General features: G+C 47.7%; 1 protein-coding gene across 1 annotated transcript; it reads right to left on the reverse strand.

The window, feature by feature from the left end:
• Window positions 1–8,150: 8,150 nt before the first annotated feature.
• Window positions 8,151–66,243, reverse strand: LMCD1 (LIM and cysteine rich domains 1). The gene is made up of 6 exons (XM_068559252.1): window positions 66,099–66,243; window positions 37,672–37,760; window positions 30,431–30,686; window positions 23,743–24,072; window positions 10,593–10,808; window positions 8,151–8,851 (listed from the first exon to the last, which is right to left on the reverse strand). The coding sequence occupies exons 1-6, from the start codon at window positions 66,138–66,140 to the stop codon at window positions 8,693–8,695; spliced, it is 1,092 nt and encodes a 363-aa protein (XP_068415353.1). The 5' UTR covers window positions 66,141–66,243; the 3' UTR covers window positions 8,151–8,692.
• Between the last annotated feature and the right edge of the window lie 77,401 nt (window positions 66,244–143,644).

Below are 143,644 nucleotides of genomic sequence, written 5' to 3' on the forward strand. Positions count from 1 at the left end.
CTACAGACTCACAGAGGACAGCACTTGACATTCACAACTCTGTGTGTGCGTGTATGTAGAGCAGGATGCTGAACTGTCTCTCTCAGCGGGTAGGTTGGTCACATTTGGGCATTCGCCAGAAGGTCTCAGAGATTAGAAATAAGAAAAGGAAGTTTGCTGATGAACTTAAAATAAAAATACAAAATTAAAAACAACAGCAGAAAAAGAAAACCACTGTTTCCAAGAGTAGAGGAGATTCCAATTAAGCCATCTTCTTCCAAGGTCCGCTGTTGGGTAATACAAGCCACAGCGATGATGGAAGCCAGTACTTACTGAGCACTTACTGTGTGCCAGGGGCTGTTCTAGGTCTTTTAACATGCATATGCCCACTTAACCCTCAGAACAGCCCTGTAAAGGAAATGATATTACTATCCCCATTTTATAAAGGAGAAACTTGGGAACAAAGTGAAATGACTTATCTAAGTGACACAGTGGAGTTGGGTTTAGACTTGAGGTACCTAGCTCCCAAGCCCGTGCCGTCAGTGGCTGTGCTTGCCCTGCCAGACGTGTAGGATCTATTTGGTGAGCAAGGGAGAAAGACCAGGCCTCCTACTGACCTATCTGCGAGGAGGCTGGGGAGACTTTGGGACGGAACGCAAGCTGGGATTCTGCTGGGCTGCAGGCGTGTCTGAGTAGATGATGGTCTGTTATTGGTTGCTCTCCTCTGATGGATTTTGATGCCATTAGTGCAGAAGCCATGTCTCCTTTTTCCACTATTGTATTTCCCAGGCCTAGCACAGTGCCTGGGGCATAGTAGGCCCTGGGTAAAAGCATGGTGAATGAGTGAATCAAAGAATGAACCAGTGAATGAGTTGCCTGTTGTTCGGAAGACAAACGTAGAGTCTGACATAAGTACAGTCTGGTCAAGGGCCACATCAGGCACACAGTTGGTTGAGACTCTGAACATCTGGAGGAATCAGCAAGGGCTTCCTGGAAGAGGGAGCGTTCCTGCTGAGGCTTGAAGTGGAGGCGGCTGAAGGGTGGCTTTTTGGGTGGGAGCAAGCGCTGAAAGCTCAGTGTTTACAAGCTCTGGCCCAAGATGTCACAGACACGTCCCCTGCAGAGAGGACCACACAGGCAACATACTGAACAAACACCTTCCTCCTTGGCCTGGGGCTCCGGCTGGAGCATATTCTTCTGTCCAGCTTTGGCACAGATGGTCTCTTTGCACTGGCCAAAGATGCCCGCCCACCCGCTGGCTCCTGCTCCCTCTCCCCTTATCAGCTGAAGATGAACTCCACAGAGCTCTCCTGTCAAACAACGCACAAACCATTCCCTTGTAGGGCAAAGGCTTGCAATTCCTTGCAACAATATTTCATAATTTATATATTTGATTAAAACCCGGAACCTGTGCCAGCAGCCTGCATAATCTAGCATATTGGGATCATTAGCTGCTTGTGTCACTCTTCTATTTTAAAACTTTCCATATTTGAACTCATGGAAGTACATCCTTCACATTTATTAAACTTTTCCCATAAAGACCGTTTAGTAAGTCTCCATCATCTTTCATGTAATTAAAAAAAAAAGGTCCCAATAAAATCCTTTAGGGATTACCATTTTATGCAGACCTTTAAAAACATTTGGTCTTTTCTTGCCAGTAATTAAAAAAACATCAAGACAAATGAGAGTTTTAGTAGCGTGATAATTAGTTCAAGATGAGTGTTGTGACTTGGCTTCTACCCTTGCTGTTCGCTGTGCTCCCCCCGGGAGCCTGCATTCCCCAGTCCCGGGATGGTCTTATCCTTAGATTCCTTGGCTTGGTTCTCTTCCAGCTTCTCGAATTGCTCCTTCTCTGTGCTTTGCTCCTGTAGTTTTATCCGTCCTGCCTCTCTTTGCCCAGAAGGATTTCCTTTGCCACCTGCAGTTCTAACAGGGACTCTCTTTTCTACAAGGGGCCTGATTTACGTGATTTGGGGGTGGCTGTCTTGTCTTTTCCTTTTTTAATTAGTAAGTTAATTTTTGGCTGCGCTGGGTCTTCATTGCTGCGTGCGGGCTTTTCTCTAGTTGCGGCGCGTGGGCTTTTCCTCGCGGTGGCTTCTCTTGTTGCGGAGCACGGGCTCTAGATGTGCGGGCTTCAATAGTTGTGGCACACGGGCTCAGTAGTTGTGGCTCGCGGGCTCTAGAGTTCAGTCTCAGTAGTTGTGGTGCACGGGCTTAGCTGCTCCGCGGCATGTGGGATCTTCCCGGACCAGGGCTTGAACCCGTGTCCTCTGCAATGGCAGGTGGATTCTTAACCACAGCACCACCAGGGAAGCCCCAAGGGGTGGCTGTCTTTTCAAATCCCTTCTCCTCCCCTCAGGGGTTGGCTGGTTGGCACGTGATCAAGGCACTGCCGATCAGGGTACCCCAGCTGTCTGGGTACAATCATTGGTCATGTGATAGGCACATTACCCATGTTGGGCCAATCAAAGTCATTCCCAGAAAGCCCCAGAAAGAGACACTCCCCTTTCATTGGGCTCACTGGCTCCAAGGGTGAATGTGACCTGTACTGGGTTCTGGGGGCTGCCATCTGCTACCATCTGGGCTGGTCTGCCTGAGGACGAAGCTGACGTGGAGGAAAACGGAGACGAGAGATGGAGAAAGGAAGCAGATTCTCAACGAGAACGTAGATTCTAGAATGTGGATTCCCTCCAGATTTTTCTTTTCATTGTTGTTGTTTAAACTGGTTTGCATTGGACTTCCTTCCCTTGCAACAAGAGAGGCCTGGATAATATTTCTTCTGTCTGAAAGTCCAAATCCTTTCTGCTGTTTAAGAACCAAAGTTGTGGGACTTCCCTGGCGGTCCAGTGGTTGAGACTTCACCTTCCAATGCAGGAGGTGTAGGTTCGGGGAGTTAAGATACCACATGCCTCGTGGCCAAAAAACCGAAACGTAAAACAGAAGCAACATTGTAACAAATTCAATAACGACTTTAAAAATGGTTCACATCAAAAAAATCTTTAAAAAAAAAAAAAAAAAAAAAAGAACCAAAGTTGTCCCAAACTCAGACCAAAGAAGCACTGTATGCGTTTTGCACTAGATACGTGCAGATTCTATTATCATAGAACCGAGGGAGTCGGTCCAGGAGATCATTTTGCTTCAAACTAGTAGCATCTGAATGAACACAGATCATGGTTGAGAAGAGGGAGCAAACACACTTCTTCCTTCAACAGCACCATCTCCAGGCTCAGCTCGTCAAAGGCACGGGTGGTCTGCACACATGCCATGGCAGCCTCTCAGCTTCCATGGAACTGTCTCATATTTGAAGCCAAACTCTTGGAGCCAAAGTCTGAAAACCCAGTGAGTCAAACACTCATGTCACTATCGCCTGTGTCCCCCCCAGACAGACTTGTTTAAACGTCCAAATGAACCAGGGGGTGTAATGGCTTCAGAAATGTTTAATTCACTCAAGCTAAAATGTGAAACATCTTGGGTATTAGTCCCATTGTTTCTGAAGAGAAACTATATGGTGAAGAAATGTATTACACAAGTAATAAATGTATAACCCAGCATAAAGAAGAAGGAAATTGTCTCATGTAACAAGAAAGCCAGAACTAAGTTCACTGGCTTGATGATATAACCAAGGATCTAGACTCTGTTTAAGTCTCAGCTCCATCACTCTTAGCTTATTAGCTTGGTTCACTTGTCTCTTCGAGGTTCTAAGATGTTCCAACCTGACAGCACCCAGCTTACGAAGACGAGACTCCTTGAGAAATGGCTGAATCCAAAACTGGGGCCGGAGAAGTATCAGATGAGCTGAGAGCTCCTTGTGGTGCCAGAATGTAAAATTATGTTCAAAGGATGGTGGGGACCTGTTAAAAGGACATAATAGCCAGCTTGTAAAAGCTTTCGTTGGCCAAATTTGGGACAGTTTGAACATCAAAATAAATAATGATAATAATAGATTATAAACAATTTAATAAAATAGAAATCCATGACTCCAAACTGATATAAAATATGAGTAAATACGTAAATAGGGAGAAAACAGCTTTTCCTTATAGTAGAATGCTAACTAATAAACATGGAAGGAATGATTGAATTAGAAAAAAATCAACATTTGGCAACTGTCATAGTAATAATTCAGTCAAGAAACCTCAATGGATACTGACAAGCTATGGGTGGAATTTTGATGAGGAACAGGATATTAACATAGTCTCAAAGTACCTTCCCACAAAATGCTCATTAAACACAAAGGGAAAAGGAGTAACTTGACAATGGAAAAATTTAGTATAATCAAGTGTTGAAAATTAATAGCAACACTAATGGAACAAATAAAAATCTTGTATTATCTGGTAGGAGGCAATGAAAAGAAAACAGCATCACTTCCATGGCCTTCCTGCCAAAAAAGCATAACCTGAATCTAATTATAAGAGGACATCAAACAAAGCCAGTTTGATGGACATTCTACTCATTATGTGGCTTTTAATCTTTTAAGATGTTGAGATCATAACTGACAAGGAAAGAACTAGGAACACTTCCCAACTGAAGAAAACTAAAGAGACAAGTTAACTAAACGCAGTGCATAATCCTGGACTGGATCTTTTTTTTTTAATAAAAGACATTATTGGGACAACTGGTGAAATTGTTATAAAAGACCTTATCGGGACAACTGGTGACGGGGGTCTGAAGATTATATTGGTAGAATGTTAATCCCTAATTTTGGTGGTTGCTTCATGGTTAGGTAGGAGAATGTCCTTGTTTGTAGGAATTACACACTGAAATATTGATGGGGTGATGGGGCATAGTGTCAGCAACACCCTCAAATGGTTCAAGAAGACAAGTCCTTTGGTTCTCTTCTTGTGGCTTTTTTTCTAAGTTTGAAATAATATCAAAAGAAAAAGAAAGTAGGGCTCTTCCCTCCAGAGCAGCTCTTTTCATCAAGGAAGAGAATATTTCTAAGCAGCTCCCCAAAGGTGAAGCCCCGTTGGCCAGACTTGAGTCACATGCTGTTCCTCCAGCTGCAGAAGAGGCTGGGAAGGTGAGTTTGTATCACGGGAAGTGGGCTCTCCCCACAGAGAAGAAGGAAATGGGGCGGAGAATGGCCGCACATAGGCAGCCAACGGTGTGTGTCTGCCTCATTCTGAAGTTTTCATAGTTGATTTAGGCCCTTTTGGAACCCAGTGCCGTTAGCAACAGTGAATCATTGAAGGGCCCTCGGCTGTTCATTCTTTGATTTTGTTGCTAGGCATTATTCTAAGGATTGGAGACTAAAGAAGAGGAGAGTATTTTCTCAAGAAGTGCGTGGGGGAGCCTTTCTCAAACTAATATTTATAGCACAGTAGAATCAGTGCAATTATCGCCGTAAGCCTGGGGTATTTTGAGAGCACAGATGAAGGGCAAGGGCACCTATCATACCCTTGTAGGGAGGGTGAGGCTGGAGAATGGGAGTGATGAGAATGGCAGCTGTGCTTCCTGCTGACATGGGGGATAAACCATGCAGGAATTAACGCTCTTACATTGTAGAGCATATGTCTTTCCAATTTTGGTGCAGCGTCCCACTCAGTGATGGCAGCCCCATGGAAGAGGCAGTAATAGGGCACTGTGTGGGGACCTCCAGGCAAAGAGAACAGCCAGAGCAGCGGGCAGAGGTGGGGAAGGCTGGGTCACATAGAGGAACCTGCGTGCTATGCATTTGGCTTCTGAAAAGGGAGCAGTAAGCAAGGTGGGTTGGGGCTGGGAAAATTAAGAAACTTGATTGCAAAGCTAAGAAGCTTTGACTTTCTCCCATGTGTGCACAGGAGCCCCTGTTCTGTAGAGGGGAGTGCATGGCGAGGATGTGTTTCCGAAGGGTCCAGCTGAGTAGTGTGTGGACAGGGTGAGATCATGGCAGGGAGCCTCACCAGGAGATCGTTGTCAGTCTGGGCAGAAAATGTTCAAGGTGAAATACAACGTTGGGGATGGAAGGAAGAGGTGATGGGAGAGAGGACTGCACTGAGTGACCATCAGAGGGGAAGAGGGGTGTCAGAGAGGATTCGGTGTTCCAAGTGCAACGTTGGTGTCATTAGTAGACACCAGGAAGGCAGGAGAACGTTCTGGGTGGCATCCACTGGGGTCTGTGGGGGACATTACTCCTGTCCACAGCGGTGTGGACAGAGGCACCAGGACAAAATCGATCAGGCATCACGCTGGGGTTTCAACAGAGGAGAGATCATGTATCCCGTAATCTCTCTGTCCCGGCATTACCAACCCCTGCTGAAAACTCTCGGAAGGCTCCCCGTTGCTCGTAGGACAGAAACCGGTCTTTTCTGTTGCCCACAAAGCTGGTGACCCTCTCGTGCCTCAGCATCCATCCTCCCTCTGTGGACCTGCCACACCCATCTTCTTTCCGTCCCGTTCATGGTCACCACTGTATCTCCAACAGCAATAAGTAGATATTGAATAAACTGGTGCTGCTTCAGCCACAGGGCCTTTGCACATGCCATCCATGCATCCATCTTTAACCATCTTCCTTTCCCTCTTTGGCTACTCGGAGTCTACTGCCCTTTAGATGTCAGTTCAAGTGTCACTTTCCCAGGAGTACCTTTCCTGACATCCCTGATTAGGTCCAGTCTTTTGCATTCGCTTTATAGAGACCCGATTCCCCACCCCCACCCCCCACCTTTATACCATCCATAGAAGCAGTAATTTTATGTCAACTTGTGGGAATATTTGCCCGAGGCCCATCTCCCGCACAGACTGTAAAGTCCAGGGGCACAGTTCTTTCTGTGAGCACTGTACCCCCCTGTACTCAGCATGCGAATTGGAATTCTCTAGTGCTCAGTGAATATTTGTGGAATGAATGAATGAGGGAATGAACAAGTGCATATTCCATTGGCGCTTCAGGGAGGGCTGCTGAGAAGCAGGTTATGTTTCAGAAGCTCCTTCTAGGACAGGTAGAATTTCTGTAGAAGGAATTGGTCTTCAAGGACCCAGCACAGACCAGGGCGGTGGTGGTGGGGGAGAGGGTCTTGATCAAAAGGAGTTTCTGAATGTTTAAGTGAAATAGGGAAATCGAAATCTAGAGAAAGAAAGGGTTTTAAGACCAGAAGGACAGTTAAGCCAAGTGTTGGAAGCACTCACACGTCAGGGTGAGGACTTGGTTGTTAAGTTGAGGGGCAACAGGGATCCTGGAAGGATGGGTCCGAAAGCTCCTCTTTGAGCAGGTGGACGTGGCAGAGAAACACGGGGGCTGGAGAGATGAGCTGGAAGCAGAAAACCACCTGCGAAGGATAGGGCAATAGCTTTCGTCCAACTTGCAAAGCACATGAATGGAGGTATTGTAGACGAGGTAATGCGAGCAAAATTTGGGTGGTGAAATTAAAGAAACTGGGCAATAGATGGGCAGTTTAAGAAAGAGACGCCAGGACTTCCCTGGCAGTCCAGCAGTTAAGACTCCGCGCTTCCAACGCAGAGGGCGCGGGTTCGATCCCTGGTCGGGGAACTCATGGCGTGACTAAAAAAAAAAAAAAAAAAAGGAAAGAGAGGCCGTGGTGATGAGACTGTGAGCTCCTAAGCCTCAGGTCTTTTTCACCCTTATCTCCCCAGTAGAAAAAGAAAGGTCTTTTTTTCTGAAATTGTGCGGAGGAAACGAATTTGGAGACCGTAAATGCACAGAGAGGCCATAAAAGAGAGACAGTCTCACCCAGAGAGCTATTCCGTTCGGCTCATTCAGTGTTCTGTTGGCAACGTTTAAAAAAGGGAGCGATTTCTCATAAAATCCACATTTCTTCAGGTTGGCCTGCACTGGTCACCGTGTCCCATGTGGCACCCGTTGGTTGCGCTTAGGTGGCCCTGTTTGGCTGCTCTGAGTCCCCTGCCTGGTCTTACACCCAGAGGGGCTCACTCATCACCTGCCGGGGCTTGGAGAACACCTGAGCTGCTGCTCCCCAGTTTTCAAGAGGCTGCTTTTAGGTGTCCCGTGAAACACGACACACTCGTTTCCATCAGTGCTCTCGGGGTACCCAGAACTGGGGGGATGGGAGTTCTGCCCCGAGGACCTTCAGTCCCCAAAGGAGTCTGATGAGACACAGTTGATGAAGAGGCACACCGGCATTTCCAGTGCCTTCCGCTAGCACCAGCACTCAGGATCCTGGGGCAAAACAGATGCCGTGAAATGACTGCCAGGTGTAAATAATGAGATCAGGGCACGTGCGAACTTCGTAAAACTTTTATTGATATATTTATCATGCCAACATTTTTTTATTTAAAATTCAAATTCCATTTGAAAGGGAGGCAACAAACGAGCGTTGGGATCCCAGGCGGCTCCTGGAGGAGCCCCCAGGTTCACGAGAAAGCACGCATATCCTCCAGCTATGTGATTTGATCACTCAGAGTTGCATTCTGGGAAACTCCTCCTAGAGAGCCCGGGCAGGATGTGTTTCGTGGGTAGCTGGGAAACAACAACAGCAACAAAAACAAAATAACCGCATCCTAAGACTTCTCAGAACGTCTCCGGCTTTGAAACTATTGACCCTCAAGGATCCCTCCCCACCCGATCTAGAATATGTGTGTGTGTGTATATATATATATATATATATATATATATGTGTATATATATATATATATATCCACTGAAAAAAGATCACTGTTTTTGTCGCTTGTTGGCTGTCTCGCCAGACCCGTAGGATGGCCTTGGCACACTTGGCTCTACTTCTCGGTGGGATCCTGTGGATTCCAGCCGTGGGTGGACAGCCCTTCAGGAGCGTTTGGACTTGCTGCACGTTGGGCACAGGAGCTGACCCTTGGTGATGATGTACGCCCGGCCACCCAGCTGCTGCTCGCAGCCCTCACAGACGAAGTGCTTTCGGTGCCAGGCCAGGTCTTCCACGCGCTGGAAGTCCTCTGAGAATATTATCTGGGGAGGGGAGCAGAAGAATCGTACAGCTCAGGTTTTGTCCCTAGTAGACAGGGCATGGGAGACAAGCCGTAAGATGGTGGTCCCTCGTCCCCCATTCTTGTTTTGACCTTTCAGTGCCTCAGTGGAGAAATCTGACATAAATCTAAGACAGTAAGTACAGTATTTGGCGAAGGTCATGGCTGCATCTTAGCTTCTGGGTTCAAAAAAAAAAAAAAAATCCTCCGCTATTGACAGATTTTACGTATCTGGCATCTATGATGCTGTCTGGGCCAAATCCGAAGCCCGGTTGTGCTCTGAGACGGAATTACATACCCCAGTGAAGATAGCCTAATGGTAGCTGAGCGACCAATGGCCAGTCTTGAAGAGCAAGAACACCCAGAGTCACTTGGGCTTGGAATAAAGTAACACTTTGGAACATCTATACAATATGGTGAGGAACCAGAGAGCAGAACAGCATACTGGTTAAATGTGCTTTCTGATTTTGGGGTCAAACAGGGACCAGGTGTGTGTTTTCACTTAAATACCAGCTGTATGACTTTGGGCAAATTACTCAACCTCCCTGTGCCTCAGTTTCCACATCTGTAGGATGGGGATATAAATACTGCCCGTCCCATGGGGTTTTATGAGTGCTAAATGTGTTGCTACAGATGGAGTACTCGGAATGGTAACAAAGTCAATGCTGTGTGATTATCACTGACCTCTCTGAGCTGCACTTTTCTCAAATGTCAAGTGGAGATAAGAATTCTCTCTCCCTGAAAGACTGTTGTGACATGTAAACGGTACATCACATACAACGTCTGTAGCACATTAGGATGAGGTGGTGTTACCGTGAGCATACTGTCGTCCTCACAGAAATGAGGTGGGTGGGACCAGGCCTGCTGACAGCCCTTTTCCTTCTGTAACATCCTTGCTCACACAGTTATGAGGTAGGAGGATTACAGGCTCTTAACTTCACACGGAGACCAACACGTGAAAGGTGGGAGGAGGCAGATACTGGCTTAAAGTGAGGAAGACATTTCTAACCCTCGTATGTGCCAATGATGATGGTAGTGAGTTTCTCGTCACCAAAGGCATGCAAGCAGTAGTTATTATTGTCATAGCCATTATTGTCACTATTCATATGCCTTAGAGTTTCTCTAGTCTAAACCCATGTTGGAGAGCTGAACCCCTTTCACAGCATCTCTGTCGGATTGTGTTATGTTTATGTGACATGATTTTATTGTATCATCTTGTATTACATTATCCTAAGACTCACAACAGCTTCCACTTGTTAGTTACTCGGGCCCCGTGCCAAGCATTTTCAGGCATGATCTCATTTATCCTCACAGCAATTCCATGGGATGGGCACTGTTACCCTCCCATTTGGTAAGTTATAAAACTGAGGCACAGGAGTTAGGGACCCACATGCCTCACAGATGCAGAGCCAGGTTTGAATGTGGGCCATCTACCTCCTGGCGGCACCCCATAATGTTCTTCTGAGCCCTTACTTAGTGCCAAGCCTTGTGCCAAGGATGAGACTTGACAGGTCCTCTGTGTCTGACCCATCCCAACAGGCCCGGGGGTGGGAACTAATTTCTGCCCCCACTTTGCAGGTGGGAAAACAGAGGCTGAGAGTGTGAAAGGGGATCTGAGCCTCAGTTTTCCTATCTGTGGATCACATCATCACGAAGCCACACTCCCCTGGGCCTCTGGGTCCCCTCCTGCAGTCTGGGGGTGCCCCCCCGCCACTGGTCCTCACCTCGTCGCAGCCGGAGCACCGGGGCCGCAGGCTCTCGCAGTAATGACGGCCACACCAGGGTGCCCCGTCCTTCCAGAAGTAGATGAGGTCCACCAGCGGCTCGGAGCACTTGGTGCACACGAAGCAGGCAGGATGCCACTGCTTGCTGTAGCCTGCCCTGTCCGAGTAGACCACAGGGCTGTCGGCGGGGGCCACCCCCTTGCAGAGCTCACAGACCTGGAAGGGTGGGGGAGGACCCCCAGGACACAAGGTAGTCAGGAGTGCATCGTGACGTGGGTTCGAGTTTCGACTCCAGTCTCTTTACTTCCTGGGTGACCTTGGGCAAGTGACTATACCTCTCTGTTCCTCAGTTTTCTCATCTGCAAAGTGGGATGATAATAATACTGCCTACCTAGTAGGTAGTTGTGAGGACTCAATAAAGTATCGGTTTGGCCATGAAGTTCATTTGGCTTTTTCTGTAAGATCTTATGGAAAAGCCTGAATGAACTTTTTGGCCAACCCAATATTTGTTTACCACAGTCCTTCTCACACTTTTTGTTCTCAAGACCCTTTAGACTCTTAAAAATTTTTGAGAACCCCAAAGAGTTTTTGTTCATGTGGGTAATAGCTATTGATATTTACCATACAAGAAATTAGAACTGAGGAAAAAAATTAAGTAACTATTAATTCATTAAAAAATAGTAAACCAACAGCATGTTAACATAAATATTTGTAATTAAAAATAACTATATTTTCCAAAACAGAAAAATTGAGTCAGAGTGTGGCATTGTTTACATTTTTGCAAATCTCTAAGGGCTGGCTCAGTAGAGGATTTCTCAATTCTTATAACTGTTTTAGCTTTTCATCATTTGCATTATGTGGTTTTCTTTGAAATATATGAAAAAAATCTGACCTTACACTGATTAGAAATTGAAAAAGGGAGGCAGGCATTTTAAATAGCCTTTCTAGATAACTGCGGCATATTTTTCTTTGCTATTACATCAAAATTAGACAAGTGTTAGTTTCTCAAAAGTTAGTTAACGTGGAGTCTGGAACCATATCAACCAACCTTTCATCCCGGTTACATTAAAACCCACTGGTCCACCTTGCACTTTGAATGGATCTTTTACCTATGTAGGATTAATTTTTAATAAACTTAAAATTTTAGAACAGTTTTCGACTTACAGAAAAATTGTGGAGATAGTACAGAGAATTCTCGTATACCCCGCACCCGCTTTCCTCTGTTCTTAGCATCTTACATTAATATGGTGTACTTGTCACAATCAATTAACCAGTATTGATATGTTATTATTAACTAAAGTCCAAACTTTATCCAGGTGTGCTTAGATTCTACCTACTGTCCTTTTCCTCTTGCAGGATTGGATCCAGGATCCCACATTACAGTTAGCGATCACGTCTCCTTAGGCTCCTCTGGGCTGTGACAGTTTCTCAGACTTTCCTTGTTTTTAATAACCTTGGAGGAGTACCAGTCAGATATCTGGTAGACTGTCCCTCAGTTGGGATTTGCCTGATGTTATTATCATGACTGCATTGGGAGGAAGACCACAGAGCTAAACGGCCGTTCTCATCACGTCCTGTCCAGACGACATCCTCGATCTGTAAAATCTTTCCAGTCATTTTGGAGTTCTCACCTGCTCCTCAGAACTCTGATGATGAGGATGATGCTGGCTGTCATCTCCCTGGGGCAGTTGTGTGTCCACCTCAGGTGTTTTCCCTCCTGACTGACACCCTTACGGAAACCCGAGAGAGTTACTTTCCCTTCTAGACTTATCTCCCTTTTAAGGAGACCTATATTTCCCCCCAGACATGGCCAAACCCAGGTTCACAGAGATGCAGTGATTGCTGAGTAGCAATAGCTGACAAGAGGCGAAGCTGGGATTTGAACACAGGCCAAGCCTGACCCCAAAGCCAAGGTTCTCTCTGCTCCACCGTGCGGCCTTTCCATCAGAGTCAGCAAACTACGGCCAACCCCGGCCTCTGCCTGTTCTTGTAGGACCCATCAGTGTCGAATGGGTTTTACATTTGAACTCTAATTTAGTGAAATGTTTTCTCCCAAAAAAGAATTCCATTTTTCTCATAGTAGACCGGGGTTTTGGACTGAATGGTGCCCCTCCCCCAGTTAACATGTTGAAGCCCTGACCCCCAGTGCGACTGTATTTGGAGATGGGGCTTTTAAGGAGTTAACTGAGTTTAAATGAGGTCATTAGGGTGGGGCCCTAATCAAATAGGACTGGTGTCCTTATAAGAAGAGAGACCAGAGATGGATGGCTGTCTCTTTCTCTCTCTGGGTGTACACAGAGGGGAGGCCATGTGAGGATACAGTGAGAAGGTAGCCCTCTGCAAGCTAGAAAGAGGGGTCTCCCCAGAACCCAACCCTGCCAGCACCTTGATCTTGGACTTCCAGTCTCCAGAACTGGGAAAAAAAATACATTTCTGTTGTTTAAGCCACCTGGCCTGTGATATTCTGTTATGGCAGCCTGAGCTAGCTAATACGGCCTGTATTACAAAAACCTGTCTTAATTATACTACTGTATTTTGAATTTCAAAAAAAAAATTGTGGATATTTATTTTCTCTCTTGTTGCATAAAGTACCTACGTGATATCATCAACTCCAGCTCTTGGTCCACAACACCTGAGAGATAGATCACCTGGCCCTCTACAGAAGATGTTTGCTGATCCCTGGCTTGAGATGAACACTCTGTCTTACTAAGCACAAATTATGTGCCGGCCCAAATAGAGACATTTATTGTTTTGCTATGTAAAGATGAATAGGCATATATTCAGAGCCTAAACACTTAGAATTCTTCACATACTTTAACTGCATACTTAATATACTCTTGTACATGAAGAGGAAATAGAAATTAAAATGGTGGCAATCGGGGAAAGAAAACCAAATGACCAAATGTGTCCGCGTACTGAGTGTGGTCCCTAAGCACAGTCGTGGTTGAGCTCATGTCAGGTGAGGAACGTGTCTGGTTACTGCTCCCGGCTGCCTGACGACGATGTTCCTTAGCACGTGCTGGGTTTTTGGGTTCAGTTATGCCCACAGGAATGACGGGTGTGAGTCCTTCACCAAAGTGAAACCCTGTCCCTCTGCATGTGACTGAGCCCCAGCTCACCTGGAACTCATCAGAGGGTCTGAACCAAAAATAGGCGATGGGGACTTCCCTGGTGGTCCAGTGGTTAGGACTCCACGCTTTCATACCAGGGGGCACGGGTTCGATCCCTGGTGGGGGAACTGAGATACCGCAAGCCTCACAGTGTGGCAAAAAATTAAAAACAAACAAACAGAACAAACCCAAAATAGGTGATGGATCCGCATTCATTGACTGTCACATCTCCAGCAGTGTAAACTGTCTGGTGAGGGCTGTTTGAGAAGCAAGTGAATTTTCTGTCTGTTGGTCTTTCTAAATTTCATCGAATGAAATTTCCAGCCCCTTTCCTCCCACACAGAAGGGGCTTACTGTCCATCCACCACACCTGGTCGAGTATCACCAGGATACATCCGTGGGGCGCCTGAGTCCAAGTTTCCAGATGTGCCTAACACAGAAGCGGGGAAAGGGAGGGATATAAATGCACCTGGGTGTGTCTGGTGGGTACCAGCAGGCGCCCGCGACCCACAGAAGGAAACAGAGGGATGTGAGGTCAGGAAGCCGTTTGGGGGTGATCACGGGTGACTCTGAACTGTGGGTTGGGACTTCACTTTGGAGGTAATGGGAAGCCATTGCTGGCTCTGGAGGCCGGGAGTGCTGGGGTGTGGTTTGTACTGTGGGGAGACAACTCTGGGAGCGCTGTCTGAAAGGGCTTTGTCAGGAGCCTCTCTGGGGAGCGTCTCTTCCCTCGCTGTCCCCCAGCATCCCTGGCTGTGCACCCTGTTACCATCAGTAGCCAGTCCTTTTTTAAGCAAACAGTGTCATTGACATGTTATGAAAACATGCTGTCAGAGTAATGAGTCCTGTCAACATGCATCAGGAACCAATTTCTTCTTCTGGCCTCTGAGCTGTTTTCCATGCCCCCTTCCCTGTGGTCTCAAAGGACAAGAGATCTGACAGTGTCTTGGCTCTGTCAGCTGGTGGCCCCTCAGCCACTAGGGGCAGCCTGACAACCAAGAGTCAGACTGCCCAGCCTGCCTGGGTCCTGTGATCCTGGTCCTGCCTTTCTCTGCACAAACTTATTCTCCTACCATCCTTGGAAGGGAGGTTTACAGTTTCTAAGTTGCAGTGGATGGTTGAGAGGGGGGCTAGCTGTGTGACCTTGGGCAGGTTACTCAACCTCTCTGCACCTTAGTTTTTTCACCTGTCAAATAATACTCGGAACATCATAGGTCTGTTGCATGGATTAAATGAGATAATAGAGTTAATGAACTTTACACGGGTTCAGTAATAATTAGGGAAAATCTCCTGTTATCCCTATGAAGCCCTCCTTATAGAAAGTTGAGGAGCTAAATCCATTTCCTAAGATGACAAAGACGTCGAAGGCAGGATCTGCTTCTGGTTTGTAGGCCTGGGTTCCTTTCAGTAGCACCGTGAGCACGTAGATTGGCAGGAGGTCATTCCTCCCACCCATGAGCTCTGTGTTTTTTCCATCTCTGTTCTTTCCCTCTGTGCAAGGCCAGAGAATCAAGTCATGTGAGTTTCATCTTCTCACTACCCCAGACTCAGCTACAATCAGTGCCCGCCTTGGTGGGCCTGCTCCTCTCCCTCTCCCATCCCACCCCCTCCAAGACAGCGTTCTCAGCCTCGAGTCTGCCCCAGCATCCCTAGAGGGCTGCTCAAACAGAGTGCTGCACCTCCCCACCCCGACTGTCTCATCAGTAGGTCTGGGAGGGGGCAGGGGAATCTTCAGACTCCCAGGGGATGCTGGTATGGTCAGGGGACCGCACTTTGAGACCCACTGTCATAGAGTGTTTGAACATGACCTTATATAAAAACTCAGCAAAAATGACATCACCAATTAGGTTCCGTTACAGCAAAAGCCAATTTGAATTCCTGGGATGCTTAAATTCTAGACTATTTTGAAGAAAGCCCAATGTGGTCATTCCCAGGCGACTTCCCCTCTGGAGGAGCCACTTTTGGTCGGGTGGAAGTCCTTTGGAACTAGGCTAAAAGGCACAGAGAAGACCATTGATCATTAGCACGTCAGTGGGTTCTCATTCAGACTCCCAACTGTGTAAAACTAGAGCCTTCTCATGGGAATCTGTCCAGCCTTTGCCACGTAACCTAGTTTGCAGACTCTGGTCCCTCCGGGGGAAGGAGCTGTAGCACAAACCTTTCATAGGTAGAACACATGTGATGTTTCTTCTGGTGCCACTGAAGTTTTGTCTTGCCCTGTTCAGATGGTGAGAGATTCTTCATCACAAGCGTCTAAATGAAACAGTTTGTATATTCTGTACTTTGGGCCTTTGTAAACACTTGCACTGAGAAAGCTGAGGAGCTTTCTAGATTCAGCTGCCTCCAAAGCTCAGACCCTGCAGGGCTGGGGTTCCCTCCGCCGTGATGTGTGGAAATGATGCCGGCAACTTCCTGGACCCTCCTCCAAGCAATACCCACATTCGCTTTCTTTGCATATGGTCCCGCCTTAGTAACTCGCTTCTGTAGAACAGAATGTGGTGGAAGGGACGCTGTAGATCCCTGAGGTAGGTCATAAAGGCAACACAGCTTCCACCGGCTCTTTCTTGGGAGTCCTGAGGCCCGCATCCTAGGGCAGCCACACGGAGAAAACACAGAGATAGAGGGAGAGGCCGGGGCCCCTGCTGGTCCAGCCCTAGCCGCATCTGTCTTCCGAGCATCAAGGCCAGATGTCAAGGACAGCGACAAGCTCTCCCGCTGAGCCCTGCCCAGATTGCTGATCTGTGAGAAAACAGACGTCTTGGAACAGGTGTTCCAATCCGCTGCATCTCAGGGTGGTTTGCTGTGCGGCCCCAGGTAACAGGAGCGGCACACGTGGACACGCAGAGTTATTCAGGCTTCTGAAATGGAAGTCACCAAGACACAGAGTGTTTCGGGAAGCAGCAGATTCAGGACAGTGGCCCCGGGTTCCACGGCCAAAGAGCTGTGTCTCCAGGGATGAGCCACACTGGCCTTCAGGGACGGATCTGCAGATATTGAGAGCCCTGTAAACCAGCCATAATCCATCTGCCGCGGTTGCCAGCAGCTCTGTGCCAATCATGCGGTTCTTTTCTGGAAGGCCCTTATCCAAAGGCCTCCCCAGTCTAAACCCAGATTGCCTTGTGAAAAGCTCACCATTACAATACAGTAAATATTGACTGAAGGGCCTTGAATTCAGGCACTGTGTTCTTTCCAACACAAATTCTCAACAATTTATTTACAAACAGCATCTCTCCATTTCCTCTTATGGCGATTATTCACCATCTTTGCTCTGCAGCCTCGTGTATCGGGAGTGTTTTGGGTTTTTTTTCCCTCTTTTCTGGCCCAGTGTCATGGCTGGCGTCTTTAGCCTCTTGCGTTCTCTTGCCCCACACGGGCATCTTCCCGAGGTTCCTTACGATGCAGAATAGGTGGGTGGCCGCAGGCGCTGCGGTTAGGGTCCTGGCCTTTGCACGAGGTCCCGCCGTAGCTTCATCTGGGGGAATCGCTGAGCCTCAGTTTCCGCATCTGTGACACAAGGTGGGCCCTGATCGTGGCAAGTGCTTTGCACGTGGGGTCAGTGCTGTGGGCCCACCCGTGCTTTGTCTCCCGCATCTTCTAGGGGCAGGTCCTTGAGGAGGGGGCTCTCTCCCAGGCGAGGCAGGATGTCAGGCGTTTCTAACCGCATCTCCCTCACTGGTTATCTGGTGAAGGGGGAGGATGGGGCCAGGAAGGCTTCCCAAATGCGACACTTGGGAGAGAGAACGTCAGCCTGGGGTGTTCTCGAATCCGGCTTTGACCGGTGTATCCCCACAACGGGAAGCTGCTGAGGAGGGACAAGGCTTACGTGTGGTCATCTCTGTTGCAGAGGCCTCGCAAGGTGTCTGGGCCACACGGGGGCCCTGGAAGCGGGAGCTTCCGTCCTTTGGAGTCTGTGCGGGGTTTGAGGTGAGGCAGGCCTGAGTTCCAGTTCTGGCTTCACGGCTCACCGGCTAGACGACTAGAGAGGGGGATGATACACCTTGCCGGGTAGTTCTTGGGATTGAATAAAACAACCGTGCGAAGCGTCTGGCGTGCTGCCTGGCACAGTGTAGGTCGTCAGCGAATGGCAGACGACACTGTCCTCGGAATCAGCATCATCACCAAGTAACCTCCAGCAGGATGAGAAAACTGAACAAAGCCCTGGTCATTCATGAACAGTGAAAACCATTTTTTACGGCTCTTCGAGTTCCAGGGTCAGCAAAGTACATCCCTGGGGCCAGATCCAGCCTGCTGCCTGCTTTTGCAAATAAAGTTTTATTGGGACACAGCCCTGGTCATCTGTTGAGATATTGTCTTTGGCTGCGTCAGTGCCACAAGGACAGAGGCCAGTGGTTATGACTGAGACCTCGTGGCTCGTAAAGCCTAAAATAGTCACAGTCTGCCCTTTATAGGAAAAGTTTGCCAACCCCTGTTTTAGTCAATGGACTATTACGCAGCCCACTTTGGGGGAAAAAAAAAAAAAAAAGATAGCTGTGAAGCCTCATGTGGCAACACGGCAAAGTATTTATAGTATGAAAAGTGGGATAAAAGGAATTTTCTGTGGAAAATAAAATCCCCTTTAATGTCATTAAAATATCTCCCCTGTAAACAAGGTGGCAGGCAGATGCTGAGGAGGCTGGTAACCATGGCGATTTGGGGGCGGCTGCCTTTGATCCTCTGGCCTCCAGCTCAGGCAGGGCTCTCAGGCCTGGGGGTGCACGGTGGTTTCAAATTCGCAGAGAGGGGCTGGCAGGAAAGCCAGCCTGCCAGCCCACAAGCCAAACATCTGCTCGGACCAAGCTTTGGAAGTCCCTTGCCCACAAGTATGTCCCTTGTCGGGGCTGGAGTCGGGCTGAGCCGCCAGCGGCTGTTAAGTTTCCATCTGAGAGGCCCACCTCGTGGGAGGGAGGGGACCCACGCCTCCGGTGCCTCCTTTGTGCATTCTTGTGGGGAAAGGGGGCAGGGGGGTTACACTGTAATTTGGGACCAAATTAACACATCTTTACGACTTCCAGCAATGTCTTCACTTCTTTCAGTCTCTTCTCCTTTTAATCACTTTCTCTGGGGCCACGGCTTGGCCCATGAGGCAGGAGCTGGGGTCTCCCGGCAGGGATGAAAACTACGAAAGGGCGGAGAAGACATTAAATGCTATGTCCTGGCTCTCTTTCGTCTTTCTTCGGTTACAAGTTTGGGGTGTAGGGAAGGGCGGAAATTCCTGGGCAGGATGACCATGCCCAGGAAATCTGTATATTTAATTTCGGAGAAAATATCCAGTAAACGTTCTAAACGCAGGGAAATGGTCTGGTAGAGCTGTTTACCATCTGAGCATTGAGGTCCAGTGTCCGTAGGATCCATCCAGGTGGGAGAGGTCGGGAGCCGGGGCCTGGAAAGCAGATATGGGGCCCCGCCGTGCTGCTGTGGAACGGTCTGGGCTGCTGGGGTGGGCAGCTCCACGGCCACGGAACGCTTGGAAGCCCCCAAGCCCCCCGAGAACCCATGGTGGGTGGGACTGGGGTGGGGCAGGCACGTCCTTCCCTTGTTCTTGGCTCGCAGACAAGAGACCCTCAAGTTCTTCACCAGGCTGGGCTGGGAGTAACTCTGCACACTGCCACCCACCCCAGCAAACATAAATGCACGTGCCCTTGCTTTGTCCCCACCCTGCTGGGACCCCGCAGGGCTGGTGACGCGGAAGGACCTGGGCTGGAACCTCACCGGCAAACCGGTTAACCTCTCTGTGTGCCTCAGGCTCCACATCTGTGAAATGGGCATAACAACCCCAAGCTGTCTTGCTGGTCGTTCGGAGGATTCAAAAGAGATGAACGAGCCTGCTGTGCGATTCCCCACCACCCTCGCCGCTCCACGCACACACAGAGGGGCAAGTCAGGGAAAGAGAAGGCTAAACGCTGGGGTTTTTTACTTGGCCTCACTGATTTAAAGGGCCTGCTTTGGGAGTGACAGCGGATGGTTAGTATCTGGGATTTTTGTGCCGTGGCGTTTCCTCATGAAGAGGGATGACTCTCATGGCATTTGCCGTGCCACTGCCTCTCCTGAGCTCAGGGTCAGGGTGACACTTTCAGGGGCCTGCCCTGAGGTCGGCATGGGCGGCCGAAGCTTTTGGGGTTCATTCCCAGACGTGCCACGGCTGATTTCAGGTTGCCCGTCCTGTCACGGGGCCCGTGGGAAGGCCTGGCGGAGGGCCTTACTCAGATCCGAGTAAGTGAAGAGCCCCGGCCATGAGGGTGGGTCGGCTCAGAGGGCGCTGCTCCCGTCACCCACCGCCCTCCGGCTTCACCCAGCGCTCAGCCCGTGGGTGGGGATTCCACACAGGCGACTTGGAAAAGCCTTTTGGCGATAATGCCCCTCTGGTCTGGACAGTCTGGTGGAGGGGCCTGGGGTTGGGGGCAGGACTTGGCAGCCAAGGTCTCCGAGGAAGGGCACGGCCGTAACAGGCCGCCCAGCAGCAGGTCAGAGCCGTGCGAGCTCCTGGGAGAACCGCCGTGGGGTGTAGGCTACCGGCAGCTCAGAGAAAGCAGGGCTCGTGGCCTCCGGCTGCCAAGTGTAGAGCGTAGTGCGCTCTAGGATGGGGCCTCCGGGGCGGGTATAGAGCGGTGGGCTATGTGCTGTGCCTGTGTTTCCACCACTCCCCGTGGAAAGTTCAAGGAATTCAAGAGTGCTGTGCAGTGTCCTCAAAGCTGGACACCCTAAGCCACGGGGCCGCATAAATCTAGAAAATGCCCCTGTTAGCATCTCTTGGACCCTCCCTGTATACCAGATCGGCAGTATCATTTTGGCTGAGCTTAAATGTAAGGTCATTTTTAACCCTCTTTAGCAGTGGTTCTCAAAGTGTGGCCCCCAGCGTTGGCATCAACCTGGAGACTCGTTAGAAATTCAGATTCTCAGCCTCCGCCTCTGCACCAGCAAGTCTGAGGTGGGACCCAGGCCTCTGGATTTTAGCCAGCTTCCAGGTGACTTTAGTTTGAGAACCACTGCCGTAGCCCCCTAAAGGCTCTGAGAAGTCCGGCCCTAAAGAAACCCATTTCGTTTTGTTTAGCCCGATGTCCCCTTTACATGGCCACATGGCCCGTTTATAGCTTCATGGCCATGAGCTTTCTAGGAGTAAGCCTTGGGGAACAGGAAAGATGGGTTTGGGGGCTGACAGAGTTGGTTCGCATCCCATAGCCTCCCTTGGGCGGTTGGGAGCTTTACATCAGATACTCTCCTGCTTGGCGCTGTGCTCGGTCCAGAGGAAGCCCGCTGAACGGTGGCCGCTAACAACAGTAATGACGTCACCGTTAGGATGATAAAGTGTGATATGTTACCATCGTAGCTCCAGTGTGATACATTGCACATGTCCTTCTTTTTGCCGCCTTTTCTTTCACAAATCACTGTTTGATTTGGGGTGTCCGTCCTATGCTCCCTCCCCGTACCTGGGTCCTCAAGTTGAATGCCCTGACTGCTTCTAGCAAAGCTCGTGGCCCTCGTCAGGGGAGCAGAAGTCAGGCTTCGTGCCTGACGCTTGTCTGTGGTAACTGTCCTACCTGCCCTTTTATGAGAACAAGAGGAGCCCAGCACACAGGACAGCCAGCACCCATGTCCCCTTGATGTGCCGCCCCCTGGGGTAGAGCAGAGCGGTTCAGGCAGCGAGCCCACAGCCAGGCCCAATGGCAGGGCTGCCGGGGACAAGCCATCTATGGCCTGGCAGGCTACTTGGCTACCTTAATAGAATTTGCTCCCCGGCTTCAAGGAGATAAACAGAGAGTTAAATACAGATGACAAGCAGGGTTTTATAACTCAGCATCACGCGGTAGACAGAGTATGATGATCCCGCTTCTGCCCTTAGAAACGATGGGGCCTCGGACAAGCCACCATTCTTCTCTGAATCTCTGACTGCTCACCTATAAAATGGGGCTGGTGAAATCCACCTACCAGGTAACAGTTCGAATTAATCCAAGACCTGGAAGTAGTGAGCATAGCACGTGGCACACAGCAGGTGCTTAAGGCGTGTGACCTTGAAATCTCACCGTCCTCTCAGGCAGAACGGCCACACAAGTGGTCCCCATCTTTCGAGGATCAATTTAGTTCGAACATGGGACTTCCCTGGTGGTCCAGTGGTTGAGAATCCGTCTTGCAATGCAGGGGACGCCGGTTCGATCCCTGGTTGGGGAACGAAGATCCCACATGCTGTGGGGTAACAGCCCGTGCGCCACAACTACTGAGCCTGCGCACCACAACTAGAAAGCCTGCGTGCCGCAACGACAGCGCCCACGCGCCACAACTAGAGAGAAGCCTGCACGCCACAACGAAGGATCCTGCGTGCTGCAGCTGAGACCGGACGCAGACAGAAACAACAAAAAAATTCAGTTTGAACATTCATTCATTCATTCCCTTGTTCAGTCATTCATGGATTGCATATTTATCAAGCACCTACTCTCTATATTATATTGATGGCTCCTGCTGCAGATACAGGGGTGGACAAGACAGGACCTCAGCATTTAGAGGGGGTGACGGACGTGAGTCTACTAATGACATAATTAGTCATCTAATTAAGATTGGGGTTAGGGTCAGCAAGGAAAAGTCTGTCTTCCCAGCCAGCCCAACCCACCAATATCGGCTTCCTTCGGATTCCCTGTTTACTGCCTGGTCTTGTTTAAATGCTTCCAAAGCGTCAGAGCCATTTCCTAAAGTTGACTGTTGCCAAGGCCCTGGGATCTCAGGCCGCCTCTGCCCCACTTCCACGCTGTCCAAACCCGTGGGCTGAGTCCAGGATAAAATACGTTCTCAGATCAGCATTTCTCTCTCGGGAATGGCAACTGGGAAATGTCACAGACTTAAAGACGTTGCGTTCCAGCTTGGAATTAACGCAGTACTAACGTGTTAAAGACCGATGGCTGCTGGAGGGTGGATAGAAGGCAGGGCTGGGGAGGAGGCTAGTTTATGAAACGTGGTAACTGGATCTAATGTTTTCAAAAGTTCCTGGCATGTGAATTCTTCCTGAGAAATGGGTCTTTTCGAGACCATCACCAATCTGTGCTAGTGAAAATCAATTTCATTCTTTTGTCTTTTTGTCTTTTTGTTCTTTTCATTGGATGGCAATCCCAAATGAACGTGCCCACGGGGCGGGGGTGGGAGAGGCAGGACGCAGGTTTTGGATAACAAGTGTGAGTCACTACAGAGAAGAAAGACCCGGCCCCTTCTGGACGTACTGACAGCATCGTTTGGGCTGGCATTTCCCTGGGGTGTTTGGCTCACGTGGGTGACGGCTAGCCTGTTCCCAGCAAGGCAGGTGATTTGCTTGAGGACCCTATATATTGGGACTTTTATCTCCAAATGTCACATAGAGGCATGAAGCCTCTTGGCTGATAGGGGTTGGGGGCCCATGAAAGTTAGCAGACAGCCCCACGTGGCCCCAATCTCAAGCCTGCCACCTCTCCCTACGGCCCTTGGAGTAAAGTCCTAAATCTATAGCATCCCAATACGGGGACAGCGTCCTCTGCTTGTTTGATTTCCTGGGGCTCGGCGGACAGTACGGGCCAGTCAATGCTTGAGTGATGGGCGGACGGAGGGCATGACTCTTCAGGAAGCGTGCCCCTGCTGACCTCGCCAGCCTTGGGCCCCCCTGCCCCCTGGGACCACACTTCGGCCACCTGGGACTTCATTCAGTCCTCTGACTGTGCCGTGCTCTCTGAGACTTTCACCTTTTTTTGCACATGATCACCTCTTTAAGGCAACACAGGTCTTCCCCGAAGAGCCTCAAGGCCTGGGGCACTCTTAATTATTCTTCCAAGGCCAGCGTGGGCCTCACCTCCTCCCCCAAGTCTACCCTCACCCCCAAGCAAGGATAGATGCCCTTTCTCTGCACTGTGACGGTTTGCTTGTCTGTGACCTCTCCTGGACCATGACCACGGATGAAGGCAGGAATGAGGGAACAGAGCCTGGAACTGGGGCCCTGACCCTGCAGCCCGGGCCTGGGCGGTTTCAGCCAGACCCGATGGATGGATGGATGGATGGATGGATGGATGGATGGATGGATGGGAGAGACTTACGTATTCCTTGGACGGGTCGCTGAGGCTGCCGTTGGTAGTCGGGGCGGCCGTCTCTGCGCCCTCGGGCTTCTCCTGCTGCTTCCCCTCCTCCTTGGGCAAGCCGCCCTGCCCGGGGAGGGCCACTTCGCCCACACCCAGGGCCTCGCTCTTGTACTGCTTCACAAACTCTTCCATCACTTTCAGCTCGTTCTCCAAAAGTCCGCGGCAGCGAGAGGGGTCCTGGTCGTAGATGGGCAGCTGGCGCGAGAGCTGGCGCCGGCGGTAGTAGGCACCCTCGGTGCCCGTCACTGGCTGCTTCTCCTTGGGGATGAGCTCCATGTACTGCAGGCCCTGGGGAAGAGGAGACCCAGCACCATGATTCCCAAGCACCAGGCAGAGATTTGAGCCGTGGCAAGACCTGGGCTTCTTCACGTCTCTGCAGAACCCAAGGATTATTCTCAAGGAAGAAACGGGGTGAATTTGGGGAACACTGGAAAGAGGCCTAAATAAGCTTCCACTCTCCCCTGAGTCACATTCACGATGAGAATCAGGTAATTTCAGTAGACGTTCCTTTTAGATTTGCTGGCTTTGCAACAGGGATTTTGTTTCCTTGAAAACTGAATATTTTTACCTCATTTACCTCATGGCAATGCTTCTCATTTAAAAAAAAAAAAGTCGATCTAGTTTAAAATTGCTTTTCTTGGCAAAGTATAATTAAATCACTATAGGCAGAAGGTATTTCATAGTTTATTAATTTAAATATATGTAAAGGCACCTTCTAATAGTAGAATCGACAGGGTCTCAGGTCAGTAACATTTCCACACCAACAGGGCTGGCAGAGATGGTAGACCATCTGAATATTAATAGGTCCATGGATAACTGTCCAATGGCCTTTTGTTGGTTTGCTTGCTTGCTTTTTTTTAAATGAGCAGAAATCTTACACTTGGGTGGGTCCCAGGGACGGGGAGATTAGGGGAAGATAAAGGTCAAGGCCACACAGCATGAGAAAGTGTGAAAGGCCAGTTGTTTTTCCTCGACACCTGTTCTCCACCTGTGTGCCTGACCCTGACCCTGATGCGTACCTGACTCGCCCACCAGATGGCCTGATTCCCATGCCCCCATGGTTGCTGCCATATTTACCCTCTTAGAATCTGCCTGCCCCATATCTCGTCCTTGGGGCCGGACTCACACTGGAGTTGTGTTAACCAGCATGGAAGATGCGATTCATAATGGACAGTCCCAGCTGCAGCCTGATTGTAGGGAGCGGGGGATGAGGACCTGGGGTGGGGCGTGCTGGTCCAGAGACTGGTTTGCTGAATGTCATAATGAATGAATTCCAGATAAAAGCCTTTTTAGAACAGGGAGAGGCAGGTGTGGGAATGCAGTGGAGGGGTGGCTGTGAGCGCCCCACCCTCGGCGGCTCAGCCCGAGATCCCGGGGGACCCGGCTGAGACCTCCCGGCCCTGTGGGCTCACGCACACCCTCTTCGTCCCTGTTCCTCTGCACAGCCCCTCACACTCTCAGGGCACTTTCTAGACACAGGAGATGGCCTGGGTGGTGCACAGCATCCCGGGGTGCCGGGAAATTTGGGTTTCTAGCTCCAGCCCCGCTGCTGCTACTCTCTGTGTAAGATCAAGGAAGCACCCAGCCTCTCTGGGCCTCCCGTTTCCTCATCTGCAAAGTTCAGGGTAGAAAGCATGACCGCTAGGGTCTGGGCCATTGTGAGAAGTCACTGGCGACCTCACTCCATCCTCCTCACAAGTAAGAGGAGAGCAGTGTCACTCAGCCGAGTCCGCAGCCCTGAAAAGGGGCCAGAGAATCCCAGGCCCTTCACCCAACACTCAGGAGAACCAGAAGCCCCGGGGAGTCCCCCAGCTGACGACACGTGTGGCAGGGGCTGATTCCTGCTGTGTCTTGGGAAGACCGTGGCTTTTCTCTTGATCAGTGTGAAACTGCAGGTGCCCTCCAACGAGAACAGGCCAGACGGGTAGATCTGAAGACCCTTGTCTCAAACTTTGGGGTGCATAGGACTCACTTGGCGACCTTGTGGGAAAGCTTCCCAGGCCCGCTCTGATTTAGGAGCCTGCAGGGGCCTGGAAGTGAGTGCTTGTATAGGTCCTCCTGGGGGAGTCTGAAGTAGGACATCCGAGGGCAGTGGGTGGGGGAAGGGATGGGACCAACAGAACAGGAAGCCGCAGCCCAACAGCCAGCAGGCTGGGGTGGGGCACAGGGCCCTGGGGAGATGGATGAGGGTACGGTAGGGCACAGGACCCTGGGACGTGGGTGAGGGGCCGCAAGGCACAGGGCCCTGGGGAGATGCAGCAGGGGCGGGGCAGGGGAAATACCCCCGCCAGCCCTTCCTGTTTCTTGCCTGGGGCCTGCCCGGCTCCTAGAATCTCAGGAAGGATTTTGGAGAAGTGGAAACAGGAGCTTTGCTCATGCTGCCAGAATGGGCCTCCAGACCTGGCCAATATCTCACTTACTCCGAGTGCTGAAGCAGCCCCAGTCGCACAGAGGATTCGGCTGAGGGGAGAGCAGCCTCTTCTAGGAAGGCTGCCTTCTTCCCCCAGTGGCGTGGTATGAGGAAGGGTCGGGACAGCTAACTCCTACGTGCTGCTTACTGCGTTCCAGGCCTTCTAAGCGCCTGACCTATGTTAACCCATTTAATTCTCACAACACCCCTAGGAGGAAGGTACTAATATTATCCCTTGGGAAACTGAGGCACAGAGAAGTTAAGTAACCTCCCAAAGGTCACACAGCTAGTATGCGGCAGAGACAGCTTTGAACTCAGCAGCCTGGGTCTCAACTCCTTCTATACCCACTGTCTACAAGTTGGGTGATTTGCAAAGAGAAAAAAAATGTCCCCCAATCTCTGGGGGAGTTTCCTTTTGTCATCATTTCAGGTGGAAAGCATTGCCTGGTGCCAGGATGCTGTAGTCCCTGGATCCGTGTGTGGCTCTGGTCTTCTAGGGCCTGCATCCCTCCCTGCTCGACTTTATAAGTCAGCCCTGTGGTCGAGGTTGCGCCTGCACTCACAGTGTCCTCAAAGCCCCAGCTGGGTACCGGCTCTCTGCCTTTGCATTGGCAAGGCCCCAGCATCCGGCTACCACGGGCATGTGTTCTGTGATGGCTGGCCTTGCCTGGCTGGCCTGAGACCCCTCCCACACTCGCTAGCCACACACTGATGGCAGACATTGCTAATCAACCCTGATGAGGGTCTCAGAACCCACGTCAAGGCAGCCCTCAGACAATCACTGTCAGTTGGCATGGACTCGGGAAGGGAAGATGGGGAGAGAGGCTGGGTCAGAGTCAGCTGCCGGTGCTGCTCAGAGCCTGTAAGAGAATCTCTCAGGTGTTTCTCCATGAAGCTGACTAAGGTCATGTTCCCAAAACCTTTAGCAAGATGCCTTTTCTAGGATCAGTTGGAAAGATTGGTTTAGGTTTTAAGTTTTTCGTGAGAAACTTTCTGAATCATTTGGTGCTTTGCTGTCTGGCACAGCCATACTGGCTGAAGAGGTTCCTGGAACCAGGCTTTTTCAGGAGAGAAATCAAAAGAGCAGAGAGAAAAGTGGAGGAGAAAGATGCTCTTTTCCCAGGGCTGGGCAGTGGGACACACAGACTCTGGAGTCAGAAAACCCAGGCCTGATTCTGCGCTTTCTGATTCTTCTCCAGCTGTCAGACAAAGACAGCAAATGGGCTTCACGTTCCATGTTAATCCTGGTCAATCATGGCAGCCTGGAGTGCTGTGTTGAGTAGGATTCTGAGGCCCAATGAGGGCTCAGTGGGAGACAGTGCTCTGACTGCCATGGGTACGGGAGCAGAGGATGGGGTATGAGTGAATGCCAGCCCTGCATGCGCACCTCAGCAGCTTCTGTTTGCTCTCCTGTAAAATGGGGGCAGGAATGCACCCAGCGCACAGGGAGTGGTGAGGTGTTGATATCTTTCATATACAAATACTCCATGGATGCTGGTTCCCTTCATCTTCTCTGTCTTGCCTCCCCCCACATTCCCGGCTAGCTTTCAAAGACCCATTCACCTCTCTGAGCCTCAGTTTCTTCTTCGGTAGATGAGGGTGATAATAGTACAGCCCTAACAGTGTTGGAAAATCAGGTGCGATTGTGCATGTGTAGCTCTTAGCGTAGTGCCTGGCTCATAGTAAGTACTCAATACATACTAGCAATTAGGTTTATTGTGACTTTAGTCTTTGAAGGCTTAAGCATTTCTCTGGCTTTTGTTCTGGTTGGGAAGGGTGACAGAGAGAAAGATGCAGTCCCATTTCCAAAATATAATCAGCCCCGATCACTTGGTAATTAAAAAAAAAAACTCGGAAGGGTGAGTGGGAAGAGAGTCGTCCAGTCTCAGAAATGCGATTTGCTCGGGCAGGCCAGACGCAGGGCAGACAGAGGGGCCTTTATCCCATGCGGTTTTATGAGCCGGCATTAATCACGGCCCGACGATGCCTTGCTCTGATTAGTCTGGGGCTGAAGCGTTTGGGGTTTTCACCAGTCAGTTCCTGACGCCCACAGCTGGCTCTTTTATGAGCTGCTTGCTTCAGTTTCCACTGACATCTTGGAGACCCACTGATGGCTCACCCAGGCCCGGGTGCTGGAGGGCAGGCCCGCGTTCGGAACCACCTGGCACTGCTGCTATTCCGTGGCCCCCGACCTGCCCCTGGCTACCCACTGGGGCTGTCGAAGTCCAGTTCAGCATTCTGTGTTTCCTCACACGTAAACTAACCCTCACCTCACAGGGTGGCCGAGTTCATGCAGGCTGAAGTGTTCTTTTAAAATATGCGTCTCGAAAAGCAAAGCTTTAAAAAAAAAAAAAAGAAAAGAAAAGAAAAAAAACTTTGCCTCTCTTCACTTTATCTAGAAGGGATTTTTTCCCCCCCTCTTAAGCTCCAGCTTAGCACTGTGCTGCTCGAACCTTCTATGGTGAAGGATCAAGGTTTGTTTGGTGTTTTTTCCACGGATTGCAGGATGATTTGCGGGCTCAGTGCATGTGATGAGAATGTAGCTCAGGCCACATGAGGTTTCCACGTGAGGCTGACCACGCAGGAGCTCTGCCAGCCATCACGCACTTGGATGTCAAGTGCCACAGAATTTTCCCAACATTTATTCTCAATTTCCGTGCTTCCGATTGTGGACCAGTCACAAGGATTCTGTGGGGCAGTGCCAGCCCACAGACCACACGTGGGGTGTCCCTGGCTGGGAGGCGACGTGGCACAATTACGCCTCAAGCCGGCTGCGTGCCCTGCGCAGCGTAAGGCGAGGGACGAGACGGTACACGGGACAGGCACGCGCGTGCTCTCGTGGGCCTTGCTTCACTCCAGTGTAGGGGAGAGGTGATGACGAAGCACAGACACGCGTGAGCCAATGACAGCTCGAAATAAGAGCTTCTAAAGAAACCATGGAGAACTGGGAGAGAGAAGAAATGTAGTAGGGAGGTGGGTGGCATCTTCCACAGATCGGGTAGTGAGAGACGGCCTGTCTGAGATATGACTGGCAAAAGGAGCCAGCCATGCAGAGAGCCGGGAAAGGATGTTTCAAGGAGAGGGAACAGCATGTGCAAAGGCCCCGAGGAGGGCAAAAGCCTAGAGAGCCCAGGCCTGCCGTAGAGTGGTCCAGGGCAGGAAGGTGGAAGGTTCATTGCCATGCAGGGTACTCTGTGAGGGGGCGTAGCAGGAGCTGTGGGGGGAGCCTGCAGGGACAGGGACACACGGGTCTCGAAAGGCTCTCCTTTTCTCCCAGGAGAGATGGCATTCAACGTCAGGCTTGCATCTCTAACACTGTAGGGTTTTTTTAATCTCACTAACCTGTAGAAATCAGCTGGGTCCTTGCTACTCCAGGTGTGCTCTGGGAGCCGGCAGCACCGGCATGACCTGGGAGCTTGGCGGGACTGCAGATTCTCAGAATGGCCCTGAGCCTACTCGATGTGTTTCTGCGAGCTCTCCAGATGGTTTATACGCTTGTGGAAATTTGAGGGGCACTGGTCCGCTGCTCTGGGTCTTGAAGGGGGCCCACATGGGGTATTACCTGGGGCTTCGTTTAAATACTCGTGTCTGATAATTCTGATCCTGCAGTCTGGAGCGTCCGATTTAATGGTCTGGGGTGAGGCCTGTGCATGGGGACTTTTCTTGGGTCCTTTTAATGGGCAGCCACGGGGTGACCTTGTGCAAGTCACCTGCTCTCTCTGGGCCTTGTCCTTCTCTGGGTGCCTCTTCCCTAGGGTTGTGTAAAGCCAATTTACTTCTCTCTCCTAAGCGCAGGAATTATGGAGAAGAGAGAAGTGTTCCTGTGCTCTCCCCAAGACTTGCAAAGGGCACATCCCAGGCCACTTTGAGGGAAAATGAAGAACTTATGGATGAACATGAGCACTCTGAGAGTTCTGAACAATAAACCATCGTCTGTTCAGAAGTGGGGAACCTAAAGGGAACCATGAGCAACCCTGTACTAGAGCTGGAAGGGCCCCTTAAAATTCACATGAACACCTCTACCCATTTCATGGATGAGGAAAACTGAGGCCCAGACAGTTTTCACTTCAAGATCACAGAGTGAGGCAGGGGCAGGTTCGAAACCATAGCTATTTTCCTACCATTTTTGCAACCTTGCCCTCTTCTTACCTTGTCTTTGACATCCAGGAACCTATGGCATGGCTCCTATTTACAAGGGTAGGGAAACAACCACTTGGTTGCAGGAAGCTCTCTTACCAGTTTCTGGGTGACTCCAGGGGGAGCCCACTCATAGGTGATGGTGTCAAAGGTGGGATCTTTCCCGGTGGCAATGGGGTTGGTCATGATCATTCGGTTCCTCTTGTAAATCCGGATGCCGTCCCCGCCTTTCACTCGGGCCGTGAGGGTGGAATACTTGGAGTCCATCAGCAAGCGGCCAATTTTCCGATCATCTTCCAGGTCCGAGCTCAGGCAGTGGTCCTCTTGACTGCATTTGCATGACTTGCACATTTTCCTGGGGGGTGGGATGGGGACAAGTGAGATCAACCTCCAGAAAAGAGAGGCAGAATCTCCCGCTGGCAGCACCTACACTTTGGAAAGCAAGCTCAAAGTTTAACTTTAGTAACTTGAAAAGGTTAGCAGCAGACAAATGGTAACCGGAGACCAAAAGGCCTTTGAGATCAGAAACTCACGTCTTCCTATCAGTATGTCTATCTGTGGGGAATGTGGGTATGACTTTCGTGGGTAAAAAGAGCAGCACATTCTTCCTCTTGGTCATTGGGGTGGCAAAGGCTGGTTCATCACTGGAGATGTTCTACAGCAGGAGTCTTCACAGCCTGTGGGCTACACCCGGCCCACAACTTGCTTCTGTAAATAAAGTTTTATTGGAACACAGCAATGCCCATTCATTTACATATTGTCTTTGGGCGGCATTTGGGCAGCAACAGCAGATAAGTAATTGCAGCAGAGATCACGTGGCCCACCGAGCCTAAAATATCTACTATCTGGCCCTTTATTAAAAAAGGTCTACTGATCCCTGATCTAAAAAACTGATGAAATTGTCTCCCAAGATTCATGAGCCTCAGAGCTTCAGCAACTTGTAAACTCTTTAGCACTCATCCTGAAGTTAAAATACAGCTGGAAATTTTCTTCAAGAAACTGGTGGACAGGACCTGGGGGGAAGGGAATGAGTTTAGGAAACCCCTCGGGCTGGAGAGATTGATGTCCCTTGCCAAGGCTTTGTCCTGGGGCTGGGAAAAGAAAAAGCATCCTGGGGAAGCTTCACAGTGACTTGAAGGCTGACACTTCCCTCTGACAATTAAAAACAAAAGCAGTTGGCTGCTTTGTGTCCTGCTGTTAAGGTTTAGATATCCAGAGGGTTCCCTAGTGTGAGAGGAAAACTGCTCCCCTCCCTTCCTGGCCGTGTCCCCTTAGGCGTGCTGCGTCTCAGATGCTGGAACACACGTGATTTAGAGCTTGTTAGGTCAAGTGAGCTACATCGAGACCTACCGCGGGATGGGGCAGGCCTAAGCCAGAGACATGTCAGGGCAGTTTCATGAGCGCTTCACAGCCAGGCCTGCCTGGAGGAACCCTTCTTTTCTCTTCTAAACTCAGGAGATTGATGCATTTAGTCATTTAGCACAAATTTTGACTGTGGGGCTACCAGACGCATGCCTTGATGGTCTACATCAGTGGTTCCCAACCAAGGTCAGAACTGTCCCCAGGGGACATTTGACAATGTCTGGAGACACTTTTTTTAAAGAAAATTTTTATTGGAGCATAGTTGATTTACAATGTTGTGTTAGTTTCTGCTGTAAAGCAAAGTGAATCAGTTATACATATACATATTCCACTCTTTTTTTTTTTTTTTTTGATTCTTTTTCCATATAGGCCGTTACAGAGTATTGAGTAGAGTTCCCTGTGCTATACAGCAGGTTCTTATTAGTTATCTATTTTATATATAGTAGTGTGTATATTATATATAGTAGTGTGTATATGTCAATCACAGTCTCCCAATTTATCCCTCCACCCCCTATACCCTGGTAACCATAAGATTGTTTTCTACATCCATGACTCTACTTCTGTTTTGTAAGTATGTTCATTTGTACCCTTTTTTTAGATTCCACGTATAAGCAATATCATATAATATTTGTCTTCCTGTGTCTGACTTACTTCACTCAGTATGACAATCTCTAGGTCCATCCATGTTGCTGCAAATGGCATTATTTTGTTCTTTTTTAAGGCTGAGTATGGAGACACTTTTGATAGTCCCAGTGGGGTGCTATGACGTCTATAGCGTAGAGGCCAAGGGTGCTGCTAAACATCCTACAGTACGCAGGACAGCTCCCTCCACAGCAAAGAACTATCCAGTCCCAAATGTCAGTAGTGCTGAGGTTGAGAAATCCTAGTCTAATATGAAGAGAAGGAGGCCCCATCACAACCTTCAAGGAGACTGCAGTTGGGGTGGGAGAGGGAGAGAAGATCAGGTGGAAACCATAACACAAGGTAGACTCAGGTTGGGCCACGTGGGAGTCACATATGCTCTGGGGGGGTTCTGCTGCCTGGACCAGTTCCCCCAGGAGGTCAGGATGTGGCCCAGGGAAAGGGCTCAGCGGTGATGGAGGTCAGCAGGCTACAGAAGGTTAAACACATTTCTTCAGTGCAAGGCTGCTTCTTGTTTTTAACGCACGGGTGTGCAGTGTGACATTAAGGGGCAGAGAAGGCAGCATTTCCAGCGTTATTTGAGGAGAAGCTTCCACTCCAAGTTCACATTCAGTGGGCTGCCATTTGAGACATGTTAAAATCGCAGATCTCCATGATAATTCCAGAGAAATCATCTCTAAAGATGAATAGGACCCTAAAGACGGTACAGGGCAAAGGCAAGAAGGCTTTTCTTTTCGTTCTCATGAGAAAGGGTTGCTTGTTTTATGGAACTGGGGCATTTTATTCATGACCCAATAATATTCTTTATGAGCCAGTTATGGAGGAAACTGATTCTTTTTTTTTTTTTTTAATTAATTAATTAATTTTTATTTTTGGCTGTTTTGGGTCTTTGTTGCTGTGCGTGGGCTTTCTCTAGTTGCGGTGAGCAAGGACTACTCTTCGTTGCGGTGTGGGGGCTTCTCACTGTGGTTGCTTCTCTTGTTGCGGAGCACGGGCTCTAGGCACGCGGGCTTCAGTAGTTGTGGCACGTGGGCTCAGTAGTTGTGGCTCGCGGGCTCCAGTGCACAGGCTCAGTAGTTGTGGCGCACGGGCTTAGTTGCTCCATGACATGTGGGATCTTCCGGGACCAGGGCTCGAACCCGTGTTCCCTGCATTGGCAGGCGGATTCTTAACCACTGCGCCACCAGGGAAGTCCAGGAAACTGATTCTTTAAGAAGACAGGTGAGGGCACTTTTGGTTTATGGGGCGGGGTGAGGGGGGCAGCAGCAGAGCAGGAAGCGGAGAGAGGAGGACGAGGAAGGAAGTGGAGGAAAGCCCAGTGTCCAACCGGGTCCTCTGACGTCCCCAAACCTTCCACACGTGGAAGTGGGGGAGGAAGCTGCCCTTTGCTCTGTTGGTTCATGTAGACGCTCAGGGTGCTGTGCGAGGCGCTGGGAATGCAGAACGCTTTGAAATGGAAAATGCTGACAAATAGATGTTCTTTGAGATTGTGTCCACGTTATTTTCCCTTTCTTCATGCTCTTCATGTCACCAGACACGTTTCTGAGACTTTACAGATGAGGAGGACACCCCCTTGGTCCCACCCCGCTCTTTCCAGGCACCCAGATTGCAGGGGACACAGACACGTCTGGAAAGATCCTCAATGGTGTCACAACGGCCATTTCTGCAATCTGTCGCGGGCAACCTGGAATTACGGAAATGGCACGGCCTTGGGATCTAATCCCAGCCTGAACACTAGCCCACCACAGACCCCTGGCAAGTTTCTTATCTGTAAAATGAGAGGGTTGGTCTATATCAGGGGTTGGCAAACTACAGCCCACTGGCAGAATCCAGTCCATCACCTCTTTTTATATGGCCTGTGAACTAAGAATAGTTTTTACACGGTTGAAGAAAATTCAAAAGAAGGTTACTCTTTTGGGGCACATGAAAATGATGAGAAATTTGAATTTCAGTGTCCCTAAATAAAGATTTATTAGAACACAGTCACATTCATTCATTTACGTATTGTCTGTGGATGATTTCCTGCTCCAAGGGCCACGTTGAATAGTTGTGACAGAGGCCACGTGGCTTGTGAAGCCGAAAACGATTACTATCTGGCTCTTTAAAGAAAGTTTGCTGACCCCTGATCTAGTTGATGAGTTTTCAAGCTTTGCTGCACACCCGCATCACCTGGGGGAGCTGTGATAACTTGGGGATGCCCCGCTTGGCCCCCGCCAGTTAGATGCATGCTTCTGGAGCGGGATCTGGGCCCGGGCACTAGCGACCCTGTTCCAGAGGGGATTCTCATGCACCCCAAAGCGCGAGAGGCACGAGTATGTCCCTTTCAGGACCTGAGGCACCTCGGGCTGACTTTCTGTAGGTTGTCACTCCAAAAGCGCAGGAAGCCCAGCTATTGGGTTACTGCACAGCCACCTGTGAAGATCCTGACCCTGGTGAGAGGAGCAGAAATAACGTCAGAGGGGTGCCGCGATGAGGAGACTGGGGGAATCTATCCGGAGAGACCCCCAAAGGATGTAAAATTTTGTAATTTGCAGAGCCAGTGGTCTCCCTTCCATTTTTCATAGTATGTCCCTTGCTTCCCTCAGATCAGGTTTTTTTTCCCTCTACTCACTGAAATTGGTGTGCCTTTAAAAAATAAAGCTATTGGGCTTCCCTGGTGGCGCAGTGGTTGAGAGTCTGCCTGCCAGTGCAGGGGACACGGGTTCGAGCCCTGGTCTGGGAGGGTCCCGCATGCCGCGGAGCAGCTGAGCCCGTGAGCCACAACTACTGAGCCTGCGCGTCTGGAGCCCGTGCTCCGCAACGGGAGAGGCCGCGACAGTGAGAGGCCCGCGCACCGCGACGAAGAGTGGCCCCCGCTCGCCGCAACTAGAGAAAGCCCTCGCGCAGAAACGAAGACCCAACACAGCCATACATACATAAATAAATAAATAAATAAAATTTTAAAAAATAATAAAAAAATAAAGCTATTAGAATGATGCCGCTGCTGCTGCTGCTGCTGAATCTCTGCGTGCAGGAAGAAGCCTTGCCCTGGGCTCTCTCTGAAAAGCTTGGCCTTCTGGAGGCCCGCTTCCCTCCGCCCTGTATGGCAGCTCAGCACCCTGTGAGGCTGGCCCCTGCGGGCAGGGAGTCCGGCATGGCCATTTGGAAAGCGGGATGCTGAAGGCTGCTGGGGGGACCTCCCCTGACATTTCCATGATATGTTTGTTCTGACAGTCTGCTCTTGTCTCCACTCTGTACCCTCCTCTCTAAGTAATTCTACTTATTCTGTGCTGCGAATATGAAGACCATTCGAAGTCTACTAACCACGTGAATCCGTAATTGGATTCCAGACAATTTGCCTGAAACTATGGAACTGTAAAGCTGGAAGGGGATCCTAGGGTCCACTAGCTCCAACCTTCCCATTTTTCAGATGGGAAATCTGAGGCTTAGAGAAGGGAAGTGTCTGTCTTATTCAAGCAGAGTCAGCACATGAATTCTGTCCTGTGATTATTAGTTAGGAAACTTTCCCATGAAACCAGACTGGCTGCCACTCTGATCCTGTAAATATCTTTCAAACTACTGAGAACATGAGAACTGAAGCATAAAAACGGTTTGACACGGTTTCCCTGCTAAGGTTCTGCGATCTCACTGCTCCACGAAGCCTCAAATTTGGGTCCCTATTAAGGTTGCTCCAAGGTGACACTGGATAGGCAGGACCTAAAAGCTGCAGTCTGTGTTTCTCAAGGACAAGTTCACTTGACATTCAAAGAACTTGTAGGATGATGAGGAAATGGGATGAAAACAATGCTGAGAGGTTTCTGCTCCTAGCCGAGAGGAACAGTGTCCGGAATTGCCCTCCTGCCATAAACAACTAGGAAACCAGACAAAATATATCAAACACCCATTTTCAGATGCCAGATAACAGCGCGGGACTGTGGTCCTTGAGAGAATGGAAACATTACTGCACTGACGCCATGTGTGCATTTAGGGAACATTATCCCTCGGCTCCAAGAACTCTTGAGGGAGGCATCCTCGCTTGTCTTCAGAGAGCTGATGAGGGGCCAGCCTTGTTCTCTGACACCCTGGTGGCAGATTCAGGACCAACGGGGTGAAATGATAGGGAGGCGGACTCTTTTCAAGGCCAGAAAGAGCTCAAGTGGCCAAAATAGATGCGTGGGGAGCTCTTCATCCTGGAAGGACATCCTAGCTGTGGGAAGAATCTGTGCAGGGGACGGGTGTTGGGATTGGATGACCTTGACGGTCCCTGGCGTCCAGAAGACCATATGAGCTCGTCTGAAGTGGGGACTGCCTGGGAATAGCGTCAAGGAACAGTCTTGTGCTTGGACCACAGTACTGCATGCAGAATGGTTGACAGCATGGGATGGGGCTTCCTACAGACCTGAGTCCGAATTCTGCCCTCTGGTAGCCGTTCCCCCGTTCCCCACCCTCAGTTTCCTGATCTGTAAAGTGGACATACTAATACCTCCTGCTTAGGGTTATTTTAGCATTTAAGTAGAAAAGATGTAGCTCAGCTCAATAAGTATTTTTTGTAACTGCTATCTCACAGTGGAAATCAACTTCTCTGAGACAAACATCTCCCCAGTTTTGTTCTTCCACTGAGTGCCCAAGGCAACCCTCTGGCAGTGGAGACAAAAGCTCCTTTTTAGCTCTCGTGCCCTACAGGGCTTAGCCTCTCTCTCCCAGGGCTGCAGGGACGGTCCCCCAGGCTGTGCCCTGCACACCTCCAGGGCATACGATCCACACAGATGGTGATGCGAATAGTGCCCGGGGATTGTGCAGAGCGGCAGCCCTACCTCTTGTTTTCAGAGTCCTCAATGAAAAAAAGAAGAACAGCGCTGGGAGTCCACGTGCAGCAGGATCTCACAGCCCTCCTGCCTGGATGTGAATACCAGGTCCTGGTTTTTAAGTACTGTGGACTACAGTGACTTTTATTTCTGTCCCAGGGGCACTCTTTGGTCAGAACCCCAGGGGGATGATGGCGCAGGACGGGGAGATGAAGCCCATACACCAAACCCCAGGACAGACGGGTCTGCCCGGCGTGGACCAGGCAACCAGCTAACAACTGTCCACCGCTTCCCAGAGCACCCTGCCGGGCTGAGCGTGGCCGCCTCCACCTGGAAATGGTTTATAAAGCCCTGAACGCCTTCTTCATCTTGGCTCCTCAAGGGCTTTCCTGTCATTTCTGAATTAAGCCAAGCAAGAAGGCATTCACCCCGGAGCCAGTCCACCAACAACACATGCATCCTAAGCAGTCCCAGCAGAGAATGACCAGGGTTCCCAGAAAGGACAGCCAAGAACTGAAGGCAGGCAGAGCCTCTCCTGACAAACTCCGTTACCTCCATGAATGTGGCTCGAAGCCCGAACACGTCCCCTTGCATCTCAGACAAGGCACACCTCTTGCTGACTGCTGCTGGCCCAGGGACATCTGGAAAAGGAGACAGAAAAGAGGGTGTTTTCCTTCCAAACGTCTTGGACCGGGGATGCTTGACCTCTAAAGACTTGGCACGCCAGCAAAGCGATTGTGTGGGGTTCAAAGGTCTCGAGATGAATAAGCCATCACTTTACTGTTTACCAGGAATGGAGGAGCGCAGTCGGGAAAGTGGCCATGGGGTAGGCAAGTGTGGAAGGGTGGAACTTTCCCAGTAAAAATGCCCTGGGGCTCATCCGCGCCTTCCCCCACCCTCACCCACTCCCCTGATCCACTTGTCACTGGAATGGAATCTTCCAGTGAGTGCCTCCTCTCTCTCATTTATTTGTGATTTATTGATAGGGTGTGATTAAACCAAAGCTACAGGCACAAACAAAGGTTCATGCTGCCAAATGTTTATAGCTCAAAGCATAACTTAAATATTTTGCTAAATCATGGAAAATCAGGAGCATTTGAAATCTGGTCGTCTTTTGGAAGGAGAGCAACGCATGAGACAGGTTTTATTGTTCGTTACCAGCCAAAGGTAACCAAAGTGCATTGGCTGCTGCTGGCTGATGTATTTAGACCCAGCTGGCTCTCAAATGGGGTCTTCAAACCAGCAGCATCACCAGAAGCCTGCAGGAAACACCCCCACCCATGAGGGTCCCAGCCCTTTTGAATTAGAATCTGCACTTTAACACAGTTCCCAGGAGATTCACATATGACGTGAAACTTGGAGAAGCAGTGGGTTAGTCTATGGATCTGCCAGCTGAGAAATTGACCTGACTGTCCACTGGGGGTGGGCGCTGACTTGGGATGGGAACCACATGTACCAGAAATTTATCAGAAGCAGTGTTCCATCAACTTGTAAGATAAAGGGATAAGCTTCTCATTCAACAAACTATTGATTCATTTAACCATTTATTTAGCATCTGCTATGTGCCAGGCACAGGGATACATGGTAAGACTCGCGGTGCCCTAGAGGAATGCACAGTCTAGGGGGAGATGGAGAAACACATACTTATCCCCTCTCCTGGGAAGGGATTAGTTTGAGGCAAGGACAGCTGCCTGTTGTGTAGTAGAAAGACATGGACTTTGGAGCCTGAGAGACCTGGATTCCAAACCCAGCTTCGGGACTTAACAGCCGTGTGGCCTTGGACAAACTGAGCCTCAGTTTCCTTACCTGTCAAATGGGTACAGAGATGATGCATGTAATGTGCCCAGCCACCTTAGCCACTACAAATGGTAGCTGCTATTATCTTGCACACAGACTTTAGGAGCACAGAGGAAGGTGTTAACCCGAATGGGAATTCCAGAGAGGCTTCTCAGTGGCGGTGACTCAGGATTGGGGCTGTGCAAGGTGAGCAGGCAGAAAGGGAGGAGAAGGAGGTCCTAGCAGAAGGAGGAGGTATGCAAGGGCAGAAGGGTACAAAAGGGCTGGATGGGTAGGGTGTCACAATCTGAGCATGCCCTGTGGGGCATGACACCTCTACCCTCTCTGCTTGTAAGCGGGGAGAAGACAAGTCGTGAGGCCGTCCTCATTGCTAGTGTCAGAATTCAAAGAAGGACATAGGAAGAAACAGTTATCCTTCACAATATTTCTCTTCTCCCGCCCAAGTCTTCCCGCGATAATACCCAGCTCCACACCTCCTGCTTGCTGACTCTTGTTTATACCACGTCCTCAGACACTTCGCCGTTCTGTCTAATACACCTTCACAGCCTTGGGAGTAAAAGCCATGTGGCATGTATTTGAAGGGATGCATGTTTATACTTGTGCCTATTCAGTGCTAGATTCATGTTAAAATGGAAAACCAAGACGATGCTCACCACCGTCTCGTGGAACTTTCATCCGTGGGCGGAACTTTGCTCCCTAAAGCTGTTGGCATAGAAGACCTTGCCTCTTGTTCCTGACACGCTGGATTCTACTAGCTGAAATACAGTGATCCCATAACACTTCACGTTTAAGTGATTTGAAGTTTTGCGGGGAGGTGTATGTTTCATGAATCAGGCTTCATCACTGGATGATGGTTTTAGGTTTACCCGGAGGCAGCAAAGCCTGAAACAGAAGAGCTACGTGGGAGAATTTCCTAAGTGGCATATCACCCCGCCCACTGGAGCACTGTTCTTCTGACGACTGTAGGATTTAACAGCCATCCTACAAGGGGATTAGCCCTGATGCTTGGTCGGGAGAGCTGAACTGCTGGCTCAGGGTTCGGTTTAGATGCAAGGCAGCCCAGTACAGCCGAGCTCGGGCCCGTGGGTCGGGGGGCTGGTCCTCTGGTGTCAACTCTGACATTTATTAGCTGTGCAGCTAGAGGCGAGTCGTTTCCCTGCCCAGCCCAAGGTGGTCCTCTGGGAAATGAGAAAACTGGCCTGGATCAGGGTGGCCCATATCCTGTTGTGTGGAATCCTCGTTCTGTGGGCTCTTACAAAGTGGCTTATGGCGGAGGTGGGAAGGATTATATGATCAAATAAAAATGGTGGACGCTGGATAGACAGGGGCGTCCAGCGCCTTTCAAGAGCTAGCTTGTGACAGAGGCAAGAAGAGAGATAGAGAGAAGGCAGCTGTTTCAAGTCAAGAGGTCCGGGCTTCGGGGTCAGAGGTCTGGATTTTCGTCCCAGTTTTGTCCCTTTCTTCTGCTGGACTTGGGCCAGTGCCTGCATCGTGGAGGCTGTTTCTTCATCTGTGTCATGGGGACGATAAGAACCACCCTGCCCCGTGGAGTCACTGAGAGGGTTCAATGGGCTGCCGCACGGAAAGGGCTTAGCATGCACTTATCATGCACTGAGTGTTTGCTGTTGTCAGTATACCTCATATAAACATACTCTGAATCAGATGTTCTCAAAAAACTTTTTTTCCCAGCTGCAGAGTTCTAGGCAACTTCAGAGGAACTACTTTTCTAACTGCACACCCCATATACTTTCTTATTGTCTACTTTGTTTCATGATTATAAATGTTGCCTCTCTCACTGGATGCAGGAAGCAGGGTTGGGCTGAGCCTCTGTCCTGCTAGTGGGCCGGTTTCCATGGCAACAGAAGTCCGTGGGTGAGAAAAATAAATAGCCTTGCAAGGAAGAAACCGATTTGGGCCATCAGGCCGCACTTGCTGCCGGTTTCCTGGCTGACAGTTTAACACAGTAAACAGCCATTTGTCCACTACGTGCCATTCACCAAGGAGGCAGACAGACCCAGCTCTCCCCGACACAGAAAATGACCCTCCTGTTTATCGACGAGGGGGAAAACATCAACCAGAACAGGTGTTTCAAATGAGATATTCCGGTTTGTAAACAGTGGGTTTCTCTGATGTGGATGCCGTCTCAGATGAAAGACGGCAAAGTGGCTCACAGTAGCTGAGAAGACGAGCGCTTTAAAGGAGCAACCACTTAAAAAAATGGGTTCTTGGAATACAGCATCCATTCTGTCCTTTTTCCCGAGGGGAGGATAAAGCGTTTGGACAATTTTCTTTGGCTCGGGGTAGTAGGATGTGGTTCATCTGAGGCTGTGGAACTGAATGGTGTCGGGGGCTTAAAAGGACTTGGATGAGCCCAGAAGCCCCTGGGATACAAAGGGTGGGGAGCGGCAGGGTCTCCTCCCTCCTCGAGCATTTACCTTCAGTGAACCCCAAGGGAAGTCTGAAAGGGGAACAATGCCACCGAGAGCAATGGGGGGCTGAAATGAAGGGGAGCAGAGAAGGGCAAGGGTGAGATGGAGTTTCAGGACGAGCATGAGACTCGGAATTAGAAAACGGGATTCTCCTCCAAGCCCAGCTTCTCTCTCTCCTCGTGTGACTCAGTTTTCTCCTCTGGAAATGAGTTTCCTCTGCCCTTTTTGCCTCAATAGGACTGTTGTAAGCATCATGTAAGATGGAAAGGTTGTTTGTGAAGTGAGGTAAGTATTTACCATTGTTTAAAAAAAAAAAAAAAAGTCCAAAACTTGGATGGAAGGCAGAAAGGTGGGTGGCACATCCTTCAATGTCATATGGTGGCAGTATGACATTTTCTCCACCCCACCCCATCCCTGCAAGGATTATCTAGAGAAATTTACTTCTTGCTATTCTTAGACTCGGTGAAGTTCCATGTTAACGTGTAGATTTTTGTCCAGTAGAGATACCAGTACAAATAGTTTTTGTCCTTTTGAAAAAGATAACCCCAAGGGTTATGGTTGATTGTCCTGTAGGACATTAACTAGTTATACATACCTAACCTATCAATCTTGTCCTAGCATTAAATTGCCTGGGAACCCCTAACTCTTCAAATGCTTTTTGAACTGCTCTAAGTAGCTTACTGGTTCCTTCATTATATAATGAGTTGAATATAATCTTTGCTAAGCTTCATTTTATAGTTGCACAAGAATCATGCTTTTACCTTTTGAAAACTGTATCTTAACACCATCACATGCCCTCCTGACTATCCATGGGATTGATTTCTGAGCTGGGGTGTTCTGAACTGACACTAAATTCTCTTCCAAGCCAAGTATTCCGACTTGTCTTTTACAGGTAAACTCTATAAGCATACCTGTGTTACTGGTCAATGTGCTTTGTTACTTAAAAACGTCCCTTTTCCCCCCGGGGGTTCCAGGAGAGAAGGTGTAGAGATGATGGAGATGGGTGGGGGAGGGGTGAAGTTATGAGAAGGTCCAGAAGAGAGCTGAGATCATATACAGAAAAATGATCCCGAAATTACCTGACTACCCTCAACAACCCCAAAATAAACACAGCTCGACAGTCCACGAAGTGATTTCACTTCACAAAAGCATTCTCTTCCTTAACGATGGTGACAGCCCTGTGAGGTGTAGTCATTATTCCCAGTCAACAGGTGACGTCGGCCCGTGAGTCTGAGAGAGGACAAGCACCTTGCCTCTTCAGAATGGTCTGGACCGGAGCCCCTCTGGGAAGGGCGGTCTGCTTAGTCTGTCCTTACGTGTATTACAACTTTAAGCAAAACTGTTTTGTCTTTCCTAATGGTTATGATTGTAGCTAACATTGATTGAGTACATCTTAGGTGCGGGGCGTACACCAAGCATTTTCGTAATATTTCATTTAAGCTTCTTGATGAACCCACCAGAGAGGCACTTCTAGTAACCTCATTTTCAGGTGAGGAAACAGGCCCAGAGAGGTTATGCCTCCGCTTTGAGATCCAACAGCCAGTAAGTGATGGAGCCCGGGAGTGAAACCAGGCACAGGTGTTGCTTCTTTGCTATGCTCTCATCTACTGTTCTGTGGCGCTTTCCACCACAGGTGCAGCACTTTAGAGTTTATAAAGTGTATTCACATCCCTTATCTCACTTGGTTTTCACAACAACCCTAGGATGTCCGTATCTTGCATTTGGCTCAGGAGAAAAACAAGCTCACAGAACTGATAGGCTGCGCTGCTCAGGACATGATTTCACACTCATGTCTTTGGAATCTAGATCCTGTGACTTCTTACCACACTGGGCGTCTCCAGACCCCAGACAGCCTCCCACGAGCCTAGCCTTGACTCGGGGCCTCGGACCACTTGGGTCCAAGGGGGTGGGCAGTGTTTCTGGACGGATGGGAGGTCCTGGAAGGGTTAGGGGCAAGGGTAGGACAAGGTCATGATCACCTTGGTTCCAGGATTTCTACCAATTAACCCTGTTCTGCCAAATAAAGTGTAGATGCTCAAGGCAACAGACAGGCTTCAGTGGGAGAGGTGGCAGCCAGAGGAGAAAGAGAGTCAGAACCACGGGCAGTGCCTATGGGAGAGAAAGCCAGACCCTGGCTTCACCTAGTTTATCTGCCCTGCCCTGGAAGCCTGAAATGACTGCTGGTCACGAATGCATAGGACCAGGCCAGGGAGCTGGCACTCACTGAAACTCTGACTGAAGTTTGCATTTTAAGTTAACCCATGCACTATAGGCAATGTTAAGAAACCTTTTCTAGATATTTTGGGGCCTGTACACTGACTTCTGTAATAACTCACATAAATATACAATTACAAATGCAATCCATGCCAGGAAGGAGAAAAGGCATGTGCCATGAGATTGTACTTGAGTAGGAGGATTTGACCTAGTGTGTGTGTGTGTGTGTGTGTGTGTGTGTGTGTGAAGTAGCGCTTCTCAAGTTAATCAGACACTCTGATTAGCATACAGATCACCTGGGATCTGGCTAGTGTGCAGATTCTAGTCTAGCAAGTCTGGGGGGAGCCTGATATTCCATAGTACTCCCGACCTCCCAGAGGAAGCCAATGCTGCTGGTCTGGGGACCACACCTTGAGTAGCCAGGGACTCCATCAGTGGTTCCCAGACTTGTCTGCCCATTAGCATCACCTGGGGATCTTTTCGCACTTCCAAAGCCTAGGCTGAATCCCAGGGCAGTTTAGCTCCAGTCTCTGGGGATGGACCACAGGCTGTAGGCATTTGGGGAAGTTCCCTAGGGGATTTTAATGTGCAGACAAGTTTGGGAACATCGAGGCCTCACCACTGGGCCCTCAGCTGTCCAACGTGGGCTTGAAGGCTCTCAGATCCTTGGCTTAATGTCTCCCCCTCCCATACTCCACTCGCAGACCACCCCCCACCCCACTGTGAGTTTTTACAGGCCGCCTGAATTTTGCTGTTGTCCTTGCATTTTGGTCCCATCTGCCCTGGCACAGGCCTGCCTCACAGGCTTCCTTGCCAGATGCAGTAACTTTCTTAACAGCGAGGCAGAAAGGAAACCACACCCTTCCTCTTCCTTTAAATTTCACTGGCTGCCTGAAGCCCCTCGGGGGCTCTCACGGATCCTGAGATCCTCTACCAGGCCTGAGGTCAGGGGTGGTCCTCCCCCTGCCCACCCGGGGCCAAAGCAGGGGCTGAGAGGTCGTGCCAGACGGAGGAGCCCAACCTGGCTATGGCTTCAGGTCTTGGCCAAGAGAACCCTGTTTCCCCAAATAGGAAAGACTGGGATGTGTAGCCCAGACCCTGGCGGGTTCTGTCTTTTATTCCCTCCGCCTTAAGAGGACTGGCTCAGAACATGGTAGCAACAGACAAGAGTGTGCAGAAGCGAATGCTGGCAGTCTCTCCCCTTTGCCAAATTTCCATCCTGCGCCGTCTGACCCACGCTCTCTATGATGACGTGTAAGTCAGCCACGGAGACAGGTTTGGATAAAGTGCCCCCTAAAACCACAGCGAGTCCCAGAAGCAGGGGCAACATCCTCGTCTACATTAGAGGTCATATCTGGGGGCAGAGTGTGTGTGTGTGTACGTGTGTGTCCAAATCTACTGTTTCTCCCCCACGTTTGCTCCTTGGGAATTTCTCTTCCTCTGTCTGGACAAGCACGAATGTGAAGAAATCTCTCCAATTAGGAAAAGAGACTCTCTTTTCGTAAATTGTGCAATGAGGATAAAAATGCACAGACTAAACAAATTCAGATGAGCCCTACTGATCTAGTGCTTAGAATTCTGTGCATGGAAAACTGTTTCTTTTTTCTTTCTGGTTTTAAAGACCAATCCTATTTCAAGTGACAGAAAAGGAAAACATTGGGTGGGTGACGAACGGATTGCAGAAGTGGCTGAGTTGCTAGTATTTTAGGGTAAAGACTCAATTATTTTTCCTATTACATGTGTGTGTTGAAATTTATCCCATGGACTGGCTGTGGTTGGCAGAGTTAGTCTGATGGATTTAGCTCAGGATGTTAGGAGAGTCTGGTGTCCCAAAGAAAGTTGTTAACAAATGCCCAACAAGAGTACTTTTCACTCCTGTGAGAAATGGTGTTTCATCTGGGTTTTGTTTTGGTTTTGTCCATCAGGGTAGTTTGTACAGGTTCAGCTCTAGGAGAATTTGGGTTTGGGATAAAATATACCATGTTCTCCTTTGCTGTCCTTTTTTTTTTTTTTTTTTTAAGTTGAATATAGTTCCCTGTGCTATACAGTAGGACCTTGTTGTTTATCTATTTTATATACAGTAGTTTGTACCTGCTAATCCCAAACTCCTAATTTATCCCCCCCACCCCCTTCCCCTCTGGTAATCCCAAGTTTGTTTTCTATATCTGTGACTCTATTTCTGTTTTGTAAATAAGTTCCTTTGCATCATTCTTTTTTAGATTCCACATATAAGTGATATCATATGATTTGTCTTTCTCTTTCGGACTTGCTTCACTTCATATGATAATCTCTAGGTCCATTCACGTTGCTGCACATGGCATTATTTCATTCTTTTTTATGGCTGAGTAGTATTCCATTGTATATATGTACCACATCTTCTTTATCCATTCTTCTGTCAGTGGACACCTAGGTTGCTTCCGTGTCTCGGCTATTGTAAATAGTGCTGCTATAAACATTGGGGTGCATTAATTTTTTGAATTAGAGTTTTCTCTGGATATGTCCCCAGGAACTGTCTGCTTTCTCTCAATACATCATGTTTAACAGGTAAAATTAAGTTAAAATCAGGGTGGCCAGGAAGGAGCATGGAATTCACGGATGCTCTAGAGCACGTGAAAGGTGAACAGGAAGCATGGTGGGCCCAGACCCTTTGTGGGATGAGGGGCCTGCTGCTCCTGTATCTCCCACACCAGCTGTCCCTGAAGTGGGTCCCACTCATCTGCTCAGGCTCCTCAATGAGCATGTTCCAGGAAAGTTCTAGAAACCACCATCCAGTTCCTCTTCTCGCTTCCTTGATTTTCCTAGACTAGGTCCCCTCCCCCGTCCCCCCTTAAGTTCCTGACCACCATATACGACCCTTTACGGAACATTTCTAATAGTTGTAATCACTTATTTGGTTCTGTTGCCCTCCGGGGGAGGAAATGATTGGAGATCCCCATGGTTCGCACCATGTGTGAACAAAAAGGGTTAATCTGGCTATGAAAACCAAGTAGGAAAACAAATCCGTATGTGGACAGGGAGATATAAAATGAAAGCCTTCTCTGTTTAAGACCCTGCTTTTGCCTCCCCTCCCCCAGCCCTTGTCAGACAAGCCTCACTGATTTGAGGTTGGTTCCAGAAAAGCACGAATGCCCAGACCCCCTGCCTTTGGGGTGGCTGGTTCTAAAACTGCACTCCACCCCCAGAGCTGACCCCATGCTCAACCGGCTGCATCCTGGGGGTTTCCCCCCAATGAAAAACGAATTATTGCCATCGTGATTGCCTCAGCTATCTGGCCTGCTTGGCTGAGTCTATTAGTAATGTCTGCCCTGTACCACATCATCACTTGGCAGGACGGTGCGGACACCGAATGCTCAGGCAGCCACGATAGGGGATTATCTACCCCTTTTTCCTTTGCCTTCTTTCTGTCTGCCTTTTCGATAAATTGACTCTTCTGTGTTTTTAGCACTTTCATCAAAAACTAATCCGAGAGGCGACAAGACTCAAATCAGTGCATTTTTCAAGGGTTGGCAGCTCATGGAAAGGCCTGACAGGAAGGCTGTTTGGACTGAATAGCTGTAGCAATTCTATGAACCAGTTGGAGTGGAGGGTTCCTCTCTCAGCTGGCACCGCCAGAGCCCTTGCAAGGGAGCAGCCTTGAAATATTCGCAGAGTATCTTTTATTACCTTTCACAGGTGATGGGGCTGGGGTCACTTCGAAAAAAGAGCAGTCCTGAGTGGGGCAAAAAAGTCCCATATCCTAAACTGAGCCACTGACGGCTGGGGGCTGGATCTGTGTGACAGCTATGGAAAATCTAGGGAGTTGTCAGCCCCGGCCCAGGACTCTGACTCCTTTGTTTAACATTCTAGTGGCAGGGCGGAAAGCAAACCAGCCTCTTGGGCTGCCAGCTTCTTGCTGATAGCTGATGTTTACGTGTGGTTGTATCCAAAGCAGGTCCACAAATCTTCTGTATGAGGGACCCTGCTGGACTCAGGTGATAGGATTTTTAGGACTGAACTCTTATGTCCCTTTGACTCTAGCTCCCTTTGAACCAACTGCAGACGCTGCCAGGGGTACCGTGCATAGCGCATCGCCAAGCACAGACAGATCAAACCAGCCCAGGGGGCAAAACCCTTCTCTCCCGTTTTTGAGAATCGCCCGTTTCTAGAAAAGCCCGCCCATTATCTGAACATGTCGCTGGCTGCTTACTTAGTCAATGTGAGGAGAGGTCCTCCTGCCTCTCGTGCCACCCGCCCACCCCCCCGCCCCAGACTTTTTATGGACCTTTTGAGACCCTCAGCTTCCCAGAGCATGCGCGCTGTTTCTTCAGCTGTGAAAGGGATTTGCACAGGGCAGGAGCTGACCTGGCATTTCTTGCCTAACTTAAGTGTTTCCAGAGGCTCCGACACAATCTTTTTTTCCTTGGAGTTGTCTTTTTTCTTTCTTAGATAGGCCCTGCCAGCTTTTGGGGAGATGTAAGTAAAGCCACCAGCCTCGCTCAGAGCCAGAAGTTATCCAGTCCTCCTGGGAATCTTATTTACAGGTTTAGGAAGTAGCTCGGGGGAGTTGAGATAAAAGAAAAGAAAGTCCTTGCAGGGAGTCTTTACCGCCCCCCACCCCTTTCCCAAATGAGAGCAAGCTTGGTGCCCCCAGGTTACCCTCGGAAGTGAAAATCTCACTGGCTGCGGGGTTCTTAGGTTTGGACCCTTAATAGACTCCTCCTCAAGTATAAGACTGTAAGCTTGAGGCTGGCAATATTTACTCATTCTGTCTCTCCAGTTTTACTACGACTCTCCTGATTTTAGAGGCCTGATGTCTTAAGAACAGCTGCCTATAAGGATGTAATTTGGGGGGTGTGGTCGTGTGCCTCTGAATTCTGAACTTGCAGCATCACTGAGCTTTCCAAGGATAACACACTGTTATTGGTGTTAATTTTGGAAATGGGGGCGGGGCACTTAGCAAGCCAAATTGGAGAATTTTTTATCTTGCCTACCTGAATCTTAATATCTTAAAAGGAGATGTGCGTGTAAATGTACAGCACTGTTATTAAATGTCTGAAGGCTTTGCTTATATAAACGATTCCTGCTGGGAATCTCATGGTTAACGTATAGGACAAGGGAAGCATTGAGACACACGTTTCCTTCAGCCAACACTGGTGCCTTGAAGGAAAAAAGCACTTGTGTTTTTGGGCGGTGTTTTTCATGAGACATTTTTTTGGTTTAAATCAAGTATCCTTATAAATGACTTCTCTCTTCTCTCTTTATTGCTGTTAAAACTAACATTTAATACACTTTCAAATATTTTATCCTTTCCTTGATTTTCCCCCTACATAAAGCACTAGTTGTCCATACTCTATAGAGTTGAATTCAGTGTTTACGAAAACCTGACACAAGAAGATCACTGATGCTTAGAAAGGGAAACACCTTAGAGAGGATTTAGGCCAAGTTTTTCATTTTTATGAAACAGAAGTTAGCAGATGGTCATTCACTTTGCCACTTTTCAAGGTCCCACCTTTGAAGCTCATGGAACACAATGAATATGTAAAATCAGAGATGCTGAAGCCAAGGTCCTTTCCAGAAAATTATCTCGGAGTAAATTTAGAATTATTCATTTAACCATATGCCCTAGAAAAGATGCCAAATTCCTCTATACCTCTAAGCCAGCCCATATGCAGTTCCCTCTGCTTGGACCATCTTCCTCATCTCTCTCCCTTCACCTAACACACTCCTGTTCGTCCTTTAGGTACCCCTGTCACAGGGTCTTAGAAAAGCCTGTATCTTGTACTTCTTTGCGGTACCCATCACGATTGTAATTATTTAATCACGGATATAACTCTTTAATGTCGTTCTTTCCTGCTGGGCCGTAAGTTCTATGGGGGCAGGGTCCCTGTGTGTCTAGTTCATTTCTCTGTCACCAGTGCCTAAGGCAGTGCCTTGCACATAGTAGCTCCTCAATAAACATGGGTTTCAATAGCTTCCTTGGTAACGCTTTCACTTCTGCCTTAGAGCAATGCTTCTTGGTGCCGTAAAAGCTAACACATAATAGAGATCTTCCATTTGAGGCAGCTGTCTGCAGGACAAGTTGGAAGAAGATCCGCCCTGGTTTCCTCTGGTTTCCAGAATTCTAGCCTCCCCTGGTCACCCAACCCGCCTGGGCAGCCCTTCTCTGCTCCCCTCACTTGCTCCCCTCCCCCCTCCAAGGTTCCAGCCCTGGCTCTGGTCTCCCCTTGGTTCTCAGGATGCTTCTCTCTTATGCATCAATCTGCTCAAACGGCTTCAACTCTTCCCTCCGGCTCTTGGCATCATTTCCAGGAGTGTGTTCAGCTCCTGCAAACCCTCTGTGGATAGACTGATGGAATTGCCAACTCACCTCCTTTGCCACCCAGACCCACTGGTTCTCCCACGTTTATGGAATCCCTGCTCATCCGGTCACCTGGACCTGCGGTCTGAACCCTAGTCAACTGCTGGAAGAAATGCTCTTCTTCTTCCTGGGCGGAGGCTGGCTTTTCCTCCTTGAGGGGCCCATTTCTAGTTTGTGTCACCCCTTCTGTAGTGGACCCCAGAAGGTAGGAGATGTTGCCCTGATGGGAGGATCAGTTTCTGAACCTTCTGGAAGGGGACTCACTAGAAGGAGAGAGAGTCGGACTTCTCTAGAGAAACTCAGAATGGAGCAAACGCAGGCTTGTCCATGAAGTAGAATATATACAAGCACGGGGAACTTGTGAAAACTCAGGCCAGTCGGGAGAGTCATCAAGTTCTGCAGACTTTCCTTGGCATATCTGGCCTTGGCCCATTGCTTCGGGATAGCCCTTCATCTGCTCCTGCCCTAGACATGATGCGCCGGCGGAGTGCTGGCGGAGCACCATGCGTGTTGGAGTTGAACCTGAACTCTGGCTGCTTTTTTCACTGCCCGTTTGACCATGGCGAGCAGTTCCTGCTCTCTGAACCTCGATTTTTTAAATGCATCGTCTTTAAAGTGGATAATTCCTACCAGCGTCATGGGGTTGTTGTGAGAATCCAATGTGGTAATTTATGTAAGAGATATTGAAAATTGGAAAGTGCTGTAGAGATCAGGTATTATCAAGTATTAGGTGTTTATGAAGCCCTATGTTCCTTCTTCCTAAATCCTATCCTCAGTATACCATCTGTGTGATTGTTTACTTACAATTTTTCTTCAAACAGATCACTTATAAAAAACCTATTTCTTAAAAAAAAACCTTTATCCCTAAAATGTATAAAAATAGGAATTAAGCCACAGACATAGAAAACAAATTTATGGTTACCAAAGGGGAAGGGCGGGGGGGAGGAATAAATTAGGAGTTTGGGATTAACAGATATATACTACTGTATATAAAAGAGGTAAACAACAAGGACCTACTGTATACAGAAAGAAATATTCAATACAGAAAACTATATTCAATATCTTGTAATAACCTATAATAGAAAAGAATCTGAAAAAGAATATATATATATATATACACACACGTGTGTGTGTGTATAACTGAATCACTTTGCTGTACACCCGAAACTAATACATTATAAATCAACTATGCTTCAATAAAAAGTTTGTTTTGAAAAAACAGGAGGTAGCCATAAAAAATACAATAAATATGAAACAACAACATTAAAGTCTAGCTAAATTACTCTTGCCGTTTTAAAGCTCTGAACCTGAGGACTGCTCTCCATCTGTTCAAAGTGACACTGGGCAAGGGATCCAGGTGTTAAAGCCATTTTAGCACCAGGTGCAGACTTCCTCCTGGATATAATCCAAAGGATGAAAGAACTGAAAAGGGAGACAAATTCTGACTAATGTGATTCAACATTGTTAATGCATGTCTGGGTACCAACTCAATTCATCTGTGACCAACAAGTTCATGGCCCATCGTTCTGGAACCCTGTAAACATGTTCGGTATAGATGAGAAATGGTTTAGAGGAAAGAGGGGGAGCTGAACATTTAATTCATGTTTATCACATTAGCTATGTCACTGTGGCAATTTACTTCATCCCTCTGAACCTTAGTTTACTAATCTGTAAAATAGGATTTGTGTAAAGATCAGGAAGAAACTATGTAGCACAATGCCTGGCACATAGCCTGTGCTTGATAAGTGCAGTTAATATGCCAAGTGCAAGGGCAAGGCTTCTGTTTTTGCCCCTCATACCAAGAGCAGAACTGGTTCAAGTTTCTGGTGATTTGGTTCCGAGGAGTATGGAATGACTAATAAAAGTGAGGAGAAAATTTGGGGCCATTTTTCTACTCGCAGAGTAAAGAGGAGAATTAAAGTGATTAACTGGACCATTCAGATTTTCAAAAGATGGGAAAAATAGCAGCCAACAAAGCAATTTCACCCAGCAGAGCTTTGAATAGGCTTATCTACTCTTTCAAAAAAAGTGTTCACGATCAGCACAGTGTCAAAGGCTGGGCTAAAATTGTAAAGTACCGAGAGGTGTTGATATTAAGCATTTTTAAAGAAGGGAATGCCAACTGTGAGCCTTCAGGATGAGAAGAAATATGATGGGTCCAGGACCTTCTCAGAATTTCTTGCACTTCATAGAGCATGTGCTTGGCAGTGATTCTGCCACTTTCCTGAGTTTGCTAACGTGGCTGAGGGAAGGCAAAACTCTTAAAATCCACACAGATGGAACTTTTCCACTGGCTCTATTTGGGTATAAATATTCATTAAGGACTAGAAACTTAAAGTAGATATCGGTCTGAGCTATGAGTGGTTTGGACTAAATTTCAGCCAATTTTCAGTCGTCCCTCTGGATCTTATCTCTCAGGAGGGCCAACCCTTCTGAGGTTCGGCTGCTGTTGTTTAAAGGTCCCAGCCAACTTCCTCCCCAGACCAGAGAAGTCACTGAAGTTTGTTCTCAGGAGACTTCCAGCCAGAAACAGGGGGCCTCCAGGTTCAGATGAAGGTTTGAGTTTGTTGTCTGAAGGAAGGAAACAAATGAAGGCTTGGCTCATCTGCCATCTTAAAGTCCATCCTTTTATAGATGAGTTTGAAGGAGGAGAATAAAACTTGGGACCAGACTTCAAAAGTTCCGAGTCTGCTTTGCAACGGTGCCTTCCCCATCCCCCTCACTTTCGTTTCTTTTTCATCTTAAGATCCTTCCTAAATACTCCTAAGGAGTCTTCCTCCCACTCATCTGGCCCCGTTCCCATCATCTTGCCAGTTCTGATCGTGGCCCACGAATCAGAAGGTTTTAGATTACGCAACGTGTATGGGGCTGTGGAAGAGGTTAATAGTCTCACCTACTCTATTCCATGTCTGTCTGTGTCCTCCGACCCCATCTTCTCTCTCTCCCTCTCTATCCTCTCAGGATTCCTTGTCTCTGTCAGGAAGGAGAACCAACTTGCTCTCACTTCTTTCGATACCTTTCCTTCTCTCTCCTGTATCCTGATTCCATCCCATTTCCTTTTCTGTCCATAATATTACTGAGCCCTTACTGTATGCCAGCCGTTCCGGGGTGACACAAAGGAGAATTAAGGCATGGTCCCTGCCCTCAAGGAGCTAACTCATGGAGGATGTAGGGACAAAAAAGGTGTTACAGGACAGGAGTTAAGCGGGTGGGACAGGGATAGCATGTGTTCCAGGACCATTTGGGAAACTAAACATCCATTCAATAGGAGAGCAAATCCATGCTGGGAGTTCAGAGGAGAGAGAACTTTGTCTGCACTGCAGGCTTCATGGAGGAAGGCACTGAGGAATGGATGGGACTTTGGCCCATGGAGAAGAAGGCCTTTTAGTATGCAAGTGAGGAAGAACAAGCATTTTCAGGGAAAAAGTGACAGATCAGGTTGGGGGAAACAGAATGTTGTCGTGATGGATAAGGCTGAACAGGGCCCCATCACGTAGAAACTTTAATGCCAGACTAAAGTCACTGGAGAGATTCTAAAGTGTCCTAGTGGCAGCTCCCTGGGACAAAGCTGTCTGTTAAAGTGGTACCTCCCCGGGGCTGAAGCAAGAACTCAGCCCTCAACCTCTTTGTCCCCACATCCTTCTGCTTGAATATGCAACCCTTTCCAATTATTTGTCAAATATCGTCTTGATTATTTTCTAACAGTGCTTCAAGGTAAAATTTACATGCAGTAAAAATTCAGAAATCCCAAGTATTCACTTGACTACTTTATATGTATATCCCCTGGGACCACCATCCAGATAAAGAACACTTCCTGTGCTCCAGAAAGTTCCCTCATGCCCCTTTCTAGTCAATAACAACCTCTTCTTAGCCACTATTCTGACTTCCGTCACTGCAGATGGGTTATGCCTGTTTTTGAATCTCACGTAAATGGAATTAGACAGTAGGTCGTCTTTTGAGTGTGACTTCTTCTGTCCAACTTATTTAAGATTACCCATGTTGATGCATATATTAGTAGTTTTTTTAATACTAAGTAGTTTTCTGGTGTGTAGATGTAAAATTATTTATTTATTCATTCTCCTGTTGATGAAGGTATGAATTATTTCCAGAGTTTGGCTATTATGAATAAAACTTCTCCAACTACTCTTGTCCAGGTTTTTTGGTAGACATCTGTGCTCTTTTCTCATGGATATAGACCCTGCTGGGTCACAGGGTAGGTGTATGTTCAATCCTATTAGAGGTTACCGAACAGTTTTCCAAAGTGGGTGTGTCATTTTACCTTCTCCCTGGCAACGTATGTGAGTTTAGCTGCTCCACGTCCTTATCAACACTTGCTCTTGTCAGTGTTTAATTTCATCATTCTGTAGGGTGTATAATGCTATCTCATTGTGCCTTTAATTTGTATTTCTCTGATGAGTAATGAGGTTGAACACCTTTTCCTACGCTTATTAGCCATTGAGACATCTTTTTTTGTGTGACATGCCTATTGAAGTCTTCACCTATTAAAAAAATGGATTGCTTTTTCAAAATGATTGATTTATAGAGGTTATTTATCTATTTTGGGTTACAATCCTTTGTCAGATATATGTACTATGAATATTTTCTCTCTCTGGGTTGTCTTTCGATTTCTTAGTGGTATCTTTTAATGAAATCGAGTTAATTTTGATGACCAGCTTTCATATTTATTTACTGAGCATTCCCTCCAGATGCAAGAGTCATAAGGATATAAAAGTTAGGCTACTTTCTTACTGTTCTAGCATTCCATATGGTAATAAGCTATGACAACTTCGCAAATCATATTTAAAAGATTTTCAGAAAGATATTACCCTATTTACCAAGGTTTTCTTCTTTTCCTTCATAGCTGCCTCTGATTTCCTATTACCCGCCCACCCCCCCCCCCTTACTTTTGATCAATCAGGTACTTTGCATGTGGAACAGTGCTGATTTTTCATGAGTGTTTATGATATGGGTTTGGAGTTCTTCCCTTAGTGATTTAAAATTTCCTATTTCCTCTCACTTGACATGTCTTTCCACTTAAAAAACAAGAACTCTCTTCCAAGGAACAGGATAGTTTGGTGGCACAGAAGTCGCCTTCCCTATTGGGTGAGGATGGAAGTATCTACCTGGAGGAGGTGACACACGTCCAAAACTGATGCCAAAACAAAAAGTGGGGGCTGTCTTTGTGCCATGTCACTCAGTTAAAAGCATATTCTAGGCCTCCCAGCAGGTAGGAAGTAACCCAGGAAATAGATGCTCTGACCTCAGTCTTGACCAATGTGTAGGACTTGGTCGGTGAACCAGAATCAGAACGTTAGAAAAACGTGGCCATTGCATCCTTGAACTAAGGAACTGAGGAAAGAGAGAGGACCAATGGGGAGTGGCGGGAAGTTGCAGAGAGAGAGATTTTAGCTCAAAATAAGAAAGAGCTGTCTAATAATTAAAGGGGTTCAAAAAACCAGGTCTCTTGACGAGGTTTCAGTGCTTGTCAGTGGTTCTTACAGCATCTGGCCCCCTGGTTCATCTCCCATTTAAGGTTTTGGATAGGCTACTTGGACAAAATAGTTTTTAAGTCTTTCTGAACCTGAGATGCTAAGACACCCTGAATTCTAATCCTAGCTCTTCTACTAATTACCTCTGTGACCTTGAGCACATCACCTAACCTGCTGGATCCCTCTCCTTGTTTGTTAACAAGGAAGTTGACCCAGGGAAACTGTAAGGCCTGTTCTACCTCTTAAAAATTAATTCTAATTGCTGAAATATACAGTATAATAATTATTCAAATAAGGATATGATGATTTCCCTTGTGATGGTCTCAGCCCTGGGCTGGGTCCAAGGAAAGGTACAGGGTGGTGACAAGAACCGTTCTAATTAGCGTGAATCTTAGTATAAGGTGTGTTTTCTCCACAGGCTGTTTGGGCCTGTTGGCTGTGAATGAGGACAGACTTGAGGAAACACAACTTTTCCATCAAACCTCACCTCTTTGTCAGATCCTTGCAAACACAGGGATGGTCCCCAGAATTTTATTTTCCAGATAATTGGCAGGGAATCATCTGGGATTTTTATCCCCTCTCTGTGTAACGTACCACAAGCAACTGAAAAAATCAACTGACAACAATCATCCCAGTGGCATTTTGATATCCAAACCATATGGTTTTCATTTTGAGGCATCACCTGCTCAAAAACATGGCAAGAAGAGACCCACAGTCTCAGACCAAGTCAGAAATCTGAAGAACAGTGCAAAAGGAATTGTTTTGATGCAAGAGTCTGGATCTCGTTACTCAAGTCTCCATATTTCAAAAGGCTGATTTTCCTCCTCACAGTTTATCAAGGAATCCTCTGTAGGATTTCTTTTCCTCTAATTACCATTTAAATGACTTGAGAATTGGGAGGTGAATAAAACTTGGGGTGGACACACCATCCTATGGTCCTCTGAATTGTGTTTTCACATTCTGCTCACAAGGACAGCGTGCTGAATTTTGCAGAGGGGGTGTGTCTGTCTGTCTGTCTGTCTGTGTCTCTGTGTGTTCCTTTCTTTCCATATATGTTGCATATCCTCAGTTAACTTTTTTTTTTTTTCCTTTGATCACAACACAAATCTACATCTTCCTGCAAAAATTCAAACTGACTGGGGGTGAGCTTGCTGGAACTCCTTTGCTGAGCTTAGGAGTTTTAAGCATGCCAGCTGGCAGGCTCTGCTATCCTATCACCCCCAAGGGTTTTGGTTGAGAGGCGAGAGGAACAAGTTCTCATACGAGAAACTTATAAGACATGCCTGATGGATGGATGGATACGTAGGAATGTATTTCTCTGTAGTTCAAGATGGATGATCTTCCCCAAATTAGAAGTCAGATCAGACGGAGAATATGCGTCTCAGACTTGGAACGCATAAAACTGGCCTGTGACCCGATCCTAATACTCGTTCATCCTTGTCTTTCAACACTCAGCTCAGATGCCGTCTCCTCGCTAAGCTTTCCCTGACCTCCCCAGGTGAGGTTAAGTACTTCCTCTTCTGATCTCCCTCACTCCCTCGATTGTACCTCTGATCAAGGCCTTTGGCACTGCTTTGGTTCTCTTCCGGCCAAACTGGCTGTTCTGTCTCTCAAACCATCAGCCTCTGGGATTTCTTTCCTTTTTACTTCTCCGCTTCCCAGCTCAGTCCCTGGCTTATAATAACTACATGGAATACGTGTTTGCACAGAATAAATTCTTAAAGTCAGCCAAATCAGAGGTGGGTAATAAGTGTCATCAAAATAATGTTTTCATTCTCTTTACCATTTCACTCTTATTGGCTCTTTCAGTAGTGATGATAATTCTTGTGCAACACACATTCATTAGTTGTCAAATACTGTGTTAAGAACTTAATAGATTATTGTTGTGACGACAATTTTTAGGCCTACTTTATAGATGAAGAAACTGAGGCTCAGAGGTAATGTGATTTCTCCAAATAGGAAACACGTGGCAGAGCTGGGATTTGAACCCAGTTTGTCCATTCTAAGGACCTCGGATCTCAATCCACTATGGTTGTGTGTGTGCATGTGTGTTTTTATATCTGCATACATGTGTATATTTGTGCACACGTGTGTGTAGAATACTGTTAAAGCTTTATGTCGACAGAAGTCTTAATCTATTTGAGCCCTTTTGACTGTCTGATATGGAAGTGTCCCTTCTCTGAACCATGTTTTAAATGCACAAATTAAAATATGTAGGATTACAAAGGAAATGAATATTACTGAAATAATATCAATATATAAAAACAAATCTGTAATTTAGTAACATACGGGCCTTTGTTAAATTAATTAACAAGACCAGCCGTGGATTTAATTACTGTTATTTCAGAATAAGGACAAGCATGAGCGGTATGCCCGGCATTTCTCTTGGCTGTAATAGGATTATGAAAACATCAGATTTCCATCGGTATGAAGGGAACGGGGCCTATTTCCAGTTATCATTTTCTAACTTAAATGTCATATACAAAAAAAAAAAAAAAAAAAAGGCATAGTGGATGCTAAACTGCCAGGGCTTTTGTCTTCATTTATAATGGAAGGACATGCTATATTTCAGTTAGAGGTTGGGTATATAAGGATGCAATAGTTTTCTTAATTTACATCCCTCAATTCTATCCACAGATCCCGGGTTAAAAACCTCTCCTCTATCTACTAACAAGATTAAAAACAAAATCTCCCTCCCAGACTTCCTCTAAAATAAGCCTCAAATGCTGACCCCTCCCCCCATCAGAGCCAGCCCCCTTAACAAGGACACTGGTGGCCACAGGGCCAAAGCTGGGGTGGGGAGCACAGGTGTGCCTTGGCAGGTGGGTGGCTCTCCTCCAGGATGAGGGCAGGGCTGGGCTGCACGTTCCCTCCACCTCTTCCAGCCAGAGGATTAGCCAGGTCAGTCACCTTGGTGGGCAGCCTCGTGAATCGGTACGTGGAAATGCCTCTTAGTCATATAGGCCAAATAGACGCTCCCTTCTTAAGGCAGGTTTCTTATGGGGCATTAGTCAGCCCAGAGCTCTCACCCCATGCTCCTGCCCTTTGGTGCCTCTGACACCAGCACCAAGAAGGACAGAGCCTGGGGTGTTGAGCTGCCTGAGGACATGGGCTGAGCACAGACAACTGGTCTACCACCAGTTGCGAGGGGGCTGACGGGGCTGCTGCTTACCGGTGGTACGTGTAGCCCCCTTGCCTCAGACTTCTCTTCACTCAATGCCTTGTTTAAAATGCAACAGCTGGGGGCAGAATTGTCATACTTATTTCACTGTTACACTGTAGAGATGACTGAGGTTGGGAGTGGCTCAGATGTGTGCAGTGCTGAAATCTGAGGGTAGACAGCAAAAGAGGAGGAAGAGGGGTGTGTGTGTGTTTGTGATGGGGGAGGTCAAGGAACACACAGAATGAAAGAACACTGCCATTATTTGGTTCTTCTCTTACCGTCATGTAAAACACATTGCACTGGACTCAAGTTTACATGGCAGGAACCAAAACTTTCTTATTCATTGCCTTGTACTGAGCGCTCAGCACATAATAGGTACTAAATAAATATCTGCTAAACGAAGAAATGGGTGACTATTACCCTGTCTTATAAGCAAGACATCCGAGGCCTTGGCGAGGGTAAGTGCCTGGGTCAGATCACCCAGCTGGGACCAACGAGTGGTCTCAGCAAAGGGGAGGGCTGCTTTTTGGAAGTGTGGCAACCACACACCCAAGGCAAATTGTTGCCATTGTCATGATTTTTGCAGCTGATGTGACCAGAGTCTATTTATGGCCAGGTCTAAGTTTAGCTACAAAGAGAAGGTCCTGCAGTCTGATACCTTAGGAGCCACCTGTGACGTCAGTAAGCTGAACTTGGTCTTCCACGTTCTAGCACTTAACTACCTATGGGATTTCTGCACTGGGCTGATGAGAGGGCATACCAATAATAGCAGGAGGCAATATTATTTTCAGAACGTACTATGCATCCAGGCACTTTACCTGCTTTATCTCATTAGACTCCTTAAATATAGCACTATTATTAATTCCCTTTTTCAAATGAGGAACTAGAGGTCCAGAGAGGATAAGCAACTTGGTTGTAGACCTAGAAAATGTCAGAACTACGTGTCACATCTAGATCTCCATGCTTGCAAAGGCTGCATGTTTAGCCACTTCTCAAAATGGCCTCTGAACCATGTGGCCAAAGCTACGTTCACAGCCAAAATGTTCACCTGACCTTCTGAGCTTTGAAGGTATGAGGGTGACATGAAATCAGGGTACCATGGCCATGGAAGTGACGGAAGAGAGAAGATACCCTTTTCTCCTTCATTCTTAAAAGATGCTGTGAGTCAGTGCATCTCTGCTATGTCACATGTAAATTTTGGATGTGACATTTTCCCCCCATGTCCCATCTGCCACATGAAGGGATTGACCAAGCAGATCACTAGATTTGTCTCAGCTCTTTTATATAATGATTCCTTCACATTTTCTCCAAAGATTAATTTTAAGGACCCCATGTTTTAAAATAGGAGGAGGAAAAAAAAATCAGTCCATACACATATCATGTGGATTTGAAACAGCCGCCATGGGCTGGACCGTGGCACTAACTTTGTCCTTCAAAAGAGTGACTTGCCAAATACAGCCCTTGGTTTCTTCTCCCTCGGCAATCTTATTTCCTTTTAAAGCATGTCCTGGTGGGGGCTTGGGCTGTTTTGCTTGGTCCTGATTCCTGTGTTATTGGGTAGACCGTGAGTCAGGCTGACCAGGCATGTAGAGATACACATTCCAGAGGCCAAGCTTATCCCCAGGATAGAATTTCCTGGAAGCTCTGGAACTTGGATCTCTAGGATTTTATTTTATTTTTTTTTGTCACGTATCATTGCTTCTTCAGTAATTTCTGGATAATATTGTATGATTCTTTGGATTGTCTCTCTACCAGCCTTCTCTCTAGACAGTTCTATCAGACTTCTAGAAACCCAGGAAGGGAGAAATCTAGAAAGTCCTTCTTCTCTACCTGGGAAATAGCTTTGACTTGGTGTGGGTGATGGTATACACCTGGTCGTGGCCAAGAACTATCAGAGAGGCACAGATGCCTGGTAACCTCTGGCAAATGCTGGGCCATTCCTGAATCCCACTATCAGTGTGTAGGAAGGCCTTGATCTCTGTGTGAAGCCTGTAGTAATAATCCTAGTCCTTCACCACCAGATTTCTGCTTCTGATGAAAGCCTTCTGGTTTCTTCCTGCAGTGGAAAGAGCTTCAGTTTTGGAATCAGAGAAGACCGGGCATGAGTTCTTAACTTGTCATCATATGATCTTAGGCAAGTCATTTAAACTCTTAGCGTTAATTGACTCATGTGTAAAAAGGATATTAATATTTTTGCACAGTAGTCCTAAAGGCTAAGAGAGAGAGGATGTGAGAAAACATCAAGCATCCTGAGTGTACTCAAAAGACATCTTTCCTTCCTTTCTTGTGCCTTTCCCCCAACTTGTCCATCCTAACAGAAAACAGATGAGTCTTCCTGCAGATCCTTAGGGGACAAGAGTCCAGATGGATGATGAAAGTAAGACCAGCACATCCTTTCTGAGAAAACATGTAAACACTTCTCATATAAAAGAGCAGACAGTGAGCAACTGGATTTCCACATCAAATATTTAGGCTTAGATACCAAGTACAAGTTTCCGCCACTAAAAGAGTCTTGGTCCACATAGGAGACCTGACTTCTTGTTTCACTCTTTCTAGAAGAGCTATCTAGACAGCATTTCTGGAGCATCTGCAGATCTGTGCCACGGATACGTGCTCAGCTCCCAGAATGGGTTCAGGATAGCCCCAGTGTTGCATGTGAAGTTAAGGAAATGGTTCGATCTTGAGGGTCTCCTGTGCACGTGGCTGGTGACCCTGCACCTGGTGAAGTCACGGCAGCTGCCAGCCACATCCTCTTCCTACTAGCCAATGAAAGGGAAGAGGGGGAGATTTCCAGACAAAGGCACTTAGAGAGCAGCAGCTGTCTCTTCTTTCTGGAGGTCCCGAAAAGCTGTTCCCCAATTCTGCTTTCAGTGGAACTGAGTTTTAGTCCTGTTTTCCCATAATCATTTGTGATTTGGGAGACAGTGTGGTATACAGGAAAGGTCAGTGGACTGCAGGGGGAACGGAGTCCAGTTCTCATTCAAGGTCGGCCACTTCCTAGGAAAAGTGACCTATCCAAAGTCACCGGTAAGTGCTTGCAGTTACTGTAATGACTCGACCCCCGCCCCAGCCAGAAAACTCTTCTTATGATACATATTTCAATGGTGTCGGATGAACACTGGGGAGATAAGAACCCCCAGGGTCTGTGCTTATCAGGACAGATTTCCACTTTATTATACAGACACTATTTTGAATGTGCAAGTTGGAAGGAAAGATTCTCCTTGCCAAAGTCAAATGGAATACCTCTTGTGGAGCCCAGTTGACCCTAGTGGGTGGGTTACAGGAGGAACTATTCCCTGACTTCTCTGCTCCTGAGATGGCTTAGAATAAAGCCGAGAGATGATCTGCGAGGTACCTTTCCCTGCCTTCCACCACCTCAGCGGGTGGATGCATTGGTGAAAGTCAACTGTCACCCGCAACCCCATATATTCGGACGTGTCAACCCCATATATTCGGACGTGTCTGCACAACGTGACAAGCATCTGCAAGTTACAAGCAGTGGCTTCAGCATCCGTTTGGGGAGATCTTTAAGAAGGACTTGGATAATTTCTTTCTTTCTTTCCTTCTTTCTTTCTTTCTCTCTCTCTCTCTCTTTCTTTCTTTCTCTTTCTTTTTCTTTTTTTTTTTTTTTTTTAAATATGGCTCTCTTTGGGCCAAGTTGCTTATACACCTATGGGCACGTATCCAACGGCTTGGCTATTAAAGTCTTTAAGTGACAGCTTAATATATTTCGAAGATGGAGGGAGCCAAGGCCAATTCTCGAGGAGCCGTGTTGATGTTGGATCGGCTCGCCCAGGCAGCATGCCAGCAGTTTTGCACACGGCAGGAACTGGAGGTGAAGGCAGGAAGGGCTGAGTACAGAGGGGAGGGCGGAGCTGGAGGACAGGAAAGCCAGGAGGGCCGTGATGTGGAGGAGGGTGGAGGGAGACGCCCAGCTGAACCTGGCAACGCACTAGGACGGACCATTCTTTCACGCTCCTCCAACGTGGTGCCGAGGGGTGAGAAATAGAACCCTCCGGAGCCGGTCCACTGGCAGACTCACAGTCAGCAGTGAACATGCTCTCTGATCTTTTTGTTCTAGTCCTTTCCAAACTCCTGCAAATGGCTCTTTGGCAGCCAAGGGGCCTGTATTCTTACGGAGCCTCATGGGCCCTGGCCCACCTTCTTAGCAATCTCAGAGAGGGGGCTTGACCTCTCTGGGTCTCAGTTTCCTAATCCCTAAAGTGAAAAGAGCTCCGTGTCTGCTTCCAGGCCTACCATTCCAGCACTCCAGAGTGAAATGCTCAGTGACTGATGATCTCTGTTGTGTAAGCAGATTTTGTATCTGTTGGGCTAGAATGAAGACAGGGTCATCGGGCATCGTTCTAGGTTATCAAGGCTGAGCAGCTGGCTTTCGCTCAGCCGAATGAAAATCAGTTACTCGTCAGATGGGCCAGTCAGCTGAAGAAAGAAAAGCACGTCCTTCATTCACCAAAAGACTCAGCAGTCACACACCCACTGAAATACACAACCACCACTGACAATAACAATGGCTAAGACTATTTGCGCTCATGTGCTGAGCCCTTTGTATGCGTCAGCTCATTTCATGACTACGGACGGACCCCTTGGGAGGGAGATGCTGTTAGTGTCTCCCAATTTTCAGATGAGGACGCAGACTTAGACGTTTATCAGCTTGCCCAAGAGCACACAGCTAGTAAGTGGTGGAGCTGGGATTTGAACCCAGATCTGGTTACAAGAATACTAACCGCTTACTAAACAAGAGAAGAACACATCCACAGTGGTGGTTGATTCCACCAAGAGAAATGGCATTTGGCCTTCCAGGCTTTTTGTTACCAGGGCACGGTGGCTAGTTCCTGATTCTCAGGGAAACTCTCCATGCTAGGAAACCTGTTTCCCGGTTGAAAAACAGATCGTGACTCAAGAGCCGCCAATGGGAGCATTCGACTCAGCACAGATGAGAGGACATAGGGAACTATTTCTACGCCCTGCCACGAACTATGGATGTGACCCACGGCCAGTCCCCCTGTCTGCCCGGAATTGGATAGATGGTCTCAAAGCCTACTCCAGGTTTGGGATTTTATGTTCTCTCTCTTGAAGACTTTTTTCTGACTTTCCAGCTGCTAGGGATTCCCTGCAGCGCCCATCCCTTTGGGGGCAGGGCAGTGGAGGCAGCTTGTAGGCCCTTTGGAATCATTTCTCATTTTGTAAATAGGTCCCTTGAAGCTCTCAGGGTCCATGAAATTGTTTCAAGATGCCTAAGTGTGATTATGCCTCCTGAAGCCAAATGTCAGAACACCCCCCCACTGTTGCAGATTTTAAAAGTAAATTATGCAATAAAAGCTTTGCAGCATGCTGTTGATGTGACCCAGTGTTTAATCACCGCTGTACAGCTCAGCAAGTACAAGCTTACGCAAAAGCTAAGTGGAGCTTTCCCCCCATTCCCTTCCCTTCCCTTCCCTTCCCTTGACCTTCTGAGTTGATGACATGGGTTAATCAACCAAGTGGTGATCCTCCTCCACTGTCACAGTCCCAAAGGGTAAAAAATATCCACCCTTTCATCTCTACCCACCACATGCTTTTGCTAAGCCTGCAGTTGGATCTAAATGGAAAATAAACGCTTTGCAGGCCAAGGAAGTTGGCACTAGAGGGGGACAGGTAGGAGACTGTGTTCCACCTCTAATCCGGATAATCACACTCTCCCATGCAAAGGAAAATAAAAGCAAGCCTTCCTCCGAGTGGTGGCCGGGGCCGGTGCTGAGGAGGGGTGTTCCGCGTATCCTGTGTCCCTTCACCCGTTAGCCGTCCACTAGCTTGTAGTAAAACCACCCCGAACCATCTGATTTTCCAGTGGACAGCGAGACGCTGCCCCTTTAGCTCTGAACTCTTTTACCTCGGCTGAATTTGGGGAGGCAGTTCAGCCACACAAATATCCCGGTTGCCGCCACAGGTTAGAAAACAATAACGCACAAATTGTACTGTCCGAGAACACCGTGGTCTTAGCCCGTTCACTTGTAGTTGACTGAGTCCTGCTGTGCATGGCATGCTGCGTCAGGACAGAGATGAGCGACAAAGGTTTGTCCTCAAGGAGTTTAGAAAGGTGGGTAGAGAAGTGAGAGCAGTGTGTGCCTGACTCACTAGTGGGTAGAAATTACCGGATATCTTACCAAGGTCTAACATGCTGTGAGAATTCCAAAGGAGGAGAGATGACTGGATTCTGCAGATAGTCTGGCAAATGCAGTGGGGGCAGGTACATTCCAGAGAGATGCCCTGATGAAGTCTGCCCTGGTGTACACATTCAGAAGGGTCTGATGCCCTCTGTGTATGTGAGTCTGGGGCAGGCCAGCCATGCAGTGGCGTAGCTGTAAATCAGATGCGTGAATCCTGCACCTCTAAGTGGCTGGCTTGCATTTTGATTCTGACATAGTTTTTTTTTTTTTTCCCCCTCGCATTCTACCCCTGCACCCACCCCCCCCCCCCCACCCCCCCACGCCTCCGGTAATGGCAGATGTCTAAAGAGGACTTTGCCCTGCAAGACCAAGTTCTCTTTGGGAGATGACCCTACAGGGTACCATCGCTGTTACTGCTTCTGTGAGGGAGGTGGGACCTATCATCCCCCCATGGGAAACAAGGGAACTGAGGCTCAGAAAAGGGACTCGGTCATTGTGATGCAGCTAAAAAGTGGCAGGGCTGGGGTTTCGATGCCTAAGGTTTTCCTTAGGCTCTGCTGCCTGCTGGGAGCAACTCTTTAAAGTGACCCTGGGCCTCAGTTTCTCCACTGGCCTAGGCTGTCTCTCGGCTTCCTTCCAGCTCACAGGTCCTCTAAGCCTCCAGCCTGTGCCCCCTCCCAACTGCCTGCAGGTAAGTAACTGGCGGTGGTTGGAGCTAGGGCACAGCTGCAGGGCCCTCAGGCAGTAATTCACCCGTGACCTTCTGGGCTCCCGGCCAGCCCTTCTTGAAAGGGAAACGTGCAGACCCTGGGGACAGAAATTAGTTCCCGTGTGCTGGAATTGCTGCCACTGCCAATATCACCAACTAAAGAAACTGGTTTCTCTCTCTCTCTCTCTCTCTCTCTCTCTCTCTCTCTCTCTCTCTCTCTCTCTCTCTCTGTGTGTGTGTGTGTGTGTGTGTGTGAGAGTCTGAAAAACACAAAACGCTAGGATGACAGCAAAAAGGGAGATTCCTTGTGAGTAAATATAACCCCCTCCCCAAACCTTCACCTCAATCACAGGAGGGGGAAGATAGGGTCTTTCCCCCCCGCTAGAGACCGGAGAATTACCATTTCAGAAAAAGTTTTACCTTATTTAAATTTTAATTAGCATCATCAGAGAACTAAGATCCTTGGCAAAAAACTTTACACGACGACCTTTAAGAGTAAAATTTGGGGTGTGCGCCTGTTAGCTCAAACGTGTATTCCCAGCTTTTCTATTTTCTGTTAAGTCTCGGAATTTAGTGAATTTCCTTCTCCTTACTTCTAGGTAAGGAGGAAACACAGAGGAGAGGGAAACGGGGAAAGAAAGAATCTGGGTAAGTACAGACAGATCGCAGCTCACCTTCTGAACGCCTGGGTTGAGGTCCTTGGCCACCTTTGCCATCCTCTTCTGGGGTGGACAGACAGCGCCTGGCTTCTCAGGCAGAGGCGCGAGGGCGCGCAGCGGGGACAGCGGTGGCTGAATGGCCAGGATCGCTGGCCCAGGGCGAGCTCTGCTCGCAGCCCGGCGCGGCGGGGCCCTTTAATTGGAGAGCGGGACTCCCTCTAAAACCTCGCCAGCCAATCGGCGCGGGCGCTCGCGCTTGGCCAGCCAATCCCAGCGCGCGGCTCCCCCCCTCCCTTCGGTTGGTCTGGGCCCGGCCGGGAGGCTGCAGCGGAGTGAGCGCTGCCCTTACGTCAGTGCGGCCGCGGCCCCTGCCTGCCCGGGCGGCGCACATCTGTCCCTGAGCGGCAGGAATCCGTCCCCACGCCCTTCTCCTTTAAAGGACAATGGGCAGAGGGTGGGGCGGGCCGCCGGGCCCCGCGATCCATTCAGGTCAAAAGGGATAGTGATCAAACAGGAAGGCTCGGGTATTTTTAGTGAGCTGGGTCCAAAAATAAATGCTGAGCTGTGTTCCCCTGCCCACCCTTTCTGCCTTGTCGTAGAGGGGTGGGCAGGTGGTATGCAGCAGCTCTGACTAAGCTGGCTAGCTTTTCCCAAACCTGGGCAAGTTTTCCAATCATCGGAGAGGAGGTGAGATTGCAGTGAGTTGTGATTTGTGTTTTAAACTTAATGTTTGTAAAGTATTAATCTGCCTTTTATAACTTGCTTTCGTGTCAGTCCTCCCCATTCAGGGAGGAAGAGAACACTGTCCTGATTTTATACGTGGCAGCATGTACATCTTCACTCCTGTAGTCATATTTTCTCATTGTTATCTAATAATTATCTCAGGTATTGCTCTTGCTACCACGATAATGAGGATGATTGTCACTCCCATTTAACAGATGAGGGAATAGGATCAGAGAGGGTCACTGGGCCAAAGGTGAACTCTTCAGCAAGGCTTTAACCTGAGAGAGGGAGCGTGAGAGCTCATCTGGGGAGAAGGGACACAGGATAACAAGCCATAAACTAGGAAATTCATATTTTTTTAGATTAATTGAGTCATGCAGGTCTGGACAAGCATGATTCCATCTGTGGATTTCTCACATCCTTGGGAGGAAGTCTCTTGCAACATCTAACATCACAAGTCCTAGAAGACAAAATCGGCCAGGTCTCACTGTGTCATGCTGTCTGCCTATAAATCCACAGCTATTAAGCCAGTTCCACAGACCTGGGTTCCCAGAGCCATTTTCCCAGCCTAGACAGAGGATTAAACACAGCCCTTTTTCCCCAGACAGGAGAGTACTCTGTCATGAGGTTTTCGTCCTGTAACCCACATTGGCAGTGCACCCCTGCTGGAAACCAGGGCTTGAATGGGCTAAAATAAAACCCGTTTGCAAGGAGAATGCAGGGTGGTTTCAAAGCACATCGTGTGGGACTGATTTGAGGGGACAGGGAAGCTGCAGGTCACATTCTAGGGCTTTTTCTCGTATTGGAGACGCTTTCCTTCTTAAAGCCTCCTCCAGTTTGGTTCTTAACACGTCATCATCGTCAGCGATCCCGAATCTTGACCCATGATCCCAAGCTGTGGTTCTTTTTTCACATCCCTGGAAAGGGCTTTCTATCTGTGACTCCTTTTTTCCAAGACGCGGGATGATCTTTTTCTCCCTTCATGGATTTCCGCTCTGATCAGTGTTTGTCTCGCTTGCTCCCACCTGTAGCCCCGACACCTAGCCCGTGATTGATGCTCAGAACACATCTGGGGAGTGAGTGGAGGTTGCGTTCTGGCTTTGAGTCAGCAGTGAGCTGGCAAGGTGGCACTGCGAGAGACGGCTCAGTGCCACCCCTGGTCTGGTTTGTCCAAACTTCCTAGGTGGGCTGCATGATTAAACCAGGGTGTAAATTAACCGTGGCCAACGGAAGCCTGGACTGGGAGAGGTTTCCACGTGAATAGCCCTTTCAGTAGCAAATCCTAGAAACAATGGTGTTGAACTGGGATGTCCTGCCAGAAGCCTTTAGACTTCAGAGCTATGGGAACAGAAGCCAGGAGAATAACAAAGGCAAGCTTTATCCCTTGCAAACTAGGCAGAAGCCTACCCAGTGAAGTCATTTCCCACTCTCTTCCCAGCCACCCTCCCTGCCCCACTTTGAGAAATTATTGTTCCATGGAATAATTTGACTTTTATGAACGGTAACACTGTTTAGCTCCAAACAAGACAGTCTTCCCCTCTTCTTATTTTTACCCTTGGCTACAGTTTCAATTAAGGAAGCAGGTATTGTGGCTCTTTCTCAGAATATGAGTATCAGAAGCTACTGCTTGGGGACTTCCCTGGTGGCGCAGTGGTTAAGAATTTGCCTGCCAATGCAGGGGACACGGGGCCAAGCCCTGGTCCGGGAAGATCCCACATGCCGCGGAGCAGCTGAGCCCCTGTGCCACAACTGCTGAGCCTGTGCTCTGGAGCCCTCGAGCCACAACTACTGAGCCCTTGAGCCACAACACTGAAGCCCGTGCGCCTAGAGCCCGTGCTCCACAACAAGAGAGGCCACCGCAGTGAGAGGCATGTGCACCGCAGCGAAGAGTGGCCCCTGCTCGCCACAACTAGAGAAAGCCCGCACGCAGCAACGAAGACCCAACACAGCCAAAAATAAATAAATAAATTAATTAAAAAAAAAAAAAAGAAGCTACTGCTTGGATGGCCTTGTCTCTCCTTTCTGGAAAAGAACCTGTCGCAGGCAGAAAGCTGCTCCCTGCTTCCTGTAGTGCTTAGTCTGCCCTCAGCTGAGGGTGCTGACTCTGGCTCTTTAAATCCTACTCTCAAGCCAAATGTTCCAGGGGACCTATAGTCAGAGTTTTGACGGGACACCTGGACAGAGTCTTATAATCTGGACTGTTCTGGAAAATGGAGGCAGTAGGGCCCATTATATCTCAGCCTCACTCCATCTCTGGGGTCCTTTTGCTTCTCTTTGGGAGAAAATGGGGTATCTTTTCCAGGTTGGAACGGCAAAGAGATCTGATTTCCCCAAGGTTCATTGCTTGGTGGTGCTGGGGCTTATTAGAAGCTTCATTCATCCATCAAGTAGTTTTGGGGGCACCTGCCTGAAGGCAAGCCCTGTTTTAGGTGCTGGGGACACCCAGGTAAATAAAAGAATCCTTCCCCTTCAAGAATGTCTTGGTCTGATAAGTATCACTGGGGCTCTTTGATTCACAAAGCTCTTATCTTACTTGACCTTCAAGACAACCGTGGTATAATTCTAATTGTTCCATAATAATTCGGATTATATCTCTGGGAGAAAATGGAGATTTGGGACAGTCAAGGGTTCCATCCAAGGTCATACTCCAGCAGGTGGCAGAGCTGAAATTCAAACTCAGGGCTTTTAGCCCCAGACTGTGTCGTCTGAGTTATCACGCTGCCTCCTATAGTGACTGTCAAGGATTGATTACAGGACAAGAGTCAGCATTCGGAGCAAGGTGATGGTGTTGTTATCCTTGTCATTGGGTTTGTCCTAAGTGGGATTTTTTGAGTCTGAGTTTCATGCTCTTTTCACTGTTCATTCATGCATTCAACAAACATTGAGCTGAGAACTCTAATGGGTGAGGCCCTGAGCTGTAGATATGACATAGACTGAATAAGACCGGAAAGGTTCCTGCTCTCATACAGCTTCTATTCTGGTCGGGGGAGACTGGCATGGAACAGGTGAACAGATCATTAGGTGAGGGAACTAAGAATGGCAATGAGGGCCTCAGAGGAAATAAATGGAGGAGTGAGTCACTGGATGTGTGGTCCCTTGAGATCAGGTGGTCCAGGAAGGCCTGACTGAGGAGGTGATGTGTGAGATGAAACCTAAAGAGGGAGTTCGAGTCAGCATGGCAATGAGCAGAGTTGCCACAGAAAGAACATTCCAGAAGGATGGAGTCATGAGTGCTAGGACCCTAAGGTGGCCATGGGCTTGATGTGTCTGAGGGATCATAGGGTCATTATAGTTGGAGAGTAATGAGGGACAAGGAGAAGTTGTGAGGAGACCTTGTCGGGACTGGATCACTTTGGATGCTGATAAGGAGTTTAAATTTTGTTTTTTAATTTATTTTATTTATTTATTTTTGGCTGCATTGGGTCTTCGTTGCTGCACGCGGGCTTTCTCTAGTTGCAGCGAGCGGGGGCTACTCTTCGTTGCGGTGCACGGGCTTCTCATTGTGGTGGCTTCTCTTTTTGCGGAGCACGGGCTCTAGGCGCAAGGGCTTCAGTTGTTGTGGCACGAGGGCTCAGTAGTTGTGGCTCACAGGCTCTAGAGTGCAGGCTCAGTAGTTGAGGTGCACGGGCTTAGTTGCTCCACGGCATGTGACATCCTCCCGGACCAGGGCTTGAACCCGTGTCCCCTGTGTTGGCAGGCGGATTCTTAACCACTGCACCAGCAGGGAAGTCCCCAGGAATTTAAATCTTTTTCTGAGGACAGTAGGAAACTATAGATCAGTGCTTTCCCACTGAGATATAATGTGAGCCACGTATATCATTAAAAATTTTCTAATAGCCGCATTAAAAAAGAGTTATAAAAAGGTAAACTATATTTTATTTAACCCCATATATCTGAAATGGTGTCATATCCACTTGTGAATGATGTAAAACATTATTGAGATGTTTTATATTCTTTTTTTGTGCTACATCTTTGAAACCTGGTGTGTGTTTTATACTTACAGGGCATCTCAGCTAAGGTCAGCTACTTTGCAAACGCTTAGTAGCCGTGCGTGGCCAGTGGCTACCATACTGGCCAGGATGTTATAGAGCTTTATGTAGGGGAATGGCAGTATCTGATTTGCTAGTTAACTCACAGCCAGGACATCCAGGAGCTTCCAATAGAAACCCAGTTGGTAACTAACAACCCCTGATTATCAGAGCCTGAGGCTGAGGGGCTGGGAACCCATAACTGAGTTTCTGGCCTCGTATGTGTGTTTCAAGCATTGAGCTGGGAGGGAAAAGTGATTTCCTCAAAGTAACAGAGCTAGAAAGAGGCCAAGTAAAACCTGGAACCCAGGTCTTTTAGTTCCATGCCAATTTAGAAAATCCCCAATCATCATGGCTCACAAAGCTGATGTTTTTACTGTTATAATGTAGCAAATGTGGCTTAGTTGTTTTAATATGCAAACATGCATGATGGCTTCTATTTGGTTATGATTTTCCTTAACATATTGTTTTCATTAAAAACACCCAACACTTAAGAGTAGGTAGATATCAATAATCCGTGAACCACATAGTATATTTTAATGTGTATTAATTGATATAAATATACCATGAACTACATCATATATTTTAATATGTATCAGCTTGGAACATCATTTGTACCATATATATGTGAATTGTTCACAACTTGAATTTTTTGGTTTCTTTCCTGCCATGCTTACAGTAACTTTAATTTTAGAATAACTATCTAATTTTCTCCAGATTTTTGGATGGACTGACTCCTAGATCAAGAAAGGCTTTGCCTGTAAGGCCAAAGCATCTGGATGAAAACAAAACATGATTCTTGGACCCAGCTATTCTCCTGCCTTAGAGCCTGTCTTTGACAGGGACAGTGAAACGCACAAGAAGATCTGTCCATTGCGAAGGAGCACTGGGTCACGAGTCCAGAGCCCTGCATTTGATTCTAGCTCTGCTGAAAGCGGTGTGGCTGCTGTCATCCACAAGGCCACTCGCAACTCAAATTTGTCATTAGTTACTGGGAGCACGTGATCAATTTCCTCTGAACATCAGATGTGTATTGCACCTGATGGTGCGATGGAGCCATTCCCTTCTTTGCCAGGTTGACAAGGGAGTGGAAAGAGCACGAGATTGAGACCCAGAAAATCTTCGTGTGTGTTTCAGCTTCATCACGGGGCTGAGCTCACTGATTTGGGCAATATATTTGAGAGTCTCTGCGTCCTTGAAAAAAATGAGGATAACAATATTTATTCCTCTTGCTGTACAAGGCATATCCATATGTTCATCTGTAACTATCTGTAGTGTCAGAATTCTAGGATGCTGTCCAGTGACCCAGGCCCTTATATAATCCCTTCCCCATGAGTGTGGGTGGTACCTCTAACTTGGTTCTAACCAACAGAATGTGGCAAAGGTGATGGGATTCCACTCCTGTGATGATGTTGAGTCTTATGGCCAAAGTGAGGTCCCTAATAGGGAGACTATCCTGGGTGGGCCTGACCTAATCAGGTGAGCTGTTCACAGGAGGAGCCAGAAGTCAGAGACGGAGGAAATCTCTACCTCCGTCCTGCTGGCCTTAAAGAAGTGAGCTGCCACGAGTTCCACGTCTGTAAGGAAGTGAATTCTGCCAACAACCACGCGGCAGGAGGATAAACGAGTACTGTTCTAAGTTGCTAAGTTCGTGGTAATTTATCACACAGCGTATTGAAAACCAACATACTATCATCCTCCTCACTCTTGGATCTGGTTAAAAGATTTACTTCTCTGCTACTTCCTGGGGAGAAGATGTTTGGTACCTATTTTTAAAAGAAATACATCTGCTCCCTTCAATTCTTAACGCTTCCTGGGGCAATACGTTACATGAGTTGAGTGTGTCCTTTGGAAAGCAGCATTTACTCTTACCAACGAGAACTTTCTAGTTACGGTCCTGGAGGACTGAACCATATCCACATTTAATGTCCATAGGTGTAGTATTTGCTGCTACCTTCCGCCTATCCATCCTCGGTGTGTATGGGTGTGTCTGTGTGCGTGCGCATGCGTACGTTTGTGTGCTCGCACGTGCATTTGTGGGCGTGCGCGCGCATGCGTTTCTGTGCGCACGTGCGTTTGTGTGCGCACGCGCGCATGCGTCTGCGTGGTAGGAAGGAAGTGAACAGGTGCTCCGTGTTTTCTCTGTGCCCGTCAGCATTTTACGTGGTTAAGCCTTAAGACCCCGCCCAGGTGGCAGGTATTGTTAATCCTATTTACAAATGAGAAAACGAAGCTCTGCTGTGTTATGTGAGCTGCTCAAGCCTCAGAGCTAGTTGGGATCCAAACCCAACAGGGATCGCTCAGGAGATGCCTGGCTTCGGGGTAAGGGCTCAGCTTGGACGATGGCGTAGAGACAGGACTCCCGGCAGCTGGGGGTCATTTTGGATGTTCCCTGTGACCCCTCCAGGTCCCCTTTTCCTGTCGCCTCCAGCTCTGGGCCTGGGAGGCCGACCCGCGTTCTCCATGCACGGCTCAGCCAGCGCAGGAGGCCCCGGTGCGAGATCAGAGGTGGGTGTCTTTAATCTCCCCGCTTCTTCCCTGTTGGCCTGGGTTTTGGAGGTGGTCGTGTTCTTCCACCTGCGGCCACAGCTCCTGTCAGCCTGGGGACAGCTCTCTCCCTCTGCCCCTTCAGGCGGGGCGTGGTCCCTGCCTCCTGTGGTCGCTGGCCCCGGGCTGCTTGCTCCTCCCAAGTGGGTTCATGGAACGGTGCTATTTTCTCCTTCGTTGATTTGCCCTTTCGTTAAACTCCCTTCAGTTACCCCTTCGAGTGTTTCCAGCTAGCCCCCTGACCCATCCAGAAGCTAAAGTGGGCTTTAGAGAGGACCCCTTCCCTAGGTTGTGGAGATACGGGCTGCCCTGTGGTTTCTCACATTGTCTTTTTGGCTCTTGGCATGTGAGTTAGTTAAAAGAATCTGAGGCTTAGCAATTAATTAGAATAGGAAAACCAGATAGAGATGCTAGGAAAGGCAAGACAGAAACTTGGCAGCCTTCTCTTGGGCAGATCTGCCGGCTGCTTTTGAGTCTCGAGGAGAAGACTGACCGTGGGGTGACTTAGGCCAGTGATGGTGACTTGAGGTCTCTCACTCCCTTGTGCCTCGGTCCCCTGGTTTCTGAAAATGGCTTGAGGAGTGAATGCGGGGCTGTGTGCAGCAGCTGGGTCCGGGCCCCGACGGCCCTTCCAAACGTGAAGCGTTCCCATGCCAGGCCCCAGCTCACAGGGTGCTAGTCTTGAGTCTTTGAGGATGAGGCTTGTGCGTGAGGCGCTGGGGAACCCGGAGCAATGTGCTGAGTTGGACTCTCTTCCTAAACTGGAATCACTGTAATTTGCTGACCTGCATGGAGTTTGCAACCAAGCGGTAGCAAAATATTGATGCTTGTTGTGTTTGGCGTGGCACACTGGCGCAAGGTGTTGATATGACTCATTAAGGAGAAAGGCGGTTGAATGGGATTAAGGGGCAAACGTGCAGCTCCGAGTTCCTAGCCTGAGAATGATTGTGATCTTGGGGGTAGGGGGGTCGTGGGAGGGGCGGACTAGCTTGCAGGGGGTGGGGTGGAGGATTTATGGTGGCCTATCCAAGGGGGAATTCCCAGCTTCAAGGGATGTGCTCAGGATAATTGGGTCCAGGTGCCCTTTCTGAGCTCCCATCAGCACAACTCTGCCAGACTCTGTCCCTGAGCGATTTCACTGCGTCCTCCCAACACCCTCCTGAGGCGGTGGTCTTGTCCCCCTTTTACAGGAGAGCAAACTGAGCCCTAGGGACGTTACATAATTTTCCTGAGGTCACAGAGCTGGTTGCAGAGCCTGAAATTGGACCCACATGTGTCAGACTCCAAAGATGGTATGAATAAAAACTACAAAACAACGGCTAAAGCAACAGCAACCATTTCTTGGGCTGTTCTCCATGTGTCAGGCTAAGTTCATCACATTTAATTCCTACAGTGTAGGGTCTGAATCCCTAGCGTAGACATAAAAAGCATTTCAGCCCTCTGTGCCCACAACACACACTTAAAACCTGTGGTCCAGTTGTAGGTAACCCTCAACAAGCTAATTATAACAACTGTTTAGAATAAAATCTGTTTTAGAATAACTTTTACACACCAGATAATGGGGAAAATCAGGCCTGTTCAACCCATCATGAAATCTCTAATGAGCAAGAGGTCTGGGGGAGCCTTGTAGCACCACGGTTTCCCAGGAGAACTTAAGGAACAGAGAGGAGATAAAAATCAGTATAGTTAAAGCAGTCATTAACATCCTTTCTCATCATCATGTTTTCCATTCTGTCTGCCATATTGGCATTTTATTTTCCAAAGCCTTGTGAACCTGTGTTACCTGGTAACATCTCCTCATGAAATGTTGAAATCATTCTGTACTCTGGAAAAAAATGGTGATGGTGCTTTTATATGTTACCTTTGAGGGCAAAGTTGACATATGTGGGTTTTGTTCAGATTGAAGTGTCTGAGGTCCCGTCTATGAACCTGCATTATTGGCAATTTGGAACCAGTTCTGTAGCTTGGGCTCTAGGCCAAAATTAGACTGAATTGTGAAGGAGGTGATTTTTGGTTTGATCCATTTCCTGTTTCTTGTCTTTCCTCAGTGCTTATAAATTAACTTGTCTGAGCAGCCCATTCTGACCTGCTCCCTGTGTCTTATTCTATGCTGCAGACTTATCATTCGTTGTCTGCCCATCACAACCTACCTGTCCTAAGTACCGTGCTGCTAGGGCTCTGCCCAGTCTCCCCCTCCCTGGGTTCAGCACGTACTTTGGAGAAAAGAGGGATGGTTTTGAAATCAGGCATATCTGAGTTTGAAGCAGTTATCAGCGATGAGGCGTGGGCAAATGAACTTCTCTCTTAGATTGTTCTAGCTGTAAGATGGAAATGATGAGCCCCACTTCAAGAGGGTGGTACCCAGCTTTAGTAAGGGAATGTACCCAGTCCATTGCAAGCAGTACCGTAATACCCATAGTTTCCTTCCTCTCCCAAGATTCCTGTCCCTTCTAACGTCCACCCAATTCTTCCTTGTTTAGCACAAATAGGTTCAGAATAATGGTTCCCCATTATTGCTTCCTCTGTCCTGAGAGAGATGAAACTGTTGCTATGGACCGGTTCTGCAAAGATTGTTTTACTAGCATGCCTGCGGCAGACGGTGGTCGGGTGCATGCAAGGGTAACATTGTCAGATGCTTAGTGAGCATTTCCCCAGAGCAGACAGAGGGGCTGGGAGTTGGACAGGACCTCCGAGGTACCCCATCCCCACTTCTGTGGCACCCACGAGGGTGTTTCCTACTGTGCTTGAATGCTTTCCGTGTCCAAGAGCTCATTCTCTGACCAGATAGTTCCAGCAGTTTTGGACAGTGCTCATTGTTATGAGGGGCTTGGTTACCTTGGGCTGACATCTGCCTTCCAGGATGTCACCCATCTGTTCTTTCCAGCCTTTGGAATCTCTTCGGAGGGCTCTCCTTTTCTCACGTGATGACGGTTGCTCTATTAGAAAACTGTGGTCCTGTGTTCACGGTCTTCTCTCCCTTCTCCCCTCCGGATTTTAGGTACCACTTTATCCTGCCTAAGTTACATCCCACCCTTCTATTCCACTTCGTCGGCAGTCACCCTTCCCTCCTATCTCGGTGGGCTGTGGTGCAGCCTCTAGAGGGGTAGGAGCACCAGCTTTGATGTTAGACAGATTCGGGTCAAATCCCTGCTTGGGCACCTACTGGGAGCCTCAGTTTACCTATCTGTAAAATGGAAACAATAATACCAATCTTATAGTACTGCCACGCAGGTGAAATGTGCTGATGTCTAGGAAGCATGCAGTCTAGCGCCTGGCATGGAGAAGGTGTTTGATACCTGGTGGCTGTGTAATTATTATGCAGTTACTGTTTGCTCAGTTTCAGGTAGGTAGTCATCATGCTTCATTCACTTAAAATCTTCCCAGGGACCCTTAAGGTTTTGCTCAGCCTGGATGTGGGGGTCCTTTCCTCCATCACAGCAGGAAAATGGCCTTAAGTAAGTGTTTCAGTTACTTCGTTACAATCACAGATTCTCAGGAGGATAGGATAGTCAAAATACCATCCAATGGTCATTTTAAGTCTGTTAGTTTGAGGCAGGTTATCATTTAAAAACAATTTGCATCTTCTCTGGCTAACTGTGTATGTCCTGAGAGGTTCTCTGGGAATGCAGCACAACGTCCAGACGTCTGTGGGCAGAATTCCAGAGCTGCTGAAAGATGAGCGTGTGTTCTGTGGCTGATGAACAAGGTATGAAGACACCAAATCCCCCGCTGGAGTCCAGCAAGACCTTGCCCCTGAGCCGCCTTTCTGGAAAGACTGGATGAGTTCACCCAGAAGAAGGGGTGGGCGATTTCAGGGAAGATTCTTCGTTTTCAGACGTTAGGCAGTGAAAGATCTGGGGCTTGCTTCCTCTTGATTCTCCCAGCTGTTCTCACAGCCCAAGACGACGTGGTTTGGCCATGATGTCATCTGACACAGATAGACACGCCGAGGCCAGAAGCTGTCAGGCAGATCCTGGGTTATGACGGAGTGGGGGAGGGATGTGCAGTTTGAGGGCTGCATGAGTGTGGAGTGAGTAATGTTTTCCAGTAGGGTATTATCACCCGTCCCATCACTGATAGCGGGGAGGAAGAATTGAACTCCTTAAAATACTGAAAACCAACTATTTTATATGCCCCCAAAGATCCTGCTTGTCCAAGTTAAAATCCTGTATTTAGTAGTCTTGTGTTTTGTCATGCTAGGAAGTATTTTCAGATCATCCAGTTGAATGTAGATGATTAATTTCAGTCATTCATCCATTCATTCAGTCACTCAGTGGGTCATTCAGTCAGTCATTTGGTCTGTGGTTCAGTTGGTCACGTGGTCTCATTCCATTGGTCCATTGATTTTTCAGTCTTTCAGTGATTCAACAAACAACCATTGCACATCTGTTTCTGTACCGAAAGCTCTGCTGGGTGTGGGGCATGCGGCAGTGATATAAAAAAAATTCACAGGATCTACTCTCCTGGGGAAGACAGATGTTAAAAAAGCAATTACAGCAAAAGGTGATGAATGGGGATCATTGTGATAGGAAAAACATGGGCCCTGAGGGGAAAGAAGATCAATTTGGCTGGATATTACAGTTCTCTGTTACCTAAAACATCAGATTCCAGTGGCTTAACTTCCAGGGTGTCTAAATAAATGACTCCAGACAGCCCTCCATTAGAAAGAATTAGAGCTCACATTTATGAAACTCTTGGTATGTGGCCAGGTACTGAGCGAAGTCCTTTACAAAGATGGTCATACTTAATCCTCCCAATAACTCTGAGTTAGGGACTCTAATTATCCCCATTTCACAGATGAGGAAGCTGAGGCTCAAAGAGGATTAGCAACTTGTCTGTAGTTGCACAGAGTGAAGTGACAGAGCCAGGATTGAACCTTGTTCTGTCTGCTCCCAGAGCTCATGGTGATAACCATAGATGCTTTTTTCCTCCCTGTGCCCAGGAACTGGGAAACCTGTAACAAAGGCACAGAGAACTCAAGGCAAAGAGAGCCTCTGGACCTTCCTAGCTTACTTCCAAAGAGCCAAGTGCTCTGCAGTGAGGCTGGCCGCCCACGGGAACAAGAGCAAGAACTTGGGGTGACCCCGTCAGAGAGCATCTTGGTGTGAGCTGTGTTCCTGCCTCCCAGGAGGCATGAGAAGTCTGTGAGGGAAGCTACATGTAAGAGTAAAAAGACCTTAGGCAGTGCAACCCAGAAATAACTCAATGTTATGCTCATGCGTGCATTTTAAATGTAGCTAGAGTAATACAAACTGAGTTAAGAACCTGCTGCCCACATGGCATCTTTATTTGGTTGTAAAGCACTCCGTTACACACACTCGCTTTCCTTTTCGATGATCAGAAAAAGAAAATGAGTCAGTCATTTTTGCATAAATAGGTCCTATATTTCAAAAGAAAATAGTTTTCTTAGAGAACATAGCCTTCTTTCTATTTTTTCTCTGTCCTTATGTCCCCTCGTCCAATTCAGTAATAAATATCTCCTGTCCAGATGTTGGATAACTGTGAGCTAATTTGGAAATCTTCATGCTTAATTTAGAAGTGATTTCATCTACACATTGAGTAGTACCTAAGTTTGGCCAGGGATGGCGATAGTTGTAGCAGTGTGGTGATTCAGGCTTGCCAGTGAGTGAGTGGTCAGCCTTCTATCACTCGAGATGTGACTGAACTGCTATGATGACTCAGCTTGAGTCTGTACAACTGTGAATATAATGGTGAGCACGCCCAGCAGCTTCTCTTGGTGTCCCCCACGTGGTCTGAGCTGACTCTGTGCTCACGGGGGCATATTCTCAGTGGAGGCGTGAGTGAGTCATGTTTCCTCGTGTCTCCCTGTCCTTTCTTTTCGGTGTCTGCAGTTACCACAGGCTCAGTTCATCCGTCATCCCTTCCCCAAAGGGATTCTTTTACCCGATGTCTCATTATCATGAAAGATGGCTCCATCATTAGAGAGGGATAAATTTGGAGTCTGAGTTTAACAGATACACACTACTGTATATAAAAGAGATAAACAACAAGGACCTACTGTATAGCACAGGGAACTATATGCAATATCTTGTAATAACCTATAATGCAAAAGAATCAGAAAAAGGATATATTCTTTTATATATATATTCAGTTACATATAAAACTGAACCACTAATATATATATATTCAGTTATATATATATATAAACATATATATATAAACTGAATCACTTTGCTGTACACCTGAAACTAACACAGCGTTTTAAATGAACTATACTTCAATAAAAAAAAAGACGGCTCCTTCTTTTCCAGATTCACAAACAGTGAGACTCAGAATCCAACTACTCTGCCTAAATCCCATATAATTATAATGGTACTGTCTCTTCTTGACAGCTAGTACTGCTCTGCCAATGCAGTACTGCAGCTATCACCAGCACCCCTGTTAGTACCAGCAGGTGATATTTTGTGACACTGTGTTACAGCCACTGGTTGAGTTCTTTATATGCTGCGTCTGATTTCATCTTTGTACCAATCACATATGGTAGGTGCTATTTGGATCCCTCTTTTGCTGAAGAAGCAAAACCAAGGCTCAAATAAGCAAAGTAACCCACCTGAGGTCTCATCGTGAGTAAATGGAATTATCTGAACCCAACTTGTTTGACACTGTCCTTTAAGCACCACAGCAGTGCTTTCCACCTTCATGATCTTTCTCACCACCTCATATCAAATCACCTCTGTGCTGTTATTTATGTAATAGTTGTGGCCTGGCACTCACCACACTCAGAGGAACAAGGCTGCAAAAGCAGCAGAGTCATTTCCAGAGTGCATTGCTTTCAATGCACTGATACTTGGACTACAGTCTGCATCGCCCATCAAAGTAAATCCCATGAAGGAAAGCAGAAACCTGGATTGGCCTGGACTCTGCAGGAAGAGCTTGGCAAGTTCCCAGTCTCCTCTCTGTCACCGATACTTTTCTTATCTATCTCCAGGCAAGAGAGCCTTTCTCTAAGAACTTCCTTTTTGCCTCATGACTTTTTCCCCCTCATCATACTATAATTTTGTTTCCTGTACAGAGGACCTTAGTTCCTTCTTTCTAGGAACAGTCTAAGGGCATCTAAAAGGTTTTGTGTAAACTTTACTTCCCTGGGTTGGTCAACTCTGACCTCTGCCCAGGAGGACCTGGTGTGTTTGGACATTGGAAAGTATTCCATGGTTTCAATTTCAAGGGACCTCCAGGGAGGGATGAGTCCCAAGGGCAAGAGTGGCTCCTGTCCTGGGGACCCCACCCTGACCCTCTGGTCCCCCACTCCTTCCAGGCCAGGCTTAGGTTCCTTAGACCCCAGAATTTCCTGCTTGAAAGACCCTAATACCACTTGCAGAGCAGAGCGGCCCTCTTCTCTGGGACCGTTCTCCTCCGAGGATGGACCTTGGCACAGTTTACTGGTAGGCCTGCTGGAGAGCCAAGAGGGGGCTCTTTACGGGATGTGGATGGTGTCTGAGAATCTGCATACGTGTGAGCAAGATCCCTTAGAGTGTGGGGCAGATCTCGGAGTGGATAAAGAAGGTGGAAACAGAAGTCACAGGAACATCCAAGAGCTTGGAATTCAAACCTAGCCTTCCAGGTAGTTTTAAAGACATTTATCATGGTAGGAAGATAGACCATATTTTTATTGAGCAATGTGTCAGCTTGATTTATAAATTCTGTATATTTAGACCTACCGTATATAGGCCTCTGCTTGTACCCTTTTCTCCTGGGTTCCTCAAGTATTAGGGATAGGCCTTTAGCTACCACTAGGGTGACCAGTTTGTCCTGGTTTATCTGGGACTAAGGGGTTTCCCAGGATGCAGGATTGACGCTGCTAATGGAGAAAGACCCAGGCAAATTAGAACAAGGTGAGTTGATAACTTGAGATAACCACCCACTATCTGTAATATACTGATTGCTGTTGATTTGTATAACTACACAAAACTCCTTTTTGGGGCAAGAAAAAGCGATTTACATTTTCATCATAATAGCACACTAGAAATACCATTTAATGAGAGATCTGTTCTCAGAGTCAGGAGAAAATTAAAGGTCATTTAACCACGGGCAAGCCTCCTGTCTCCAGAGCAGGATGCTGCCATTAGCAGTGGCCTTTGCAAAATTCCCACAAAATCAACAGCGAGTGTTTATTGACCACTAAAAGAAGACGCGTCATAAAAAGGAAATCAAAATAGATTTCTATATCTTGGACGGTCTTATTTTCTCCCAGAACATGGAGACTGGGCTGGTGCCACTGGCATTATCCCTATCCCAGTTCCGACCTTGCTGTCCAAAGTGACTCCGTGCCAGACAGAGTCTACAGGTAACCAAGGGCTGTGGATGTTTTGGGGCGTTTGGAACCTGAAAGAAGACTAGGTGGGAGCATCTTTAACCAGGCAATATTGGGAGGTGGGCAAAGTTTGTCTCTCCTCATGTTGCTGTTTCTACTTTTCCTGAGTTCTTGGGAATAAGACATTCATTCATCCATCAGATGAGGCCAAGGGTAGTAGCTTTCCAAGCAAAAGGGACTGCAAGAGCCAAGGCCCTTTGGCAGGGACATGCTTCCTTGAAAATCTAAAAGCAGACAGAGGGGTGCGCTGGGAGAGGGGGAATATGGAACAAGATGGGGTCTGAGGGTCTGAGAGGCGGGTAGGGGCCAGATCACAAAGGACCTCAGAGCCACGGTAAAGGTTTTGGATTTTAGCAAGGGCAGTGGAAACGTAGTGTGGTAGGCTAAATAGTGATCCTCCCGAAGATATCCACATCCTCGTCCCTAGAATCTGTAAATGTCATCTGATAGGACAAAAACAGACTTTGCCGATGTGATGAAGTTAAGGATCTTTCGGTGGGGAGATTAATCCAGGATTATCTGGGTGGGCCCCTAAGTGCCACCACATGTATCCCTGTGAAGAAAGAGGCAGAGGGAAAGTTGTCACAGAAGAAGAGAAGGCAGTGTAACCAGGGAGGGGGAGATTGGAGTGATGCGGCCACTGGCTAAGGAATGCCAGCAGCCTCCAAAAGCTGGAAGAGGCAAGGAACAGATTCTCTTCTAGAGCCTCCAGAGGGAGCGTGGCCCTGCCAACACACTAATTTCAACCCAGTGACACTGATTTGGACTTCTGTTCCCCAGAACTGTGGGACAGGAAATTTTTTTTTTATAAGCCACCATGTTTATGGTAATTTGTTAACAGCAGCCAAAGGAAATGGATACAGGCAATTCTTAACTTTAGGCTGGGATGTGACATGATGGGATTTGCATCTTTCAGGGACCACTTTGAGTGCTTTGTGGAGCAGAGAGCAGAGGCAGGCAGAAGTGGAAGCGGAGAGACCAGCTGGGAAGCTCTTGGCAGGCACACGTGAGCTGTGACGCAGCAGTGGAGGTGGAGAGAAGTGGAACTTTCAAGGTTCTCTCTGGAGGTAGGTCGAATGACAAGACTTGCTGACAGATTGCCATGGGGAGAAGTAGGCTCTGAAAAGGCTCGTCACCAACTGGGTCTGAATGTAGATGTGCTTTTTCTTCTGGGGAAAGCTTATAATTTTAAAAAGAAGCACAAGGAGAACACCGTGATGGGCTTTTGGGCTCTTTAATAGCCCATGTGTGGAGAAAGGCGCTGAGTGGGTTGTGGGCGCGGGGAATTGCCCCACAGTCCGTTGTGTCATGCCGCTTAGCTGGCCTGCTCTGTTTATAAGCTATCACCAGTCCTTTTCCAGAAGTAGATGGGCTACAAATCAACTGATGATACCTTTCTTGCCATCTCAAAGGAAACTTGTGGGTTGCTCCTGGGTGCAGGAGGAATCTGAAAGATGTGGTTTGAATGCCCCAGTGATGGTGTCCTTAGGACATTTCAAAGCTCTCCTGTCCTGGTTTTCAGCCTTCAGCATGTATCTGATTCACCTGGGGAGTTTGTACGTCAAGCAGATTCGAAAAGTATAGCTGCAGAGGTTCTGATCCTAGGCTGCGGCACCGTCTAAGGCAGGGCTTCTCAGGCTTTAAAGATTCTGATGCAGCAGATCTGGGTGTAGCCCGAGATTCTGCATCTCTGACGAGTTCCCCGGTGATGCTGTTGCCGCTGGTCTCTGGACCACACTCGGAGCAGCACGGTATAGGGGGTCCTTGTCAGATTGTTAAGCCCTGTGTGCCAAGGATGAACCTAAGTCTTAATTAGGGTGCGACGCTACACGTACCAGAAACAGAGGTAGCCGGACACACTGCCCAGCCCTCCCGTGTGAGGGCCCGGCTGTGGTGGGGATGCAGCAGATCCTTTTCTTCTCTAAACCAGGGACACTCGGCATTCTCTCCTGCTGAGCTCGTAGACGCCTCCTTGCCAAGCCCAGCAGGGGCCAGCTTCCCAGACCGGGTTACGAGGCTGAGGTCTACCAGGCTCACCCCTTCCGGGAGGACCGTGGGCCAGACGACTTCCTCATCCCAGCGGTGTCCATCTTGCTTGGGGCCTCCTGAGGGCTGGCTCGCCATCGTCAGCTTGCTGTTTCTAGTACACAGTCCTGGCCACACTCCTTCCCCAGTTCAAACCCTGCCCTGGCCCGGATTTGGCCAGGGTCAGGCTCACTGGTCTCCCCACCAAGCTCCACTCCCATCTCCAGCCTCTACAACCCACCCATATATTAGTTCCTCATTTCCTATGGTCACTTCCTCTTCTCTCTAGGCCTGAGGAGTCACAGTTTAACTCAGAAACCATCCTTCATATCCCGTAGAAGGATATCTGTAGTGATGAGAGAGAGGAGCAGGATTTGGGCATAAAGAGAGACAGTGCAGACTGGTGGGTAAGAGTGCAGATTTACCTGAGTATAAATCCCAGCTTGGTTGTACCTCGACTGTGTGGCCTTGGGCAAGTGTTGAGACCTCAGTTTTCCCACCAATAAAATGGGGAGAGTAAAACCTTTTTCTCAGGGTTGTTGAAAAGAGTCACTGAGCCATTGCACATTGAAAATTAAAAGGCTTTATTTTGCAAGGGGCACATTCTAAGGGTGGAGATGAGCAGTTCAGATTAGCCGCTGCCGTTTGTCCTTCTCTTCTCTCTTCTCTGCTAACCTTGCCGTCTTCTCCCCTCCTCTCCTGGCTCTTAGGCTCTTAGGCTCTTGGGGCCTTCATGGAGGTACAGTCCTTGGCATTTCCTCCAGGTGAAATTCCACAGAGGTGGGCAGAATTGATTGTGTTCCAGAGGCTGTTTTTGAAAATTGCCCGTAGGCATGGTTTGGGGCTGTCCGTTCGGCTGGGCTAAACACAGCCCTTTAAAAGGAAATGAAGGGAAATGCTCACGATTCCGGCTGTTCGTCCAAACTTGGAGCACACAGGAATCTCTAGGTCCAAACATTTCCCCTGTAAAGCTTTGTTTACCTTGGAGACCAACATCAACACAATTAGGTTTCAATATCAGCAACGTGGAGGTCAAGGGCAGCGGAAGCCTTTTATAAATCTGGTGTCCCGGGGCCACAGTTAACACCTTCCTTTCTAGATGGGGAGGAGGAGACATTTCAGGGTTGCCCATCAGATTAAATAATCAGGAGCCGACATAAGTTCCAGATGTGGTCATCCCTAGACATGTAGTGGTGGCTCTTTGAATCCGTGCAGATGGGTCCCAGGATGAGCACTGGCTGGGGCCCTGCTTCCTCCACGGCCGGCCAGGTGAGACATCGTGGTCCCTGGGTCACCTTAGGAGAAGAAATAGAGGCTTTGGCTGGCGTTCATTCACCTACATTCATCAGCAGATGTTCCCCAAGCACCTAGCACGTGTCAGTCACTGGTGGAGATGCTGGTGCTAGAGCCATGAAGGGAATGCAGAAATCCTTGGCTTCGTGGAGCCCACATTCTACTTAGGGTACTTGTTTGAGTCTAAGAAAATATCTGCTTGCTTCAGCCTGAGTTCAGAGACATAAAGGATTCCAGGACCTGGGGCCTGGTTGGGGGAGGAACCTTAAAGATTATCTGGTCTTTTGGTTCATTATCTTCCTTAGGGTCTCTTGGGCTGCACCCCACAGGCATACAAGCCCTGTACTTGCTCAGCTTTAAGACCGGAAGAAAGAGCCCGGAGTCAGCAACAGAGACATCCATGGTTTAATGAATGGGGGAGCTTATATGTCTGAAGCAGGGTCCTGGAGCAACACCCCACTGGGTGAGACGGACAGAGGGCAGGACACGGCGGCAGTCTTTGCTCTGGGGTCGGGGAGGGGAAGGTTACCCGTTACAGGGGAATTGATGTCAGGTTGGCTCATCAGTTACCAAGGAAACCAGCAGAGGGGCCCGCCCCTCACCGCCCCTTTGATAAGCTATCCGGGTGGCTAAAGTTAGACCAGTCATTATATGGGGCCTGGGACAAGTACGTAGGCAGGTCAGTCAGGTGAGTAGGGTGTAGGTGAAGCAGGCCCTGGTCCAGCAGGGGACGTACAGAGAGCAAGAGAACAGCCATCTTGGGTCGCACGCTTCTTTGAGAATATTGTAGAAGCTGTGAACCTGCGTTCCAGTCCTGCAGGCTTCTGCCTTTAGTTTCAGAGGGTTTTATTTCATCCTCTCTACCTCCAGCTTCCGGCTTCTGATCTGGTTCTACCAGAACATTCCACATTCCTCAGCATCCTTGCTAAGAGGGGCTTATCACAAGGTATGGATTTTTTCTTTTAAGAGATGGGAACTTGCTACCTCTCCAGGCAGCCCATTCCATTCTAGAACTCTGTGGACTGCAGAACAGTTTCTTCTTCGACCCTGTTCCCTGCCTCTAAGCCCTGAGACTGGGATCTGGCACAAATACGCCTGCCACCCTATTCTCTGGTGTCCTGATTTTTTTCTTGAAGGGGCAGGAAGAAATCCTACTTCAGCTACACTCCGGGGTTTGGGGGTTGTTGTGGGCTTGGCTGCCATCCTTTTCCCTGAAAGGGAAAGACTCCAGTAACATTTCTCCTCCTAGTCTCTCGGTAAAGATACTGGCCTAGGATAGGTCTCCTTAATCTCCTGAACCCTCTGTTTACCTTCTTAGCTGAAAATATGACTGGATTTGCAAGTTAGCCACAGGAAACAGAGACATGTTTTTAAGGCTGGCGACTTGCTTTTTGAGCCTGCCAGTATGTATAAAGCTTAAATGACTTCTCTGTCCCTTGTGTTACGTGGGAGGAAAAACTCTTACCTGCAGCCGCTGGGAGAGCGGTGTCAACAAGCACCCCGACACACACACACCCCTTTTCTACTGAAAGCCAGCTTTCTTTTAACCCAAAGTCCAGACCGGGTGAAATCCTTCAAAGCACAGGGCCACAGACTCGACTGTGAGAGTTCTTCCTGTAGGGAAAGCGCGGGCACATCACGAGCTTTAAAGAGGTTGCTATCCAAAAAAATGTCAGCTGACGGTTTTGGAAGTAACTGGGTCTTGTCACCTACTGGACAAGAGCTGGGTGATATTTAAAAGCACCAGGCCCAGGAGAGCGGAAAGGCTGTAATGATTCACAGGATCGGTGGAGCCCTGAGGCGGAGGGAGTCAGAGTGAAAGGAATTTTATTTTCTTTAGCTCACTTGAAGCTGTCTTCCAGCCACATGCGGATTATGGGCGTGTGCCAACCACCAGCCCGCAGCCGGTGCCTGGGAGCCGGAGCCTCCCAGCATCCCCGCCAGAAGGAGTCACTGTTGTCATTGTCACTGGTCCTCAGCTTCACAGGATTAAATTAATAATGACTCTAAGTTCATGACATGTGAGAACTTACATATTTTAATAATGCAGTGACCACTCATGGCCTGGACTTCAAGTGCAGACACTCAGTATATAGGGGTCCCTCCCCCATCTCATCCCTGCCACCCGCTCCGAGGTGGCCATTGTCCTGAACCCCATTCCCACCACCCTCTGGCTTTTCCTCTTGATACAGTTGTATCTCATGTGTGTACATTCATACTACATGCGTATATTTCATTTTAGTTTTTTTAACTTTGTATCAAGGGACTCATAATTTGAGGGACGTGGCCGAGATCATCTGTATTGTGCCCTTCTCGTGGTATATCTATAGAGATGGCCTTAGAAGATTCCACTGGGGAATAGCCCACAGTTGATTCAGTCACTGTTATGCTCTGGGGTTTTGGGTGGTTGCCAGACTTTTGTTCTTGGTCAACACTGTGGCCTTTGAACATTTTTCTGTGTCTCAGTTTTCCAAAGGGGTTGCACCAATTTACACACTTACCAGCAACTTATATGAGAGCCTTCAGATTACATCCAATTCAGTGTTTGGAATTGTCACATTTAAATGTATTTTCCAGGCTAATAGACATAAAAAAGTTGGTCTCCTGTTGGGGTACTGATTTGCATTTCTCCATCACTAATGATGCGGAATATCAATTTATTTATTTTTGGCCTTCTGTTTCCTTTCCTGTGAACTGTCTGTTTCTTTTCCCTGCTTTTCCTATTGCATTGGTTGTATTTTACTTACTGGTTTTTGGGGGGTTTTGTTACTAATCCAAATGGAAGAATTAATATCTGCATTTCATCAGTGGAGAAACCGAGTGTCCTAGAGGTGAAGTGACTTGCTTGAGGTCACGTAGCGATCCACAGAGGACCTGTTTGACCCAGTGTATATCCAGGATCTCAGGGCCACACTGTCTTCCTACTACAAAGTCCGTGGGCCTGGAATGCGAGGTCTGGCTCCAGCCCCTGTGGTCCCACCCATGGGCTGGAGGTCGTTGGATGGGTCCCTCCATCTTTGGGCTTCAGTTTCTCCTCGGAACCACGACAGCTCTTCTTCCAGCAAAGTGTCGGGACCTACCTCCAGCTCCTTTGGTTCTTCTGCTTGTAGTACCTGTGTGGTGGATGCGCTGGGAGGGACCACCCCCGCCAGCCCACACTCCAGCTTGTCTGGTCCACAGCATGGGGTGGCTCGTCTTGGAAAATTGTGTCTGCATTGGCAGCACCGAGGAATTTCCTTGCTTTGGGGTTTGGGGGTCCCGGGGTGAACAAAGATAGTGCTGACGTCTTTCTTACTCTTCCTTGGTTTCATTTGCTGTCTCCCTGTTTCCAGGAAGCCATTGACTACACCTAGCAGAGGGAAAATTAAGGCTAATCAGCAGGATAGTTTTCACTTCTCTTGTGCATCCAAGAGATAACTTTTTTTTTAATTTATTAATTTATTTATTTTTGGCTGCGTTGGGTCTTCGTTGCTGTGTGCGAGGGCTTTCCCTAGTTGCGGCAAGCGGGGGCCACTCCTCATCGCGGTGCGCGGGCCTCTCACTATCGTGGCCTCTCCTGTTGCGGAGCACAGGCTCCAGACGCGCAGGCTCAGTAGTTGTGGCTCACGGGCCCAGTTGCTCCACGGCATGTGGGATCTTCCCAGACCAGGGCTCGAACCCGTGTCCCCTGCATTTGCAGGCAGATTCTCAACTACTGCGCCACCAGGGAAGCCCCCAAGAGATAACTTATTAAGCACCGAAAATGGCACCGACAATGGACCAGGCACACTGGGCGCATAGTATACTTAGGGTGACAGAGACTTGAGTTGAATGCCTTTTACTAGTTGTGGGAACCTTGACCAAGTTCTCCCATATTTCGGGTGGCTTCCATAGTTTGGCTATGGTGAGTAATGCTCCCATGAACAATGGTGAGTACTTTTTATAAGTAAGAATATCGGGAGGTAAAGTGAGATACGATTTGCTCTGGCACATAAGAACTCAGTAAATAGTAGTGGTGGTGAAGGTGGATCTTACCAAGGGGAGGAGATGCCAGTGAGAAAGTTCCAGAAGACTGCCTGAGGGACGACGAGCTGGAGTCCTGGAGGTCACCCAGGTACATGCACACTTGAAATCACACAGATTGAGAGAAATGCATCCCCACCTAGTCAGAACTTTTTATTTAGGGCTAGACACTGGAAAGAGAGACTAATGGTAGCAGTAAACATTTGTACATGTGCCAGACCCTGTTCTGTGTGCTTTAATATATCAACTCACTTAACGCTCACAAGAACCTGATGAGACAGGAGAAAAATCCCATTTTACAGATGAGGAAACTGAGGCACAGAGCGTTTACTTAACTTGTCCCAGGTCACAAATTATAGTCAGTGTTTGGGCCAGGGTGGAATCCAGGCTGAGTGGCACCATGGTATCATTACAAAACGTAGGAAGCCAAATCCCTGTCCTCGGACTGTCGCATGTCCTAGGACATTTCACCGTAGTGTGATTGAAAGCACCTGGATGGATTCACACTGACTGTTGATGATGTTTGCCTCTGGGGAGAGAGACATTGGGTTGAAAGAGAGAATTTATCTTGCTTTTTATCTCATTCCCTCGTGTATTGTTAGGATGTTTATTTATTTTTACATTGAATATTTTTACACTGCTAATAAAAAAAAATCGCCACATGGGCAGATATGAAACAAGGAAGTATGACAGAGGTGACAACAGAGATGTGGACCCATGCTGTGGGAGCCCAGAGGAGGTGGCATCATACTCTAGAGGAGGCAGTGATGGAGGGTTTTGCAGGATGAGTAGGAGTGCACTGGATGGAGATGAGCAGAGGTTATTCCAGGAAGGACCACTTGAGTAGAGGCAAGTATAGTTGCCCTCAAAGTAAGAAGAGCATTGGCCTAGGGTGTGGGACATAGGACATACCCAGTTAATACTGGATCGCCAGTCCAGCGCCCCAGGATATAGGCTGTTTGTGTCTCTCTCCTGGATTCTACTCATTATTATTCTGTGAGCTAGGATTTTGGGTAGCTGTTGACAACCAAGCTGTGCATTTCTCACGTTCAAATCTGGCCATGCAGGAAGAACTTGAGGTTACCCCTCAAGTTTTGGCAAAATGAGCTCACGTAGTCAGGAGTCAGTCTCCCCCCATGTCACAGGTTCCCTTCCAGGCAGGGTCCCCCTGACAGTGCCCCCCTGCACCATCCCCTCCTGCAGCTGCCGGCACTGGCAGGGGAGGAGGGGTACTCTTCCGGGAGCTTCCCCACAAGCCTCGGACTCCCTCTGAGTGGCCCAGACTGAGCTGCCAGCAGGTCCTGAACCAATCCTTGTAGCCGGGACCATGGAATATGCCAACTGGCGAGACCTGGTTACATCAGGTGCCCTTGGGACTGACAGTGGAGTTCTCCCCTCCTGAAACCCGGGAACCCGAGTGGGAGATGGTAGTTCCCCTCCAGGAAAATGAGGGTGATGCTGCGGGAAGAGAGGAGAGATGGTCGGCAGGCAAAGCCGAACCAAAGCGAAAAGGCAGCTTTTGAGAGAGAAAAATGGTTCCATCTACTATGGTATGAGCTCAGGTAGGGAGCCTCTGTTGTGTCCATGTGGAAAACCCTGTGTGTCTCTTTCCAAGCTCATGGAGACTGGGGTTAACGAGGGGAAAACTATCCTAGAACGTGGCTCTTTCTGTTTCTTCCAATTTATCTCTCTTATCTCCATTTTTGGATATTTTCAGGCTGGGGAAATGTGACCCTTTGGAATACATTTTTAATATTGTTTCTCATCCAAGAAGTGCCTTGCTTTTATAGCCACTCGTTCAAACCTAGCGCTCTCATTGTTTTCATTCTTGCTGTTTCCAAAGGTGAGTTCCAAAGGCTGGGTCAGGGCATTTGCGTGAGGGGGTAGAGTTCATTCCCAAAATATTTTTGAAGCTTCAAGGTTGCCGTAGATGCAGAAGTTAGCAGGGTCACATGTCTCTAAGAGGTCTGGGGTGTCTCTCGTGGCTTTGAGAAATCTGCATTCTTTAGACAGTTCTTTTCCTTACTCGTAAGCACTTCTCAACAGGCCGGATTCGGTGGTAATGCACAGACATCCACAATCTAAGGAAAGGGCATCTGATTAGGGATTCAGACTCTGGAATCAGTCTTGTGTTCAAATCCTGGCTCTACCACTTACTGGCTGTGTGGTCTTAGGCAAGTTGCTTAAACCTCTCTGAGCTTTACTTTTCCCATCTGTAAAATGAGGATAACACTAGCTTTGAGAAGACCAGATGAGACAATTTGTGCGAAACTTAGCCCCGGGAGAGAACAGACCCAGTCTCTGTCCTCAGGAAGTTAATAGTAAAATGATGATTAACACAGTAGACAAGCGCCTATAGTGTATCACAGCAAGAATGCCAATGGTGGCTTCTAGCTCAGTCTGGATTCCAACGCTGGCTGTCCACTTAACAGCTATGTGACCTTACCTCCCTGAGTTTTAGCCTTCTCGTCTGTAAAATGGGGGTGAGGATACCACCTCGCAGAGTGAAGGTGGGGACGAAAGCAATTTATGTAAACCACTTGGCGTGGTGCGTGGCACAAAGCACGTGCTCAGCCGGCAGTGTTACCCTTCACCTCCCTTTCTTTCTGAGAAGCTGGGTCAGCTCGCATTCCTGTGCTGGGGGGGTGGGGGTGGCTGATGTTGTCATGGCGCGAACCAGCTGAATTCACTGGGGTAGAGAAGAGAGAGTATTCACAGCCTGTCTCAGACCCTGGCAGCCCAGTGTGGAAAACCGCCAAGTCCCCGCCTCTGGGTATCCAGGGAGTACTTGTTAAATTATTTCCCCTTTTGACAGAATTTGACTTACAGGACAAATGCCGTTGCTGTGCGCGTAGCAAGCGTCATTCGCCATGTGGGGAAGTGTGTGCCGATGACCAGGAGGAACCTCAGCTTTTCCCACGTGGCCAGGGTTGTCCTGTGGCAGCTAGCATGTTACACGTGCTGCCTCTCTCACCATCTGAGTTCCCAGGCAGCTCGGCGAGCCCGTGTGGTATTTTACTGCTGTGAAGCCAACTAAGAGAACACTTCAGGAACGATTAATTGCGGTCTAAGAATCTGGGTGGGAGTACTTGGCTTCCAGAGTGAATAATTCTCTCAATACAAACAGTGCCCGGCCGCCTCCCACCTAGAGGGTGCTGCTTCTCATCTGGGCACTGCTGCAACCGGGCGTGCTAAGCAAGAGCCAGGTGACAGGGAAGCCTGGTCAGAAGCAGGAATAAATGAAGATGGGTTTGCCTGGAGCTGAGACTTACAAATTCCCTTTGGGGGCCCTCAGCAGTGGGACATAGTGAGCATATGAAATGATGCTTGTTGCTGGTCACCTTCTTCTCTCTCTAACCTGCTGTCTCTTTTTCCATTCAAACTCATTCCTGTCTTTCCTTCCAGTCTTGTTTCCCACTCTGCGTTATGTAACTTTCTCATCGTCTGACCCAGTAGTGTCTTGCAGGGCAGCCCTGCTCACAGTCTGCTTGAGAGAAGTGGAGAGCTGCCATCGACCAAACTGGTCCTCTTAAAATTTATTCCCTACTGTCTCCTTTCAAGGGCCTGAAAGTCCTACTCTGCCATAAGACACTGGGATTTCAGGAGGCTCGTGTCGTAGGTGAAACAGATCAACCAGGTGACTAGCACCAAAATCCACTGATGCGCAATGTACTGGTCAGCTATTGCTGGATAAGAAATAAACCCAGAATCTTAGAACAAGAAGTATATTGCTCATCGGTCTGTGCATTGGCTTAGGTTGTGCTGGGTTGGCTGTGCTCCACACGGCTTCATTCTGGGATCAGGCTGAGGGGGTCATGTGTCCCTGGGGGAGCCCATCTCATGGGGATGGCAGAGGTGTCAGAGGGTAAGCTCAACTGCACAAGCACATTTCAAGCCCCTAATTGTATCACATCTGCTTACGTCTTGCTGGCCAAAGCAAGTCACATGAAGAAGCCCAAAGAAAAGGGAAAGGGTTATATAATGTGCCTTTTGTGGAGGAATGGCATGGCTTCATTGCAAATGGCACCAAATGCAGGGAAGGGTGAAGAACTGGGGCTGATAATTCCATCTGTGACAACCATTAACACCTGAGTATGAATTAGGTGGCTTATTTCCAGGGGGAGTAGTGATGGGAAGGCCTGGCAGATAGGGCTTATACAATTACATGAGGGAAGGTGAGAAGAACATAAATAAAGCCCATTTATCCTCTAGCTGTGGCAGAGATTTGGAACCTGAAGACAATGTGAGGGCATTGGATAACTAAGAGCCATGGTTCTCAAACTTCATTTATCAGAATCACCTGGAGAGCTTGCTAACACAGACTGCTACACTCTACTCCCAGAATTTCTGGTAGTAGAGAATTTGTACTTTCAACAAATTTCCAGGTAATGCTGATGCTGTTCATGAAGGAATTACACTGTGAGGACCACTTCCCAAGGGACATGGTTATGACCGAAGGCAAGTGATATTCATTAGTGATGGTCATTCCTCTCCCCTTTGATTTCATGGCAATCCTATTTCAGCACCTTTGTTCTTCATTCCCATTCATCTCCCTCTTGATTCTGTGCCCCGTTTTCTTCCCAGAGAGCTCCTCAATCCTTCTCCTGCTCCCTAACACCTTGACATGTGTTCCCCTTCTCTTTGCCCCTAGAGGATACTAGTACCCAGGGTGCCTGTGTGGCTGGAGTGTGCCCACCACACACACTCGTCACTGCCTGACAGCTGAGTCACAACCTCCTGGAGGAAAACACTCCATGTTTTCGATGCAGATCACTAGTCAGTATGAAGACAATGTCCCAGGAAGGTCCCTTGGTTCTAGTTATGATGGTTTGTTTTTTTTGCATCTGTGCTCCACCATTTATTTGTACTTTCTCCTCAAAAATATGTTTGGTGCCTGGTGTCAGCCATCACAAGGTTCTGACTGTAATGACTTCTGAGGGATGACGATGATCCCCATGGGACCGTAACAAGTGTGTCATGAAATTTACCCAGGAGTTCGGGAAGTGGTTGGACCTAAAACCCAACTCATGCTCAGAATCAACCCAGTGCTAGTGCTGACCAGCACCATCATTTAACTCCCAGTGAGCCCAGGTCAACCTCCTGGGCTGGAGTGCACGGTGACCAAGATGATGGGTGCCCCAGCATGTCCTTAAGCTCCTCCCTGAGCAAGTCAGTGATCTGAAGATGTTTATAGCCAGTTCCCAGAGAGACAGAGAGGTGAAAGAGGGGGCAGCTTCTACACTGGGGCCCACCAGTGGCTCCTTTATGGGGAAGCACCCCTGTATAATTGGGGCCCATGTTGTGCACAACAAAAAGTTTTCTTTCTTCTTTTTCCTGTAGACCTCAGGGTCTCAGTTGGCTATGTTCTTGGCCACAGCATACATCATCCTTTGGGACTTTCTTGCCCCCAGCCCTGGCTGGAGAGTGCAACAAGCCTCTCTTTTCCCTGCTGCTCCAGAACGCAAGCCCATAGGGACATTTTTCTTAGTTTAGTGCTAACTACCAGAGGACATCACAGCCATATTGGCCATTGGCTTACAAACTTTGTATCTGAAGTAGTAAATAAAAGCATCATATTCTTTATTTTCTTGATTGCAGGCTCTATAAATTCTAATTGCTTCTGATTTGGCCTGAGTGCAGAAGGCACCTTTAGTGAAGGCACCTTTGTTTCTGTAAATGACTGAATGACTTTAATCTCCTTTGTATTAGTTTTCTATTGCCGTGAAACCATCTACCACAAATTTAGTGACTTAGAACAAGACAAATGTTAATTACCTCAAAGCTTCTGTGGGTTTGGAGTCCAGGCACAGCCTAGCTGGGTCCCCCACTCAGTCTTATCAACCAGCAATCTAGGTGCCAGCCAGGGCTGTGGTCTCATCAGAGGCTCAGCTGGGGAAGGAATCACCTCTGAGCTCCCTTGGCTGGCTAGCAGAATCCATCCGCTTTGGTTGTAGGACTGAGGTCCCCGTTTCCTCTCTGGCTTTTTTCTGGGGACCCCTCTCAGCTCCTGGAGGGCCCCTTGCCGCATGACTCTCCCCGTCAGTTTCACAGCATTGCAGCCAACAACAGAGAGGGAGCTTCTCTCACGCTGGTCGGCTGAGGTGGACACTTTCTCTTTTTTTTTAAAATTAATTAATTAATTTATTTTTGGCTGCATTGGGTCTTTGTTGCTGCGTGTGGGCTTTCTCTAGTTCCGTTGAGCCGGGGCTGCTCTTTGTTGAGGTGTGTGGGCTTCTCATTGTGGTGGCTTCTCTTGTTGTGGAGCACGGGCTGTAGGCATGCGGGCTTCAGTAGTTGTGGCTCGCGGGCTCTAGAGCGCAGACTCAGTAGTTGTGGCACACGGGCTTAGTTGCTCCGCGGCATGTGGGATCTTCCTGGACCAGGGCTCGAACCCGTGTGCCCTGCATTGGCAGGCGGATTCTTAACCACTGTGCCACCAGGGAAGCCCTGAGGTGGAGTCTTACATGACGCTGTGTAATCGTAGGAGTGGGAGCCCATCACTTTTGCATATTTCATTTTCGTCATGTATTATTAGTTCATTCAACAAATATTGATCAAACACCTCCTGGGCACTGTTCCAGGCACTGGGGAGACAGTTGTGAACTTGACAAAGTCTCTGCTCTCATGCAGTTTGCATTCCAGCTAGCGGAGACAACCAATAAACAATTAAACAAGAAATGCATAAGTAAGTGACTAGAACATGCCAGAGGAGTGCTTTAAATGGGGGTGATCAAGCAAGGTGCTCTGAGGAAGTGGTGTTTGAGTTGAGCCTTGAATGATGACAAGGAACCAGCCATATCACCGTTTGGAGAAAAAAATTAAGGTAGGGAAACAGCAAGTGCAAAGGCCCTGTGTTGTGGTTCCAAGAAACTTGTCCTGTTTGAGGAACTGAAAGAAAGCCCATTGGCTGGAGCTGGTGGGAGATGAGGTTGAGGATATTGGCTGCGGGCTGATTTCGTGGGGTCTTAAGGGCCGTGGCAAAAGTTTGGATTTGATTCTTGTATGATCGGCAGCCACTGGAGGGCTTCAGTAGGGATGTTATGTAACATAATTTATACTTTATGAAGCTCACTGTGGTTGCTTTAAAGGGAGCAGAATTTAGGGCAGCAGGCACAGCAGGCGTGGGAGACTGTAGACCCGTTAGGACTCTACCTCAGTTTTCCAGGCAGTGAGACCTTCAGCTTGGGCTAAGGTCACAGCAGTGGACCTGGGGAGAAACGATGGGAATTGGAATATATTTGGACTTGCCTCATTTACCTTTGAAACATGTGAGTCGAACATGCTCTGGTTTTTCAGTCGGTAAAGAAATCAGTCCTCGAATTGAAAATGATCAATTTCTTTAGCTTTGTGAATGTTTGAAAATATTTTTTAATTTTTTAAATTTAATTTTATATTATAGTTGATTTACAATGTTGTGTTAGTTTCAGGTGTACAGCAAAGTGGTTCAGTTATACACATACATATATCCATTCTTTTTCAGATTCCTTTCCATTATAGATTATTATAGATTATTGAGTAGAGTTCCCTGCGCTACACAGTAGGTCCTTGTTGATTATCTGTTTTATATATAGTAGTGCGTATGTGTTAACCCCAAACTCCTAATTTAGCCCTCCCTCCACCTTTCCCCTTTGTTTGAAAATTTCTATAATAAAAAGTTAAGGACGGACTTCCCTGGTGGTCCAGTGGTTAAGACTCCATGCTCCCAATGCAGGGGGCCTGGGTTTGATCCCTGGTCAGGGAACTAGATCCCACACACCACAACTAAAGATCCTGCAAGTGGCAGTGAAGATCCCGCATGCTGCAGCTAAGACCCGGCACAGCCAAATAAGTAAGTAAGTAAGTAAGTAAGTTTAGGAGGTGATGGAGATCTTTCCCACGCACTACCTCCGGCTGCCCGCTCAGAGGCTCCAGCCATCCGCTCTCACCAGCGTGAGGGCTTGCTCCAAAGTGGAGGCTCAAGAAATAGCTAGAACTTCAGTGACTGAAGAGTTCCACATGCTAGGCCCTTGTGCAAACTGACTTCTGCCCCTGTGGTGTGGCTGCGGGACATCCATAAATATTTCCTCTCTGCTTCAAGGAGGGAAAAAGAAAGGGCCGCTAAGTTCCCAGGGCAAAGGATTGGAACAGATTTTGTGCTGCAGCTTGAAGCCAATGCTTTCTGTTAACATAGAAGCATAGTCTCCATCATGGCTAAGGACACAGATTCTGGAGTTAGAGTATCTGGGTTGAATCCCTGTTCTGCTACATCACTCTGAACAAGTTGCTTAGCTTCCCTCTGCCTCGGTTATCTCATCTGTAAAGTGGGACGATAATAAAACCAACCTCATTGAATTTAATGAATTCACACTTGTGAAGCACTGTTGCAGAATAAAAGTAAATGCTATAAAGGTGTTTGCTACATTAAAAACAGTAAGTCAGATGCTGTAATTGTCTTGAAGACCCTCCGGATGTATAAGGAATCTGTTAAGAACGCAAGTTGATTCCTCTTCCTTTACTTTAAATGTTAGCACGTTTATTATGGGAAAAAAACGTGAGATTTGGTGTCAAATGGAATTGATTTAATTCCCAACTCTGCCATTTACTGGCTGTGTGACCTTGGGTAAGTCACTTAAATTCTCCAGAAGCATTGTTTTCTTTACTGGTAAAACAGAAAGCATAGTTAGAGTGGGGTGCTGGTAAATGGTTGATGACGAGCTCTCTGAAAATAAAGAGCCCTTATTTGTAGTTTGCTGATTTCTCTGGAGTAAATACACCCACTGTAGCTGACTTCAAGCTATCTATGTGAGGGCACTAAGCACAGAGTTGGGAAGAAATATACACAGTCTGCTCTTGGAGCAGCATATTGGCTCCTGTGTGTTTCCTAATGAAAGCAGTATCTGCCATTTACCGAATGCTTAACATGCATACAGTTATAAGCTGACCTAAGTGCAAGAGAACATTTCACTTTAACTTCAAAGCAACCTTATGATGAAGGTATCATTATGATCCTTATTCTACAATAGACGCCATCGAGGCATAGATGGGTAGTTTACGCAAGGTCACACCTCCGGCAGGGATGCCAATCCCTTAGTTCAGTGTCTGACCCCTGGGAGACACTCAAGAAGAGACAGACATTGACGTTATTGTTTCTGTGACCGAAGGAGAGATCCTTCTTAATGTGTACTCATTTCTACAATGTTCCAGTGGTTTTCATTAAGTCACCCCCCAATTGTCATACTTCTAAAGGAACTAAAAAATTTCATTCTTTCCATTAAAGGTGAGAGTATCAGGTTCCAAGAATTGCTCTCTTAATTATTTAGATAAAAGCTGAAGGTTTGACTTTGCTACATACCTGGCAGAAGGGTTAGGGATGGAGAGAAGATGCGGATGGTTATTGAGTACCTGCTACCAGCTAGGTGCTTCGTGTGCATTTAGTTGTCCCAGAGGTAGAAAGAGTTATCCTTGCCGTGCTTCCCATTCAACAGATGAAGATACTAAGGCTCAGAGAAATGCAGTGAGCTGCCCAGTTTTACATTATGATAAGTAGCTATGCTGGGATTTGAACCCAAGAACACGGGCAAAACTTGGTTCTTTTCATCATAGCATGCTGCTCATGTTTGGGCACCCCGTTGTGTGAACTTCAGCACAGCTGTTGAAGGCTGTTTTCTGGGACTCAGATTGGAGCTCCGTGAAATAAATAGAGGCTTGCCAACTACAGGCATCTTCTGGCAGCTGGCCCATCCCTCCTCCCTCTGACCGCCATCAGTAAGAGCAGTAGCTCAGCCAATGTCACCATCGGTGGCTAGAAAAATACAGGGGCCCCGCTGTGGCCCTCTGATACTGTTTATGTGAAACTGCTCAGTCCATGCCCCTGGGATGCCCCGAGCTCTGGCTTGCTGTTGAGGGAAAATATCAGCAAGTGCTCCATTTCTGGTCACCATCTGTAACCCATTCCAAAAACAGGCAGTCCATTTTAGCTTATGACCAAGTTAACTTCGAGACTGCAGAGAGACAGCCCTACTTGTCACTACTCACGTTCATGTATTTGCTTTAGGCCCAGAGCGAGTGTCCAGAGCAAGCCTGAATTTAACTTCTTATCTTCGTGGCCGGAGGGCTAAGTGGATGAGATTACATGAGAAAGTACCATTGGAAACATGGACAAAAATATTACTACTGTGGTATCTGGGATTTCCTGACCCAACAAATTGAATGGAAAGGGTTCGTTTTTTCCAGCTTAAGAGGGAAAGCAAGAAAGCCCGTGTATTTTTCAAGCGCTACAAGGAACCCTAGAATGTCCAAATGGAAAGGGTCTCCACTTCCCATATTTCTTCATTCCTTCACTCATCAAATGTCATTTGAGCATCTTCCATGTTTCAGAAATTGTTGGGTGTCCAGGTTAAAAGGTGAATTTGGCATGATTCTCATTAACATGGTCTAGTTGGGGAGGCAGCTTCAGAAAACAATCCTATAAATACATCTAAAATTGCAACTGTGAAAAATAGTATGTAAGGGAAGTATATGGTCCAGTGAAAACACTTAATAAAGGACTATTTGCCAAACGATGGGGGCCATGAGAGGCTTCCCCAAGGAAGTGACATTTGAGTAGCAAGATGGAGAATGATGGCTGAAGTGGAGAGAGAACCCCAGGTAGAAGGAACAGCATATGCAAGGCCTGCAGGTTGAAGACAACAGGCTTGTCTAAGAGTGGAAAGAAGGGCAGAGTGGCTGGACCAGTGAGATTAAGTAGGAGGGAGGGATAAGCTGGGGCTGGGCAGGGGGAAGGAGCCAGGTCATGGAGGGACTTGTCTCTAGGTTAAGGATATTGCTCTGTCTCCCGAGAATAAGGGGGAGGCATTGGAGGTTTCCAAGCACCATGGTGACGTGATTGTTGCTGTCCTTATAGGATAGTGTGGAGGGTGGGACAGGTGGGTGGAGCCTGGGGCTGGGGAGTTCAGATACATCGTTTCAACAGCCAAGGGGAGAGAATGATGGTGGCCTGACCTGAGATGGTGGCATTGCAGATGAAGGGGGAAATTGAAGACATTCCATCCCAGGGAGATTTAGGAAGCATGTTGACAGGACTTGAAAGTTTTTTTTTGTCGGGGGGTTGCGGGGGAGAAGAGGTAGCAGAGATAAATCCCAGATTTATAGTTTATGGGGCTAGGTGGATGTTAATCTCTTTTACTGACATGGGAACATGGAAACTTTTTTCCAGGTTTGTGGAGTTCATTAGTCAGTTTAGGCTAAGTTATGCTGAGGTGACAAATGACCCCCAGATCTTAGTGGCTTACAAAAACAGACTTGCTTGTCCTATTTGGCCACAGTGGTCAGCTGCATTTCTGTTTCACATCCTCTTCACTCTGGGACCCAGAGTGACAGGATGCAGGCTATTCATAGGACCGAGGGAAAAGAGGGGAAACCATGTGCTGGTTCTTAAAGCTTTGGAGATGACACACCTCACGTCTTAGTTTTCATAGGACAAAGCAGGTCACATACCCATGCATGAGTATATAATCCTCTTATATAGGATTATATAAGGGGTGGGCAACAGGTATTTTGAACACTATTAAAGATCTGCAGTAGGGAAATTTTAAATTTCATCTTTATCATCTGTAAAATGTGGATGACGATAACATTTACTTCATAGGATTGTTGTGATGATTGAATGAATTAATGCAGGGAGAGTGCTTAGAGAATGCATTCAGCATACCCCGTGGCTCAGAAAGGAGAAAGAATCTGCCTAGGATTCCTGTTTTTATATACATCCACTCCACCTAACTCCCAGCTATGTGGTAAAAGTAAAATTCCATCTGACACACGTTTACTGAGCATATACTAAGTACCAGGCACTGTCCTGAGCTGACATTCAGATAGGAAGACTTCTCTTTGAAGGAATTTGTGGCATAATAGGGCAAAAGGGTGTGCCAACAAGTGCAGAACCCAAGGATTGTGTAACAGTGCTAAGTCAGAGTGGTCAGCTCTGGGCTTCCATTTTTTCCTTTGGATGGGGAGGCAAGTCTGAAATCCCCAAGGTGTCTCAGAAGTGGTGATTCTTGTCCTGGGTCTTGAAGCCTTGAATGCTTCATCAGCTAGGCAATGTGGGAAGGGCATGCCAGGACGAGGGAGTGGCACGTGCACTCACAGAGCCAGAGCTGTCCGGTGTGTTTGTAGACGTTACACGGTGAGTGAGTGGAGCACCAACACCCATCCCTCCACAGCCTGGGACTCACCAGGAATGCTGGGTCATCAGGGTGTGCCTAATGATCCGGTTTCAACCTCTCAGCCCCTTTTTTGTTCTGTGGATATTTGAGCTGAGGGTGGGATGAGGAGAAGGAGTTAACTTCAATTGGAGAGCAGTTCCTGCATCAAGAGGGGAGAAAGACAGTTGACAGTTGTCTTAGGGAAAGGGATTTTGAGAAAATATTTTAGAAGGAATTGTTAAAGGACATTGGCCAAATGATGCACAGTGTAATCCCCTTCTTCAGTCTCCTCTCCACAGACCGTCAGTAAAATTACACTTTATGGTCTGAATGCTCTAGGGGATGGATTTGTGTGTCTCTGTATTTGTGCGTATGTGTGTGTAAGCATGTGTATGTGTGGGAGAAGGTGATATGTTGAACTTGACTCTAGTGCAGTGGTGAGCTGGCCGTGAAAGACCAGGTACGTTTGGGTCCCAGATAAGCAGCTTGGCATTGTTAGCATGTACTGTAAAATGTAGGCGCTGTTAGGATATGAAAATATAGAAGCAGGCAGGGCCAGTTGTAAATGGTCTTGAATATCAAGCTAAGATCTTGAACTCTGGCACTCAAAATTGAAACCTACTTACAGGTACACAGGATTAATGTTGTACAGGGGACTAGAGAAAGAACTACAGTCCCTTGGTAAAGATGTGTCCTCACACGCTCTCAAGAGTCTGCCAAGACTGGTGTGATTGTGGAGTGAGAGAAAAAGGGGGAGAATTCAGTTCAGTTTCAAGATAAACAGTATTGCTTAACAGAAACCCAAACCTACCATATCTCTATGCAGTGTTGCCATGGAAAGAGCTATTTTCATCAGATGTGAGAGCAGGAAGCCACATAAAACAGAGAAATGGCCAGAATGCAGGCTTGAAATATCCCTGGGCTGCCCTAACTTAGTAGCATTTTTAGAGAGGGCAGTTTCTTCATGTTTATATGACAGGAATGAGAAAAATGAAAGGTCTCAATGACCTATTCCTTCCATTTTCCTATTGAATGAGAAAACATGCCTTGAATCCATGGAACAGATATTCCAAATAAATGACGACTTGCTGAATGAAGAATGGTTTCCGGATGGCACGTCTGCGATCTCACATCCATCACCACCTTCCCCTCCCAACAGCACTACCATCTTGGGATGATGTAGTGTATCTTGTTGCTTCCCTGTTAAGTGTACGCATTGCAGATGTTAATCAGTGGTGGTTGACTTTTTCAGGGGCATATTATGCTCCGGTGAAATCTGAAAGACTGTAATGAGGACATACAGATCTTTCCAAGAAAAATATGTTTTAAAAAAGAAGCACATTCATAACTTTGGAAAAAAAGGGAGTGGAGTCAGAACTTGGAATGAGATGCTGGAGCCACCTTAGGTGTCTGAAAAAATGATCGGTGCCCGGGTGAGTGGTGAAGTTAGGGGCTGGGACAGGAATTTTCCGAGTCTTGGGACTCTGGGGATTGAAGGCTGCTGTCGAATGCACCAAAAACCAGGGAAGCAAATAATATTTTGTTAGCGTGTCTGGCTCCTCTGTGGCCCTGTAGTCAGGATCTTGAAGTTGACACAACCCTTGAGGCTGGAGAAGAGAAGGGTTTGCCATTTGAGGCAGCAGAAGGCTAGGGCATTAGGTCTTGTGTTTTCTGGACAGTTTTGGGGGGCCGGGGAACAGGCCTCTGCTTGAGAAGTGGATGTGAAGATGCATCCATTTCAGAGAGAGATGTGAGGCCCAGAAACCAGCCAAATGTTATTTCCTGCTCGTTCTGTGCGATCACCATAATAAACATGGGTTTGGAGGGCAGAGTGCACAGACTAGACGTTTGACTGAAAACAGTTCTGTTTGTTGTGGGGAATGCAGGGCAAGCTTACTTTCTCATGGCTGGCAGCCTTTCTTCTTAAAGTTTTGCTACAGACATGAGCTGTATGGGTTTGCCTTCTCTGGAGAGCTGACGGTCAAGGAGTACAGAAGCCACTAGAATGCCTGGGTCATGTTGGAATGGCACCCAATTTAATGCGAAAAACGTTTATTGAGCACCTACTGTGTTTGAGGCAAAAAAAAATGCAAGACTTGAGAATACAAAGAGAAACTGCATGTCTTTCCCTCCTTTAAGCGTTCACAGCCTGTCGGTACACACACGGACAGATAGCTGTGATTAATGCTAGGATCCCAAAACAGTGGGGTGAGGTGCTAGGGCTGGACCTTTCATTTTCTGTGTACTTGACCCCGTTCAGCCCTCCCAGAAATTCTGTTAGTTGATGCTATTCTGACCACCATTGTTCAGATGAGGAAACTGAGGCCCAGAAAAATGAGCCCTTTTCCTGAGTACCCATAGCTGGTAAAGCATGGGAGCCAAGATTCATGAGGTTGTCCAAGGACGTGAGAGTGGGCAGGATATGCCCACCCCGTAGGGAACAGCATAGGCAAGGGTGAGAAGGCAGAGGGGACAGAGGAGCAATGAGTCAGCCATGGCCCCTGTCTGGGCTAAGTGTCAGGGGGACAGGGCCAGAGATAATTCATTCATCTCTTCAACAAATATTTTGAGTGCCAGTCGCCGGTTGGGATACTGGCCACGTAATGATGACCAAGACTGGACAGGGCTGTGCCCGTATGGGACCATCCTTAAGCCAGGACATACACAAGTCTATGAACATGCCAGTAGACCACATACATATCAGCTGCTGAGATGCTGGGGATTCACGCAGCACCACGGGAAACTGGTCCTGTGGTCTGGCCTCCGTGACGACGTGATATTTAAGTTGAGATCTGAAGACCAGGTATGAGCCAGCCATGCAGAGATCACGGGGAAGGGCATCTGGGGAGGAGGTCAGCAAGGGCAAAGGCCTCTCGGTGGGAAAATTGGGGCAAAGAATATGTCCCAACCAAACCTACATTGCCATGTGGTCTTACGTTTGTCACGTGATCGCCTCTTACAGGCTCATGCAGGACGGCCCCATTTTGGAAATTCTCCTGAAATTAGTGCACTGATTGTGGGTTCTGAGTTGCATAAAACCCACTGACATGTTAACCTGTTCAGTCCAGCTCCTTTTCCAGGCCAGGCAGCTTGGATTATTCCTCAGGCAGTGCACTGTTCAGATGTGCCTGCTGGATTTGTTCTGCTCTGGCCCTGTCCCCACCCTTTCCCCTCTGAACAAATCTGCCAGTGATTAAATTGCTACATTTTAACCAAATGGCATCAATTATACTTCCCCCTCTGTTTTCACTGGGGCCATGAAAAACAAACTTCAGTAATAATCTCCCAAGTGTTCCCTTTTTAAACCTAGGCTAAATGAGGTTTTTACCACTGAGATCATTTGAAGGCTGTCAGTTGCCATTAATTAAACATGAACTTCTTTTCCCAACCACCTACCCGGCTCTTGGTTTGGAATGATTCTTGGAAGTAATTTTTGTTGTTCAGCTTGGTGAGGAGACTGTTGAAATGCACAGACTGGTCACTTGTTTCCTACCTGCCAGAGAAGACTTAGGTGGAAGCTGTGAGGAACATTGGAAAATGCCAAAGAGAGCCAGTCACGTGACCCAGATCTGCTGGACATGTGACTGGAGCTGACCACTCAGGCCCCTCTGGCCACAGGGTTTGGGTCAGGGTTGACGCATGGCCTGAGCCAGGCCATTGAGTGTCAGATCAGGGACTTGGGCTGGAAGATTAGGGAAGATGATCCCCTTTCTCTTGGGGTTGTTGAACTGGGGGTACTTGGGCCTGAAGCTGCATCTTGTGCAAAGCAGAGTCCAGAGATGAGACAGATTCCTAAAAATATTATTTGAATACCTGGAGCCAGCCATGTCTTGAAGCCAGTACAGTCTCAGACTTCTCAAATATGAGGACCAGTACATATAATTACTGTTCTCTGAGACTTTTTTGGATTGGGCTCCTGTTGCCTTCAACTCAAAGGGTTGTGTTGAAGGCGTGTCCACAGCTGCTCTATTGCTCCCCCTCTGGTAACCATGTCAATTTGCTCGTTCCTTGTCCTCATTCAGGAAACATTTATGGAGCTCCTGCTGTATGCCAGGGGCATGGCCACTGCAGCAGACTATGACCCTTATCCATTTCTCACCCACCCCCACCTTTCCTGGCTGGCAGAGTCCCTAATAATTCACTCTTGCCCTTCTCCGTAGAGCTGCGCGCCAGGCATGGTGACACTTTCTCCATTCCCTGTGACGGATATAGTCCAAGCAAATCTCTTTCCAATTTTTTTTTTTTTTAACCAACTTTTGCCGAATTATAAGGGGCATGTGACCAATTTCTGGTCAGTGACATATGAAGGGAGATCATCTGGGGAGGGGGCACTTTGGGGAGTAACAGTAGGGCAGGAAAAGTCCCTTTTCTTCTGGCGAATATTATTTCCGTGTCAGACAGTAAGAGCTATAGTGAGACAATGGCAGAGCAGAAATAGGGGGGTGAAGATCTGCCACGGAATGACATCACCGTGCTACTGAATTAGCTCTGGGTCCTCTGAACTTCCTGATAGGTGAAATAATAAGTGGCCTTATTGTTGAAGACGTTGGATTGGGTTTTCTGTTGCTCACAATCAAAAGGATTCTAGCAGGTGCAGATGTTCCATAAACAGTGATGCACGCATTGACGGCAGTGTGCCCAACCAGGTGGGCCCGTGGAGAGTGAGGGCACCATGCTCTTTTTTGAAAAAAATTTTTATTGAAATATAGTTGATTTACAATGTTGTGTTAGTTTCAGGTCTCTAGCCAAGTGACTCAGTTATACATGTATATATGTATATATCCTTTTTAAAATTTCTTTCTATTACAGGTTATCACAAGACTGAGTATCGTTCCCAGCACTATACAGTAGGTCCTTATTGGTTAATCTATTCCATATATAGTTGTGTGTATACTTTAATCCCAAACTCCCAGTTTATCCCTGCCCCCGCTTTCCCCTTTGGTAACCATAAGTTTGTTTTGTATGTCTGTGAGTCTGTTTCTGTTTTGTAAATAATTTCACTTGTATCATTTTTGTTTAGATTCCACATATAAGTGATATCATATGATATTTGTCTTTGGCTTACTTCACATAGAATGATAATCTCTAGGTCCATCCATGTTGCTGCAAATGGAATTATTTCGTTCTTTTTTATGGCTAATACTTCATTGTATATATACCACATCTTCTTAATCCATTCCTCTGTCAGTGGACGCTTAGGTTGCTTCCATGTCTTGGCTGTTGTAAATAGTGCTGCTGTGAACATAGGGGTGCATGTATCTTTTTGAATTATAGTTTTCTCCAGATATATGCTCAGGAGTGGGATTGCTGGGTCATATGGTAACTCTATTTTTAGTTTTTTAAGGACCCTCCATACTGTTCTCCATAGTGGCTGTATCAATTTACATTCCCACCAGCAGTGTAGGAGGGTTCCTTTTAGTCCACACCCTCTCCAACGTTTATTGTTTGTAGACTTGTTGGTGATGGCCCTTCGACCAGTGTGAGGTAATATCTCATTGCAGTTTTGACTTGCATTTCCCTAATGATTAGTGATGTTGAGCATCTTTTCATGTGCCTGTTGGCCATCTGTATGTCTTCTTTGGAGAAATGTCTATTTCGATCTCTGGAGGGCACCATGTTCTACGTCTGGGTTTTCATTATGTGAGCTTGGACACTCGGGAGACTGAGCCCAGGGTACTGACTTCCTGGTGATAACCAGATTTGCTTGAGACCCATAAGTAAGAATTACAGAGTCAGTTTATCAATTTGAATTTGAAATGTAGCTTCTGTTTGGACATTCTCTCTCTACAGACAAACCTACATGGGAAGCCAATGATAACAAGAGAGTAGCTGGCTGAGCTTGGAGTTGGAGCCACAACTAGGAGACTTAGTTCTCCGTTGTGTGATTTTACTGGCTCTTATCACCCAGCCCCCAAGACCAAGGCCTGTGTTGCCACCGTCCATCCACCCCGTCTGCAGTTCCCCATTCTCGCCTCCCTCTCTGTTTCCTCCAGGCTTGCCATTCTCTCTGCCTAGGACACTGTTTCCATAGCCAGCCTCACTCACCTGGCGGCCTTCTGTTTGTCCTTCAAATAGCAGTTTGGTGTCACCTCCTCCAGGAAGCCTTCCTTGACTGTACCCTCCCTCCTCCTAGTCTGTATCAGGTCCCCTCCCAGATTGCTATAGTCCCTTTGTGTTAACCTAAGCGTTTCATTTCTGCCGTTGAGTTGTAATTGTCTATTGATTTGTGTCTCCCGCTCAACTTGGTTCCCCCTATATCCCTAGTTCCTAGGGCTTTGCTTGGGCAAAAGGTGGTCAGTACATGTTTGTTGAATAAACAATGAATGAGTGAATAATTGTGAAGATATTCCCAGAGCCAACGCCATCCCCAGTCTTACTTCGTGGGTACTGGCAGTGGCCTCTCATGACTGTTTTTTGGTGGGTTAGTCCTTCTGTAGTTACTTAAATTCCCTTAGCTGGTTAATTTCAGCTACTCCCAGTCAGTCTGGGAGTCCTGCTTTGGATTCAAACAGACCTGTGTTTTAAGAGCCCTCCTCTGTCACTTACTTGTGACCTTGGGAGATGTTCTTAATGCTTGAGAACTTTAGTTTCACCATCTGTAAAATGGGGCTGATGGCAATACTCGATCTCGTAAGTTATGGTGAAAATTAAATTAAAAAAAGCATATGAAATGTTTTCCACAGCATCTGAATTACACTAAATGCTCAATTTACATTCTCAGTTATTATTATGAAGCTTTGTGCCCTTTCTTCAAACTGGGGCTGGAGAGGGAGTGTTCCTCCTAGGATTATTGACGGCTGGCATTCTCTGACCTTCATCACAGAGGCAGACAGAACTCAGGGCTTCCACCTAGCATTTCCAACTATTATGTTTGTCCATAAATAGTTAAAAAAAAAAAAAAAACACACCAGAATGTAAGAATGTTTGAGTCCAGCCCAAGAATGTATGTTATGTTCTTTAAAAAGGAAACGTCAACAGAGTGTTGGGTGACAACCAGTCTCATGCAGATCCTTCCAACAACGCGAAGAGGGCATTCCATGGAAAATAGTTCTAAAAGGCCTTCTCTGAGGGAAGTTAGTTCTGAGTTTCCCTCTAATTCAGCGGGCAAGGGGGTCAGATCATGAGATGGAGCAAAACTTTTGGAATGAGCATCGTAACAGCCGAAAGGACCCAGCCACTCCCTCTGGAGCACTGTGTGGGGGGCCTTAGAGAGGGAGCCTGGCCTGGCGGGGGCGCTTCAGTGACGGGAGACACATCAGACTGAACAGTCCAAACTCTACCACCTCCTTGCACAGGCTGACATCTCCAAGTCTCAGTTCTCCCGTCTGTAAAATGGGCATAAGGATATAGGTAGCTACCTAAGGAGAGATGTTAGGAGTGAGTGTCCGAGACACACAGTGCCTGGTGCAGAGGAGGTTGCCAGTCAGTGTTGGTAGGTTTACTCCTCCTCTTCCTCAATGACTCCTTTTATTACTACTATTACGTCTGTCGCTACTGTTACTTCTTTCATTACTACTACTACTATGGCTTTTTCTAGTACTACCACTATTTCTTTTGCTACTAATCTGTCACCACTACTACTACAACCTCTGTTGCTATGACTGCTACTGTTACTGTGATGATTTCTTCCATCAGTACTACTTCCTTTATCACTACTATTTATCTTTTTCTCCTCCTCCTCCTTCATCTGTTACTGCCATAACTTCTACTACCACTTTTATTACCACTACTTATTTTACTAATTATACTACTGCTTCTATCAATAGTACTTCTAGTACTATTGTGTTTACTGTTCCTTCTTCTGTTACTGCACCTACTACTTCTACTACGATGTAGTTTAAAAATTGATGTATAGTTGATTTACACTGTTGTGTTACTACTGTGTACTTTTAATATTAATACTAGTGGTACTTGGACTACTTCTTCTATTACTATTACCACAATAGCTCATCATTTAAGTCAGTCCTTTCATTTTATAAATGGGGACGCATCGGCTGAGAAAGAGGAAGGAACCTGCCCGAGATGCGAATTTGCTAGGGGCAGAAATGGGACGGAAACCAGGCCTCCTGACACACAGGGCTGTGTCCCTTTCATCCCTCCGTGGGCCAGCACTGCTGGACTCTGTGCTACGTGGAGATTCACAGTCATGGAAACTGAAGATAGTTAACTAATTAGAGATGAGACTCAAGGGAACACTTACTGGCCCTGTGACTGTCGGGGAATCAGTTAACCCTTCTATGCCTCACTTTTCTCACCTGCGAAATGGGGATTATAAAGCGTCTATGTCCTGGGGCCGTTGTCGGGGTCGAATGAGTCACTGTAAGTCTGAAGTGCATATACCAGGGCCTAGCGCCCTCCTCACCATCAGGAAACTCATGTATCCGTGTCCTCCAGTCCCAGCCCTCTGCCCGCCATCTCTCTCTTCAGTTCTCTCCCTTCTCTGCAAAAGTAAGGGATAACTCAGCCATTGCCTGGGCAGGTGTCAGAGTGGAGAAGCAGCTGACGTAGTTCCTTCCTTGTGGGCACCGCTGGCTGACAAGTCCAGCCGTCTGTCTGTCTCTCCCTCCCTGTCTCCTTCCTTTTCCCCTCTCCCTCTCCCCCCTTCCCGCCTTCTCTCTCCGTTAACCACCCCCCCCCCCCTTAGTCTCCTGCTTCTTTGCAGGAGTCCCGGTGTGTCTGGGGCTTGGGTGCAGTTTGGGGAGGGCATCTTTACTTTGAATCAACACCACTGGGGGTCCTGAGACCTCTGCCTCATCAGAGGCCAAAAGCATTGGTGCTGGAGGCTGCTTGGGTGTAAATCGTCCCTCTGACACTTGCCCGCTTTGTGCCCTTGGCAAAGTGACTTCCCCTCTCTGAGCCTCGGTTTCCACCTCTGTTGTAGGGTTAAAGATCTGAATAGATGAAGAGCTCTTAGTATAGTGGCTGGCACATTTTAGGTGCTAAGTTGGAGGAAGTCCCGCTTCACATTGTGTGTGTGCGTGCGTGTGTGTATGTGAGAGAGAGAGGAGGAGAGAGACCCTGACACAGCAGACTTTCCCTACCCGTTTACCTGTTTCTACCTTCCGATGCTGGAAGAGGAGACATGGCACCTGGGTGGGGCGGGGTTTCTGTATCAGCTGCTCGTGCCCTGAAGGGGCAGGGAGCAGGGTCAGAGCCCTTCTCCTGGTCCTCCTCTATCTCCCTTTCTCTGGAGGCAGACCAGAGAGGTGCCAAGAGCGTCAGGGGGTGGAGGCAGCAGTGGCCTTTGGGTGCCGGGCCCGACTCCGCGTCTGGCCTTGGGCGACCGTGGACACAGTGAGAAGGGGACCCAGCACCAGGAGCTCATTGTGGCCAAGTATCACGAAACAAGCATCACAAAACAAGAAAGTGCAGCCCAGGGAGGCCAGTGACTTAAGACCAGTAGTAAGAGTAAGATGACAAGCTGCTGCTTAGGAGCGCACACACTCTGGAGCCAGCCTGCCTGGGCTCGGGCCCTGCCGGCTTCCTTCCCGGCTGTGGGCTTTCTCTGTACCTCAGTTTCCTGATCTGTGACAACGGCACCTAATGCGCTGGGTCGTGATGAGCGTTAAATGTGTGAACACGCGTGAAGTGCGTGGAACGGTGCCTGGCGCTTGGTTAGTGCCCTATAGCTGCTAGCTGTTACAGTTGTTATTTATTGGTATTATTATCTTACCGAACCTCACAGAATCCGTTCATTCAACTTGTCTGACTTTGCCTCGCCACGCACACTGTTCCGTTGGACACAGGGTGGGGTTTTCTGGCAGCAGGCTCGGAGATGTTTATGAGTGCACATGACCTTTCTTTGGGGCCAACACCAGGGAAAGGATGGGCAGGAAGCGGGAACGGGCAGAGGGAAAGCTGAACGACTCTGTAGGCCCCCCAAGCCCCCTCGACTCTCTGGGGGCTCAGGAGGTGTCCCCTGTGATGGAGAAAGGGCCAGGCCTTTACGCCCCACCTCTCTCAGTCGTGGGCTGCTCCCAGGAGGCTGGAGCTTGAGGGGACAGTGCTCTGTGGCTGAGGCAGACCCCCAAGAGCCAGGAGCCAGAGACAGCAAATTCCTCCCGGAGGTGGATCTGGGCAGCACAGCTCTGGGTCCGCGGGGCCATGTGCTGCTTGGGTTTGTAGGTTTCCATGATCTACTGATCACCTAATATGGGGCTCCTCCTGAGTTCTTCCAAGACAGACCCAGAGCAGAGAGCACTGCAGCCGCAAGAGGTCCCCCAGCCTTTTTATCAGCTCCCCTTTATTTTCCGATGGGGCCTCTGAGGTGGGGGGATGGGACTTGCCCAAACCAAGTTCCCTGAGCTGGGATTAGAAGCCAGTGGAACTGAAGACCTGAATTTTAAACTTAATTTGATTTTAAGTAATACATACTTCATAGCCACATGTGGCGAGTGGCTGCTGTATCAGACGGTGCCCGTAGCCCTAGCAGAAGGCATCCTGTTAATCTCACGAGAGAGCCCTTAATGTCATTACCAGACAGGCTGCGAGGAAGGCAGACACGCAAGGGTTTTGAGAACTCTCTTCCCTTCCCGCCCTGAGACCAGCTTTCTGCCCCTCTTCTCAATCTCTCTTCATATCCTTGGTTTGATTTCAGTCCCCTGGAAGGGCTTTGTTTGCAGATCATGAAGATGGCTTACTCTCCTTTGCTCATCTGTGCTGCTTGCAAATATCTGATTTTCTTACCTGCAGACCGGTGATCTCTTATATTCCATTCGTAAGGCATCCATCGCAACCTTACCCCTCAGGTGCCCTGATTTACACAGGGACCTAGCAATTCAGCTCCCCAGGGGTCCACACTTGGGTTTCTGCCCTGCCTTCCCCCACCTCATTTCTGTGATTAAGCATAATCATTCTCCCTCTACATAATCTCCTCTTCCTGCCTGGATGCGCTGGCTGCGTCTTCAGCCATCCGCGGGGATGACGCCCGGTGCCTTGCGGTGGCGGTGGTTTTGCTGTATGCACCAGTAATGATCAGAAAGTGGCAGCCTGCCATTCATTATTAGAAAGTGTCTTGGAGCCTTAAGTCTCTGGTTCTGCTCGTGAAGATGAAGATGTAATTCTAGGTAACAGATGGCCTGCAACCCACCCGTTGGAATTCCATCAAGGTTGGGTCAGTTTCTGGGCGATGCTTCTTAGCTGATTTAGATTCTGAGACCTTTTTTTTCCTCCTTCCCTCCCTCCCTCCTCCCTCCCTCCTTCCCTTCCCCGCTCCTTCCCTTCCCCCCTTCCCCCCCCCCCCCCCCCCCGTTTCTCTTTCTCTCTCTCTCTAAACTATTACTGACTGTGAAAAGGCTACCATGTACCTTATACATAAAACCAATAAGATAAAGGCACTCGTTACTTCATAAATTGTAAGGGTCTCGCTTACCTTCCTGCAAATCCCCACTTTCTGGATTCTCATTCAAAGGTGAATTTCTTTAGCTGTAATTAATTTAAAGGAATAGCTTTCATTGTTCTGTAAATTAAAGATTCTTGATCTGATTATTAGTAACCATAGCTGCTGCCTTTAATGAGTATTCATAAAGGATTCCACGTCAGAATAAACACTTCTTCTTCCTTTTAATCCTCAAGACCACCCTGTGAGTAGGTATTAACATTATGCCCATTTCACAGATGAAAAGGGAAAAATTGAGGAAATGACTCGTTTCAAGCCATACAGTAGGAAAATCAGGGTTTGAACCCAGGTTTGACTGCAAAGCTCACGCAGTTGACCCCTGGCCACCCAGTAACCTGTCACGTAGTGAGGGGAGAGCTGGAAGCCTCTGCAGGAGGGCTCCTAGTAGGTCGCTGTTGTTTTTGACTGTCCGGCAGTCTTTCCCACCCTTTCTTTTGCTAATGCATCTTGTCTTAGGCCAAGTTCCCTGAAAGCAAACCCTGAGAGGGGATTTGGGTACAAATGAGCTGTTAAGAAAGTATTCCCAGGGGACCCTGGAAGAAAGTGGGGAAGTAGAAAGTACCAAGCACGTAAGGTCCCAGCCTCAGCCTGATCCTGTGGGTGCTCTGGGGTGTAAATTGCGCCTGACTTGAGGTAAGAGAGCTGGGTTTTCCTACCCCTCCCACCCCAGCTAAGGGTCGTCCGTGGGAGACGGAAATTCCCAGGTACTCTCAGCTTTCTGAGCCTACAGGTGCCTCCAACAATCCAGGGACTGTCCTTTGAAGAAGGTTGCAGGTGGGAGGTGGAAGCAGGCATGCTGGGCAAGGGGAAAAGAGAAATGGCCGAAGGGACTCGGGGAATCTGGGTGGAGCAGACGGTGGATGTGGCCGCCACACCCTCAGCTCTCCGTTAAGGAAATGTCCCTTTTGCATTCCTCTTGGACCATCAGTCAAGATCAGGGTTTCTCAACCTTGACACTACTGGTATTTGGGGAGGGGGTTTCTTTGCTGTAGGGGGCTGTCCTGTGCATTGTGGGTTATTCAGCAGATCCCTAGGGAGACAACCCATGGATGCCTCGGAATGTGTCCAGACAGTATCAGATGTCTCGGGGTGGGGGTGCCAAATCCACCGGTCAGGATGGTCTGCCATCCCCTGGCTGGGGGATGCACATTGGACCCAGACTCTGCCTCCCAGGAGTTTTGCTGAGTGGAGCAAGCGCGCATGTGTTTGGGGTTGATTAATCAAGAATGCTGTGTCCTGAAGAGACTGGGCCTGGCTTCTTTCTTGCTACCTAGATGCTCATAGATGCCCTGGTTTCTGGCTTTTTGAGGGCTCTTTCTTTCCTCCCAGTTTTTCTCTGACTTTATGAGTCACCCCACATCCTTTAATATATTTCTTCTCTGATGAAGTTAACCTGAATCAGTTTCTGTAGCTTCTGATGAAAGACTCTTAATGGACGCAGCGATTAATCGGTTAAATTTTATGACATGGTAACACTAAACCAAGAAATAGAAAGTGTCCGTAGACTCAGAATGGAGTAGAAAACTCTGCTAGACCAAGATCACTTCTCCTTGTTTCTAAACCTCCACTTTCTCCCTCTTTCCAACCTTCGCATAGATTTGTTTCACAGTTTCCTGTCATTCCAGCGTTTCTTGGATTCGTTAACTGGAAGAGTCAACAATCCCCTTGAGGAGAGCCTCTCTCTTTACTTCATTGGGCGTTGGCTACAGAACAATCTATTGCTTCAGGAGACATCATCTTCCTAGGAGACATAGATCTGGAATTTTCTTCCAGGATTTGTCTCTTCCATGCCTCAGATAAAGTTCTTCCTCTCCAAAAAAGGGGGTGTTCTTTGTTTTTTGCATGGGGCCGAGGAACCTGCATTTTAAACAATCGCCTCCGTTAATTCTGGTTCAGGGGATTAGGAGACCACATTTTGAAAAACACTGCTCCGGACAACTCTTTGAGGACAGATGACAACTTTTTTTAAAATATAAAATGTTTTTTATTAAAAAAGGTTTTTTTAAATTTGTTATACAGTTTTTAAAGGTTACTTTACATTTAGTTAGTACAAAATATTGGCCATATGCCTTGTGTTATACAATACATCCTTGAGTGGATCTTACACCTAATAGTTTGTACCTCCTCCTCTCCCACCCCTGTATTGCCCCTCCGCCCTCCCCACTAGTATCCACTAGTTTGTTCTCTATAACAGATGACAGCTTTTAAATGATCTTCTTGGGCTAGAGCTTTGGCCTCAGTCTAATAGATGGGATTAACTGGGATGGTTGACAAGTCCAGGACTTGAATCCGAATCTTCAGTTACATCAGTAGAAAATGCAGGACACGTGGCTGAGCTGCAGTTGATGTAAAAAAAATAAAAAGGAAAACAATCACTTTGTGCTTTTATTCAGTGGTAAGTACTGAGAAAGCTAAGGCAGCTTGAGGCTTCCTTAAGAGAAATATTGTTTCTAAAATGAGGGAAGTGATAATCCCATACTTAATATAGTGTGCAGACGATACAGAGACTATCTTTAGTTCTAGGTGCCACACATTATATGGATACACTGGAGTGGGAAGTGAAGCTAACATTTATTATTAAGCACCTACTATATGCCAACTACACATTTTTCCCATTTATTAGCCTATTTTGTCTCCACGCATGCTGCCAGTGATCCTGTGATATGTAGATTATACCCATTTTACAGGTAAGCATAATTGAGTCTGCCAGAAAGGGGAAGTAACTTGCCCACTGATTTCCTCCTTCCGTACAGAATACCTTGGCATCTCTCTTGCCATCAGTACCTCTGTCTGGGACGGCTACGTGCTACAAGATACTCACTATAACTGTAGTAAATTGTCAAGATGTCCCATCGCCAGCCCCGTTGTATTGGAAGATGGTCCTTCGTAGCCTGGGAACCAAGCCACACGGCTTCCAAGTTCAACATTTCTTCCTGGAACTCTTCCAGCGCAACGTTGGGATGACTTACTGTTTGCTTTGGGTCTCTGGTATGTGCCTGGTGTAATATTTACCAACTAGTCGGCTCTGTGGACACAGCAGGTCGTGAGACTGTCTGTGTTTGCTCCACTGGGCTTCCTGGCTGGGCCTGTTTCCATGGTAACGGCCTTTCCTCTCAGCAGCCTTGAAGGGAGGTATAAAAGAGCACACTGTTAGGCGTTGCTCTCTGGGGACTCATGGGGTCGCAGTTTTCTCTTGGATCCTTAACAAGGAAAGTGGGTTAGGTCCTGCTCTTCAGCATCCGGCTGTATTTTCCTGTGCCCTGAAAACTACCTTCTCAGCTTTGTGTTCTCCATCAGCCAGGGAGGTTTGGTGATGTGATTGGGTGAGGAGAAAGAATTTCCCTCCAGAGGACCGTAATTGGATCGTGTGTCTTTTCACAGTGCAGTCATCCGAAGTTCACCTGCCAGGGATCTTCTCTTCTCCTGAATAGCTCTCCCAAGTTTCCCTTCTCTGCTTTCTTCAGATCTAAGCATTCCTGATTTAGGAAACTGTAATGGCCCCCAGAGAGCCCTCCCAGACCACAGCTTTCCCCCTCTGGTCTACACCCACGCACGGTGTTTCTAAACCCTCAGTGTATTGAGTCGCTCCTCTGCTGCAAACCTCTCGTGACTCCCTTTTGCTACTAGATGAGCCCCGACCCCTTTATGATGGCATTGGATGCCCTCATGCTCGAATGAGCCCAGCGCTGTCCAGGGGAGCTACAAGGCAAGCTGCATTTGCCATCTCGAATTTCCTAGTAGCCACATGAAAATAGTAAAAATAAGCAGGCAAAATTAATTTCCGTAATATATTTTATTTATTTAACTCAGTGCATCCCAAATAGTATTACTTCAACAGGCAAACAATATAAAAATATTAATGAGGTCTTTTGCTTTCTCTGTTTCTGCTGAATCTTCAAAAATCTGCTCTGGATTTTACACACAGCACATCTCAATTTGGACCAGTCACATTTCAGGTTCTCAGCAACTAGTGGCACCAAGTCTAGTGCCCCTGCCTCCCCCGCCAGTCTCCTTGTGGTCCACCTTCCCAATTTCCTCACATTTCCCAGGCCCCCCCAGACTTTTGCCATCCTGTGAACTTGTCATGCCCTTGACCTTCTGTGCCTTTGCACCTGCCCTTCCTGTTGATCAGCGTCCCCTTCTGTACCTGAACTTCTATTCATCTTTTAAACCCAGATCCCATGGTTTCTAATGTCATTCCCTGCAGGCCTCTTCTCTCCTCCCTGTTGTCTTTTCCCCCTCCACTTTGAGTGTATCTCAAATGTAGCACTGGGTGTGTTGTATTGTGATTACTCACTTAGAGGTCTTCACTGTGGGAACCGGTCCTGAAGGGACAAAGGCGTGCCTTGGCCACTTCTGTGGCTCCCAGGAAATGTTCAAAACAGGGAGTGAGTACATCGTTGAGATTTTCCAGCTCCTCTGCTCGTACATGCAGGATCTGGCTCCACTCCAAACTCTGTTGTCCCTCGACTTGTGATGTGTGAGTGGCAAAGCGTGAACCTTGCTGAGCTTTCCAGGCCTTTTACGTGCCGTTTCTTCTCTCTTTCGATCTGAATTCTCATCTACTTCCTGTATCAGACAACATACCACTCAGATGAATGTTATCCCACCTGAACAGCATGGGGAAGATAAATAGGTTGATTTAGAAAACGGATGCAAACCCCCCCTCGTTTCTCCAAATAAAGTGCAACATATACACATATGTCAAAAGTTAAAAAAATAAAGTTCTGCCGTTTTGGGATCATCCAGGCTACCATTCCCCCCTGCCAGCTATACCGATTAGCTGTTGTAAAATCAAGGGGAGAGAGATTGTATTAGAGTAATGGAGTTAGTGAATTAAAGAAGGGCTTGAGTCTGTCTTTTGAGCCTCGTGCCTGGTGACTCACTGTGCTGGTGACAATGCGTCATGTCCCTGGGATGGATGTCATCATACAGGTGAAAGAGCCCAGATGTAAACTCGGACAGACCTGGATTCAGTCCTAGTTGAGGCACTTCCTAGCTGTGTGAACTTGAGTCGGTAAGAGCCTCTCAGGCCCTCAGTGTTCTCACCTGTAAAGTGGGCTAGTAGTGGTCCTGCCCCTCAGGATGTGCAGAGGCTTCCCTGAGACCCTGTGTATCTGAGATGCAGATGCCGGACCCTAGAGTTGTGGTATCTCCTTTGGCATCATTAGGAAAATCAGGCCTCCTTGACCTCGAGTGATCTGGGTATAGCATTCCTTAGCTTTAAGGCTTTTCTGGGACTTAGTTCAGGAATTTTTTTAGGATTGAGATTCCCTGGCTTCGTTAGCCCTGTTTCCAGCAGATTTTGCGTTTGGTGACACCTAGTGGTTGGATGAGGTAGTTGTCAAAACTGATTGCGAACCCTCAGATTTGTTCTTCCCTCCCCGCTGTTTTCCCCAACCGCCCCTCCATCCCTTTGTCTGCCACCTTCCTGTCTTTGTTCCTCCATCTCTGTGGAGTCGGGCAGCATCTTTCCTGCAACATTCCTCAGCAGTCAAACCGAACTGGTCCGTCCCATCCCCTCTTCTCCGGAAGGGCACCGCCAGGAGGACCAGAGCTGAGGTTTTCGATGCCGGGAGACTGAGTGTCCCCTCTGCCTGGAGCCCTGTGATCATCCTCTCTGCCGGGCAAGGTCATTCTTCGTACATCACCACTCACAGCCACCAGCTGCATGAGTCACCCCTGCTCTGCCCCGGCCACGCCGGGCACTCACTCCTCTGGGGTTTCCAGACATTTCTTATTTCTCTTTATTTTAGCTCTTCTTTCGTCTTCTCATTTAGTTGAAACTATTTACTGAAAATCCAGTACTTACCAGGCCCTCATTACATGGAATTGTAGAAATATATTCACATGCCCGTGTCTGCCATTAAACAGCGAGACACCCCTCCCCCCGCTTTCTTTCTCCTCACTCACTTTCTTTCTCTTTTATGTTCTAGGCGCCAACATACAATGGGCACACAGCACGTTCTAGATTACTATTTTTTAATACCCTTGTTCAGTTTTAGACACAAGAGTCATGAATACAGAGAATGTCAGTTCCCTTGGCACTTGAGATGGGTAATATTTTCGTCCAGTTGGAAGTGGTCTTCAAATTATCCCCCAGCTGATATGTATTTCACCAGTAATCAGAATGGACACAAATCTATGGCTTGTTCAACTTAAGACAACATAGCAAAGTAAGTAACTGGATAATTGGAGGGAAAGGAAAATGTATTTTCGAGGAGTGTAAAGCCCAGGGGAATAGGATGTTATAGTAGGTACTTGGACCGCTTCATTTCCCCACTTAAACAAAAAAAAAAATTAGGCTCCCCTATGCTAAATGTAGTGATTTCCAGGTGTTTTTGACTATGCCCCAGCTGTGAAAAACCCTGAAAAGCCCCAGTGCATGGATGGTACTTAGATATTTATGTGCCCTACTTCAGGAATGTGTTATTTTTATTGAAGAGCATACAGAAAGAGAAATTGAAAAATAATGAGAAAAAGTGAACATAAGTAGGCATCTACTGCTTTCCTCTGTCTCCATCCCCCTGGGCATCTAGAGCCTTCTGTCACCTGGGCCCTTCGCTCTGATGCAGACTGTCTTCTGGAGTCTCCATCTGGTTGACTCACACCCCCGTCCCATCTGCCTGCCCTGGTTCATGCCATTCCACCCTCCCGGAACCCTCCTTCCCCTCTCCTCCTTGCCCAGTCAAAATCTACCACCTTTGAAGGTCTGGCTCTAGATCCTTCCATCTCAGAAAACCTCTGGGAAACGGAGACCCGAGAGAGTAGGTTACTGTGTGGGTTGGAGCTGTGGCGGGGGGGATGGGGTGGACCCAGGTATCCCAACTGCTTCTTCGTTCATTCACGCGACAGGTATTTATCTAAGACTTGCACCGTGCCCGGCACGGAACCTGGCTCCATTCTGGTCTAGGGAATTCTCAGAGGTTGGCGAGCTAGGCTTCATTGCCCTTGAAGTATTTGGAGGCTGAAAAGATATTTGAATAAAGTATGAAGTCAGTTGGATTTCATGGCATGGTCTGACTGGGTAAGCTTGGTCTCTGAAACCAGAGGAGTCTTGATTTAAATTTTGCCTAGACAGCTGACTTTCTGTATGATTTTAGTCAAGACTTACCTTTCTGAGCCTCAGTTTCTTCCTCTGTAAATCAGAGCCCAAACGACTAACTTTCTATATGGTTTTAGGCGAGACTTACCTTTCTGAACCTCAGTTTCTTCATCTGTTAATTGGGGCATCTAGTGTCTACCTTATAGGACCACTGTGAGGATTAAAGGAGATGATGAAAGTGGGATGACGGACTTGCCCCTGTTTGCCTGGGACTTCCCTGATTTTAGCCCTGAAAGTCCTGCATCCTAGAAACCCAATCAGTCGAGGAAATGTTCGGTCACCTTAAATGTAGGAAGGCCGCCTGGAGAGGCCCTATCACGTAGGAGGTGCCCCATAAAGGCTGTTTCCATCTCCTGCTTCTCTGTTTAGGCTTCTGTTTTCTTGCACCCTTGATTCTTCTTTCTTCCCTCTGTCTTCTTGTAGGGTGTTTGACTTGATCCTGGCTAAGAGGGTACCTCCTCAGTGCTGAAGGTTTGTCTTTTCCTGGGAATTGTGCATTTTACCAGGTGACTTTTTATTTAAGTCTAAAGGAATGAATTTATAATGACAAAATTTTAGACACAGTGAGGGGACTGTGGAAAACCTCTGAGACAGAGACTTCCCCCTTTCATTAATTCTGTGAGGTTTATTGCTTGCTTGCTATGTGCAAGGCTCTGGGCTGGGACCAGGGATCCTGCAGGGAACAAACAGAACCAGCCCACCTTCCTGCGGGCAGACTGGTGAATGCCAGTTTCTGACCCCCTTGTGTACGTGGAGCCCTGGCACTTCATCATGAACTCTTTTTTTTTTTTTTTTTTTTTTATAATATTTATTTATTTATTTAGGCTGCACCAGGTCATGTCCCCCAGGCCACCTGGGAGACTTCAGAAACCTTCTGGGGACTTTGTATCCCACTCGTTGTGCAGAGGGGGCGAGCCGTGGCCTCGGTCAGCATTCCTGCTGGGTGCCTCGAGGAGGCCTCCATTCCCATCTGATGCGTGGTGGTTAGAAGTGTACCAGGGCACGGCTGGAGAATCTCCACGACTCGATGAAGAGGCCAATCTGCAGGCACACAGCAGCCTGAGCACCGAGCAAACTTTGGTTTGGTTTTGGCCGCAGAGGTTAGAAAAGGAACGGTCGGTGAACAGTCCCCTTGGGCAGATGGCCCTCCCTCTTTGGGGATGGAACTTTGTCAGTAATTGTAAATGGTCTAAAACTTGAGGACCTAAGTATAAATCTAGAGGGGTGTGTGCGTGCGTGCAGCTATGGGGAATTCCGTCCTGGCTCCACCAATGCATAACACGAATCTTGGGTAAGATACTTAGTACCTGGATTTCTCCATCCATAAATTGGGGATAACTGGTGGGTTTGTTTTGAAGACCGAACTATCTTATTTCATGATTGGACAACTGGCATTTCAGTATCTCATAATTCGAGTGCATCTTCCAAGCAACAGTGTTGTCTTAGTGTGTTAGGGCTACTGCAACCAAGTGCAACAAATTGAGCGGCTTAAACCGCAGAAATGTATTTTCTCCCTGTTCAGGAGGGTAGAAGTCCTAGATCAAGGTGTTGGCAGGCCATCCTCCCTCTGGAGGCTGGAGGGCGGATCTGTTCCAGGTGGCTCTCCCAGCTCCTGTTAGTTCCTTGGCCTGTAGCAGCGTTAAGTCCAGTCTTCACATCGTGTTCTCCCTGTGTACACGTCTGTCTCCTCACACGGTGGTGTTTTCCTGTGGACACCAGTCATATTGGATCAGGGGCCCCCCCCCCGGACTTCGTTGTGACCTCATGTTAACTGATTCCATCTGCAGTGACCCTGTTTCCAAATAAGGTCACCTTCTGAGGTCCGGGGGGTTAGGATTTCAATATAGGAATTTGGGGAGCACACGATTCCACCCATAACAAGTCTTACTATTATAATTGGCAGTATTTTTTCTTTTAAATTAATGATTCATCTTATCAGTGATGGCACGTTAGAATCAGTGAAATATACTGAATTAATATATATGAGCATTTAGTACAACACCAGCCATATGGCCAACACTTGGCTAATGATAGTGATTCTTATGATCATAACAGTGAATACGTTCTTTGTACTTTAGTTTTATTGTCTGTAAAATTGGGACAAGAGTATCTGCTTGGCAGAAATCTTATCACGCTTAAATGAGGCATTATGTACGCCTGTGCCCACGTGTGTTCCTGTATTTAACTGACACGTAGCCCGTGTCCTTGCCTTTCTTTTTCACTGTGTCTAGTGCTAGGGTCAGGTTCAGGGTTTGAATCCTGGCTTCCTTACCCACTGGTTGTGACCTTGGGAAAGATGCTTGGCTCCTTGGTGCCTCAGTTTCCTTATCTTCCCACTACTAAGATGGGGATTTTCAGAGTCCCTGTGTCATGTGTTGTGAAAATTGGCTGAGACAATGTGTACAGCGCTTGTCGAGGAGCATGGCACAGAGTAAGTGCTTCACACATACTGGGTCACCTGTAATTATCGCTGTTATTATTCGTATTTTACTGTCGTATTGTCTCCAAATCCCTGTGCTGTTTTCAGTGCCTGAAAGTGTTATATGTCAGCAGCATAGAAGGCAAATGGTGGAGGAAAATATTATTAAGGACGAGGCATTCAGGGATGGCTTCCTGGAGGAGGAGAGACTCCAGCTGCTGTTTCCTGGAGAAACCGGAAAGAGGTGGCTGGCCTCCTCTCTGCCATTAGGGTCCCTGGTGCCCAATTGGCGCGGCAGGAAGGGGCCCTGGTTGGTGTAACACTTAACTTTATTCCGCTCCCTGGGACTCAGGACCCCCTTGTGCCGTTGCCAGGGCCTCCGTCTCCCTCTCTGCCCCGGACCTCGGTTCATATTGGTCCCACTCAGCTCTCCTGCCTGTGTTTATTTAGTCACAGGCTGGAATTTTTCCTCCTGCAGCCAGCTCTGTCTGGGAAACAGACAGCTCGTGGTAGCGGAAGGGACCACAGGGGCAGCAAAAGCTGCTCAGCAAGCAGGTCGCATTTTCACTTGCTGGCCAAGCATCTGGGCCAGCCGTAGCTGCGTCAGCGTCCTTCTTAACCCGCTCCTGTCCCTCATCTCCTTCTCATCCCAAGCCCGGCTCCTGCTCAGCGTCCCCTCCCTCCTCCTCTTTCCTTCCCCCACCTCCACCTTTGCTCCCTTTCTCGCCTCTCTCCCCCTTTCTTCCTTCCTTCCTTTCTCCCTCCCATCCCCACTTGGGCACATGCTGACTTGGCCAGCTCTTTTTGGCGCCTGTCCAGCTCTGTTTGGCGAGTGTCAGGAGCGTCCACGTATTGGAGGCAAGTGTGGGCTCTAGGTGTCCCGTCGCCGCCTCGCCTCTGGGTGGTGTATCCTGTCCCCGCTGAGCTCTGCCACACGTGCACCTATTCCTGAGCAGGTGGCCACGGGAACAGCCCCACACTGTCCTGTGGGCTCATGAACTGGCCGCCTGCGGTGCTTTTGTTTTATTTTGTATTTTTTAAATTTAATTTTCATTTTATATTGGGGTATAGTTGATTTACAATTAGTTAGTTTCAGGTGTATAGCAAAGTGGTTCAGTTATACATATACATATATCCATTCTTTGTCAGATTCTTTATCCATGTAGGCTATTACAGAGTATTGAGTAGAGTTCCCTGTGCTATACAGTAGGTCCTTGTTAATTATCTATTTTAGGTATAGTAGTGTGTGTATGTTAATCCCAACCTCCTGATTTACCGCCCACCCCCCTTCCCGTTTGGTAACCATAAGTTGTTTTCGAAGTCTGTGAGTCTGTTTCTGTTTTGTAAATAAGTTCATGGCCAAAAAGCACATGAAAAGATGCTCAACATTGATAATTATTAGAGAAATGCAAATCAAAAGTACAGTGAGGTTGCACCTCACAGCGGTCAGAATTGCCATCGTCAGAAAGTCTGCAAACAATAAATGTTAGAGAGGGTGTGGAGAAAAGGGAACCCTCCTGCACTGTTGGTGGGAATATAAATTGGTGCAGCCACTATGGAGAGTAGTATGGAGGTTCCTTAAAACTGAACATAGAGCTGCCATATGATTCAGCAGTCCCTCTCCTGGGCATATATCTGGAGAAAACTGTAATTCGAAAAGTTACATGCACCCCAGTGTTCATTGCAGCACTATGTACAATAGCCAAGACATGGAAGCAACCTAGATGTCCATCGACAGATGAATGGATAAAGAGGAAGTGGTACGTATGTGCAGTGGAATATTACTCAGCTATAAAAAGGAATGAAACAGTGTCACCCGCAGCAACATGGATGGACCTAGGGATGATCATACTAAGTGAAATAAGTCAGAGAAGAACAAATGTCATGTGATATCACTTCTATGTAGAATCTAAAAAGATGACACAAATGAACTTATTTACAAAGCAGAAACAGACCCATGGTGCTTTTAGAAGCTTCAACAAGCCCTTTGTCTGAAAGGATTAGTGAGACAGCAGCTAGGCTTTCTAATCAGATCAGGCGACAGATGAGAAAGCCAGAAGACAAAGGTGGGAGAGGAGACAGGACCCCTGGGATCCCAGACATGAGACGCCGTTCGGCTTGGCGGATGCTTGTCCTGTGCTGACCAGCATGGAGTGTCTGTATCATCGTATTTCCAGCCTCACACATACCTTGAACTTCACTCATTTAATCAGGGAAAAATTATTTCTAACGCCTCATCTGCTAATTACCCTCTAGAGCAGATTTAGACAGAGAGGTTTGAAATGCTTGAGGTGGCGGCTTCTGGAGTTTGGACGCCCCCTGATGAGAGTCCACTAGACACTGCCCCCCACCACTTCGATGTGGATTCCTGATTAGGGAATTTCCAGTGTTAGTGAACTGCCCCTCGGGTGTAGACTAAAGGTCACTGTACGCTTACATATCTCTGCCTGCGGGGCTGTCTGTGTGTCAGTGTTTCTAACTAGCACTATGAAGTAAATGATAATATTCACCCCATCCTTGTTGTTTATGTGGCTGGTGGGGCATTGTAACCACAAATTCAGGTTGGTAAGAAATAATCACACTTCCCCTCTGCATCTCTTCCCTCCCCTCCCCATTCCTCCCCTATTAATTACGCTCCAGACTTTATTCCCATGTCGTCAGTTTCCACACCAGTGCCCCCTTCTGTTCTAGATCCCATCCAGGACCCCACGCAGCACTCAGCAGTGTGTCTCCTCTGAGCTGTGGTTCTCGTCTTTCCTTATTTTTCATGACTCTGACGGTTTTGAAGAGTACTGGTCAGATCTTTTGTCGGATTTCCATTTGGGTCTGATCTTTCTCATGATCAGATCGGGGGCCCATGGCGGCAGCAAGAGTGACCCCCCTCCTGAGTCACCCTTGAGCGTGTGGAGTTTAGGTTTGCTAGGTCTCTGTTCCCCACCCCCCCGCCCCCGCCCCCGCCCCCTTCCCATAGCCCTAGTCTGGGTGCAAGTCAGTAGGTGGAGTCTCTGCTTAACCGAGGCACATGGTCAAGCTCTGCCTGCAGGGTGAAACATCTACTTCTTCTTTTTTAAAAACGTTTATTTTATATTGGAGTATTGTTGATTGACAATGTTGTGTTAGTTTCAGGTGTACAGCAAAGTGATGCAGTTATCTGAAATATCTACTTCTGTTGTTTGAAATTATTCCATAAATGGAGATTTATCTCTTCTTCCCATTTATTCATTCATTCATCCAGTCGCTTGTGTCAGTGTGGATGCGTGTAACTCGGGTATTTATCTTACACTTGGAGCTGTAATCCAGGGTTATGCTATGGATTTGTTTTGGTCCCAGTGCTCCCAGTTTTGGCCACTGGGATCTCTTTCAGGTTGGTTTCTGCTCTAGTTTCCTGTGGCTGTTATAGCAAATTACCATAAACTTTATGGCTTAAAGCAACCCAAACTTATTATCTTACAGTCCTAGAAGTCAGAAGTCTAAAATGGGGCTGACTGGGCTAAAATCAAGGTGTCGGCTGGGCTGCGATGCTTTCTGGGGGCTCTGGGAGAGAATTCCTAGCCTTGCCGGTTTAGAGCTCTGGAGCGGCCCCCATTCTTTGGCTGACGGGCCCCCTTCCACCCTCAAAGCCAGCAATCGCATCTCTCTGACCTCTGCTTCCATCTCTGACTGTCACCCTCCCACCTCCTCTCTCACTTGTGGTTACACTGAGCCCACCAGGACAGTCCCCCAGCCTTGGTCTGCTCAGGCTGTCATATCACAATGCCCTGGACTGGGTGAGTGAAACAACAGGCATTTATTTCCCACAGTTGTGGAGGCTGGAAATCTGGATCAAGGCATCAGCTGAATTCGGTGCCTGGTAAGGGCTGCTATGTGTCCTCGTGCGGCAGGGACAGAGAGAATGTGAGCTTTCTCCTGGCGTCTCTTTTTTTTTTAAACTAAATTTACTTATTTTATTTTTGACTGTGTGGGGTCTTTGTTGCTGCGAGTGGGCTTTCTGTAGTTGTGGCGAGTGGGCTTCTCATTGCGCTGGCTTCTCTTGTTGCGGAGCGCAGGCTCAGTAGTCATGGCGCACGGGCTTAGCTTCTCTGTGGCATGTGGGATCTTACCGGACCAGGGGTCAAACCCGTGTCCCCTGCATTGGCAGGTGGATTCTTAACCGCTGAGCCACCAGGGAAGCCCTCTCCTGGCGTCTCTTCTAGGCGTTGATCCTAACACATTAGGGCTGTGCCCTCTACCTCCTTAATTACCTCCTTATAGGCCCTTTCTCCAAATACAGTCACACCGTACCCAGCGTGCAGGGAAGAGACTAACTGTGTTAGTTAAGAAGGGCCAGGCTAGGCAGCAGACACAAGGAAGCCTGGAAATCCCCATTGTTTAACACAGCAAAGATGGCAAGTCGGTCGGGTGGTCCTCTCCCAGCTTGTGGCCTTGCCATCTGGAAGATGGGGCCCTGAAGGTGAAGGCCAAGGGAGAGACAGGTGGGGAGACTGCTGACCTTGTAGAGCAGCACACGGACATTTGACCATTAAAATCTTTTCTGCACCTGGTAACTCGGGCAAGCCAGAGCTGGTAAGAGATGACAGTGGAAACCAGACTCCTGCGTGTCTGTCGGACTCCAGAGAGAAAGGTTCAAGGATCCCCTGCATCAGGTTCACTTGGCACACTTGATAGAAAAGCATTTTACCTGGTCCCACCTCAGATCTGCTGAATTATTAGATTGAACCTTATGAAACGGCCATTTGTGAACTTACTTATGGTTCAATCGAAGTAGTGTCTCTTGGAGGAGGGAGCTTTGTAAACAAGCTCCGCAGGTAATTCTGATGCTCACTGAAGCTGGACACCCACTGTCCCGAAGCCTGAGTCCCAGGCACCACGTGGCACCAGCCTTCACCTGAGGGGGCGTTGACGAGCTCAAGAAAACCAAGGAATTGGGAGCAGGGACCCTGCCCCTGAGTAGCTGAGGGCCATTTCTCCATCAGCTTGCTGCTTCCTGGGACACTTTAACATTCCAAAGTGAAAGCTTTGTCCTTTTAAGCATCATTTTTTAAAAAAATTATTTATTTTTATTATTTATGGCTGTGTTGGGTCTTCGTTTCTGTGCGAGGCCTTTCTCTAGTTTTGGCAAGCGGAGGCCACTCTTCATCACGGTGCGCGGGCCTCTCTTATTGCGGAGCACAGGCTCCAGACGCGCAGGCTCCGTAGTTGTGGCTCACGGGCCTTGTTGCTCCGTGGCATGTGGGATCTTCCCAGACCAGGGCTCGAACCCGTGTCCCCTGCCTTGGCAGGCAGATTCTCAACCACTGCGCCACCAGGGAAGCCCCTAAGCATCATTTTTTTATGTCCATTTGGCCTTTGGATTAACCCAGGTCATGGGTCCAGGCACTTTCACTGCCACTGGTCCCTTCCTCCATTAAGGAAAGAAAAATAAGGCTTCCCTGGTGGCGCAGTGGTTAAGAATCCGCCTGCCAATGCAGGGCACACGGGTTCGAGCCCTGGTCCGGGAAGGTTCCACATGCCGCGGAGCAACTAAGCCCGTGCGCCACAACTACTGAGCCTGCGCGCTAGAGCCCGCGAGCCACAACTGCTGAGCCTAAGTGCCACAACTGCTGAAGCCCGTGCGCCTAGAGCCTGTGCCTCGTAACAAAGAGAAGCCACCGCAATGAGAAGTCTGCGCACCGCAACAAAGAGTAGCCCCCGCTCGCCGCAACTAGAGAAAGACAGCGCGCAGCAATGAAGACCCAACACAGCCAAAAATAAAGTAAATTAATTAATTAATTAATTAAAAAATATGTTGGCATAAAGACAAACATATTAACATCCTGTAGTGAAATATTTTCTTCACCCTAAAAATTCATTTTTTCTTTAAAAAAAATTAAAACATGTTCAGGGTCCCCTAAAAGTATTGCCTCTTGTGCCTAATGGGTAAATTGGCCTTGTAGAAATGTACCCGGGAGGGAAGGGTGACTGATCAGCTTCTGGTTACCATCTGATTTCCTGCTGGGGTGATCCGCTGACCTCTAACACGTGGGTGGAGAAACTCACGGGGTTTCTGGGGGGAAGCGTGAGAAAATGCCCCACGTCACCCAGCTGAGCCTCTGACAGAGTTAAGCCGCCTTTATAAAGTGATTGTTTTGCTGGATGCTGAGGGGTTACAAACCTTCAGAGACCTTGTTGGCAGGCCAGGTACCACTTCTCCTCGAGACATCTTTGAAATGCAAACTTGTTCTCTCGGCACACCCACTGCATCTCAGCCTTCAAGATAAATGCTTCAGACTGGCAGCAGACCCACTTGAGTTTGGTGTCCGGCTTGCCGACAGATTAGTTCTATCGATCGCTGGCTGTCTGTTTGCCTTCGGGGCCATCTCTCCCTTGTTGGTTCCCATTTGCTTTCTCCAGCCGTCACGGCGCTGGCCGCAGCTCTACCTTGAAATAAACCAGCACCCATCAGCACACTGGCGTGTGAGGGGAGACTGTTTTCCTAAGGAGCTGCCAGAGTAGGGCCTGTGGGCCGAGGCTGGAATTCCAAATCCCTTTCCTCTCTGATGGGTTTCCGTGGTGCCTTCAGGGAAGAGCCCTGATGTGTCATTAGAACAAGCGGGTATCCCAGCTGGTGGGGCAGGAAGGGCATGTGGTAAACTGTACCCACAGCTGCTCTAGGAGAATCTGCTGGACACGTGGATCTGATTTGGCCCCTGATGCACGAGTGTGGCTCTGCTTTGGCAGAGCCCCCTGCATGTCTCAGTGTTCTCATCTGCAAGGTGATAGTAAGACGGGGGCCAATATTTATTGAACTCTTCAGTTGCACCAGGCACTGCTCTAAATGCTGTGCAAGTTTTACGCTTTTAATCCTCACAGCAGCAGCAGCTGAGGCTTAGAGGGGTGAAGTCACTCAGCCAAGATAAAGAACAGGGGTCAACCCCAGGTTCAAGGCTAAGCCCAACTTTGAGATTGTGCTACCTCAGAGTGGCCACTAGGGGTCGCTCAGACCTCGGTATCTTGAGATGGTAGATTTCACCATTTGACCTGGTGGCCATTCCCATTTTCCCAGGTGTAGTGGAAAGTTCTAGTTACAATATCTGCAGCATAGTGTAGTGGCGACGCACACAAATGTTGTAGCCAGCCAGGCTGCCTGCGTTTTAATCCTGTTCTGCTACTGACCAGCTGTGTGACCTTGGGTCAGTAACTCGACCTCTCTGTGCTTTGCTTTCATCATCTGCAAAAGGTGACTAATCCTAATAATAGTGACCTCGTAGGGTTATTACAGGGGTTAAAGGAATTAGTGCTTGTAAGCGTTTTGAGCATGCCTTGCACATAGAACGCATGATGTGTTTGTTAAAATATTTAATTATCCCTCATAAATAAACGTGCAACTCCAGGACTTGAAGCTAGGAGATGTCGATGTCGATGTCTCATGTTAGCTTAGACTGGTGGATTTTTGTGGCCTTGTAACCTTGAGTGCAGAGGCTATGATTTTAATACCAAGTGGAATAACTAGGTGTTGTGAAAGAAGGTGGGGGGAATCTGCATCCCGTGACCCTTTGCATCTCGTTTTATTTAACAATTAACAAGAACAAATTAACGAATGAAAATTAAAACATAGGGTATGCTTTTTGTTAATGAGAATTTTCTCATCTTGAAGCAGAATGTAGTGCCTTAATTTCGTTCTTGTGAAAAGCTGCTCCCGCTCGGCAGGGGGCTCTTGATGGATTTATGACGATGGGTCCTTCAGGGTGGCAGCCAGCTACTTCGGGGAGGGGCTCAAGGGGCTGATGGGTGCAAGCCTGGGAGGAAGCGTTAGTTCCTACTCAAGCCTGAAAAACAAAAATCAGACCTGGAGTCCAGGAAAATTGCACTGGTGATGTTGAGAAGATTGGGTGAAGTCCTCTTAGGAGCCAGTCAGCAAAAGAAAGCTGAGACGTGCCTTCAAGGGCTTTGAAAACTCCCTCCAGGCCAGAAAGATGTTTCTGGCAAAATTGAGGAGTCAGATCAGCCTGAGACTTTTCCAGAGAATGGTTATTTCCAAGGTAGTGCACCAGTTTTCCTTTCTTTGGTTACACACCCTTCCAGGTGGCTCCCAGCCCCGCTCGTTCTGGGACTCCTGGAATTGGTCCCTGCTGGCCATCCCCACCTCCCCATCACACCCCACGATCTCGGCACTTCTCTTCCTGCTCCACTTGTGCCCATGGCTGGCCCAGACGCTGCCAGGCTTGCGAGAGATCGTGGGGGACGTTAGGGTTCTACTGGGTGACCGAGCCCAGCTTATTTTAATAATGGAAAAGCAAAAAGAGGTGGGACAGGGAGTCACAGAGCCACTGCCCAGAGAGGAGGGCTTGCCCATGAGTGAAACATAGGGACGTGGCAAGTGGTACCTGGTGGATGAGTCACAGTGATTGAAAAGGATCATCCGGATGCTGAGAGCGAACGTGTTTGGAGTGCTGTCTGGGCACTCCCATATTTTATGACTAAGCCTTCCAACCATTTATCATCTCTATTTTGTAGATAAAAAAACTAAGGTATTAGAAGCTGAGGGTCAATTTTACTTGACCTCTGTGTACCTAAGGTGCATCTTTATGTCCTGAACACCAGGATGTGAGGTTAATAATGTTCACAAAAGGGGTGGGGGTGAGGTGTGGAAGAGAGAGGGCAATGAGTATTAATAATGACAATGTTAATTCATAACAATATTGATAATGATATTAAAAATGAATGATTAATAGTTCATAATATTAGCTACCATTTATTGGGAAATTCCAGGGCCCCAAGGTCAGTGCCAAACTCATTCTGGACGTCCTCTCTTTCGACCATCACATCAACCCTATGAAGTTGGAGGGGATGATCCCAAAATAAACATTTTCTGTTTGTGGACGATGACCTTGAAATCCTGGACTGACAGATGAACATTTGTTCCTTGACTTTTTTACCACTTACTGAGCACCTAGTATATCTAGGCCTCAGGATGTGAGTGCAGTTTGTCGGGGAGGCGGGTCTGCAAGCCAAGGGGTGAAGGTTGTGATGGGGATGAGTCTGGTTTCCTGAAGGGGGCGCAGAGGAGGGAGCTCTGCTCACACCAGGACCGGGACTCACTTCTACTTAGAGACCCATGGGATTTATCACAAGCCCAGAGGTGCCAACTTCCTGACATGAATTCTCTTATGTAGTTCTCCCTGTGGTCCTTCGAGGTAGATTCAGTTTCCACTGGACCTAAGGGGAACCTGAGCCCAGAGTGGAGGCTGATGTGGGCAAGGGGCAGAGCTGAGGTTTGGACTCCCTGACCCCCAAACACAGGTCTTGCACGGGACCTCTCAGTTGCCTCCCAGGCCTTTCTGTCCCCGTGTGGCCTGAGGGGGCTGCCCCCTGAAGCGGGACCAGTGGGTGTGTGGCCTCGGCTTTCTCTTGCTGTGTTGGGTGTGGCCTGGCCGTGACCCTGGTAGAAGACGCCCAGAGATGCCTCGGAGCCTTGCCGTGGTCCTTAGCTGGCACCCCAGCCGGGGCGTTTGTTTGTTAGCTGAGCTTGTGCTCTATGGGCGGGTGAAATGGACTCATGTGCCAATATCACAAGAAGAAAAAGAAGGGAGGGAGGAGGGAGGGGGAGGGGGAGGGGGGGAGAGGGGAGCTGGGGAGAAGAAGACGCCAGAAACAATCCACATTCTCTGTGTTTCTAAACCAAATCGGTCTGCCTTGACCCTTCCCCCATTTGTCAGAAAGGGCAAGACCTTCAGACTGGTTTATGTTTCGAGCAGCCCCTCCCCATCCCCAGGCTGTGTGAGGAGCCCATGGGATTCCCGTGGTCCAGAGGACATGTGAAGGCTTCTTTGGTCTTGCTGCTGGCTGTCGTGGTCCCCCAGGCCTCTCGGGGATTGGTTTCTCCTGGGACCTTTTCTGTAGGTCTGAATGCCATAGAGCTTAGGGTGGACAGCCTGTCTCTACTCATTATACCTTTTGGGTGGTCCTGCCCCCTCTAAGGATGCAGCACGGGAGAGAGGCCAGTGCTGTTTTCTCCTCCATCCTCTAGTATTGGGATATCTGCCTGCTCTCCTGGGCTGGGTCACTGCCCTCTCCTGCTGCCCTGAGGCCTCTCCCCTTTGTGGATGATAGAGCTACAAGGCACCAAATTCTGCCTGGACCCAGAAGACAAAAATGCCAGGGGTGCAGGAGAGAAAGTTTGTCTCTCCTTCTTTTATTATAATCATAGAAAAGCTGATGGTCAGCAGTGTTTATTATGCCTCCTGTGTGTGAGGCCTGTGCATTATTCCACCTAATCTTCACTCCAGGCTTGTGAAACCATATGGTGACGGTCATCCCATTTTGTAGACAGGGAAACTGACGTCTGGAGAGGTTCAGTAATTTGTCCACACAGCTGGTAAATGGTCGCCCTGAGGTTCAAACCCAGGCTGGTGTCTCCAGGACCCACACACTTAACTACTGTTTAAGTAAACTTCCTGTGTGTAACGTAACTATTTAAGGTAGCTCTGTGCACCCAACTTCCCCGAAGGGGTTGGTGACTTTCTCCATTTCAAATATCCTGTCCTCTTACTATCTCTTAATAGTGATGTGAGCTTATACCCAATAAAGATGTGCATGAATGTCCTGATTGGCTGGGCGATTCCTGTAAAGCAGGGTGTGCCAGACTCTAGGGCAGTGGGGGAGGGGTGTTTCACCTTGTTGATTGACATGGGAGATTGCAAAAGTGGTCCCCAGTTCATTCCTGCCTTGTTCCCATGCCTTTGCAATGTGACTTTAAGCACCACCCATAAAGAGGTGGAGTCTTTTCTTTGCCCCTGAAGGTAGGCTGCCTGTGGTCTGACATACCAGTAGAATACTGGGAGAAAGGGCATGCCAGCTCCAGCCTAGGCCTCAAGAGGCCCCACAGGCTTTTTCTCTTTCTCACAACCCTGCCACTGCCGTGTTGACAAGTGCAGCTAGTTTGCCAGGGGATGACAGACACGTGACCTGATCTCTGTGATCACCCCAGCAGATATACCAGCTGCCCTCTGGAAGAAGCCCCTATAGAAACGGGGCTTCCTATAACCAGCCACTGATGGCTGATTCATGAGTGAACTGAGGCCAGAAGAATCTTCCAGCTGAGCCCAGCCCAAGTTGCCAACCCATAGAGCCATGTGCTATATATATGGTCACTTCTTTAAGCCACTAGGCTTTGAGTTTGCAGTTTGTTAGGCCACAAAATCTACCTGACGCATTCAGCTTCAAGTCACACCCATTCATCCCAGAACTGAGTAGTGAGACTAGAGATGGAAGATAGGGCGACTGAATTAGAGCCACATTTTTCTTTTCTCATTGCTCCATGAAAGTGCAGGTTGGTGTCACAGATGCTTGATGCTGTGATTCTATTTCTAATCATCTTTTTACAAATTTTATTTATTTATTTTAAACTATTTTTATCTTTTAAAAAATTTTATTGAAGTGTAGTTGATCTCATCACCTTAACAGAAGAAATGAACCATCAGTGACAGCTGTGATCTGGTCCCAGCCCCGACACCACCTTGCCGTGTGGTTTTCAGTAATTCCTTGAACCAGTCCGGGCTGCAGTTCCTTGCATCCTGAAGAATAGGAGACTGACACACGTACTCTGTAAGGCTTGTCCCACCTCTAGTGTTTTGTGGCTCTGTGATGCATCACTAGCATGGCGTTCATCCTGTCCGCATTTGATTTGGATGGTTTATCCTGGACCGTTGGAGTGGCACAAAATGACGAGATGGATTTTTTTTTTAACTGTTCACATAAAAAGAAAGAGACCATAAACGGGCTAGTGCCACTTGAAGAAAATTCCTTTACTGACAGTGAAGCAAAAAATGTCTTAGCTATAAACGTACGGGTTTGGAAAGGAAATACTCAAGTTTCCTGACAAAGAAGACACTGCATTATTAAAGATAGAGGGATTTATGGCTTCTTGTTGAAATTACAAAGTCACATTGCTTTTGGCTTTTCTCCGAAAGCCTTGGTTGGCCCGGCTTCATGAGCTCTATAAAATGTATTCCTTCCTTCATGCATTTATTCAGCCAGTGTTTTCTATGAGCCAGATACTGTCCTCCTTCTGGGAGGAGGTTGCTTCTGCAACCGAACAAGACAGGCAAATCCCAACCCTCCAAGCACTGACATTTGTATGGCAGAAGCAAATCCAGAGTTAAGCATTAGTGTCATCTAGTGATTAGCGCTGTGAAGAAAAAACTTAATTGTTAGAGGAGAGATGAACCCTGGGTACGTTTTCCAGGAATAGGAGATCCATTTACTACCTTCGCATGGTCCTGCCTTCCCCTGCAATTTCTCATTCATTCTCAGATCCAGTCATTGGAACTGAGAGGGCATCCGTGTGCATGGATGTCTATCTGACAGACACGTCTCCCTCGTCAGGGAGAAAACCCAAGGATGTGAGACGAGGGAAGAAGATGACTCCTGACAGCCCGCCTTTGGGGGATAGGCTGTGTGCGAGGCTGGGATCTGGGGCAACACTGTGGCTTCCTAGAGCAGGAGACACTGAATTAAGGGACAAGAGCTCCCCTGAGATTTGAGGGTCTGGGTTCTGATTCCATCTCAGGACTGGATTTTGTGTGTGATTTTGCACGTCTCACACCCTCTGTTTCTCAACCTGTCCAACAGGGATAATAATACTACTCCCTACCTCTCTATGTTGTTGGATGATCAGATGCAATAACATAAACAAAAGCATTTTGTTCAAGTTATTTTCCAGATGGACTGTACATTCCCTGAGGGTGGAGGCCATGTCTTATTCATCTTATTCCCACAGAGTTTGGCCTGTATCAAGTGCTCAATGGTTGAGTGAATGAATGGGCCAGAGAATAAATTAGCAAAAGAATGAAATTGAATCCTGTGGGCCTCAGTTTCTTCGTTTTGCAAATCAGGGCTCCCATGTAGAGTTGTGCAGGTTGTGCACTGCACAAGTGAACTTGCCTGAGAGGATGGGAGGGGAGTAACACCCAGATTCTCTACCTGCCAAGTCATGTACCTGGTGCAGAGAAAAATGCCTTTTCTCTTTTTCATAAAGGCACCGTATAGGCCAGCAGTGGCTCTGTTTAAAATAAAAACATTAGACTCTCTTACCTCCTAGAGACTCTGATTTAATTATTATGGGCTGGGGCCCCAGAAGCTGTATTCTTCAGAAAATCTCCAGATGTCTCTGATTTTCCTCCTGATTTGGGTACCATTGGACTGGTGGTCTTTCAATGCCCTTCTCACTCTAATAGGAGGTGATTTTGCGTTACATTTTATATTCTAGTATTTCATGTTTAAATTCTCTTTGTTAATGAGCGCTTGAGCTGCCATCTCGTGGCGTCCTTATTCACTGTTCCCACCATCTGTTTTCGGCAGGGAATAGCAGTTGGAGTGTGTGGAGTATGTGTTCCCCATTCATCAGTAAGAAAATTCCATGCCAAGCTGAAGGAAAAAAAAATTTCCCAGGATTCCTCTTTTCATCCTCCAGCACTTGTGTTTTTCCTCACTCCATCAGCAACAACAGGTCAAACAATACAATTAAAAACATAGCAGTGTTCTTTAGACAAGCCAGAGCTGCTAAGACAAAAGCCTGGTGAGGAAACTTCCCAGGGTCTGATTTAATTTATCTGCCTGCATTTCTTTCTCAACCTCTGCATCAGTCACGGTCCAGGAGGAGAAAAAAAACCCACACAGTCATCTCAACAAGGAAAGCTGACCATGAAGCAGGGTTGCTCAGCTTCAGCAACTGTTGACATTTGGGGCTGGGTAATTCTGAATTCAGGGGAATGTTTTTGCCCTGAGGATGTTTAACAGCATCCCTGGCCTCTGCACACTGGCTGCCGGGAACACTGCTTCCTCCTTCCCCTGTTGTGACAACTGAAAACATGTCTAGACAATCACCACTGTCCCTTGGTCTGAAAGTGACCCCTGCTTGATCACCACTGGTAAAAGAATTATTGCCTATATCAGAGATTATCGAGAGAGGAGTAAAGAGAACCTCAAAGAATACCGTAGGGCCAAGGGAGAGTCTGAAGGAAGGGACATCATGAGAAGGTGGACCCCCTTCCCAAGGTGGGGGATTCAGACTGGGTTGAACTTCAACCCTGCAGCCACTGTGCGGGGATGTTCTCTGGGCGGGGGTGGGTGTGGGTGGGTGTCTGCAGTTGCAGGGCAAGCAGGAAACAACAGGAGGAGAGGCAGAGACCAGCAAGCAGGAGAAACCCCTTCCGGGTGCAGGTGGGCTGAGGTTGGGAGCTGCCTGCTGGGTGCCTGTGACTCACTGGAGATCCATCCTGGGGATGTCACTGAAACTTGATGGGGATGAGCGTCACCAGCTGTTCCCCCGCCCCCCCCCCCCCAACACTGGTGGCAACAGCTCTTGGTAGAAACCAGAAGCAGCAAATGGGAAAGCGTGGGAGTGGAAAGAGAAACCTCTTCTTCTTGCAGTGTTTCTCCAGCGCCCTCTACTGACAAAATTTAGCATCTTGTCATCTTCGAAAGATATTTTCACCAAGCTGGCAGTGAAAGATGGATTTGGAGCTGAAAGGCAATAAGTTGGTAGTTGGCATACTCTTGTATTGTACCCTCCTCTTAATCATTTCTGTACCATTCTACTTGGCCCAGGTCTGGCTCTTAGTAGATACAAAATTAATGATAATGACTGGAAGAAGGTATGAATGTATGTGTGCATGCACGAATAAATGAATGACAGGGTTTGCTTTTTTCTGGTAGCTATTTTGGTGAATGCAGTTTACCATGGGTTTGAATTTTATCTATTTTATCAAATGACAGCTTTTATTCCCTCCTATCCCACTCTCGTATTAAGTTTAAAGTTAATTGATTTATCCTGTTATATCTTCCCAACTCTTATGATCAATTTGCTAAAAATCCATTAAAGAATTGAGCAATTCAGTGGAAAAAATTAACTAAACTAGTTTGAAATCGATGGGTTGATTAAATTCCCCAGCTGAGTGTTGATCAGATAGCCAAGAAAACGTGAGACTGGTATCTGTTTTTTAGACCAGAATATTAACCGAAGTACTGCTGATCAATGAATTACGTGTAGCAAAATTGTTGTCTAGAAAGCTAAGAACATTAATAATGTGAAAATCAGAATTGATTTTGATTTAGTTGTCAAATGGTTACTCTCAGATTGCAGCGTGGTAAATTAGCAGTGACCATGGAATAAGTTACACTGTAATTTAACACCAGGAAGTGTGGTGAAAACATAATTGGATTGGGATTGTGAAGTTTTGTGAGGGCTACCGGCTAATGTGGACAGCTCATTTGGCTTTTCTGGGCCTCCCTCTCCTCTGTGTGTGCAAGAATAACCATACGTTTCCCTTTGGGAAAGAGTAAACATAATCTGGGTGTAAAAGTGTTTTGGAAATTGAAAGTAGTACACAAATTTGAGGCTCTTCTAATTAGTTGATAGTTGCAAAATGGGCATCTTGGGATTGTTTCAATTTTCTTAGGTTTTCTGAGTGCATCTGAGGTCCTTAGAATGTACTTCTGTTTTCTGATGTAAGGCAGAAGCCTGGTGGAAAGGATTTTTGTATTTAGCATGATACATATCCGTCAAGTACCTCAGGCCCTTTGCACGTGCAGGTTCCTCCGCCTGGAATTCTTTCCTCTCCTCTTTGCCTCCATAACTCCTACTTATCCTATTGGCTTCCTCATGACTTCCTGATGATCTGAACTGTCAACTCTCCCTATTATATGCCCTTATGTACCACATCTTTCCTACCCACAACTCTGCCACGATGGGTATTTTACATTTTATTGTGATTATTTGATTAATATCTGTCTCCCCAACTGTGCTATAAGCTCCATGATGGCAGGGACTACTTCTGCTTTTGCCCACAATGAAATTTAGTTTGAAGACTATTTGTTGGATGAATGAATGAGTGGATGAAATTATTATCCAGAGTTGACTAGAGCCTGCTGGATTTTGATGTGTTGGTCACATTTTGGAAGAAAAGGCAATGAGTGGCTTTCTGGGGCTGTAGAAAGAACACAGTGATAGATACGGGTCACTGGGATGTCCCAGCATCCAGCACAATCTCTGGCATAGAGTAGGCACTCAATAAATGTTTATAGAATGAGTTAACTTTGGAGCCAGAAGTCTGGGGCTTCGGTTTTGTCTCTAACATTTATCGGCTTGGCAAACTTGGTGAAGCTGTTTAGCGTACAATACAGTGGAAACAGGCTCAGAGGCCAGCATTCCTGGATCCAAACCTCCATTGACTAGATGTCTGACACGACACTGAACATCACGGTGCGCATGCAAGTCTGCTTATTTACATGAGGGTAGTATCAATATCCCGAGATTATTTCAAGTATTAAACGAGAAAAATGATTCAAAAGGCCTTACCTAATACAGTCCGTATTAGGTATCAATAAATGTTTGTCCTTTCCCTTCTCTCAGCCTCCATGACACGGGAATAATATTACCCATGTCAAACCATTGCATCTCGAATTAGATCGCATATGTCACACACTTTGTAATGTGAGGTGCAAGATTCCCTTTCCTCCTCATTCCCACACTGCGTCAGGAGAAAAATGTGCAGAATCAGCATTCACCACCAGGTGGCACTGTGGCAATACCTTTGAATTCACGGTTTTCGCTTAACAAAATTGCACCTTCGTGTACATGTTAAATTGAAATCTTGAGGTGAGAAAAATGGGTTGCATTTAAGAGGGAAGCATTGCTCGATAATGGAGTAATGTCTGTTGTAAATGATATTTTAATGTCCAGCGTCTTACTCTGGAGAATCAGGACGGAATATTTTAAAACATTCCTTTAGATTCTTAATTTGGAAACACAAGAACCACAAGAACCTGGTTAAGTGAGGGACAAAAGCTTTTATTTGCTTTATTACAATGTAATTTTGTCACAATTTACAACTTTTTCCTCTTGGAGGTCCATTTTGTTTCCTCAAGTATTCTGGTGATATACATAGTCTTCAATTTTTTTTTTTTTTAAAGGAATGTTTAGTTTGGTCGGCAGATATTTCTTGAGTACCTAATATGTGCCACACACTGTTCTGGGTGATTGAAATCATGGCCATGAACAGAGAAGACAAAGCTCCATATTCTTAAGGAATGGGGACACCCATTATTAACTAGTAAAAAAATGAGCCAAGGAAGGTACTTCAGTTGGGTGTTGGGATAAAGGGGGACTCGGATTGTGTGTGTTGGGAGCACACACTTCAGAAAGGGTGGTCAGGGAAGGCCTTTCTAAGCTGGAGGTGTTTGATGTACAGCCTGAGCGCTTAGAAGGACCTGGTCAGACAGACATCCCAGGCAGAAGCAATTAGAAGAACAGCATCCCAGGCAGAAGGGAAAAAAAAAAAGTGTAAAGGCCCTGATGTGGGAAAATGCTTGCCATGATCAAGGTAAGCATCTTCGGTAAATGAATTCTATTCCAATGATCTATTAGTGCATAACGAACTGTCCCCAACCTTCATCGTTTTCAGTGACCTGTGTATTATTATTTTTTAAATTTATTTATTTATGGCTGTGTTGGGTCTTCGTTTCTGTGCGAGGGCTTTCTCCAGTTGCGGCAAGCGGGGGCCACTCTTCATCGCGGCGCGCGGGCCTCTCACTGTCGCGGCCTCTCTTGTTGCGGAGCACAGGCTCCAGACGCGCAGGCTCGGTAGTTGTGGCTCGCGGGCTCTAGAGCACAGGCTCAGTAGTTGTGGCTCACGGGCCTAGTTGCTCCGCGGCACGTGGGATCCTCCCAGACCAGGGCTCGAACCCGTGTCCCCTGCATTGGCAGGCAGATTCTCAACCACTGCGCCACCAGGGAAGCCCGTGACCTGTGTATTTTGCTGACAGTTTTGTGGGTATTAGGAACTTGGGAAAGGCTCAGCGGGAGGTTTGTTTTGATCCACCTGGCATCAGTGAAGGCAGCTGAGGCTGGAGCACCTGCCTTCCAGATGGTTCTTTACTAACTCACACGTCGTCACCGTGATGCTGCCTGGCCTCTCTCTCTCCTACGTGGTGTCTCGTCCTCAGAGCCCCTCCATATGGAGCAGGATGGACTCAGAGTATTCGTGCTTCTTACTTGGCTCTTGGCTTCCAAGAGATCAAGGTAGAAGCTGCCAGTCTTCTTAAAGCCTAGGCCCAGAAGTTACTTCTGGCGTGGCAGCACTTTTGCCCAGTTTTCAAGGCCAGTCTTTTTCTTTTTTATAAGATTGTTTTATTTATTTTTTTTTTATATTTATTTATGGCTGTGTTGGGTCTTCGTTTCTGTGCGAGGGCTCTCTCCAGTGGCGGCAAGCGGGGGCCACTCTTCATCGCGGTGCGCGGGCCTCTCACTGTCGCGGCCTCTCTTGTTGCGGAGCGCAGGCTCCAGACGCGCAGGCTCGGTAGTTGTGGCTCACGGGCCCAGTTGCCCCGCGGCATGTGGGATCTTCCCGGACCAGGGCTCGAACCCGTGTCCCCTGCATTTGTAGGCAGATTCTCAACCACTGCACCACCAGGGGAGCCCCAGTCTTTTTCTTTACAGGGAGAATAAATGGATCCCACTTCTTAATTATTTTTTATTTGAGCTGTAAGTGACATATAACATTTTACTGGTTTCAGGTGTACAGCATAATGATTTGATACATGTATATATTGTGAAACACTCGCCACAGTGTTTAGTTAACATCTGTTATCACACATAGTTACAATTTTTTTTTTCTTGTGCTGAGAACTTTTAAGATCTACTCTCTTGGCAACTTTCATATATACCATCCAGTATTATTAACTGTAGTGAGCTATGTAATGCTGTGCATTACCTCCCTAGGACTGGTTTATTTTGTAACTGGAAGTTTGTACCTCTTGACCCCTTTCATTCATTTCACCCACCCCCACCCCCGGCCTCTGGCAACCACCAATCTGATCTGTTTCTACGAGTTTGTTTGTTTGTTTCAAATGAAGTATAGTTGATATACAGTGTTGTGTTAGTTTCAGGTGTATAGTGATTCAGATTCTTTTTCAGATTCTTTTCCATTGTAGGTTATTACAAGATATTGAATACAGTTCCCTGTTCTATATATTAGGTCCTTGTTGTTTATCTATTTTGTATATAATAGTGTGTATATGTTAATTCCAATCTCCTTATCCACCCCCCCCCCCCCCCCCCCGGCTTTGGTAACCATAGGTTTGTTTTCTATGTCTGTGAGTCTGTTTCTGTTTTGCAAATAATTTCACTTGTATCGTTTTTTTTAGATTCCACATATAAGCGATATCATATGATATTTGTCTTTCTCTACCTGACTTACTTCACTTAGTTTGATCATCTCTAGGTCCATCCATGTTGCTGCAAATGACATTGTTTCATTCTTTTTTATGGCTGAGTCATATTCCATTGTGTATATGTACCACATCTTCTTTATCCATCCATTTGTCGATGGACACTTAGGTTGCTTCCATGTCTTGGCTATTGTAAATAGTGCTGCTGTGAACATTGGGGTGCATGTATCTTTTTTGTTTGTTTTTGGGGTTTTTTGAGTTCATTTTGTTTTTTTTTAAGATTCCGTATATAAGTGAGGTCATACGGTATCTATCTCTCTCTGTCTGACTTATCTCACTTAGCATGATGCCCTCAAGGTAGTGGACCCACCTCTTGATGGAAGGAGTGGCAAAGAATTTGTAGCCACCTTCAGTTGACACAGATCCTTACAGAGTTAACAGAAATTCCCTTGAAGTGTCTGGGGGTCAGACTTCCACAGGCCAACACTACAGGTCTGGTCCCTCTGTAGCATGAAGATCAGCCAACAGCTGTGAGGAGTTTTCCTTGGGGTCCAGACCCATAACTAGGGAAGTCTGCCCTGAACAGAATCCACTCTGCTCATTGCCCACAGCGAACATCGTCATCGGCACTAACCTCAGTGTCTAGGAGATCTCTTAAGTCTTGATTGCAAAACTCTGGATTTGGAGGTTGGGATGGAAAGCACGAAGCAAGATGCCAGCTTCTGTGTAGGATTTTTCCTTTGCACAATAGTTCTGGGATAATCTTAGAGGAATAGGAGCAAAGGCAACACAGGATTGCAGTTCAGAGCCTAGGAGTGTTTGACCCTGAACTAGTTCATGAGACAGCTGTAAGTTTACACTGTTCAGTAGCCAGGAGAGTGTCTGATGTATTAGGTTTGTCCCCTGAAGCAAGATGACTGAGCCAGCTGGAGTCAGAGCCCTCTTCTGAGGCAATGGGTGTGAGGTCCTGCATTTCGGGGCCATAACAGCCCTTGGAGAGAAGGAGAGAGACCCATAGGAACTGACAATTTTCTCTGACGGACAGGGGATTTGAGGGGAGGGGGTGGCGAGGTGAGGATAAAAGAAGCTGATTCTGATAGACTCAGCTGGTCCAGAGTTTGTTCTGTCGGTGTGGCAGTCAATAGAGCAAATCATTTTTGTATGGACACGTGTCCGAAACCTAAGGTTTGCCTGATGATGGCAGCTGGCTTCACTCAAAGTGCAATTGAACTGAAAAATGTTTGCTTAATGAAGGTGGCTGCTAAGTCAAGATAAAATTGAACCTGAGAAAACCATCAACAGTGTTTACATTCGCAATCCTCGCATATTCCCCCAGGTGACTATTTTTTTTTTTTTTTTTTAGCCCCCTTCTGACGTGCTGAGACTCCAAAACGGATTCTGTTAAATGAGCAGCTCTTTTTTGTCCCTAACTGATCTGTCAGCATAGGCAGACTTTCCAGTTTGGATGTCAGAGGGAGCACTAATAAACCTCTCGTTGTTCTATTGTTTCATCTGGAGCGGCATTTTTATTATCATTATTATGGGTTTCAGTGTGAAAATGGTCAGGTTTACCTGGATGAAGACTTTCATGGCAGCTGTGACGGTGAACTGGGAAAGTCCGCTTGCGGTCATACTCTAATTAAAATAGATCTTGGTCGTTCACATCCCCCCATCAGATGCTATCTCTACGTACTGACCAGTTGTCTGGGTTTAATAAGACACATTTTTGGAGGGCTTAACTTGAATGCAAAAAAAAAATTGCATTAATCACGTATCAGTTGGCTCTTAAATTTTACAGAAATAAGAGAAGAATGCATCAAATGTTGCCTTTCTGAAATCGAATCTGAGGTTGGATTTTATCTTAGCCCAACATCTATGTGCCTGTGGGACCGAGTGGAGCCCTAACTGGCCTGGCAGCTGTCTGTCTTTGCACACGCAGTGCGTGTTCCTTCAGAGTAACCCGCAGGCATCTTGCAGGGTCTTGGCCAGGAATTTTCATGCACCCGTGAACAAATCCATTCAGTCACTTGTGTGGTCAGGGACTTCTGGAACTTTCTCTCTCTTCTGTCTTCTGCTGTGGTTGCTGACTTGCATGCCGAAAGCTCAGCCTTTGTGTGCTGGTGCCGAATTGAATCTCGGAGACAGAGTTTTGGGTGAAGTATTAATAGAAAAGAGTAGCTCTGTTGCTTTGCCAGGCAAAGGGGGATACAGTGGGCTCGTGCCCTGAAAATCTGTGGGTCCCAACCCGGGAGGATTTGGTGAGGAGTTTTATAGCAGCGGTTCAAGGGTGGGGTTGCTGGTAAG

This window comes from Eschrichtius robustus, chromosome 12, assembly GCF_028021215.1.
Source record: "Eschrichtius robustus isolate mEscRob2 chromosome 12, mEscRob2.pri, whole genome shotgun sequence".
Lineage (NCBI taxonomy): Eukaryota > Metazoa > Chordata > Mammalia > Artiodactyla > Eschrichtiidae > Eschrichtius > Eschrichtius robustus.

Excerpts from the sequence above, each read along its gene's own strand:
- LMCD1 (XM_068559252.1), bottom strand. The coding sequence starts at position 66,140 with ATGGCAAAGGTGGCCAAGGACCTCAACCCAGGCGTTCAGAAG. Across the intron at positions 30,687-37,671 it reads TTCGAGCCACATTCATGGAG|GAAAATGTGCAAGTCATGCA; the intron begins GTAACGGAGTTT and ends CCCACCCCCCAG. Across the intron at positions 8,852-10,592 it reads GGTGCTCCGGCTGCGACGAG|ATAATATTCTCAGAGGACTT; the intron begins GTGAGGACCAGT and ends TCCCCTCCCCAG.